At 42.8% G+C, this 104,769-nt stretch overlaps 2 protein-coding genes across 3 annotated transcripts; one reads left to right on the top strand and one right to left on the bottom strand.

The window, feature by feature from the left end:
• Window positions 1-33,352: 33,352 nt before the first annotated feature.
• Window positions 33,353-70,712, bottom strand: FAM114A2 (family with sequence similarity 114 member A2). 2 transcript variants are annotated; one of them, XR_004956391.1, is made up of 15 exons: window positions 70,666-70,712; window positions 66,759-67,003; window positions 66,149-66,248; window positions 65,665-65,757; window positions 59,534-59,625; window positions 58,001-58,135; window positions 51,263-51,421; window positions 50,568-50,691; window positions 48,555-48,634; window positions 45,226-45,348; window positions 44,600-44,739; window positions 43,878-43,950; window positions 40,886-40,939; window positions 39,060-39,253; window positions 33,353-33,696 (listed from the first exon to the last, which is right to left on the bottom strand). XR_004956391.1 is itself a non-coding variant. In XM_036239611.1 (14 exons), exons 2-14 carry the CDS (start codon window positions 66,987-66,989, stop codon window positions 39,152-39,154), a joined length of 1,506 nt encoding a protein of 501 aa, XP_036095504.1. In that variant the 5' UTR covers window positions 66,990-67,003; window positions 70,666-70,712; the 3' UTR covers window positions 38,670-39,151. The 2 variants fall into 2 exon arrangements, 1 of the variants encoding a protein (XP_036095504.1); XM_036239611.1 differs by lacking the exon at window positions 33,353-33,696 and having other exon boundaries at window positions 38,670-39,253.
• Window positions 70,713-70,730: 18 nt separating this feature from the next.
• Window positions 70,731-86,294, top strand: MFAP3 (microfibril associated protein 3). Its single transcript, XM_036239610.1, has 3 exons — window positions 70,731-70,796; window positions 81,580-82,045; window positions 85,139-86,294. The coding sequence occupies exons 2-3, from the start codon at window positions 81,748-81,750 to the stop codon at window positions 85,930-85,932; spliced, it is 1,092 nt and encodes a 363-aa protein (XP_036095503.1). The 5' UTR covers window positions 70,731-70,796; window positions 81,580-81,747; the 3' UTR covers window positions 85,933-86,294.
• Window positions 86,295-104,769: the final 18,475 nt, after the last annotated feature.

Here is a 104,769-nt window from a genome sequence, read left to right as displayed (position 1 = left end):
TAGTCTAAGAATGTCTTAAGTACAGCATGGGGCATACCTGAACACACAGACCAGTTAGATCTGGCAACCCTTGTTGTAGGGAGAACAGTTTCAGTAAACAGAGTGGAGAAAGGTGCCCATAATAAAAGTTACCACTAATTCTGAGGCTCCTGTGCTAACATCATTTCATGTTTTTTCATATGGTCCCATTTTCTTAAAGTTCCATTAGTTCTACAAACATTTTCCTTCTTATGGATACTCTTGTGAGATTCTTTTTTTTTTTTTTTTAATCCTCACCCGAGGACATTTTTCCATTTTTTGTACAGACAGAGTGGGAGGGAGAGAGAGAGAGAAACATCGATGTGAAAGGGACACATCGAGTGGTTGCCACCCGCACAACCAACCAGGGCCGGGGACAAACTGCAACCGAGGTACATGCCCTTAGCGGGAACCGAACCCGGGTCTCTCCGGACCGCAGGCCAACGCTCTAACCGCTGAGCCAAACCGGCCAGGGCTCTTGTGAGATTCTTGATCAAAATGGATTGAGTCCAGATACACAGAATATTCTAAGAGAGAGAGCTCAATAGAGGTTGGTTGAAAAAGACAGTCTGTTTTACCCAGCCCAAGGCCAGGCTTACCAACGTAACTACAAACGCTTTCATGGTGTCCACCAAGGCCCCCGAGGATACGTGACCCTTCCCCCAAGTCACAGTGTTGATCCCCTTTCTTTTGGAAATGGGACTGAGAGATTCTAATTCAGTCTAGGCTAGTTCCTTGCGTAGAGGAGACACACATTCAGGGGCTATGATGGGGCTATAACATGGCATCCCTATGGTCCAAGGAGAAAAGAAAATTGGTCTTCAGAGTTATAAAAAGAAAACAGTAGACAAAAGCAGACATTCAGAAAGGAAAAAAAGTCCGGAGACTGAAAAGTCTCATTGTCTTCACTGTAGCCCTTTCCAGGGTTCAGCTGAATCTCTGCCTGTGATCCATTTAAAAAAAGAAAGAAAAAAAAACACCCTTACAACAAATTCCTGCTTTTACTTATTCAAGTTCAAGCCAGTTTTTGTTTTGTTTTTTATTGACAGAGTCGCAGCTAATACTACCATCAATTCATGTTTTAACCTGTCTCTATGCACAAGGGGTCTCAGGCACCCATGAATAAAGAATGACGGCCACATGGACAGAGGACAGACTCCTTTCTTCCTGAGAGGGCAATCACGGGTGGGCAATGGAGCTAAATCACTCATACTTTTCTTCCAATCCATCCCTTCATTTTTATTTTATCGGTTGAGCACCTACTCAGCTGCAGGAACTTTTGATGTGGGTGCTGAGAAACAGCGACAGCAAGGTGACAGAGATCTGCCCTCCTGGAGCTGTGTGCGTGCAAACACACCGCACGTGTGCGCGCAGGTCCAATGTGGCTGTAATCCAGACCTAGATGATGCTGGGGAAGAAAGGACAGCCACGTTCAAATACAAGACCTGTTTCTAGGGAAGAAACTAAAGATGATGACACACTGAATATATGGAATGAAGATATAGATTAAAAGATGATCTCTATGTCCATTGTCCAGGAGAATAAAGATACCACTTACTAAAAACGAGAAATTAGGAAATACTCAAACTAATCTTCTGTTATACTCCATGTACAGTACAACTATTTCGATTGCTATCTCCAAATTATCAGCCTTCTTCTGTCTTTCAACAGATCCATGTTTTACCCAGATTTCGAAAAGGTCATTAAACTACCTCCTCAGAGTTAATCAGAAAATCAGGGGAAAGAAGAGATTCATAGGGATAAAAACTGATAGAATTGACTATTTTAAGAAAGAAAAATATATGGAGTTCATAAACAAGAATAAATATCTCAGTGTACCTATCCTAAAAGAAAATTGGACCACATATGGTCAAAGAAATATAAAGTAGCTAGTTGGTTCATTTAAAGTCTCTTTCTTTAATAACCAAAAAATGTAAATAAAAATAAGAAATTTGCCCTGGTCGGTTTGGCTCAGCGGTTAGAGCGTCGGCCTGCAGTCCAGAGAGACCCAGATTCGGTTCCTGCTAAGGGCATGTACTTCGGTTGCAGTTTGTCCCCAGTCCTGGTTGGTCATGTGGGTGGCAGCCACTCGACGTGTCCCTTTCATGTCGATGTTTCTCTCTCTATCTCTTTCTCTTCCTCCCCGCCCCCTCCCCCCCACTCTATCTGAACAAAGAATGGAAAAATGTCCTCGGGTAAGAAAAAAAAAAGAAGAAATTTATTTTTTACCCATCAGATTGGCAAAGGTGTAAAAGAACAGTAGCACTTGCCCTGGCCAGCGTGGCTCAGTTGGTAGAGCATCGTACTATGTACTGAAAGGTCGCCAGTCCGATTCCTGGTCAGAGTATATGCCCAGGTTGTGGGTTCTTTCCCTGGAGTGCATGTGGGAGGCAACTGATCAATGTTTCTCTCTCACATTAATATTTCTCTCTCTCTCAAAATATCAATACTAATAAAAAAAATTTAAAAAAGAACAGTAAGAGTCAGTATTGGTGATATAGCAGGAAACACACTATGGTAGACAGAAGGGAGGGTTTTTTGTTGTTGTTTTTTTATCATCCTCACCCAAGGACTTTTTCCATTTTTTGTTCAGGTAGTGTGGGAGGGAGAGAGAGGAACAGAGAAACATCGATGTGAAAGGGACACATCGAGTGGTCGCCACCCGCACAACCAACCAGGGCCGGGGACAAACTGCAACCAAGGTACATGCCCTTAGCGGGAACTGAACCCGGGTCTCTCCAGACCGCAGGCCGATACTCTAACCACTGAACCAAACCGGCCAGGGCCAGAAGGGAGGGATTTTAACACCTCATAGTGGCCATGCATAGTAAAACGATAAATATGCTCACCTTGACCCAGCAATTTCACTTCTCAGTTATCACTACAGTATAATCACTGTAGATATGTTTAAAATAGAAAAAAAGAAAATGGAAACTTTTCAACTTAACTTTCAATCAGTTAATCTGGGGATTGATTAAATAAACAAGGTCTATATCTGCACAATGAAATACTACCCAACAGACAAGATGATAATGTAGGTCTACATTACATTTATAGCATAGAAAAGCTATCTACAATCTACTACATGAAACAAAGCAATAGCAAAATAGTATGATAACTGTAGTCCACTTCTCTTATTTTTGACACATATATCTCTATATGCATATATAAGAACAGAAGAAAAACTAAGGATATTCACTACATCAATACTGCTTATCTCTGGGTGGTTTGATTATGACTGATATATACTTTTTTTTAAATATACCTTCATTGTCTGATTTTTTTCAAAGAGAAACCTTATTATCAGAAAAAATAGCTGTTAAAAATTACTATATAAAAAGCTTACTCAATAAGAAAAAGGATAATTCCAATAGAAATAATTGGCCAAAAGATATCAGTGAGCAGTTCATAAAAGAACTTTAAATGGCACACAAACATATGTAAAAATATTCAGCTTTACAAGTAATCAAAGAGATGAAAATTGAAATATTTACATCTTTCAGTTTAGCGAATAGTTTTCGTCTGTTTGGAATGCACAGTGCAGTCAAGGAGTACTTAGACAAGCAGGATCAAACACTGCGAACAGACATTAAAATGGCACCATTTTCGGAGAGCAAATTTGCAGTATTTTCCAAAAAGCTTTAATTCCTTAATTCATTCATACACTTTGATGCACTATTTCTATTTTGGGTAGTAGTTTATTATAAGTATCAATTTTTAAACAAAAGAGAAACTATCAACTGGGGAATGGTTTGATGTATCTTACAATATCATGGAACAGATATTATGTTTATGCAGAGTTTGTAATAATGCAAAAAACTTACATTTAAAAAATATGTAAAGTTAAATATATACACTTCACATATAAAATTATATATGTACATGTAAAAGCTAAGTAAACAAAAATATAAGATAACTAGAATAGATTCTTTAAAATATGAGTATCAGGACTAAGACTAATTTTTTTCTTATACTTTTCTGCATTTTCAAAATGTTAAACTATGAGCAAATTATTTTTATAATTGACATTTTTCTCCAATATTTTTCTTTGGGTTTGGTAGATTTGTTTGCCATATATAGTCATGCCTCCTTTTTCATGTCGTTCAATCATCAGAAACCTCCTCTAGCTGTTTATTGCCTAAGGAACCAAGTTACAACGTCACATTGGCATGACTTTCAAAGACTCAATAAGCTGCCTCCAACCTCTGACATGCCTCATTTCTTATTCCTCTCTGTAAGGCAAACACAGGATCATTGCTGAGCATTGGTTCAGTCCTAGCCTCAAACCTGGTCCAGGCTGTCTCCCCATCTGTTTGTTTGTTTGTTTGTTTGTTTGTTTGTTTGTTTGTTTGTTTTTTATCCTCACCCGAGGACATTTTTCGATATTTTGTTCAGATAGAGTGGGAGGGAGAGAGAGGAAGAGAGAGAGAGAGAGAGAAACATCGACGTGAAAGGGACACATCGAGTGGCCGCCACCCGCAGACCTGACCAGGGCCGAGGACAAACTGCAGCCGAAGTACATGCCCTTAGCGGGAACCGAACCCGGGTCTCTGTAGACCGCAGGCTGATGCTCTAACCACTGAGCCAGACCGGCCAGGGCTGTCTCCCCATCTGAATGGTCTCTCCCTGATCACCTTGAACTCGTGAAGAACTATCTATCACTCCTGCATGGTTTTGACAAGCCCCACTCCTTCAGGAAGCTTGCTGTGATTACTTGGGCTGTCCTGACCTCCCTCTTCTCTAACTCAGTCTGTACTGCTCATCACTCACTGTGGCCCTTACCTTACACTGTCCTCTCTGGCTAATTGGGACAGCATTCTTCAGGTAGATTATGTATTAGCACAAGGGAACATCACACACTTAAACCCACCAAAAATTTCTGGATACTTGCAAAACTAAATCAGAAGCTTGAGCCAAAGGGAAATGGTTGTGCAGAGCAAACACTAATTCAGCATTTTTCAGATGTCCCCCCAGTACCCTAGTGGGGGGACCATCAGCTACCCACGACTTTCTCCACCAAAGCTAGGATCTTCCCTAACCTGAAAAACTTCACCATTGAGAAAGGATTTACACAAACCGCCTGTGCATGTAATGATTCCATGTGAGGGAATATTTCTAGATGTTAGACCTTCCTGGTCCTTGAAAGAATCTTAGCATCAGGGAGGCCATATCTTCTCCCAGGAGGGAGAAAAGTAGATTCTGTGCCCAGGAATTCCTGAGGAGTATAGCTCTTTCAAGCACCCCAGGGAGCCATTGTCCCTTTTTTGGTTATTGGATAATTCATAAGCATACAGCTTTACCCCCAATGAGACTGTAAGGGTAAGAGGATGGTAACCAACGCTCATTGATCACTCATCATAATCATCAGGATCATCGTCACATTAAGCACCACCAGCTTTGAGTCCCTCATGTGGACCAAATATGCGGCATATATTATCCAATCCTTCTGACAATGCCGTAAGGTAGGTATATCATCTTCACTTTTTCAGATGGAGACATGGGTTCTCAAGGTCAGTACTCTACCCAAGGTTGCATACCTCAAAGAGTAGCACGACCAGATGTAGAGCCTCTGTCTTCAAAGCCTCTGATCTTTCCTCTACCCCATGGTCCTCTCAATAATCCTTTATATCCACTCTAATCTGTTAAAGACCATCTCAATCAAGAAATCCTTCCATATGTCTAAGCTAATTCCTTCGTGCTGCATCTTCAGGTTCTTCCCTCCTATTCTGTTCTTGGAGGAACTGGTCCTCAGGCTTTGAAATAATTGCTCTTCTGCCAAGATTCTTAAATCATCTCATAACCAGCTTTTAGGCTGAATCATTCTAGGTCTTTCCAGGCCTGGTTTTGTGGGCCATACATTATTTCTATGCTCTTGTCCCCAACATTCTTCTGACTCTCTGCCGTCCTCCAAATGCATTCTCCACTTTGAACGGTACTTAAAAATTTCAGGTGGTTTTTTGTTTTTGTTTTTGTTTTTGTTTTTTTAAGGTATGACAGTTGGGGTAGGGAACCTTCCATCTGTCCAAACACAATGCCTTGTATCTGAGGGAAGAGAGATAGAAGAAAGCTCAGAGGGCTGGGGCCAGGGAAATGACATAGAGAACAAAAATAGATGAGTTTAAATGAAGACAAATCAGAAACATGGGATCAAATTTCCCTGAGGCCTTCAATCTTACCAGCAAATGTGCTGGATAAAATAGAAATGGATTTGATTTATCAAATACAAAATATTTCTTCCTTTAAATAAAAAAAAATGGGCAAGACGCTGAGTACACTCCCAGCCCAGTGACTGTCCGATTAGACACTCCCCCTGAGTAGGAGTCCAGTCACAGCTAGGTGACTGCCTGGGTCTCCCTGGAGCATTTTCAGGCAAGGTGCCTCCCAAGTTCATCAGCACAAGAGGCAGCAGGCGTGTGGGAGTAAACACCAGGCTGGGAATCAGGAGACAAGGGTTCTAGCCCTGACTCTTCCACTAACAGCTAGATGACCTTGGCAAGTTTCTGGGTCTCAGTTTTCCCAAATTTAAATTCAAGAGCTTCAGACTCTAATCTTTTTTTTTTAATCTTTACCAAAGAATATGTTTTTATCGATTTCTAGAGGGAGGAAGAGGGGGATAGAGAGAAACAATAATATGGGAGAGAAACACTGATTGGCTGCCTCCTTTGTGATGTACCCTGGGATTGAACTGAAACCTAGGTATGTGCCCTGACCGGAATTGAACCCACAATCTTTTAGTGTATGGGACAATGGTCCAACCAATTAGCCACCTGGCCAAGGCTTCAGACTATACTCTTCATCATATAATCTCAAGACTCCTTTCTAGGTCTCATATTTCATAATTCCCATCATCCTCTGGTATGCCTCTCCTGCCCAGTCATGTCTTGTCTTGGAGAGCGCCACCTGGGGGTTGGAGGCTCTGAGCACACCTCATCCTTAAAGGAGCACACTGGAAAGCATGCAGTCGGCCTCAGGATATTCGTGAGTTTGCAGAGAAATCCAGTGTAAGAGAGCAGGAAAAGAGCTAGTGTGTAGTGCTGTTTTGCTCCTGGTACCATACAGACAGGCTACAGATTCTTCCCCACCCCTGGATGTCACCAGCAGAGGGTTCACAGCACACCCCTCTGCCTGGGCCTTGAGTGTTTCCGGACAAACAAAAGAGCAGGGAGGCCATCAGAAGAATGGCTCCTCTCTTGGCTTCTATTTTGAAAAAGCGTGACCTCACTGAGGTGCTATATTAGTCTCCCAGGGCTGTCATAACAAAATACCACAGACTGAGTGGCTGAAACATCAGAAAGTTGTTTTCTCACAGTTCTGGAGGCTGGAAGTCCCAGGTCAAAGTGCCATCGGGGCTGGGTTTTGGTGAAGCCTCTTCCAGGCTTGCGGATGGCCCGCCTTCTCCCTGTGTTTTCATGTGGCCTCTTCTCTGTGTCCACACACCTTAGTGTCTCTTCCTCTTCTTATAAGATGCCAGTCAAATTAGGCCCCGCCCTTATGACCACCCCTTTAACTTTAACTAACTGCCTTAAAGGCCCCATCTCCAAATACAGTCCCATTGGGGTTAAGGCTTCAACCAATGAGTTTTAGGGGGGACACGGTTCAGTCCATAACAGGGGATTCCTCTGGGTAATTACAGAGCAGGAGGTAAGAGGTGAGTCTGGAAGTTTAAGAAGCAGAAAGCATCAGAGGACGAAGAAACAGAACATGCCCTCCAGGGCTTGAGTGGATCAAGGACAGTGGTCCATGGGTGTCTCCTGTCCCTTGCTGGTCTTGGAAGTGCTAGAAAATCAAGGGGGACATTTTATGACACATCTGGAGAGGCTGTGCCTTGTTCCCATGTGTGACCCCCAGGGCTCACCTGCCTGCAAGGTCACATGGACTTGGATAAGGAGGATGTCAGCTGTGACTGCATGGACACAAGTTTCCAGCTGCCCACTAACTGCACTAGACCTCGGGACATTTCCCCAGGCTCGGGGATCAGGAAGAGCCCCAGGGATGACTGAATGTGAATTCCCCACCACCCTGAACAATAAAACCTTGCAGCAGATTCAACTTGTTTCAGAGTAAGCTTCATGCATAACAGTCTGACGCTTCTGGCCATGAGCAGGGGCAGGATTCACAGGGAACAGAGCGAGAGGCCATGCAGGACTGGCCCAAGCTCTGGTGAAAAAGACTGAGGAGATTCCCGGCAAAGGTGGACCAGCTACACCTCATTACACAGGATCTGTAACAATAAGCAGTATAGTTGGTCCTGACCCTTTCAGGACAACCAGGCCCCAGTGATTCACCCGGGCTTAGCCACTTGCATTGACGTGGTGGGAGGTATATTATTTTCCTGCAATAACCACTTACCACAAACGTCATGCCTGAAAACAACAAAAATGGATTCTTTCACAACTCTGGAGGCCAGACAGGTGCAAAGTCAAGGTGTTGGCAGAACCAGACCCCCTCCAGAGGCCGTAGGAGAGAATCTGCTCTGTACCTCTTCCAGCTTCTGGTGGCTGCAGGCATTCCTGGGCTGGAGGCCACCTCATTCCCATCATGACCTCCCTCTTCACACTGCCGTCTTCTCTGCGGTGCCTCTGTCCCAGAACTCCCTCCACCTCTCTTGTAAGGAGACGTGGGATTGCTTTTAGGGCTCAGCGGATAATCCAGGATGAACAACGTCCTCTCAAGAGCCTTCTCTTAATCACAGTGTTTGCAAAACAGGATTCGTTCACAGATTCCCGAGGAAATAGACATCTTTTGGAAGGCATTTCAGCCTATTGCAGGAAGGTCAGGAACTTGGCAGCTTGACCAAGTACAATCCAGCCCACCACCAGCCGGGCCCACCACTGCAGCTCCGGGCACAGGGCCTGGACAGAGTGGGCTCTTGAGATTTGTTGAATGGAGAGTTTTGGGATAAAAGCCAATATGATGAGAACTAAAGCGAGGACTTACCCAGTAGATCCTAAATTGGGGGATTTTTATTGACTAGGTAAACTTACACCCAAACAGAAAGTGGGGGCGGGGGCATGCACGGAAAGGTACCCACGGAGAATTCCAGCTTTTTAAATTGCCAAGTGGAGAGAGAAAGAAAATGCCATTTACTTTCATTTTCATTTCATAAAAGAAAGAACATTTTAACACCAAAAGGAAGGTCATTGCCTCAGAATAAAGAACAGTCCTTAAAATTAAATAAACCTAGCCTCATTAAAAATTCATTTCACAGTCTTTTTTTCTCCTCAGTTTGCCCCAGACAAATGAAAATTCTATCGCGGACCTGCACCAGCTTGCAAATGGGCGTTTGGAAGCAACCTCAGAGAAAAAATTCTGGAAGGGAAAAAGTCACCTCATCCTAGGAGGAAGGGAAAGAGCATCTATTGTTCAGAGAGCCTCCCCCTCCCCAAAGTGCCCCACACTGGCCTTCAGAACTCTCAGGCATCAGCCTAACCATGACCTTTCCCTGCCAGGAAGCAGAGGCTGCAGCCTCGGGCCAGGCCCCACTGAGAGTGGACATGGGGAGCTGCTGAAGGGTGACACCTGGGACTTTAGACCTGCTGATACCCAGCCACCCGGGCCCCTCCCTCCAGCCTCTGCCCTCAGATTTCTATCCTCTCGTGACCAGCTCAAGCTCTTCCCACTTCTGCCTCTCACACGTGTTCCCATTCCACACGGCCTTTGCCAATTCAGTGCCTGTCACTTGGCCCCTGCAGCCTCCAGCTAGGCCTGTGGTATGCTTAGGCTCCTATGCATGCGTGTGCACCCTTCGAGAGCATCGTCCCTCATCACGGAGACATCCTAGGGCTTTTCCAGCAGCATCTTGGCCTAAAGACCTCATATGTGTCTGTCCCCCATCACCAGGCCCAGGCGAGGTGCGCTCCAGGTGCCACAAGGGAAGGCAGCCAGGGAAGGAGGCACATTCTGCCAGGTGCTACATGCCCAGAGGATTGCACTGCTGGACTCCATGAAGCTTTCTGGTCATCTCACAGAAAGAGGCCACTGAATCCCTAACCCCAAGCCTGGTGAAGCCCCCAGAGCTGGACAAATGATCCACTTAGGACTCCCATTTGTTGCTAAAATGTACACAACAGTTTGGAGGACAAGAAAGACCAAATATCTTAAAAACAAGCCTGGAGGGAGGAGCATATGAAATGTGCTGTTCTATGGGTGTAAATGCAGTTTTGCAAAATAAGTAAGTTCTAGAGATCTGCTGTTCAGCACGGTGCATATAGATGACAATACTGTATGTGCACTTAAAATTGTATAAGAGGGTAGACTTCATGTTATCTGTTCTTACCACAATAAAAAAAAATTAAATTAAATATATATATTTTTTAATGCAGACCCTTTGACCCTATAATCCCACTGCTGGGAATTCTAAGAAAACATCAAAGATCCATCCACATTTTAGTTATAAGAATGATTTTTAGAGTTATATATAACAGAAAAAAGGGAAATATCCATATATTGGGACCTCTTGCAGCTAATAAAGATTACCCTGCAAAAGAATTCTTTTTGTTTGTTTATCCTCACCCAAGGATATTTTTTCCATTAGTTTTTAGAGAGAGTAGAAGGGAGGGAAGGAGAGGAAGAGAGAGAGAAACATTGATGTGAGAGAGACACATCAATTGGTTGCCTCCCGCATGTGCCTCAACCAAAGCCAGGGATTAGACCTGCAACCCAGGTACGTGCCCTTGACCAGGAATCAAACCCTCGACTCTTTGGTGCCTGGGCCAATGCTCTAACTGCTGAGCCACGCCAGCAACAGAATTCTTAATGACACATAAAGCACAGTCAGTGGCCCTGGCCAGTTTGGTTCAGCAGTTAGAGCGTCGGCCCGTGGACCAGAGAGTCCCAGGTTCAGTCCCAGGGCACGTACATAGGTTGTGGCTCATCCCCGGCCCCGGTTGGGGTCATGTGGGTGGCAACCAGTCGATGTGTCTCTCTCACATCGATGTTTCTCTCTCTGTCTTCCTCCCTCTCTCTCCCTCCATCTCTACCTGAAAACAAATGCAAAAATGTCCTAGGGTGAGGGTAAAAACAAATAATAATAAAGCAGAGTCAGTGTATGATAATAAGTTGAGATACTCGTTGGTGTATGTTGCCACTGTGAAGAATTAAAGCGTTGAGAAGAATGAGAACTATTATATTTTTAACTCTCCCACACAAGCCAAAACAGTGCTCACTGGCCTCAGGGGAGACTTGTGTTGCAAGGCAGCCTCCTTCCTGGGTTCTGGTTCTAAATTCTAACTCCCAGGGGAAGAGGGGCTGTGGGCGGGGAGAGAAAGGTGAGCGAAGGGAGGGGTGGGAGAGGGTCAGCAGGAGCCGGCTCCCTGCCCACTCCTGTCCCTCACTGCCTCCTCTTTCTGCACCCACCTGTCCCCTGACCGCACCGCAGGCAGACGGTGGTCCTCAGGGGAATGGTGACAGCGTGCCCCACAGGGCTCTCCCCACGGCCCAGGACCTTAACAAAGATCCGTGTGCCAAGTACGGCAGGAAGCCTGCAGCAACCCCCGTCAAGGGGCCTCACACGTTTGCAATTAGCCCACATCACAGCACATGCGAAGGGCCGGAGACGAGGCGGTCCCTCTTTCCAGGCCAATTCTGGGGAGTCCCACTGAGTGGAAGTGGAGAGAGGCCCCAGTGAGGCGGGTGGATGTGCAGAGTGAGAAAGTATTTTATTTAAAGGGCTAATGCCCAGATGTACAGAATGCAATCCTTACCAACTACAGGAGCAAGGCAAAAACAAAAACAAAAAAGCAGCCCCTAGATGACGGGTGTGCCTCATTCAGTGGGGAAGGCGATGCCCTTGTTCTCAGACCACAGCTCAGGAAACGGAGGCCCAAGGAAACCAAGTAGCTCCCTGAGGGTCATGCAGCCATCAAGCATCACCACAAGATTTTGAACCCAGGTCATGGAACTCCAGTGTCCCCCACCTTCCACTGCCCCCACTGTCCACGTCACACCCGTGTGACTGCACCACGGCAGAGAAGACACCCAGAAGTCTATATACTAAAAAGGCTCCTAGTATAACCGTGGTGATCATTTTTCTCTGTTCTTGTCCATAGTTTCTGTAAGGAACATAACTTTATTTCATAATTAGAGAAAATTAACTTGTATTTAAAACAGAATAGCCCGGCCGATGTGGCTCAGTGGATGGAGCATCATTCCATGGACTGAGAGGTCCCGGTTCAATTCCCGGTCAGGGCACATGCCCGGGTTTCGGACTCCATCCCCGTTAGGGGGCGTGTAGGAGGCAGCCGATCGATGTTTCTCTCGCACATCAATGTTTTTATCGCTCTCTCCCTTCCTCTCTCTCTGAAAAATCAATAAAAACATATTAAAACAGAATAGCAAGGCCTCTGTGTTCCCTGAGGTCCTGAGAGGTTCCTGAAGCTCAGAACAGCCTCAAGGGAGAGCGAGTCCTCCCAGTAGCACTGCCCCAGGACTGAGCTCCAGAACTTGCTCCTTGCCCAGCAGGGCTGAGTCCAGCTGCCTCTCTGGGGCCCAGGGCTGGGAGCCACAAAGACACAGGGGTCAGTTGAGTAGCCTTCTCCCCTCATTCAGAGAGTCCAAAGGCGACCCCAAACCCTGGATCCCCTGGCTCACTAAGTGGGCAGGCTCCTGTGAAGGTTGGCTGGCAGGGGCTGCCCTCTAACTCCTTTCTAACTTGTTCCATATGGTTCTCCCTCTCCCCGACGAGTAGTCTGACTTGAGCACTTCATTTCAGGAGTTCCAGGAGCACGGGAAGCCTTTTCTTGCCACAGGGCCTTTGCACTTGCTGTATCTTTCGAACACCCTTCATGGGACAAGCTGGGCCTTCAGGTCTTAACTTGGAGTCACTGCCTCTGGAGTCTCCTGACCTCACCAAGCCCCAAGCTCAGCATCCCCTGGCCAAAGGTCACAAACTCAAAAGAATAAAACTGGCCCAGCAGGTGGCTGAATGGCTAAGGCACTGAACTTCTGGGCTGGACGGTGATGGGAAGAGGGGGTGCCCTGTCCAAAAGTGGCAGCCACCGTGCAGCCCATTGTGGTACTGCCTTGCAAAAATGTAGGCTGTGCTGCTGAATGTCTAGTTTTCCAAGAGAAGCCAAAAATCTGGATTTCCATACAAACTATTCAGACTGTTTATATCGCCTTCCACCTACTGCCACAGGCACCAACAGGTTGCTCAGGTCTCTCCTCTGCGTCCCTGTGGTGCGGGTCCACCCTCTGCAGCTTGCGCATCTCCTAGTCCCCACCCCACACCTGAGCTCAGGCTTTGCCCCCCTCATGCTTGTCCTCAGCTCACGGCCACCCCCAGGGTGCGCCTAGTGTCCAGGCTCCGACCTTGCTGACTTCACTGCCCAGAAGGCAGCGTGGTGGCCCCACCTCTCACCCAACGGAAGGAAAGAGCGGGGGACCCCTCAGCATTTTCCAAAGGCTGCCAATTCACGTGAGTGCCCAGCAGCCTCTGTTGCCAAAGCACCAGGGAACACAGACAAATGCCACCCCCGCCCCTAGAGCTGGGGAGCTATTTCCCTCCACATCCTGTCCTCCCACCCACAATCTGCAAACCAGTTTGTGCGCCTCTACTTCACTAATTGCCAGCTGCCTGGTGGTGCTGAGACAGCCCCTGGCTCCTGGGACCGGCAAGCAGAAGCCGGACCGGAGCCTCGGGAGACGCTGCCTGGACCCAAGTGGGTCGGAACAGGGACCTGACCCCTGCCTAGTTCCACGAGGCCTGGGGTCCTTACCCTCGTAGTCTGGGGCTCAGCCCCCTCACTCCCCAGGAACAGCCTTCCAGCCAGAATGAGGCTGTGAATCTCCCGACCTCCTCAGGCCCTTCCTCCACTAATCCACAGGGAGACAGCCTAGGAGTTCAGCTGTGATGGACACGGCAGACAGAGTCAGGTGTGGAGATGCCCCTCCCTGCTGCCAGCTTCCAGGCTGAGCTCATTCACTCGCTCAGCACCTGTAGCAGGCACACCGGCCCTGGCTGGGCAGTGCCCCGGCACCAGGGGCTCAGTCTGTATCCGCTCACTGAATTCTCACAGCAGCCTGGTGAGGCCGGCACTACATATCCTTTTCACAGGAGACTGAGGCCCAGAGTGGTTAAGTAACTTCTCCGAAGTCACAAAGCTAATAAGTGGCAGGATTGGCATTGAAACCCAGCCTGTGAGACTCCAAAGCCTTAACTGCTGCACGGTACTTGTCAAGGGTCCACTGTGGCTATTGTAGACGTGTTTCTTCACATGGAAACATGCTCACAACCTACTATGACGTGGAAAAGGGGGCAAAAGAATACACAGCATACAATCCCTTGGGGAGAAAAAATCATATATAGGAACGTGTAGTTGCAGAGGCTGTGAAAGTCATGTCATAAGAACAAGGTGGTGACATGTCCTCAGTGTAACCCAGCCAACCTACTTCACTCATTGTGACGTGGCTACCTCCAGCAAGTCACTCATTGTGACGTGGCTACCTCCAGCAAGTCACTCATTGTGACGTGGCTACCTCCGCAAGTCACTCATTGTGACGTGGCTACCTCCAGCAAGTCACTCATTGTGACATGGCTACCTCCAGCAAGTCACTCATTGTGACGTGGCTACCTCCAGCAAGTCACTCATTGTGACGTGGCTACCTCCAGCAAGTCACTCATTGTGACGTGGCTACCTCCGCAAGTCACTCATTGTGACGTGGCTACCTCCAGCAAGTCACTCATTGTGACATGGCTACCTCCAGCAAGTCACTCATTGTGACGTGGCTACCTCCAGCAAGTCACTCATTGTGACGTGGCTACCTCCAGCAAGTCACTTACCCTCACAGAAGCTGTTTCGTCATTTGTAGAGGAGAAGCTGCACCTGACACCATCAGTGTACAGATTAAACACAAAGACCCCCTAGTGTATTGTTCCATTTATATGAAATGTCCAGAAAACACACAATTTCTCAGACAGCAAATAGATAGTGGTTGCTTGGTGCTGAGGGTTGGGAATGGGGATTAACTGTAATTGGGCCTGAGGGATTTTACTGGGGCGATGGAAATATTCTGAAACTGGACTATGCTGATGGTTGCATAGCTCTGTAAATTTACTAAAAATCTTTGCAGCAAGCCCTGGCCAGGTGGCTCAGTTGGTTGGAGAATCGTTCCATACACCAAAGGGTTGCAGGTTTGATTCCTGCTCAGGGCACATACCTAAATTGTGGGTTTTATCTCAGGTCAGGGCACATGTGGGAATTAACTAATGGATGTTTCTCTCCCTCTCTCTCCAAAAAAAATTCAATAAAAACACATCCTTGGGGGGTGGGGGTGGGGAGGTGGGAAGAGATAAACCAAAGAACTTCTATGCATATATACATAACCAATGGACACAGACAATAGTGTGGGGAAGGCAGGAGGGGTTGGGAATGGGGAGCAGAGGGTCAATGGGAGTGATAAGGGGGACATCTGTAATACTTTCTATAATAAAGATAAAAATAAATAAATAAATAAATAAATCACATCCTTGGGTGAGAATTTTTTAAAATCTTTGCATTAAAATGACCTATTAATTAAAATGGGTGGGTTTTACCATATATACATTATACTTCAATAAAGTGATTTAAAAATTATGTCAAGCATCTAGTATACAGCTGGCCTTCAACACAGAGGTGGCTGTCGCCATGTCACTGTTCATTGGATTGCTGAGGGGCTCACAAAGTGGTATTTCCAGTGAACGCCAACGCTTTTGCTCTTCTGTACTTTTTACGTTTGCACAATGAATATATATTTCTTGCATAATAAAAAGAGAAAGGGAAAAACTCAGTTCCATTAAAATATCATTGAAGAAAGGGATCCTATTATCATGGGGGTGATTTTAATTTTCTTCCTCTGGCTTATTTTCTATTTTGCAGCAGTGACTACACACTCCTTAGATAAAGCAGTAAGCTGTTATTCTCATCTGTAGCCTATCTTATGTCAACCTTGTGCCAGACACCGTGAAGCGCACACAGGGACAGAGAGATGGTCCCCCAGGGCCCTTCCATCTGGGGTGGAGGCAGAACAGATAAAGGACCCATCTGGGAAGCTGGAGAACAAGAAGACAGTCAGGACTAAGAAACCAAATGTGTGCTCCCAGCAGGGCGGGAGGACCCCAAGAACACAGAACACCCACCTGGTTGGGCAGCCAGGGAAGAGGCCTGAGAAGACCGACATAGAGGAGGACTGTCCATTTCCTCCATAAAAACTGAGCACTGACTTATGCCAGACCATGCTAGGAGCTGGGGACCCATGCAGTCGGGACTGATAAGTTTCCTGACCCATGACTCCACACTCCCAGCCACCTCAGCCTGGCTCTGGGCACAGTACCTGCCAATTAGCCTGTGCCTGGAAAGGGTAGGGGGTGGGGACCCCCCCCCCTCAGACTCCCTGTTGCCCAGGCCCTCAGAGTTAGGGAAAGCCCAGAATTTTGAGAAGGCCTAACATCTCGTCCCAGCACTACCACTAAATCCCAGGAGTAAATCCCTTCCTTCTCCAGGTATCAGTGTCCCCGTCTACATAAATGGCAACACAATGGTTATGTGCACAGCTCTGAGGCCAGAAACTTCTAGGTCCAAGTCTGGCTCTGCCACACAACCGGTTCCTTGACCTCCACCAAGTGACTCCGCTGCAACTAACTCAGAGGGGTTGTGTGGAGTAGGGAGGAGGAGCCAAGGAAATGCATAGAAAGCACTTGCTGGTGCCAAGCATATACTTGGCAAATATAAACTATAGCTACAGCTAGCTTCCAAGTCTACAATCATTGGATGATGGCTCCAGGAGATTTGGAATGCCTGGGGTGTCCCGACCTGGAAGATGCTGAGGTACTAAAAACCACCAGCTCAGCAAATGCAAATCTAACAGCCTAGGATGTCTAGAGAGTGGGAAGAAAAGAGGCAGTAAAACCAGTTGAGGAAAACAAAAGATTCTAGTCCTCAATTAGCAGCTCCATCTCCTTACCCACATACCTAGTCCACCACTGCCACCTGCTGGCAGGAAAGAATCTTTGCAAGAAAAGACACCTTTCCCACGGGTTGAGCAATCTGAAACAAACCTTTCATTCCAAAGGGAAATGATGGGGTGAGAATCTTAGAAATGGGGGTGAGCAGGTGTGAGGCTGATTTCATTGGGAAAGTTTAGAGGGAAGGGATTTGGGCGTTGGAGCTATGAGACTCGCGTTCAAATCTCAGGTTTTTTACTTTGGATAAACTGTGTAATTTACCCAGGCCTCTGTTTTCTCATCTATATAATGGAAATAATAAAGTCTCCTTGAGTGATGATCCATTTAAAGTGCCTGACATAGTTGAGGATTCAATAAAGGTTACTTTTCCCTCTGGACCTCTCCTAACACTACACCCTGGGGTTTAGAAGATGGGGGACCCTCAGGCGCTGCTGTCATCGTTCCTAAGCCCTTGTCAACGATACAGGTGCTCAGACCCCATTGACGCTGCTGTGAGTCTGTTCTCTGGGGACAGCTGCCTAGGAGTCTGCATTTTAGGGACTGAAATCACGTGTGATTCCCACGCCACTCCTAGTTTGAGAGTCGCCTGCGTAGTACAAAGGACACCAGGGTAGGGGTCTAGTCTGTCCTCTGTGTCCGCGTTCGCACGAGACGCGGCTGGGTCCCGCGGGCGTGCCGCACGGGGGCAGGGGATGTGCTCTGGACACTGATGCTCGTGCTGACTTGAGCAGCTGAGTGGTCAGAACCGTGGGTGCTCTCCCTTTCCTGCGCTCTCTGCTGGAGACAGAACCACGGGCCAAGACGGAGTCGCTGGAGTCAGGGTGGGGAATGAAAAGTGGTGATGGGGGAGGAGCAGGTCCAGCTCCCTCGGGCCCCTCCAGGAAGGGTCAGAATGCCCAGCGGTTGAATGCTCAGGGCAGTGAGCCCAGCACTGAACACCAACAGGAGCTCATCTCCTGTGAGCCATGCAACCAGTCAAAGCAAGAAGGAGGAGGAAGAGCGAGTCCCAGCTCTGGGAACCCCCGCAGCTCCCACAACAGGCTGGTCCCTTCTGAGAAGCCAGGAGGATGAGGGGGAGAATCCTGGTTATGTCCAAGGCAGCAGCCCCTCCACTCCCCTGGGGCTCTCCCAAGTCACCTTCCTCTCCCCTCCTGGGGGCTGGCCTCCTGACCAGACTCACAGCCTTCCTGCACCTTGGAGACAGACGGGGTCTCCACTCTTCAGACAGTAAAATCAAGGCGCAGAGAGAAGGGATCCCTTGCCCAGCATGTCGTAGTGACCCCTCCGCCCCAGGCTCACTGAATCCTCATGCCAAGTACAGAGTAGTGTTGGGAGGACAACTTTCCCTTCCTCCTTCCCGGGTTCTTCGGCTGGTCTAATAATTTAGTTGATGAAAGACAGATTAATAGGAGAAAAACAAATTGAATTGTGTACAGATGGAAGCCCCATTAAAAATATGAGACTCAAAAAAGTGACCAAAGCAGGCAGCATTTTTACCTTTTAGATAAAGAGATAATAAATTTGTGAAGCGCTGACAAGACAAAGAAGTTTGGGCTCCGAGTAGAACGTGAGTGAGGAAGTAACAGGTTTGTTTACACAGCTTTCTCTGCCCTAAATTCCCTGTGGCTGGTGAGAAAGATGTCTCCCTTCCTCTGGGACAGGGGAGGCACCTGTCACATGGGAGACTTACTTCCTGCTTCCCGGGGCACAGCAGAGGTCAGAGTGTCCTTGCACTGGCTACTTCTCAAATAACTTTAATGCAAGACAATCAACATGCCCAAGTGGCATATTCAGGGGTGGCAGGACCTGCGCTCCTCGGGGAGCCAGGGCAAGCGGTACAGTGGTCCCCCTGATTCACAGAAGACTTGGTGCCCGAAGCCACCAACAGTGCCAAACCCCTTGTAAACTGTTTTCTCCTCTACACGCGTACCGATGACAAGGTTTAATTCATGAATCAGGCACAGTAGGAGGTTAGCAACGATCACTAGCAGTGGGATGGACCCATCACGACATGTGCGGTAACGGTTGTGTGGTGCGGTCTCGTGCTCACAGATCACCTCACTGCACTGCTGTCACCTTTGCACCGGAAGGCGCACTTCCCGGCTTCCCTGGGGCACCCCGACTGCCCGCGTCCCTACTCTTGTGCTTCGGGGCCATTAGGAGTAAAATCAGGGTTATGTGAACACAAGTCCTGGGAGCGATACTGAAATAGTGGATCCGATCATTAAAATGGCTACTAAGTGACTAAGGGTCTCGGGGAGCATCCACGGGGAGACGCTGGGTAAAGGGGTGAATCCCGAGAGATCGCATGCTTTTTAAAACTTATGCGTTGGGCTTTTTTGTTTGTTTGATCGGTTGCATGGTTGGTTGGTTGGTTTGGAATTTTCTATTTAACAGTTTTGGACCGACGTTGACTGTGGGTACCTGAAACTGCAGAAAACAAAACCGCCAGTATGGAGAAACAATAGTATTTCCAGCACACAGAGAACCCAGATCAGAGCTGATAAACTATTTACCCAAGAACACACAGCAGAGTCAAGCCTCAGACCAGGCTCTCTTGTTACCACCAAGTGCCACGTTTTTATTCCCACCACAGATAAGAGTTTGGGCCAGATGACCCCTGGCCCTCTCCCCACTCCAGCTCAAGCTTTAATGAGCCCAGAGCCCTACCCTATCTTGTTTAGGGTTATCTGTCTCGGGTTCCCTCAGCGAACCAGCAGCTCTGCCCGCGGAGCAGGCCTCCAGACTTCCCCCTTCTTCTCTCTGTCCACACTTCCCTCCGCCCTATCCGACCTCGTGCCCACTCCTCCATGTCTGTGAAAATTCTCTTCTTCAAAGCCCAGCTCAATTCTCACCGGCTCCAGGAAGCCTGCTCTAACCTGCCCCGTGAGAAATCCCACCGGCTGGGTGTGGCGCAGGGCACTGGGGTCAGACATGCCAGCCATTCTGTGGTGATGCCAGGCACGGTGCTGTGAAACGCATGTACCTCTGTTACATGTATCGTGTGTGTGTACATTATATACATGTCACATACATCCTCCCATTTATCCTCCAAGCCTCCTTTTGGAGCAAGAACCATCAGTACTCCCGTCTTGCAGATATGAAAACCAAGTCTTAGATCAGTGACACGACACCCTGAAGGTGAGCTGAGAGGCTGTCATACGGAAGAGGAAGGCTCCGGGGGGGGGGGGGGGGGTAGGATATTAGAACGCAGTGTGGAGGGGGGATGTTGCAGGGCAGCAGGTCTCAGAGCAACATGTAAAAGAATGTGGAAGCAAGAAGGAGACAAAACTCCAGGAGAGTCTGGCCAGAGGGCCCAGGGTCCAGAACGCCATGTGTGGCAGCAGCTGGGTAACTTGTACAGGATTTTGACAAGCCTAGTCTCACTTAATACAATAATCCTTTTAGTTAGATAGGATCACCATCCTAGGCAGAAAGAATCCAGCCCCAGTAAACCCTGACCGAGCTCACACAGTCTGTAGTGGGACTGGGGCCCTAAGAAAGATGGATTTCTGTGGGCTTCCCCCTACACGGTTGATATATTATTTTCGATGCTACTTAGAGATATTTATACAGAAGTTTCCCTCAGCTTCGGGCCCCGCCCGTGGTCACAGTGCCTGCCCTGCCACAACTCTGGATATCAATACACCTCTCAATGCTCAGTCGACTCTGACAGCCCAGGACTCTTGATTCTGTGAAAATCCGCGTGAAACTTCAAGACCTTTTGCTCTGCAAGAGCTCCGTGGGAAGATGAAACTGTCTGCGGAGTGGCCACTTCAGTAGATTCATGGGTGGGTGCCAAAACCAGGCTCCAGAGAAACAGAAAGCAGAGGGGAGAGAAACAGGCTCAGAGAAAGGACTGGATGTCTGTCCCCTCTCCCCGGGAAGGTCTGTGGGTCCCTCTACAGGTGTTGGGGGTACAGTGAATATAAGACAAATATGGCCCCTGCTCCCTGGAGTCCCAGACATAGATGCTTCCTTCCTCCCAAGCTTGCTGGGGTTAGCCTTGAAGGACAGATCCCGGATGGGCACCTCCCACCCTAGGATCCTAGGATCAAAGGGGTGGGCATACCCTGGTCCAGAGTCCCACCTCTGCAGCTGCTTTGGGCTGTACCACTTCCCACAGTCAGAGAGGTGCAAAGGGAGTCAGGACACCTGTCAGGGGCTAACCTGCTGCTGCTGCTGCCCCCAAGAATTCTGTCCATGCTCGACCACTTTCTCCACCTGTCACCTCTTATTACCCTTCCAGGCCCAGCTCTGAGTGCACCTCCCCTAGAGGGCTCCCAGAATCCCATCCTGACCACCCCCACCTGAAACTGAGCTCTCCCTTCTCTGCAGTCCCACAATCCATTGTCCCACCCACTTCCCTGTGTGTCCATCAGATCTATCCATCCATCATCCATCCAAACAGACCCCAGGCCAGGGGCAAGTTCTGATGGCCTCAGGGACCCCTCCAGGGCCTAGCACCTTGGAGATGCAAAAAAACATCTTCTAAAACAATGCCTGAGTGAGTGAGTGAGTGAGTGAGTGAGTGAGTAAGTTCAAGCGAGGGCCTAGGACAAGAGGAGCCCCTGCTCTATGGTCCTGATGTTGTAAATGCAACTGGTTAGTGACAGGGCGTCCTGAAGCCCTGGAGGGAGGAAAATGTGGGTAGTTTGGGTCAATCTGTCTCGTTGACCTGAGAAACCGCTTGGCAGGTGAGCCACGGAATGCAAATGAATGGGAGCCAGTTATGTGTCCACGGGAAGCACTGCCCACACAGCAACTGTGGTCCGCGGTGGCTTGGTTATCCCGCGGGTTCAGGCAGCATTTCTCAGAGAAGCCTCCACAGAAGTCTAATTTGACAGGTGATCCAGAAGAGCAGAGCCCTGTGGCCAATCACGTTAGGGGACAGAACACAGTTCTCCCAGCCACGTAAGGCTCTGAGAAGAGCCAAGACTGCAGCTTCGCCCAGTGCTTCCCACACTTATCTGTTTTTTCAGTATAACCTATTTAATGCCCAAAGAAGTAGCATGCCACAGGACGGCACACTTAGAAAACGGGGGTGCCCTGGCCCTCGAGGAGGCCTCCCCTTCTTTTTTTTCTCAGCTCTCCTCCACCCCACCCAACCCCCAAATCTGTATTATAGGAATTACAGCCTTAAGATAAAAGGACAAAGTTCCAACAGTGGACTTTTTTTTTTTTTTTTTTTTTTTGGTACGTGCCCCTAGTGGGACTGAACCCAGGACTCTCTGGTCTGCAGGCCAACGCTCCAGCCGCTGAGCCACGCCGGCCAGGGCTCCAGCAGCGGACTTTCAAGTACTGGCCAGCAGAGCGGGAAAGAGGAGGAATCTGCTACGAAATCGTCTTCCCCCTAGTCACTGACTATAGAGAGGACCTTGAGCAAGTGACAGCTTTTCTGTGCCCGGTTTCTGTTCTGTCAACAGTCGTGAGAATCAAATGAGTTACTAAATAACAAGCGCTTAGAACAGCACCTGGAAAGCTCACAGCGTCCAAACAGCTCTGCGTTATGAACAGCTCTCATCCGAGACAACAGGAAGTTCGTGACTTTCTGTTCCACTCACAGGCTATGATGGACTTATACAAGAGCCTTTTATATGACATCATTATGGAGCAAGCTACACTAAAGGACAAAGAAAACAACAGGTGCTCGGAAGGTTCAGAAAGGGAGGGGTGTGTGTGTGCTGCAGGGTCATTAGGAAGGCTCCCTGGAGGAGTGGAGCGTGGCCCGGGCAGAAAGGACAGCAGGGACAGCCCCGGGGAGCGGAGAGCACCAGGTGAACATCAGCCTGGGGGTGCCGGTGAGCTCGGCCTGAGCCTCACTGACTCTGCTCTGGGTGAGCAGGAAGCCTGCTCCCGGGGACACTGCCGCTGACAAGAGACCAGCCCACACCGGGAGCTGGCGGCTCTGCGGATGCTTCCTGAGGAATAGAGTCATCTCAGGTCCTGGAGGTAATGAGAAGTGACGGATGGGCTGTTGAGCAGAATGGAGCATCTGCTTCCCCAGCGTGAGACACGTGCTTACAGGACGGCTCTGTGAGTGCCCAGCCCCTCCCCAGGCCCCTCCTGCGCAGGGCTGCTTGGGAATCGCATCTTTGCAAGAGGCAGAAGCCCACTGAAGCTTGCTCAGGCGCAAAGGTGTCTGGGGAAAGACTCGCGGTATTTCAGGGAAGGCAGGGGCAGGGAGGCCAGATGGACCTTGGCAGGACCTGAGTGCCAGGGCTGGGGCGCTGTCTCTCTCTTTTCTCTTTCATCATCTCTGTCTCCCTGAATCAACCTCTCTCTCTCTCTCTCTCTCTCACACACACACACACACACACATGCACACACGCACGCACTCTGCCATCTCCCACATCTGCCTCCCTCTCTCTGCCGGCCACCTTTCTCTGCCTGCTCCTTGGCTGGAGGGACCTAATGTGGAGAGCTGGAGTGATCAGAAAAGCCTCAATGAGGAGGCAGTACTTTATCTCCCAGCCCTGGCTGGGGAGGACCCGAGACGGCCATTCTCCTAATCTTCTGGCTTCAGAATCTGGGGCCTCGTGGCAGAGTCTCGGGTTAAACTTGTTCCTCCTGCCCAGACCCTGCTTATTTCTGGAAATGAGTGAGGTCAAGTTCAAGAGTGCATTGGAAGCACTCCCATTCACCTAGAAACCAGCCATTAACAGCCCCAGAGACGTAATGGGAGAGGCAGAGGAGGAGCAGTTGCCCCATGTCCCCCTTCCCTTTTCTGAACAGAAGATCCACGGCCTCTGGCGTCAACGAGTGAGGCCCGGAGAGGCAGCTCCAGGAGGAGGTTGAAATCATTCCCGGCTTGGGTCTTGAGCTCTTAGTGCAGTGATCAGAACTAACCAGAAGATGGAGCCAAACACCCTGGAAACAAAACAGTTTTACTTGGGTTTTCATTTCCAGCGCTACAGGTGCAGAAAGGAAACCACAAAGGCGGTGAGAGACATGCTCGCGATACAACCCCCACCTCCTGCCCTTTCCTCTGCTATGCCTCAGGATTCTGACTGAGCCCAGTTCTGACCCACGGTGCCCCGGTCTAGTCACAGCTCCCTTGGGCTGGGTCGATGAGGGTCAGGGAGGGTGCTGAGGGTGAAACAGTGAACTGAGAAGTGGATGGGTTCAGGGTTTTCGTGTGCTTCTCACGTGGACAGGAAATATGGTCACTCAATATAGTCAAACCCCAGTTCTCAAACATCTTCCATCTCAAACAATTTGGTTCTCAACCAAGTTGTTGATGGAAAAATGTCTTGGTTGCCGAACAAAACTTCAGTTCTGGGCCCCACGACCCTTCCGCGCGGCTCGTAGATAGTATTTGACACTCTCCTGCCCCACCCACCCCACAGCCACGTCGACTCTGGGCAAGCCCCTTGCGCTCTCCAGACCTGTTCCCACCTGTAATTTAGAAGATGACACCACAGATTATTGGGTTGTTTGGTGGGGGGGGTTACATTGAACAACTGATAACAGTTCTGAGCACCGCGGCTGTGGTATAACAGGGTTTGATAACGATCAGGGCTTTGCTGTTGCCAGGACACTGTCAAAGGACCTAGTGAAGCGATAAAGCAGAGATGAGCACGACGGGCTTGGCTAGGGCAAGGGTTTCATTGTGACAGCCTCCTTCACGCCCCTCCCCTGCTGCCCTTTCTCCTCCCGCCCAGGTCAGTTGATTCCTGCAGTGAATTCAAGTGTTTCTTCTTTTTCTTGGTGATCATCTTCCGGTTCTGTGTGACAAGAAAAGTCAGACCTCGCCAAGGAGACGAGGCAGAAGGGACGTGGCAGAGGCTACAGGGCCAAACATCTGGGACAGCCCCCCCAGGTCATGGGGGTCCAGCCTCTGAACTGGGCCTCTGCTTCCTCATACCCCAGATTCCCCCAGGATTCAGTGGCCCTTCCCTGCTGTTTCCATCCCCCTCTCCACTGCAGGCGAAACACCTCATCCCCCAGGCCCCAGCAGAGGACTTGGTCTTCCCACAGCCCACTCCAATCCCTGGCCTCCAGCACCGGGTTCTACGGTGTCTGCTTCGCAGGCAGACACGCTCTCCAGAGACCCAACGCTTCCTTCCGGAGACAGAGATGGAACTTTCTCCCGTCTCCTCAGGCAAGGCCGGGAACTCAGCTGCTTAGCACAGTGGGAGGAGAGTTGTGCTAGGAGTCAACAGACCCAGGTCCAAGGTCTGGCTCTGCTCCGACTTCTGCCTGACCCTGGGTGCCCCCTCGGACACCCTGGGGTGACAGCAGCCCTACAGCCAGAGCCTCCCGTGAGCTCATTTCTACACTGGGATTTGCAGCATGGGACCAGCTCCACTCTGCTGACTCGGGTGAGCTCCGGCAAGTCGCTTCCCCTTCGGGACTCAGCTTCCCTGGTATAGCGGTGAGCTGGGAGTCCAAGCCCACAGGCTGCAGCCTCTTGCTGCTGCTGCTGCCACTCTCGCTGCCTTTGTCCTCCTGCTACTGTGGGGGTGCAGGGGCTGGGCCAGGTTCTCCACCCTGTCTGGTGCCCTCACTGCCTTAGAGGACCCCCCCGTCCTCCACACCTCAGCTAGGTGTGCATAGGCCCTGGGCGCCGAGCCAGATGAGCCATTACGGGAGGTGTGCTGAGCAGCAGCGACGGGGGAGAAAGACAACTGGGCAGCACAGACCAGCGAAGAGGACACTGCAAGGGGGAGACGCAGCTTTTCGTCCACATTCTGACACGAGTTTCCCGAAGGCCGTAACTTCAGACTGTAGTGGTGGCTATCAGATTCTTCCCAGAGAGCGTGGGGAAGGCGGAAGCGGGGAGAGCGCCCCGGGCACTGAGAGGCTACAGGGGAGCACAGAGGAAGCAGCAACCAGAGAAAAGGGATGGGCAGCATCTAACTGTTCCTGCTTTACGGTCTCAAGAGCTGCCCAAGGCCGAAGGCAGCTGCATCGATTCTCCTGCTGCTTCACAAGCTCCAAAGACAAGTTTGTTTGGAAGGTGGATTTCCAGGGATACAGGGGAAGGTCACCTGGGAATGCTGCTTCATTAGACAAAGGACCCTCAGATGGGGCTGGGCGCCCCCCTAACCAGCTAAGGTGAGCCTGGTGCAGAGTCAGGGGCGGAGTTCCTCTCGATCACAGCTGCCCTGTGAATCGCAGTCCCCTCGCCCAGGCCTCGGAGCCCTACTCGGCCATTTATATCGGGGGTGTCGACTCCATTCACGTGGCCATTGGCACTGACGCGTCCATTCACAAAGCAATGAAGTTACTCACAATTAGCCAGCAGCTTATTCTTGGGTCCTCTTATCCCTGAGCAGGGCCGCCTCCTCCTCATCCCAGGACATCTGCCTGCCAGGGACAGCTCAAACCGGACAGCACAGTTACCCCAAGTCTCACGTGGGCTGCTGCCGCCTCGGCCCGACTGCGCTGACCCAGCAGGGGTGCGGGAGCCTCGCCATCTGCTCTTTCTTCTGCTGCTTCTCGCGCGGCTGTGCTTTGGCCTCCCCTTCTCTTTCGGCTGCTCCTTCTCTCTGTCATTATCTTTGCCAAACCCTGGAGGTGGTGGTGGAGAAAAAACAGGCTCAGGTGAGAGGCTGGTGTGATCTGAGACTGTCAGGGTCTGCTCCCTCTCACGTCCGCCTCTCTCCTTTCCCCTCCTCCTTCTGCGCGCGCACAGTCTTCTTCAGCTTCCTCAAAGCACTTTCACGTCTATTATTTCATTTAAGCCCCACTACCATTTTCAGGAGTGGGTTTGCAAGGAATTATAGACCCATTTTACAGAAAGAGAAACTGAGGTCCAGAGAAGGAAAGTGACTTCTCCAAAAGCACACAAGGAAGCAGGTGCCATAGTGGAGTGGAATCTTGGACTGCTTCCTCCCGCCCAGGGTCTTCCCCAACCAGGTAAGGGACAACCCTTGCTGAGGAAGCCTTCCTGCTCCCCGACAACGCTGAGTGGTGGCCCGACAGTTAAGCATTTTCCCCAGGAAAGACCCGGAGTCTTTACTAAGCACTGCACACAGTAGGGTCGGCCTTGGGAAGGGATGCTGGGCACCCGGTGTATGTAATGACCAGTGAGTGCCCACAGGTGATGTATGTGCACATGACACGCAGGAGCGCATCCATGTGAACTTGAACGACTCACAGATGTGAGTGGCCATTTGTGCTCACAGCTGGCATGGCCTCTGACCCCAGTATTATTGGTCTGTGACTCCAAACTTCCTGATAAGCATTTTCGTTCCCATAAATCCTAATCAGACCTCTGGTGACTCTGGGGAAGGTTTCCTGCTGAGGTGGCCTCTTCTCCCAGCATGCCGCGAGTCAGTCCCCTGAAGCACAGGTCCAGGATACAGAGGGGAAAATCCCACGTAAGCAGGGACTCAGGAACTCACACTTCAGGACAGCATCCATCTTGACTGACTTACCTTCACCAATCTGAGAACAAACAGAAGGACAGCAGCTGGCATCGTCTGGCACGTTAGAGATCACAGAGCCTGTTTGTGGACCTCACATTCGCCCTGTGAGGGCCATGTTGTTAACCCACTGGACAGATGAGGAAACAGAGGCCCAGAGAGGTGACTTTCCCAAGAATCCACAGGGAGTCAGTGCTCAGAGTTCCCTTTGCCTAAAGCCTCATACATCTCCGGACAAGAGGAGATGGGTCAGGCAGAGAAAGACCCAGGCTGCAGAATGAGGTCCCTCTGACAATCCATAGACCCTCCTTGTTTCCTTCTGTCTCCCTCAGCAAGGCCTTGGCCTCCAAGAGCCCATGAGCCTAAAGGGAGGGTGCCTACAGCCCAGGAAGCACAGGCTCCGGGGACCAGGGCCCTGAACGCTGTTTCTGAGCGAGAGCAAGGGCTACTAGGGCCTACCCCTCCTTTCTCCATGGCTCCATCCTGCCCATCGAAGCCTGGATTGGACCTTCTCTGCATGGCCATAGTGGATAGGATTAGGAACAGTGGGTGACATTTATAGAGGCAGATCCCAGCTCCCCAGGAGACACAACTTGCTTACAGTCAGGGCAGCTGTTCTAGCATGGAATAGGCTGTCTCCTGACGTGGTGGCTTCCCAACACTAGCGGCAACCTGCTAGGGACACAACAGAGGAGTTCCTCAAAATGTAGCATATTTGCATCAGTGTGAATGACCTGGGGGATTCTCAAAGGGATTAGACTCCTGGGACCCGCTGAATTAGACTTGGAGCCCAGGTTTTCAACAAGCCCCAGATGATTTTGATGTCGGATTCTGACTCACAAATAAACATTTGAGATTTCTGCTCTAGGGGAATATTGCATGGAATTTTATTTCATCCCTGCAATTCTATGATTCTATCATGCTATGAAATACGTATTTGGATATTTATGTATAGTAGAGGCATCCTAAAGACAAATTACTTTTGATTACACTGCACGATGCAAGAGAGTTGGCAGAGGCGCTATATGGGAGCAGGCAGACCACAAAAGCAGCTGTTGGTCCTCCCTGCTCCTCTGCCCAGTGCTCACCTGAAGTGCAGCCTATTATCACAGGTCCCTGGCTAAGGAAGAGGACCGATCTGGAGCTGGAGAGCAAACTGCTGTCTGTGCTGGGCTAGCAAGAGCTTTCTGGGGCCCTCTCTAAAGTTTCTGTACTCTCTCCTCTCTGGTTTACAGCCCGAACGTGAACAAACTGTTGTCCAAATGTCCTCAGGCATCAGTCAGATCGTAACAAATGTTTCTAGCCAGAGCCTGGGCTTCAATCCCGCCCTCACCCCACCCCTGGATCCCCTGGATCTCCATCTCCCTGTCGGCTGCAAAGCACACCTTCCATAAACTGTGGACACTCTATGCCAGCCTTAGCAATGGTCGCCCTCAGACCCACTGATGCGACTTCTAGAAATAATCGCTTAGATACTCGAAGCTGTGTACAACATGGTATCAATGACAGCATTATCAAAATAATAGAGCCGACAGAATATTAGCTAACACATACATTGTGCTTGTTTCATTTCCTAAACGCTACTCTTACATTAATTAAGTCCTCACAATGACCCATGAGCCAGGTACTACACATATCCCATTTAGAACGTGTACACTGCCGTTCAGTAATTGAAAGATAATTGGAAAAACCCTAAGTGTCTAACGATATGGGATTCGTCAGAAAAATTATGGGACTTCCCTAAAATAGAATATTATGAAATTCTTATAAATAGAGTTTAAAATATTTAATGAGCCACAAATATGCTTATGATGTTTGGTAATATAAAAAGATAAAACTACATTTTATGTGATTAAATTTTGGATGAATGTGCACATGAAAGAAAAAATTGCTGCGGGGAGGTTCTTGGCAGGAAAGGCCCTGTGGGAGGCTGGCACTGCGCGAAGGTCCGGAAACTAGGTCAGGGCCTGGGGCGGCGGCTCCCCAGTGGGAGCCCATCATCTCCAGGCCACGGAGCCCGGACAGGGCACTGCACTCGAGACACTCAGCACTGGGAGTCGAGAGGTCACTGTTGGCCTCTATTACTAACTACAGGGTGAACACAGCCAAGTCCTATCCCTTCTCTGGGCCTGTTCCCCCATTTGTACAAAGGTGGTAATCACACCTCCCAATTCTCCCCGAGCCAGGCTGAAGATGCAAAGCTCAAGTGAAGGCTCGTGCTGTGGGGTTCCTAAGGGGATCAGAGAGTGAAGCTGGGGCTCTCCACACTGACCGTTACTGAGTCCTTGCTGTGGGCCGGAGTCTGGGCTAATGGCTTACAAGCACATTCCGGGCCAGCTTCGTGGGCATGTGACTGGTACAGTCATACAAGGCCCACACTTGGAAGGGTCTACACTTGGGGCTTTCATGTTCTGTAGTCACCGTCTTGAAATGCTTAATAATTTTATCTTTGAATTTCGCTCAGTAAGCAAAGTCAGATGTGACGATGAAACACGTGCCGGGGGCGCGAGCCTCGGCTCAGCCATGGTCTGTTCGCGCTGTCTCCAGGTGGGGCCCGGGCGCCTGTGAGGGTCTGTGCGCACCCAGCAAGTGTCCCTGTGCCTGAGCTAGCACAGCTTTCCATAAGAAATAAGATCACATGAAAGGCAAAGGAAGGGACCATGGAGCAAGATACAAACTTTATTCTTGTTTTTGAACAAGGAAGCCCATGTACTCATTTTGCACTGAAACCTGAAAATTAAGTAGTCAGCCCTGATTAAGTCTAAAGCGTCCCTATAAGGAATGTGCTCATATTATCCCATTTCACAGGCGAGAAAATTGGGCTTAAAAGGGACGTTGCCCAGGGTAACACAGCTGGAAATGCCTTAGGCAGAATGTAAACCTGATTACATTGATCCCAGAGCCCGTGGCCTCTCTGCACTGCAGAGCAGTGAGGTGACTGCACAGGAGGGGAGCCCTGCAGAGCTGTAGCCCTGATGCCCGCCACCTACAGTTAAGGCCGGCATGCTTCACGCCAGGGTCAGCCTCTCACCTGGATGGAGAGAGCAGAGCACACCTGGGGGTGTTATCTTGTATTCTCTCTCCTCTCATGTTGGACCTTGGTCTCTCCCTTCCACGTTGACCTTTAGTGCATCCTATCCTGGTTTCTTTCTAGTTTCTTAACAGCACCAGGTGCTTTTCCCAGTGGGCTTAATGTGAACTTGAATAAGCCAGCACACAGACATTTATTTTATCTTCCCACTGCCTGTATTTTAGATAATCAAAAGAGACAGGTTATAATACGCATTCAACCAACAGGACTCTTTAGAGACCCAAACTCTATTGTAGAGAACGGGCTTATTTTTCACATTCAATCAGGCTATAACAGAAAGTTCTAAGTTAAGTCACTTCCCTTTGAAGGGTGGAAAATCATTCTGTTACCCTCTCTGCCTCTTAACCGGCCCAGGCTTATCTTTAACCCTGGGAAAGATTGGCAGTTCTTGAATTATTTCCTTACTGCTCTGTGAAGTTCAGGTCAGAATTAACTAATTGGCTCAGCATCCACTGGAGCCATGGAGAATCCAAACCTCTTGGCCCAATCTCTTCTTTTTATGACTGAGAACCAAAAAGAAGTCAGTGCCATGGTTATAAAAACAAGCAGAGAATCTGCTGTACTCCCTCACACTGTATGACCTCAGGCTAATGTCTTAACCTCTGCAGACCGCAAATGTCCCATCTTAGCTAGAAATAAGAGCACTCCCAACTTTGTGGGGCTGTTGTGAAGATAAATGAAATAATGTATTTAAAACATTCAGCATAAAATAACCACTCAGATAATAATAGCTATTATCATTATTACGATCAATAGATTGAAAGCGGCTCCATATGAATCCTGTGAGTTAGTGGCTGAGCCAGAATTAGAACTCAGCTGTCCTGGGTAGCCGCCGTCAAAACCTCTGTGTAACTTGTGCTTCTTTCCCCTGATGCAGGACATGGCTTCAGTGATGCTGGAAACAGAATTCTGTAAATATCTTTTCCACTACATTGGTGGATTTCAATGACGAATGATGGATCAGAATCGTTCAGGAAACCTTCTGAAACTCCTCCTGCACTCCTCTCTCCCTACTTTTGAAACCAAGAGGCAGTGATCAGATCCGGGTTCGTGGTCTCACAAAATCAAAGAATGAGTTCACAGGCAAAGAGGCAAGTGAAAGCAAAATTTATTTGAAAAACAGACTCCCTACAGTGAGGAGGGGACCCAAGTAGGTTGCTGGTGAGGCTCCTTTGTCTAGGGGTGGATATATGTCTTGCTAGCCTCCAACTGATCCTTTCACAGAATTCTGCCTCAGCAACATCCGTACATTTCAAAGCTTGTGTTTCCCACCTAACTAGGTTCAACCCTAGGTCATCTAGCTCTAAATTCATATTACCCTTCTGGAAAAAGCATATGTGGACATCACTGATTTTAAACAGCTTGCCCTATCAGGTGAATTGGGGCAGCTTTGATTAGCAAAGATATATATTGTCCCATAACATTCCCTAACTGGAAGTGGACAGGCTCTGATTTAAAAACATATTGATTAGCTATCCCTGACATTTATACAGAAGCTTTACTCCCGGGGAGGAGACAATTTAGCTGTGTGGTTAAAATAAATAAAGTAGCCCCAGGTATCTATAGGGGCCTTAGTGGCTTCCGTTTTTATGATAATTTCAACTTCTCCCAGGCTGTTAGTGAGCAGAAGGGGAAACGCCCTTGGAGCAGCCCTACGCTTACTTTGGGTTTCTTATCTAAATCTAATTTTGGTTTCCTATAATCCTTTGTAAGGTAACCTGGCTTTCTGCAATAGAGACACACTGTATACTTCTGCAGCAGAACTCATTCAGCAATCCTGTTGCCTTGGTCCCAGAAACCAGTAGGTATATTAATTGGGATAGGTCAGAATCACCAGCACTATATTATTCTTTAACAGTAAATAAAATTCATTTGCAAACCCATCAGGGTCCCAGAGAAAGGAACTGTACGCTGTTCCCCTCTTGCCTGACACCAGACTTTCCAGGTCTTTTTATGTAATTGAGCTGTGCTCCTTCCAGGAGTTTCTTATTTGCAATCAAGATAAGCCTTTTATTTCCATAAGTCAGGAGTGTTAATGGGGCCTGGGAGGTTCTGGCCTGGGAGGCATAGTTTTCTATGTTGATTTTAGTTTTATTTTGGGATCTGTAGAGTCCAAGTAAACCCCCAATTATACTGTGTACTGGGTTTCAGCACGTTGCCTATGTGCCAAGCTCCAAGCCCTCACAAACCTCCCATGTCTCAGCCTTCCCTTCCCACGGACCTGTCCCTTACTGCCTAACCTACCTTTATCTCACTTTGAAACCTGATACCAAAGTACCTGTTTATTGAGAAGAGCCATATAAATCCACACTTGCCCTAATTCCAGCTTCCAAGTGCCTATAATAGGGACAATGACAGGACCCCTAGATGTTTGTTAAATCCAGGAAATGGGCAATTCCTTGACTATTTGGCTCCCTTGGCCCAAAGTCCCCCTCCTTCCATTTTTAAAAATAGAAATTTTTATTGAGATAATTGTAAATTCACATGTAAATGTAAGGAACAGAGAGATCTTATGTACCCTTTACCCAATTTCTCCCAATGGTAACATGTTACAAAACCAACATAAATTTTCACAACCAGAACATTGACAGCAATACCACGCACTCATCTCATTCAGAGTCCTCATAGTTCCTTGTACGCACGTGTGTGTACACATATGTATTTAGTTCTATAGTTTATCACATGTAGGTCTGTATAGCCACCACCACAGCCAAGGTACTCCATCACAAGTTCCCTCCAGTTGCCCTTTTAAAACCATACCTACCTACCTCCTCCCCCAGCCCCATTCCTAACCCCTGACAACTATTAATCAGTTCTCCATTTCTTAATTTTGTCATTTCACTGTTATATAAACGGAACTATACAGTATGTAATATTTTGGAACTGGATTTTTTTTTTCACTCATCATAATTTCCATGAGACTCATCCAAGCTCTTGGCGTGTATCAGTAGTTTGCTTCTTTTAATTGCTGAGTAATAATGCATGGTGTGGATATACCACATTTTGTTTAATCATTCACCAGTTGAAAGACATCTACATAGTTTCCAGTCTGAGGCTATTACAAATAAAACTATGAACATTCATGTATTCCTTTCCTCGATTACTAAATGACACAGATGTGCTTACTTCACTGAGATCTTTGTTCCTGCTGTTGCAAACATGACTTGTCACCATACGTCCTTTCTATGCCAACTCCTAGTGGCTTTGGATAATCTGCCCAGACGCTCCCCTATAGATATTTATCACGAGACAGGTACCTCCTCCAAGCTTTTCCCCTAAAAGAAAAAATATAACAAACATGAGCTTGGGAGCCAAACCACCTGGGTTCACATTGCAAGGGCTCTGCCATTTATAGTTGTGAAATCTTAGCAAGTCACTTAACTCTCTAAATCTGTTTCATAATCATCATAATAAAGTAGCTAATAGTCATTACGGTTTCTTAACTGATAGCTTATGGCAGCAGGGTAATGCAATGTTTAAAAACAGAAACTCAGGTACCAAATTGCTCGGGTTTGGATCCTGACTCTACCCCGTGTTATTTAACCTCTCTGTGCCTCAGTGTTTCCATCTGTAAATGGGTATGCTCCTGGTTCCTATCTCATGGTGAGGACTGAATTAATACATGTGAAATATTCAGAACAGTGCTTGGCACACAGTGTTCACTAAGCATTACCTCATTTTGCTACGTGGCAGGCACTAGTCTAAGCACTTTACACAGATGATTTTATTTAATCCTATCAATGACTTCATAATGTAATTGCTGTCATGAGACTATTTTATAGATGACAAAACTGCATTTTAAAGGATTAAGTCACTTGCTCAAGATAATTGGGCTAGAAAATGAGGGAGCTGAGATTCAACTTTGAGTCTGTTTTTACTCCTAACTTCTACACCATCCTGCAGGCCCATTTGCTGGGGTGTCTTGCCCTGTCTCACAGAGCAGTTGGGAAGATTTACAGAGAAAAGTATGTTGCATGGTGCCTGGTAGTCAAGCCATTCCACATTTTAGTGTCCTCTTAACTATCGGTGGTTGATGAATAACAGATCATTCTGTAGTTCTATATAAAGCAAAAATTGGCCACTTAAGACAAAAGCCACCAGCACAAAAGTAACAATTTGAGGGTTTTGATGGATGTATCTGCAAACATTTGCAATGCAGACCTGCCCCAACAATCACAACCAGATTTGGGACAAGTCCACCCAACTCAGCCACAGTTCATTACAACAGAGAAGCTGCCTCCCCTCGTCGTCAGAGGGCTTTGCATCTGCAATGCAGAGATTGCTCAGACAGTGGCACCAGTGTGAGCTCCTACAGGACAGAGGCCACGCATTCTGCATTTTGTTCCCCAGCCCCAGTGTCTGGGAGTAGCCTCCCAGTAAATGTGCACAGAACAACAGTGAGGCTCTGGTGTAACAAAGACAAGCCAGGCCAGGGATCCAAAGACTTGGGTTCAGGTTCCCACAGAGCCTCCTATCGGCTATGTGATTTCAGGGTAGTTAGTTGTTCTTATGGTCTCAATGTCCCTAGCTGTGAAATGAGGGGTTTCAATCTTACATACCTGAGAATCCCTTCAGCTCTGCATTCTCTACCAGAGGCAAAGCACTAGGCCACCCCACCCCCATTCCCCATTTCCTTTCCTGTTTGTTTCCCCATCTTTTTCTTCCTTCTTTCAGTCAGCCGACACATGTGCTACCATGTGCCAGACCCTACGCCAGAAGCTGGAAACTCAGGGCAAGCAAAACAAAGAACCCTCCCCCAAAAGGGGAACTTAAGTGTTAGCTGATTTACTGAATGCTATAAATATGTAAGAATATTCAATCCTAATTTGGAAACATTTGCTTCAACATACACACTACATAGTTCTTATTACTCTCAATGATATGTGTGAGAGAGCTAAAGGAAGATCCAGTTGTACTAAACAACTAAGAGAAATCCTTCACTTCTGACATAAATAGCTGCAATTATTATGTAGATAATTCAGGCTGAATTATCTACATAAACAAGTCTGGCTGAAATTGCTGAGGTCAGTGCACTGGTTGGTTACCCATGTGAGACTGGCTGGAGACACTGTGCCACAAACTACTCCCATTCCAACTTTAAAATGTGCTTTAAAAAATTAAGCATACTTGGTGCCTTCACAATCAAGTTGGGAAAATTACTTCCTCTTTAGAAGTAGCTTAAGAGCACAACAATGGCCAGTGTGTACAGAAAGAGACACATACAGGGCGGACAAGTAGAAACAGATGACAATTACATTCAATTTTTAGTCTCTGTATATGCCCTGTACAAAGGCAGGGCAGTCTGAAACTTAAATGTTTAGAAAATTCAACACTGATGTCCAAGGGTGAAGTGATCAATCACTGTAGCCTTCCTTTGTCTTGAGCTTAAAGGACAAATGAGTTTCAGAGAAGATTTTGATTTTTTTTTTTCCTGAAGAGTTGATTGGAGAAGCGATAATTAGACACGAAAGGACTTTGGGATTTGGCCAAATGATGAAATAGCAAGAAAGAATGCAATAACAAGGGCCGCAAGTAAAAAGGGAGGAACGAGTGGACTGGTGCTTAAAGAATATCAGGGTGCAGTTGGAAAGTGACACTACTGAGGACGTTTTCAAAACTCTCCTCATATACTAGGCCAGAGATCTGATGACATGATAATTAAAAGGTCTATTTTTAGAATCTCCTTGTTTCTCAAATGCTTCAAGTCTTCTGTGAAAATGAGCATCACATTATGTTGTTAAGACATAATATGAAATTCCAATCTCTGACATTTGTGAAATGCCATGATTATTGGAGTGCCCAACATGGGTACAATTTTATTCTGGGTTTCTACAACATGAAGAATATCCTCATCTTTAAAATTCAGAATGCATCTAAAAATATAAAAAATGTCCTTCTCAAATAATGATATCAATATCAACTATGCATAAAACATCTCTCCCTCAAACAGGTCTTTAGATAAAAACAAGTATAAAACGAAGGTTCTCATTCAGGTGGAGGAATCCACAGGTCTTGTTTCCTGACTGTAGGACTAAAATATTCATATTTGTGCATTAGCACTAATTTTGGATTGGTAGAAATGCCACCTGTGTGAATTATTATTTCACATTTCAAAGTCCTATCAATCTGGGTATCTATGCCTAAAAAATATAAATAAATAAATCTATCAAAAACAAGAAAAAAAATAGCCTGTCTATAATGTTTCCAAGGTATTGTGTAAAGGAAAAGAAGACAAGAATTAGTTCATGAAAGTTTCTATTTCTTTTAGATCAAATCAATGAAGTCTCTTTTAATCATAGCCTTTAAAGATCTCAATAGTAGGAAGAGAAGCATTTACTCCAGTAATAACTGAACATTTTAACTACTGAGTTAAGTAAATTGGAAAGGGGGGTAGCATGTATTAGGACATAATGGTAAATCTTAGATACCAGAAAATGTAAAGGAAATAGCACCAAAAGAGTAGGTATCATCAAGAAACTACATAATGTACTGACCTCAAACAGTATAAAGAACCATGTACCATCCAAAGCCCTCACTATAATCCAATAGGTTCCAAGATGCCCCCTAAATTTACCTATTCACCTATGAATGAATGTTTATGCTCTTATTTCTCTATCTCTACTGAATCAAGGAACTTTTTTTTTTTCATTGTATTTTCGGTGTTATTCAGAATTAATTGGTCCTTTTGTCATTTCATTGGTGGTCTAAATCCATTAAAAAACATTTGGGTGGATGGGGGGAAGCTGATGAGAGAAATGAGGAAGAAAGAAGAGGCAGTGGGTCACATTTGGCTTTTGAAAGGTCTAATCTAAAACTGGTCAAATTCAGGACTACAATCTGGATAGACACATAAAGAGAATTACTGTTCAATCCTCCACATCTATACCCCAATTCCCAGTCAAGCACATACCCAGGTTGTGGGCCCAATCCCCAGTGGGAGGCATGCAGGAGGTAGCCAGCTGATGTTCTCTCTCATCGATGTTTCTCTCTCTCTCTCCCTCTCCCTTCCTCTCTCAAAATCAATAAAAGAAAAAAAATATTTGTTCAGTTTTTTTTACAAGAGTCTGAACAGGTTAGGCACTAGGACCAGTTCTAAACCTCCCTCAAGGTATACCTTGCTCAAGGGATCCAGGTTCAGACACAGCAACTGAGTTTGAGGCAACAAATCAGAACTGGAACACCAATTTTATTAACCACAAGGCAACTGTATTACTAAGTTTCAAAATGTGTCACTTTGGGAACAATAAAATTTGTCTATAAAAAGGAATATTTAAAAATGTTTCTGATCACTTTAGAACAGAAAATAAGCAGAACTACATTTTAGTGCTGTTGGTATACCTATTTAGCAAGATCTATTTATTTTCCTCTATGCTTACAAACAGCTCCCTACCCCCGATAAGGCAATCACATAGAAATAGTTTTGACATCATTCTACGTTATGGCTTTGCTATTTCTTTGGTCTAAGAAAAATATCAGGGCTCATGTTTAGACAAATAAAAGGATCAATTGTAAAAATTATTATTCTATTTAAAGGTTTTAGAAGATAAGTGGCAGAAATCCCAAAAGTTACCTAAATCATTAAAAATCCACAAAGTTGAAGAACTTTCTAAAAAAGAGTGAATATCAAAATAACTTTTAGGAAGACAATCACCTTTTAGTCTCTTAAACTGTAGAAGAGAACAAAAAGAAGGCTGACGATCTAGCAAGGATAAAGCTGTATTTATAAACATGCTAAAGAATACATTAAAACAAAAGGAATGAGGAAAAATATACCATACCTAATAGGTATAAATCTTGTCATAAATGAACATCACTTCTATAGGACTCTACAGTCCATTTCAACAATATTCAAACAACAAAAACCCCATTACTGTAAGTGCTTCACACTCCTTTGGAGCTGGCTCTTACTGAATTTATCCTGCACATGGAATATGCATGAAAAACATCCTGGAGAGATTCAGAGTATCTGCAAACATGAAGCTGTTCCTCTAAATGGCACTTATTGGTATTGAATCCAGTTGAGTGGAAGTCAACTACAACTTGAAACTTGTCATCTTGGAGTGAGAGAGCAATTTGAAGCCAAAGGACACATTGCTATAGTTAATTCGTGTAGTTACAAGTGTGTTCTATAAGTTTCTCCTCAATGCCAACTATCTGCTGAGAATTAAAGAGCAGATAAAACTTTCTAACCAATTCCAAGAATTTGTGTAATAAAGGGTAATCATTATAGAGTTTACATATACTCAGCTTCTTAAAGCCATTTTATTAAAGAAAGAAGAAAGTGCATGGCATTAATAGATCAAATGTGAATTCTAGAATACTAAATTAAGTACTTTTTTCTTGCTTAACAATCAATTATGTCTATGACAAAATTGTTAGTGTTTTGCACCATCAAAGAAAAGACCAATATTTGCCTGAGTGTCCCACTAACCTTTATTTAGAGCTATTATTTTTTCACTTTCTTTAGAAAGTTTCCTTTCAAATAAGTTATTAATCATAACAACCGGGAAGAGCGGTGTGAGAACCTGAATACTTTAACCAAGCAATGAAGGCAACAAACTCCCTGTAAAACTGGTATCCTGCCTGAAATTTTTTTATGCTAAAATAACCCTTCTCTCCCTCATTTCTGCAAGGGTACCCAGAATAGAGTGGCATTTCTTGGCCATCACAAGTCTCAGGTCAATCTTCTCTGTTCTTCAATGTTCTGACAAAGGCCTCTGGCTCCGCAGCTCATGCCTCTGGTAATTCAGTCTTGTTCTCAATGAGCGAGATCTCCAGCACAGGTAAGAGTAGCTGAAAGGCATCCTGAATATAAGAAGCACTATTTGATGCCTGTCAATATTGAAAAAAGAAAATACCAGTCACTTAAAAAAGAAAATATACCATAAGACAGCAATAACAAAAAAGTCAGGGAAGATCCAGTATAGGGCTGGACTCCTAGTTTGCAAACTTCTTTCACCTAAACCATTCTGAGACCATCTACTAAATCACAAACTTACTTTATTTTATTTTTTATTTACTTTTTAAAATATCTTTTCATTTATTTTTTAGAGAGAGGGGAAGGGAGAGAGAAATAGAAACATCGAAGCGAGAGAGAAATATCAATCGGCTGCCTCCTGCATACCCTGTAACGAACCCACAACACGGGCATGTGCCCTGACCAGGAATCAAACCGGATCCTTTCAGTCCATGGGACAATGCTCAATCCACTGAGCCACACTGGCCAGGCACAAACTTATTTAAAAAAAAAAAAAAAAACTGTTTAAGTGATCAGAATAATTTCCCTAACTATTCAAAGAAAATTGTGCAGTTAAGGAATTAAAGGCATTTCATTAGTGGACACTTTACAGAATTTAAAACTAAAGTAGTAACAGTCCAGTAGCAATAACATCTTTTGAATTCATATTAAAAACCTAACCAATTAGGTGGCCAATCAATGTTCTCTCTCATTGATGTTTCTATCTCTCTCCCCCTCTCCCTTTCTCTTTCTAAAATCTATGAAGAAAAAAACCTAACCAATTATCAAATATATTTTCTCCCCTCAATGCTTATATAAATGTTTTAAACAGATCATCAAATGTCTAAATTGTTTGCACAATTAATTTACAAGATAGAGTTCTTAAAACATGGACTCCAGAAAGCATCACTCATGGAAGCAATATAATCCATCATGGGATCCTCTTGTTCCCCCTTTTCCATGGACTGAAACAACCCATCTCCTTAAATCTAAGGGACTGAGGATTTTTGTAAACATGGGTACCTCTTTGACGAAACAAAGCAAATTTCTTGGCAAGAAAATGAGAAAATGTTTTGTTTTGAACAAATCTCTGCATGAGCCTGAATCCTTTAAGAAGCAGAGCCTGCCCTGGCTGGTTTGGCTCAGTTAGAGTGAGTTAGTGTTGGCTCTCTGGCAGAAGGGGTGCAGGTCCCATTCCCGGTCAAGGGCATGTACCTGGGTTGCAGGTTTGATCCCTGACCCCGTTCAGGTCATGTAGGAAGCAACCAATCAATGTCTCTCTCTCTCTCACATCGATGTTTGTTTCTCTCTCTCTCCCTCCCTCCCTTCCACTCTACCTGAAAATCAATGGAAAAGTATCTCTGGGTGAAGATTAACAAAAAAAATTTAAAAAGAAGCAGTGCTTGCCTGTTTCAACCCTTCATGTTTCCCCTCTTGGTCTCCAGAAGGTGTTCTGTTATCGAGAACTGTCCATTAACTGCCAAAGGGTAGCACTAAGTGACGACCGCTTACTACTTCTTCCTATGCACTTTACCACCCAGCAGCTTTATCTTTTGTTTTATATTTAGTAAACAGGAACTATGCATCAAATACACACCATTTTGGTCATATATGCATCAATATAGCTAAACTACCAATCTTGTGAAAAATAAATAAAATAAAAACTTAAGAAGTGTTCATTAATACAAAATGTCTAAAAGTTAGACTTAAAAACAATTACTACTAACCTCTAGAAATACTGCAGTAATTAATGGATTAAGGACATCTGCCTTTTCTCTGACCTAGAATAAAGGACAGTGTTAAAGAAACAATAAACATGGTATGATCCCATTCTGAAACATGCACACGCACATGCACACATGCGCATGCACATCCATACATTAATGTCAGCATAGAAAAAGTCTGAACTGAGAGAGCAAAATGTCATCTCTGGAAGTACTTTAAATTTCCTTCTTTATAATCTTTCTGTGCTATCCAAATTGATAATGTACACCTCTGGAGTTTTTTTATTGATTTTAGAAAAGTATTTTCATTTTGGAAGAGGGGGCAGAGATAAGCTACATTTGAACAGAAAACATTAGAAATATTTTAAACCAAAATTTGCAGATATGAAACATGTGCTTAAAATACTCAATGGTTTTTAAGATGGCTGTTTGAAAAACATGGAAATAAATAATGCAAATTTACTATTTGCATGTGTTAGCACCTTGTAATTGACTTACTGGGTTAAAGCAGCAGTTCTCAACCTGTGGGTTGCGACCCCTTTGAGGATTGAACGACCCTTTCACAGGAATCACCTAAGATGGTCTTAGGAACCGAAACACCGCTCAGTCTCCAGGCGGGTGCGCCCACATGCAGATACACCCACATACAACATGAGGAACTGTATTAAAGGGTCGCAGCATTAGGAAGGTTGAGAACCACTGGGTATAAGTATCTTTATGAAACACATGAAAAGATATGAAACACATGAAAAGATTTGATCTCAGATTAACTCCGGGAAACCCAAGAGCTCTTTTAAAGAAAATATAAGAGGAAAAGAGAAGCTATATCATTGGATTACATGTGTAAACTATAATAGCTGTATTATACCCTACAGGTATAATTCAAAAGAAAAATTAATTTGGGCCATGCTCTTAACTAAAATAAATTTAAGGGCACAGAATAATTTTGCTGCCACACTGACACCTATATACTCACTATAAAGTAATTTTTACTTTAACTGAGGTACAATTGACATATAATACTATACTAGTTTCAGGTGTGCAACATAATGATTTGATATTTGCATACACTGCAAAATGATCACAATATGTCTAGTTAAAATCCATCACCACACATAGGTTAAAAAGAAAAATTTCTTGTGATGAGAACTTTTAAGATCTACTCTCTTAGTAACTTTCAAATATGCAATACAGTATTATTAACTATAGTCAATATGCTATATATTACACCCTCATGACTTATTTTACAACTAGAAGTTTGTACCTTTTGACTGTCTTCACACACTTTGCCCACCTTCACTCCCTACCTCTGGCAAGTACCAATCAGTTCTTTGTATTATGAGCTTAATTTACTATGAAGTAATTTTTACTTGCTCATTTAAAATGCCCTTCATTTGCTTTTTTCCACCATCTTGGAAAGTCCCCTGTGGGGACTGCTGGGAACAGGACTCCTATAACGACAAATATATCTGGAAGGCTTTGGGCCAAGGTCATTTTTGCTGGCTATATGCGGGGTCTCCGGAACCAGTGGGAGCATATGGCTCTTTTTAAAATTGAAGATGTTTATGCTCGGGATGAAAACTGAATTCTAAGAGACGTGCATATGTGTACAAAACGAAGACACAGTGACTCCTGGCAGCAAACCAAACAAAACCAGAGTAATCTGGGGAAAGGTAACTCGTGTTCATGGAAACAATGGCATGGTTCGTGCTAAATTCCAAAGCAGCCTTCCCACTAAGGCCGTCGGACACAGAATCCATGTAATGCTGTACCCCTAAACGATTTAAACTTATCAAAAAGTAAATAAATAAAATGAAAAAATATGCCCTTCATTTTATCCTAATTCCTGATTATTGATTTGAGTCATCTTCCATAGTTCAAACACACTCGTAAATTTTTACAATTCCTTACAAAATTAAAAAAAAAAAAACTTTAGCTTTAACTACAACTTACCTACTGGCTAGCAATTTCAAAATATGAGAGTTGCCAGAGTCTAAGGCACTACTCCTTAAAACTAGAGTCAAATTTTGGGGTTCTTATTTTATCAAGGTCTACAATTCTAACACAGTCTCAGAGAACAGCACAAAATATACTGCAGACTTCATAAAAAGAAAGAACAAAAATGACTTGCAAAAATCAGTTAGCCATAAACAAGCCAATCCTAAAATTCATATGGAAATGCATAGGCCCAAATCTAAAAAGTCTTGAAAATAAAGAACCAAGTGGGAAGACTTATACTTCTTGACTTTAAAACTTACCACAAAGCTACACTAATCAAGATAATATGGTACTAACATAAGGATACCCACAGAGATATGGTATATATCCATGACATAGAATATTACTTGGTAATAAAAAGTACTGGTACAGCCCTGGCCAGTTTGGCTCAGCGGTTAGAGCATCGGCCTGCGGTCCAGAGAGACCCGGGTTCGGTTCCCGCTAAGGGCACGTACCTCGGTTGCAGTTTGTCCCCGGCCCTGGTTGGTCGTGTGGGTGGCAGCTACTCGATGTGTCCCTTTCACGTCGATGTTTCTCTCTCTCTCTCTCTCTCCCCTCCCGTTCTATCTGAACAAAAAATGGAAAAATGTCCTCCGGTGAGGATAAAAAAAAAAAGTACTGGTACAATGTGGGTGAACCTCAAAAACACTGTGCTAAGTGAAAGAAACCAGACACAAAACACTACATATTGTATGATCCCATTTATATTAAATATCCAGAATAGGCAAATCTATAGACAGAAAGTAGATTAGTGTTGCGTAGGGATAGAAGAGAATGGAGGAAAAGTGAATGACTGTTAATGGTATGTGGTTTTCTGGGAAATAATGAAATGGTCTAAAATTAGATTATGGCAATAGTTGCACAACTCTATAAATATACCATAAAACCACTGAATTATACACTTGAAATGGGCAGATGTTATGGTATGTAAACTATATCTTAACAAAGCTGTTTTAAAAACAAAACAGACATTAGCCCAACAAGAATGAATTCTTACCCCAGCAGTTGTTAGGCAGGTGGTAAACTCTTTAGACAAAGAGGATAACTCTTTACACAACACAACTGTCATCCTAGAAAAGAAGGGAGAAAAATCAGGAGGATTCTTTTTTGTTTTTCTCTTTCTTTTAATAGCTATATTTAACGACTATCAGAAAAGAACAAATCACCCCTGGTACTAAATGTAAAAGAAGAAAGCTTTCAAAGGGAGTAAATCATGCCTAAGTCAGCTACCTTATGTATGTGGGGACCCATCTGACTGAGTAGGCATTTATGATACAGGAAGAGGAGGTTAATTCCTTAGAAAAACATTTTTCTACAAAATCCTCTAGAAAGTAATATATTTTCCAGTTAAATCAAAGGAAACAAGTAAAAATACATTCTAAGGAGATAAGATAGTACTTAAAAGATCCTAGATTACATTTAGAAATAAAGTTTAAATTAATTCTATTCCAGGACCAATAATCTGAGAACTAGTTTTCAGAGTATAAAGTGATTAATAAAAAGGGCAGAATTATAACGTAGACTTATGGCTCAGTGAAAAAGAAACAGCACACTTTGGCTACATACTAACTAAAACCCCAAATGAAGAAACTTATAATATGTGAGTGGTATAGTGTGAATAGTATCTTGCTGAAAGGAAAGTTTCTAAAACCTGGGAAATAAGCCAAGAAAACTCTTTCAGCAATTTCCATCATTTAGAGGGATACTTATTATACTTACTGGGAAAGGGTTCTGCTTCTTTCTATAGCTGTCACTTCCTGCTTCCGGCCATGGAGAACCAGAGCTGCTGTTTTGTGAAACAGTTCAATTGAGCAGGCAGTCAGTTCTGCTAGGCTCCGGATTGCAAATGCATGGATATCCTGGATGAAAAAAAAAAACAAAACAAAGCACAGGTGTGTATTTTTTTAATCTCAGGGGAAATGACATCACCTTACTTCTTCCATACTGAGGGATTCAATATCTTGAAAGCAACAGAAACTAATAGCTACCCGCTGTTAGTAAACCTCTTCTTCCATAATAGTAATATAAGTTTACAACTAGACTTATAGCTGCAAAAACGGAGGCTGCCCTGTAGTCAGATGTGACCATGTAATTAAGTTTTCACCAAAAGATTTAGATAAAGTGTCTTGTGGTAGCTTCTGGAAACCCTCATGATACCACATATGTACCCTTTGTCTCTTTCTTTACATCTCATAGTCTGGAACTAAGATGTTGCAATCTTGAAACACAAGGTAGAAGTTATAGATGGGAGTGCAACAAAATACAAAGTACTTAGTTCCCAAATTGCAATATCCCTACATCTCAAATCTTTAAAAAAAAAAAAAGAGCTTATTTACTTTGGTTACCTCTATTGAATTTTTATTGATTTGCTCAGTTGTTTCTCCTTCCAACTGTTTTTCTCCTTCTTCCTTCTCTTCTAATGGCTTCTCCAGAGATGTCCTGATCCATTCATAGGCTGTATTTCTTGCCTAAATAAGAAAAAGATTACTGACCACCAACAATTCAACTCAGCTCACCAAGATTACTGTGCAATGACAAAGAACACGTTAGCATCATGGAAATCAGTGCTTTTGTCCTCATCTGAATATAACATCTAGCTTTTCAGTACTAGACTTACTAGAACTCTCTACAACACTTAACACTGCTGTCCACTCATGCCTTCTTGAATTCTCAAATCTTTTGGCTTTTTTTTAAACTGAGGTATAACTTACATAAAGTGCACAAATCTTCAGAGAACAGCTCAAGAGATGTTTACATGTGTATATGCCTATGTATCTGTGACCCAGATCAAAATAAAGGACATTCCCAGCACCATAGCAGGTCCCCCATACCCCTTCGTAGTCAGTACTGATCAAACAGAGTCCCTTTACCTCTACCCAAAGGTAATCTGCTCTTAAATGCATATAAATGGGATCAGAAGTAGGTTCTAATTTGTGTCTGGTTTCTTATGCACAACATACTGCCTGTTAGATTTATTCACATAGTTGTGCATGTATCAGCAATTCATGCTTTTTTATTGCTGTGCAGTATTTCATTTTATACATACACCACAATTTACCCATTCTGATGATGGACCTTTGGGATGTTTCTAGTTTTCTTTAACTTTTGTAATATACTCTCTTCTGGTTCTCCCCCACCCTTATGAGCATTCCTCCTCAGTCTCCTGTATGTACTGACCTCCTCTGCAGTCCCTTAAACACCAGTATTACTTGGAGTTCTAGCCTTGGCTCTCTTGTCTCATCCTACTCCCTCTCCTCTCTACTCATCCTACTGCGGTGATTTTAACTATTCCTACCTGCTGCTGACTCCTAAATCCTTATTTCCAGCACTGACCTCTCCTGAAAACAACATATTCCAACTGCCTACTGGACATATGTATCAGGATATTCCATAGGCATCTCATATATAACATGTACAAAATTTGAATTGCCTTTCTCTCCCAAAAATTTTAACCCTCTCTTATTCCCCAGAGCTTTAGAGGAACAACTATATATCAGACACCTGGGCCAAAATATGTGAGCCATCCTAGATTCTTCCCTTCCCAATCAATTACCAAGATGGTCTGATTTTACCCTTCATATTTTTCCAATTAGCCCCTCCTCTTCCTCTCTATTACCACCTTTCAGAACCACTTCGTGGCAATAGCACTCTGATTGGTCTCCCTGCTTTGATCTGGCTCATCTTAAATCCATCTTCCATTATGCTACCAGTAATCTACCTAAGCCCAGAGCTGATCATTCCTCTTCCCTTCGATGGCTCCCCATCAACTAGATCACACTCTTTCACATGATTGTAAGAAGTTCCCATGAACTTCCAGCTTCATTCATCTCTTACCAGTTTCCACAATAACCTATGTTGTCTTCTTTGTTCATCTATACCCTAGTTCAAAATGCCCTTCCCACTATTTTTTTTCTCCTAAATCAGAACAGTTCTTAATTTTCTTTTAATCCTTCACTCAAACATTGTCTCTTCCAGGTACCATTAGAAGGTCTTCCGGGAGACTGGGCATCTAAACAACTCTTCTTTGTATGTTCACAGTCCCTGAGCACTCTTTCAACTTAGTACTAACCAAAATACACTGAAATTTACTATGTGACTATCTCCTTAATAAACTACATTATTATAGGGTAGTTGCAGAGTGTCTAGGCCAGATATGCACACCCAGTGCGTGGCATACTATGGAGAACATCTACTGTTTTTCCCTAGCCAGCTTCCACATCTCCTTTATTTCGGTAGTAGGCCCTAGATTTTTCTCAGCTCACCTGGTGTAGATGGGGTTGCTTTTATCCTCTGGCTCCAAGGGTTGACAAACAACTCAGGTTTAGCTACTAAGAGTATTAATCCCCCAGTCCATACAGTGATTATTAGTTCTTGGATGAAAAAGTGACCTAAGCCAAGTCAATGGGCATCAGTCTCAGGACATTCGATAAAATTACTGGGAAAGGGAAGTCTTCTTTCTGTTGGAGTTACTCAACTGGCACAAGTTACCCCGAGGCTTCCAATAGTCATCTTACCACCAGGTGGAAAAGATTCCCTAAGAATGGAGCCAAACAGGAAAAAGCAGAGTAAAGAGATAGAGAAGAGGCAGGCTTCTGGGTGGAGATCCATGCCTGAAGCCAGTCTTGCCTCTTGATTTTAGAGTTTCTTGAGCTAATATATGCCCCTTTTTGCTTAAGCCAGTCTGATTTGAGTTTCTGTCATTTGCAATTTAAGAGAGTCCTGGTTTCTAAGGAAATGTTTATTGTCATTAAATGAAGGCATCCACGTGAGTGACTTATAGACAAAATGTGTTCAGAGCTGTAATCAGGCAAGAGGAATCCAGAGACTTTGAGAATATTTCAGAACTGAAAGAATCACAGGTTTTATTACAGATACAGTATTGGAGTTGAGCCTTCAAGGATCAATAGGTGGGGCTATCAACTCTCCCTGGCCAGGAAGCAATGTGTACAGCTGCTAACTGGTCCTGAAATGTTTCTGGAGATTGAGAAAAGAGGGTGAAGAAGCAGCAAGCAGCCCAAGACCCAGTAAATAGTGTCCCATGAGCTGACACTGGCATATGTGCTATGTGGGTACTGCTATGGAAACAGGCCCTCCCTATGCACTCTGAACTCTGACTCACGTCCCTCCATGTTCCAGATGTATAAAGACAGCTCAAGTACCACCATCTAAGACCAAGGCCTAGGCCATGGACTCTCTCATTTACACAAACTAAATGGCCATTATCTTAATCACTGGGTTCTAGGAAATGGCAACCTCCAGCTTCCTAAGGGCAGGGGCCACCTCCCATTACCTCTAAAACATTCAGAGCCCTGTGAACAATTAAAATCTCAATAGAGACTAGCCCATTGGTATCATGAAGGCTGGTGAGCACTGCCAACTTTAGCTGACAAATTCTGTGACCTAATTTAAGCTTTCAGACAATCAAAGCATTCCAAATGAAAACAGGAAAGGATGGCAGATGTGTGTGTTCCAGGAGAAGCGGGGCGGGGGGATGCAGATGTGAGTTCAGCATGCTAACCCGTGAGAGCAAAGGGCAGGCAAAAGGTGTAGAACTCAGAATACATCTTCGATTTTAGTGACATCCTTGCCAGGAATTTATAATTTTACTTTCTTTACCCACTAAATCCATACAGGTAAAAAAATAAATAAGAATCACCAAGAAGTAGTCCCTTACCCTGGCAAGTTTCTCTGGTTTGGAGGAGACATGTAGCTGGGAAAATAGCTCTGTTATCTCTTTGGTAAAGTCGTCATCCTCTAAAAAAGAAAAACAAATCCCATGTAAAACACTGCAGACAGACAGGTGAGGATCATGGGGACAGGAAGGGTGGGGCACAAGGACGACAAGAAGCAGAATGGAAGTGGCAGTAGCAGTAGTAATAATAGCAGCATAATAATAGCAGTAAAATGAGCATGATGCTTTAGTGCTTACAGAATCCTGTGAATATCAATGAATTCTTTCAAGGGACTTATAAAAATAGTGTCATTATCCCATTTTAGAGATGAAGGAACTAGGGCTTGAAGAGGTTAATTTATTTCCTATAAATCTCATAACATATTAGGAGTCAAACTTTGGCCTTTCTACCCCCAGCCCAAATCCCAAACTCTTTGTATTACATCCCAGAAGTATAAATGGAGAACTAGTGAAGGCAGAATCCTAAGCAGATACTATGCATGTGTCTCCAAGTGGAATTTAAGTTAGGACAAAGAAAAAAAAAAGAGTACAGTTAATCAAGAGAATGGGAAGAGTTTCAGGCAGAGAAAACAAGTACAAAGATATCCACGGTGAAAGAAAGCATGGTGAGCCCAGCTGGTGTGGCTCAGTGAACTGAGCATCATCCCATGGACTGAGAGGTCCTGGTTTGATTCCCAATCCAAGAACATGCCTGGGCTGTAAGGTTGACTGCCAGCGGGGGACATGCAGGAGGCAGCCAATTGATGTGTTTCTCTCACATCAATGTTTCTATCTCTCTCTCCCTTCCTCTCTCTCTAAAAAAGCAATAAACTATATATATTTTTTAAAAAGCATGGTGAGAAGTTTAATATAGTTAAGAGTGTCTTAATATAAGAGAAAGAAGAGGGGTAAAAATGAAGCTACAAAGGTAGGTAGGATACAGGTAATACAGGGCCTTATATAAACCATGGTGAGGAATTCAAACTTTTTATTAAGGGAATGGGGAGCCACTGAATGATTTTAAACAGAGACAGATATATACAATTTAAATTTTAGAAGATCACTTTGGCTCCTGAGGGTGATGGTATGGATTGAAAGGGGAACATGAAGGAAGGCAGGAAAGCTAAGGCAATAATCCAGGATCCAGGTAAAAAATAATGGTGGATAAAAAGAAAGGAAGAGAAAAAGGGATTCCAGAATGTTGGACGGATGATGAAGAAGCTGTTGAAATAAGCCTGCTGGGATACGATGAGGAACATGAAATACTCATACTTGGGAAACATACATGCAAATAGGTGAGTCAACATAAAAAAAATCCACACATATGAACAAATGGCAGAAAATGCCCTTTCATCTCTACTCATCTAAATTCTATCCAATATCCCTTTTGAAGCCCACCCCAAGGCTTCTTTCTGTGTACCACGGATGCAGCAGAGAGAACTCTTGTACCCAGAAATCTTCTAGCACTAACCATCTGTATAAGTCTTTCTTAGACATCACTTCATGGTTTATCAGAGCAAATTATTACTGCTTCATCGCAGCTTTTTCTCCAAAATCCTTACGAAAAAAAATCTATCTTGGCTCTTCTCTCTCCATCTGCTATTCTTTTGTCTTGCTCTTCTCATTCAAGAAAGAGAATTCAAATGGTTTAGTGATCCCAGGTACAATGTGGTTTTGGGAAAAGCTAATCTCACTAAATAATACAACCATAACTAATATAACTCATAAAAATGACTCCCAATCATATTTTACTGTGTAAAAATCTAAAACCTGACTCTTAGGCAGGCATTTTGTTTCCCCTGCTAAGCTCAAAATTCTGTGGATGCAAGGAATAAATCTGAATCCATACAATGCCTAGTTGGGGGCAAGGCTGCAGAGAATTTGCATGAAAATTCTCAGTAAAAAAGGTAAAATCAGTCTCGTGTAATTGGAGAGAAAATCACTTATTTTAAGGGCAATACAGTGCATACAAACACACTACATCCTTCCCACTCAGATGCTGGGTTTTCATATTACCTTTTTTCTCTTCTTCCTCTTCCTCAGAGAACTCTGCTAGGGAAAATGCTTCTTTCAGGTGCTCCAATTCAAGTTTTAGAGTCTCTAATTCTTCTCCACTTAAAGAATTAAGAATAGATTTCACCTGAATCAATATAATATAAAATAATAAGTTGTGGGAGTATGAAAGAAAGAAAAACATTCTCAAATGGAGAAGAGGCTATAGATCAAATTAAAATAAAAATTATGAGCTCACCAGCCAAAATAATCTACTCCTTAAGAACCTTAACACAAAAGACAGGTCATTACAGAAAGGTAGAATTCGTACTTCCAAAAATAATGTAAGACAGAAATGTATGGAAATGAAATAATCTTGAATTAATTAAAAGCTAACAGGTAACTGTATCCAAATTGGCAGTTCAAGCCAAAGAAACTAAAAAAAAAGACCAACGTGAAGAAAAATAACAAATGTGCTATTAAGATTTCTTTGTTAATCTCTCCTTTTTTATTTAAATTTAGAGAAATAACACTTGACTCATTCTGTTTCCAGCAATTAGTTCAAATGTTAGTTTTCAGTTTGTTTTGGCCTGGTAGTCTGAGTCTCAAGCCTCCATCTGAAATACATTTCATCTTCCAACTGTACAAAAAGAAAAGAAACTATGCAACATTCCTTTGCTTGGAGACTATTCCAGTTGAAATTTTTGGTTTAAAATTACCTTTACTTCACTTTCTCGGGAAAGCATCTCCAGAGCTTCTAGATGTGAAAGGCCTTGAAATTCATCAAACAGTAGCCCATAATGAGTTTTCTTGTCCGTTTCCATAGTAACCTCATTTGTGGTCCACTGCTCTTCTTTCTCCTTTGCTTCTCGTAAAACCTGAAAAAGAGATAGAGGCATTACACTGCAGTAAGTAATGAGAGCTCAAGGGTGAGTTTTGAGAACGGAGGGAAGCGAAGCTGAGACGGGTAACAGTACAGCACACTGCCCTTCCGTTCTTGGCATGTGATTCAAATCTGATACGCTCAGGAGCAACAGGGGGAAAACGATCACAAATAACGTGATTCTAGACAAAGTAAGTAACACCCAAGGAACCAGGTATTTCTCTGAAAGTAGTTTTAACATTAATCTAATAAACAACTCTGAAAGGGCTTGGCATCTTACACTGCACTGACAGGAAGTTCCTGCAGAAAGGAAAGAGAGGGAAAAAAAGAACTGGGTAGTTTTCTAAGCTTTAGAGGTCTCCCTTTCCTCCTAACCCCATTGAAAAAAAAAAAAAAGCCTTAATTAAAAAATCATTAAAAATTATTCAAAAGAAAATGCTAACAATACCCCAAGTTACCACAGGCAAAAAAAGAGATCAAAACAGAAACAGGAGAGAGGAAAAAAATGGCGGCAGAGTGAATGGAGCTACACAGACCATCTCCCAGGACCAAATTGGAATTACAACGAAAATAAAGACAAATCGTCAGGAAGGGGCAACCGAAAGGCAGCTTGGAGGACCACATAACCAGGGACACTGACTCAATCCTGGTAGGCTTGTGATGATGCGAGAGGGGCCGGGAGCCCATGGTCTGCAGCAGCCTGGGCTGGGACCAGCGGACTCAGCTGGGACCAGGGGAACTTGGCTCGAAGCTGTGCCCTTGGCTGGGTCCTGTGGCTTCAGCTGGGACCAGCAGCCGCCTTGGCTGGGTCCTGCGACCTCGGCTGGGTGCTAGGCCGTTGGTTGGGTCCAGTGGCCTCAGCTGGAAGCTGCGCCCTCAGGTGGGTCCTGTGGCCTCAGCTGGGACCAGCAGCTGCTTCGGCTGGGTCCTGCGGCAGCCTTGGCTGGGTGCTACGCCCTTGGCTGGGGCCGCAGCCTCGGCCCCCCTTAGCTGGGAGCAGCGCCCTCGGGTTAAAGTCCCAGGCAGATCCACGACGCAGAGCCCGGACAGAGGCTAAATTGGCAGCAGCACTCACCTTGGGCTCTGACAGAGGGAAGGCAGACTGAACTGGAACTGTGTGGGGACACTTGGGATTTGGAGGATGCTCAGAGCTTTTGCTCAGTGCAGCCATGCAGGACTGTGGTCATCTTACTCCTTCCCAGGGCCCTGGGGAGAGGCGGGCGGCCCCTCCCTCAGAGATTCAACCCCACCGGGACGCCATTGAAATGCTAATTGAGGCCCATTATAACCAGCATCTGCCACACCCTCTGGAAATCCTCTTACACTGAGCACCTGAGAAAGTTTTTCAGTCAACACAGAAACCAAGGTTCTTTAGGTGACCACTACTAATAGCCTCCAGGCAAAAAAGCTAGAGGATAACTACCATTCCCTGGGATAGCAACTCTAACCAGGAAAGTTAAGACTTGACAGTGGTGTTTACAGCAGGTCCTCCCTGCCTCATCCAAACCCAGGAGAGGAAGCCACAAACAGCAGAACACCAACAGCCACAGGGAAAATTTGGCAGACTCCAAAGCCCACTGTGATAGCCAAAATGGTGAAAAACAGAAACAAAAGCCAAATGAAAGTGCACTTAAGCAAGTTAACAGAACTAGAATTCAGAGCCATGATCTTGAGGAAGCAAAACAGCATGTGTAAGGACATGAGCACCATGAGTAAACACACAGAAATGTTGAAAATCAACCAGTTGGAAATTAAAAACCACCAAGAAGAAATGAAGAATGACATATCAGAAATAAAAAACACATTGGAAAGTCTAAATAGCAGAGTAGAGAAAGCTGAGGACCAGATCAGTGAATTAGAAGATAGAGTAGAAAAAATCAACCAATCAGAAAACCAAAAGGAAAAAAACGATTAAAAAACAGGAAGACAGCTTAAGAGAACTGTGGGACAACTGGAAACGTAAAAATATTCACATCATAGGAGTCCCCGAAGAAGAAAATGAGTAAGGGTAGGAGAATATATTCAAAGAAATAGTGAAAGAAGACTTCCCTAATTTGGTGAAGGAAGAAGGCATTCAAGTTCAAGAAGCACAGAGAGCCCCAAGTAAGAAGAACCCAAACAGGCCCACACCAAGACACACAGTAATCAAAATGCCAAAAATTAAAGACAAAGAGAGAATCCTAAAAGCAGCAAGAGATAAGCAACAGTTTACCTACAAAGGAAACCCCATAAGGCTCTCAGCTGACTTCTCACAAGAAACACTACAGGCCAGAAGGGAGTGGCATGAAGTAATCAAGGTCATGAAAAACAAGGATCTGAATCCAAGACTACTCTACCCAGCAAGGCTATCATTCAAAATGGAAGGTCAAATAAAGAGCTTCCCAGACAAAAAAAGGCTAAGGGAATACATTAGCACCAAACCAGCACTGCAGGAAATGCTAAAAGGACTGCTGTAATTAGCAGGAGAAATGGGAAGAAAAATAGAACCACACTAAACAAAAATGGCAATAAATAAGTACATATCAATAATCACCTTAAATGTAAATGGATTGAATGCTCCCATAAAAAGACACAGAACAGCTGATTGGATAAGAAAACATGACTCATCTATATGTTGCTTTAAAGAGATCCACCTCACAACAAAAGACTCACATAGGCTGAAAGTGAAGGGATGGAAAAAAACCTTCCAAGCACGCGGAAAGGAAAAAAAAGCTGGGGTAGCAACACTCATATCTGATCAAATAGATTTCAAAATGAAGGCCATAACTAAAGACAAAGAAGGCCACTACATAATATTGAAAGGATCTATCCAACAGGAAGATATAACCTTGATAAACATATATGCACCCAATATAGGAGCACCAAAATATATTAAAAATCTTCTGGAGGACTTCAAAAGAGAAATCGATAGCAATACAATCATAAGAGGGGACTTCAACACCCCGCTGACATTACTGGATAGATCCTCTAGACAACAACTTAGCAAGGAAACACAGACTCTAAATGAAGCACTAGACCAAATGGATTTAATAGATATCTACAGAGAATTACACCCCAAAACTACAGAATTCACATTCTTCTCAAGTGCACATGGGACATTCACAAGGATAAACCACATGTAAGGGCACAAACTAAGTTTCTACAAGTTCAAGAAGACTGAAATCAGATCAAGCATCTTCTCAGATAACAATGGCATGAAACTAGAAATCAATTTCAAGAAGAACATACAAAGACATTTGAACACATGGAAGCTAAATAGCATATTATTAAACAATGAATGGGTCACCGAGGAGATAAAGGAAGAAATCAAAAACTTCATGGAAACCAATGAAAATGAAGACACAACAACACAAAATCTATGGGATGCAGCGAAAGCAGTTCTGAGAGGGAAGTTCATAGCATTACAGGCCTACCTCAAAAAAACAAGAAAAATCTCTAATAGACTATCTAACCTCACAACTTAAAGAACTAGAGAGCAAACAAAAAGAAAACCCCAGAGCAAGTAGAAGGAAAGAAATAGTAAAGATCTGAGCAGAAATAAACAACATAGAGACCAAAAAAAAAAACAATTCAAAGGATCAATGAAACAAAGAGCTGGTTTTTCGAAAAAATAGACAAGATTGATGGACCCTTAGCTAGACTCACCAAGAAACGAAGAGAGAGAACCCAAATACACAAAATCAGAAATGAAAGAGAAGTAACAACTGACACCACAGAAATACAAAAGATCGTTAACTACTATGAACAATTATATGGCAACAAATTCGACAATCTGTGCGAAATGGACAAATTTCCAGAAACTCATAGTCTCCCAAAACTGGACCGGGAAGAGATAAAAAACTTGAACAGACCAAGAACAACTAAGGAAATTGAAGAGGTAATCAAGACTCTCCCAGCAAACAAAAGCCCAGGCCCGGATGGCTTCACTGGGGAGTTTTACCGAACATTCAAAGAAGAACTAACACCCATTCTCCTCAAACTATTTGAAAAAATTCAAGAAGAAGGAAGACTTCCAAACTCCTTTTATGAAGCCAGCATAATTCTAATTCCAAAACCAGAAAAAGACACTACAAAGAAAGAAAACTACAGGCCAATATCCCTGATGAACACAGATGCCAAAATCCTGAACAAAATACTATCAAATCAGATCCAGCAATACACCAAAAAAATTATCCACCATGACCAAGTGGGAATCATCCCAGGGATGCAAGGCTGCTACAATATTCGCAAATCAATAAACATGATACACCACATAAATAAAATGAAGAATAAAAACCACATGATCATATCAATAGATGCAGAAAAAAGCCTTCGACAAAATCCAGCATCCATTTCTGATAAAAACGCTCAGCAATGTGGGAATAGAGGGATCATATTTCGACAGAATAAAGGCCATATATGAAAGACCTACAGCCAACATCATACTCAATGGGCAAAAACGAAAACCATTTCTCTTAAGAACAGGAACAAGGGAAGGATGCCCACTTTCGCTTAGCCACAGCAATCAGACAGGAAGAAAAAATAAAAAGGATCCAAATTGGAAAGGAGGAAGTGAAACTGTCATTACTCGCAGATGACATGATACTATACGTAGAAAATCCCAAAGACTCCATCAAAAATTTACTAGACTTAATAAATGAATTTGGAAAAGTAGCAGGATACAAAATTAATATCAAGAAATTGATGGCATTCTTATACACCAATGATGAACTCACAGAAAGAGAAACTAAGAAAACAATCCCATTTACCATTGCGGCAAAAAAATTAAGATACCTAGGAATAAACTTAACCAAAGAAATAAAGAACCTATTCACAGAAAACTACAGGTTATTGAAAAAAGAAATAGAGGAAGATATAAAAAAGTGGAAGCACATACCCTGTTCATGGATTGGAAGAATTAACATAATTAAAATGTCCATATTACCCAAAGCAATCTATAGATTCAATGCAATCCCCATCAAAATATCAACAACATACTTCACAGAATTAGAACAAGTACTTCAAAAGTTCATATGGAACCAAAAAAGACCTTGAATAGCCACAGCAATCTTGAAAAAGAAGAACAAAGTTGGAGGGATCACAATACCAGATTTCAGGTTATACTACAAGGCCACTGTAATCAAAACAGCCTGGTACTTGCACAAGAACAGTGGAACAGAACAGAGAACCCAGAAATGGACCCAAGGCAATATGCTCAATTAATATTTGACAAAGGTGACAAGAGCATACAGTGGAGTAAGGACAGCCTCTTTAATAAATGGTGCTGGGAAAATTGGACAGCTACATGCAGAAAAATGAAACTAAACCATCAACTTACACCCTACACAAGAATAAACTCAAAATGGATAAAAGACTTAAGTGTGACTCATGAATCCATAAAAATCCTAGAAGAAACTGTAGGCAACAAAATTTCAGACATCATACGCAGCAGAATTTTCACTGATACATCACCTAAGGCAATAGAAACAAAGGAGAAAATGAACACATGGGACTACATCAAACTCAAAAGCTTCTGCACAGCGAAAGATACAATCATCAAAACGGAAAGGCTACCCACTGTATGGGAGAGCATAATTGCCAATGATATATCAGATAAGGGGTTAATTTCCAATATATATAGAGTGCTCATACAACTCCACAAAAGGAAGACAACGAACCCAATTAAAAAATGGGCAGAGGAACTAAATAGACACTTCTCCAAACAGGACATACAAATGGCTAAGAGATATATGAAGAAATGCTCAACATCACTAATCATCAGAGAGATGCAAATTAAAACAACAATGAGGTATCACCTCACACCTGTCAGAATGGCTGCCATCAACAAATCATCAAACAACAAGGTTGGTGAGGGTGTGGAGGAAAGGGGACTCTAGTACACTGCTGGTGGGAATGCAGACTGGTATAGCCAATATGGAAAACAATATGGTGTTACCTCAAAAAATTACAAATTGAACTTCCATTTGACCCAGTGATCCCACTTCTAGGAATATACCCTAAGAAACCTGAAACACCAATCAGAAAGAATATATGTACCCCCATGTTCATAGCAGCATTATTTACAATAGCTAAGATCTGGAAACAGCCCAAGTGTCCACCAGTAGACGAATGGATAAAAAAGCGGTGGTACATATACACAATGGAGTACTACGCAGCTGTAAGAAGGAAAGATCTCTTATCCTTTGAGACCACATGGAGGGACCTGGAAAGTATTATTCTAAGTGAAACAAGCCAAACAGAGAAAGACAAGTATCATATGATCTCACTTATTTGTGGAATATAATGAACATAACAGTCTGAGGAATGGGGTAGTCCCAGAGACGTGGAAGTGGGGTACAGACTAACAATTTCCAGAAGAGGGGGTAGTGGGGGAGAGATAAACCACAGAACTCATATGCATGTGTGCATGGGCAATGGACATGGACAACAAAACTGGGGACAGGGCAGGGAGGGTGAGGGAGCGGGGAATCAGTGGGAGAAAAACGAGAAACATCTGTAACAAAAATTAATTAGTAAAAAAATAAAGAAAGTAAAAAAAAAACAGGAACAGGAAACAAACAGGTAGAGGCAGTACCTGAGATAGTGTAGAATTCCGGTGCATCAGATCCTTGGTTCTTTTAAATCCAGGATCTCCTTCTGCTATTACATCCATTGTCTTTTTCCCGATGAATTCCAAGGCATCCAAACCCCCACTGATAACGGTCTTTCCCTAGGAAACACATGCAACCTGATTACAATAATATTGAAAAAAGAAACCTCCATATTTTGACTATATAAAATAGTGGCTTACAATACCAAACACTGGCAAGAATGTAGAGCAACTGAAACAATCATACACTGCTTGTGAGAATTTAAATTGGTATAACCACTTTGGAAAACTGTCATTATCTACTACAGCTGAAGCTATGTATGTATATGCTATGAACCAGAAATTCCACCCATGGTTACATAATCAACAGAAATTTGTAGAGAGGTTTATCAAAAGATAGACAAGGATGCTCATAGCAGCCTTTTATAAAAGCTAAAAATTAGCAACTATCCCAACACTTATCAACTGTGGTATGAATAAATGTGACACAGTCACACAATGGAACACAGCAAAGAAAAGAGAACATACCATGCAAACTTCACCATGGATAAATCATACAAACTTAATATTGAGTGAAAGAAGCCGGATACAACAAAGTACACTCTATATGATTCCATTTATATAAAGTTTAACAGCAAGCAAAATTAATCTATGATGGTTGAAGTCAGGAATGTGATTGTCTTGGTAGGCAGGAGGAGGCACAGATGACTGGGAGATGGCACAAGGGGAACATTTGATGTACCATCATGTTGATTCTTAGTCTGAATGTGTTCATTCTGTGACAATGCAAAGTGAACACTCAGGACTTCACTTTTCTTTATATGTGTTATATTTCAATAAAAAGTTAAAATTAAAAAGTACTAGCTATCTATCTTCATATAGGAAAAGTAGTAAGCTTCTTACATTACCCATTTAAAAATGTGTCTAGCCCTGGCCAGTGTGGCTCAGTTGGTTGGGCCTCGTCCTATGCACCAAAAGGTTGCCGGTTTGATTCCCAGTCAGGGCATATGCCTAAATTGTGGGCTTAATCCCCGGTGGGGGCATGCAGGAAACAGCTGATGGACATATCACTCTCACATCAATATTTCTCTCTCTCCCTCCTTCTCTCTTTCTCTCTAAGAATCAATAAAAAAATATTTTAAAAAAATTTCTAATCATATATAGTCTTACAAGTATCCATCATAAAAATCATATTTCCTTTTTCCCTAAAAGATGCAATTATGAGAAAAATATTTTTATAAAGCGTAATTTTCTAGGACCACCAAACTAAGAACTTCTAGTCTATTCATTATTACCACATACTGCCTCTCTGTTATATTTCACCTCCTGGTCCCTCCTTTATTCCTTTAAAGAAAGTTTTCAAGTAGCTCTTACTGTACCCCTAAAGTAATTGATCTTCAGCAATCTGGAATCCCATAGAGTAATTAGTCCCCATGGCTTTTCAAGGAAGAGGGAGAAAGAGACAAAAATCTATTATTATCATGGAAAGGAGCAGGCCACCTTGTACTTGATACTCACTGTGCTCTGAACAGCAGTAGAGATGGTTGAGAATACACCAAATGCTCCTGTCATTGGAAAGGAGTTTTCATTCTCTTTGGCATTTGTCTCTCCTACAGGAGGGAAAGATGTGTAAACATGAAGAGATGGTCCATAGATTATTATGCTTTGTTAGCACCTATGTGAATTTTTTAAAAATTAGACCCTACTTCCCACATACAAGGTATTAGTGCTTTTTGTTGTATTAAACTATTTGCCTATTTTTAAATGAAAGGTAAGATAGCTTTTTTCATTTTAATTTCAGAAATAAAATCCAGTCTTTACAACAGACTACTGTATGACTCCATTTACAGGACCTTATGGACAAAGTAAACTATTCAGTCAGAAAGAGATCTCTGGTCATCAAGAGCTGACAGTAGGTGTAGGCATGAGAGGACTTTGGGGGGATAATGAAAATATTCTTGCATCTTGATTGCCTATATAGATATAGAAAATATTCTCTATCTGTATAATCACAATGGACTGTATATACAGTGTAAATAGGACTGTATGCTTGTCAAAACATGTAAAACTATACACCTAAAAAGAGTAAACTTTACTGTATATAAATTATAGCTCAATAAACCTGGCTTTTTAAATCGTCGATTTAAAATTTTATCCTAATAATTATGCTTATTTATAGAAACCAGACATGCATTACAAAGATGAACATGTTTCATTGAAAAAAAATCTCTCTATTTTAATAACTTCAAAATCTCTAATAAGAGATAAACAATTAATTAACTATTATAGGGAGGACTTCCACTTCCAGCTTTGATAAGTTAACTAGTATTGCACTTGCCCTGCAACAACAGCATCTAGAAAACAGGACAAATATAAAAAATAACTGCCTACAGACACTGGACAACAGATAGTACAGGGCTATAATACAAGAGAGAAGAGAAACAAATAAAGGGAATCCTATGATTGGCTTGACTTTCCAGACCACAGCACAAGGAGGGGAAACCCAAGCACAGCATGGCAGTCTCACTGAGTATAAGACAGAAAGACTGGAGTCTATGAAGGCTGAAGCAACTGGAATTTGCAGGTCAGAATATGGGAAAAGAGGGAGCTACAGAGGTAAGGAGTTCCAGGAATCTACACAGGAGTACTCTTGAGTCTCTAGCTAAATACTTTGGCTGTTCAGGTACTGGGAGACTCCACGATATGGGCAAAAACTACCATGGAGCTATAAACCAAACGATGCCCACAGTTCATGCTAGGCTACAGAACATTTGACTTCTGACCAATCAGAGTTTAACTAGAGAGATCTAGTTAAACATCTACGAATTAGGTAGAGACTTCAGACGAATCAGAGCAGAGGCCTTAGTAGTAGCACTCAACTACCACTTAAGAGTAATGGCTGCTCTAGAATCACCCTAAACTTTAAAAGGATCAATCTAAACTACAAATATCTTCACTGCCTGCCAAAAAAACTCACCCCCTTTAAAACAAAATCTACTCAACAATGTAACATTTATAACGTCCAGCACTCAATTCAATGAAAATTAGGATCTATAACCAAGAAAAAGAATTGCTCAATAGAAACAGACTCAAATAACAGAGATGAACTGTGTCTAATTTATGAATTAAACTTTATCATATGTATACATGTATAAGAAAAAACATAGTACAACACAGCAGGTTCTCAAGTAAAAAATAGCAGATGATAGAATTAACAGACAAGGAAGTGAGAAATAGAAGATATAAAAAAGAAACAAATGACATTTCTAGAGTTGAAAATACAATATCTGAAATTAAAAAGTCAATGAATGGACTTAACAGCATTAGACAAAGCCGAAGAAAAGACCAGTGAACTTAAAGACAACAATAAAAACTACTTAAAATGAATCATAGAGAAAAAAGGCTTAAAAATGAACAAACCTCAGTGGTTATGGGACACCACCAAGTTGTCTAAAGCATGTGTGACTGGAATACCAGGGAAGAAAAAGGGGACCAAAATATATGTGAAGAAACAATAGCTAAACATTTCCAAAACTGATTAAATCTCATAAATCCATGAAGTCTGATGACTCTCCAGCAGAATAAACACAAAGAAAACCACAACATAATCAAAAGTGCCGAAGAGCAATGGTAAAGAAATTGTAAAAGCAGCCAGTCCCAACAGAAAGAATGTAAGCCAGAACATAATGGGATGCCACTTTAAAAATGATAAAAGGGGGAGAAAATTGTCATCCTGAAATATGTCCAAAAAAATAACCTCAAAAATGGAAATAAAAACATTTCAAACAAAATCTGAGAAAATTCCGAACTGTCCGAAAACCTGCACTAACAAGAAATATAAAGAAAATTCTTAAAGCTGAAGGAAAAGATTATCAGCTGAAAACCAGGACCGACACAAAAATAATAGCGAGCACCAATAATGGTAATTATGTGAATAAATATAAAAGACACCCCTCCACATTTTTTAACATGCATGGAGTAGAAATGGGAAACAGGTCTTCCCTTTTCTCTCTTCAAAGAATGTTATTTAGACAGTAAGCCAACAAAGTGCATCTAAATTTTATCTGTGACTACTCTATAACTCAGTAATTTCATGTTTAGGATTTTCTATTAAAAAATAATTGCACAAGACACAGATATAAGAATGTTAAGTGTAACAATGGTCATGATGCTTCAAAAAAAAGTGATTAATTATATGTTTAAAACATGCCTACATAAATGAAGTTCCCTGCAGCAATTAAAAATGATGATGTAAGCATATTACTGACACAGAATAAAAATGTGATGGGTTTTAGTCCAGCTGGTGTGGTTTAACGGTTGAGCATCAACCCATGCAGCAAGAGGTCACCAGTTCGATTCCCAGTCAGGGCACATGCCCAGGTTGTGGGCCTGATCCCCAGTGTGGGGCATGCAGGAAGCAGCCAATCGATATTCTCGCTCATCAATGTTTCTCTCTCTCTCCCCCTCTACCCTTCTTCTCTCTCTAAAATCAATAAAGAAAAAAAAAATGTAATAGGTTTTAAAGAAAGGTAGGTTTTTTAAAATGTAGGTATGATTACAGTTTTCTAAATGTGTATATTCACATTTATAAAATAATTCTAGAATGATACATTCCAAAATGTTATTTCTGGATGGAATCTGATTTTTTTCACTTGTTTTTAACTTTCTACTTTTTTCTTTTTAACTAAGTTTTCCTATAATGAGCATTATTATTTTCAATTTGTTTAAAAATATTATTTTCTTTGAAAAATAAGTCTCTATGACATGTAACCCATTTTTCAGGCTTATCTCTCCCTCCATCCTTACACAAATCCTGGGTTTCTCTCTTCCCCAAAACACCCTCATGCCCTCTCACTTTTTTATTTTAATTAAAAAAATTTTTTTCCTTTGTTGATATTAGAGAGAGAGAGGAAAAGAGAGAGAGAGAAACATTGATGAGAGAGAACATCAATTGGCTTGCCTCCTGCATGCCCCCGAGTGGGGATCAGGCCCACAACCTGGGCATGTGCCTGACTGGGAATCGAACTGGCAACCTCTTGGTGCCTGGGTCGATGCTCAACCACTAAGCCACACTGGCCAGGCACTTTTTAATTTTTTACATATGCAGTTCCCTTAACCTCAAAATCCCTGTACCACAGCCTCTCTGTCAAAACTATAACCATTCTCAAAATTTAACTCACATATTTTCCTTCATGAAAACATAAGTGAATTGCTCCAAGTTCCCAGTCCTTTGCTTGAACCTCAATCACAATATTTGGCTCCACCTGCTTTGTGCTCTGGTTAGTTCTCTCAACAATAGATTCATCCACTAGATACAAAACAGAGGGGAGGTTCTATGTCTAACTCATTTCCAAATTCTCACAACACCAAGCACTGTGCTTTGCCCCTGAGAGGCACTCGTCCCTTCACCTTATCTTTTTTCCATTTCATTTTACCATGGAAGTATAGATCTTGTTTGGTTTGTTCACTGATATTTCCCCAGCACTTAGAATAGTGCCTTGGATGAGTAGACACTCAATAAATTTTTTTTGAATAAATTAATAGATTGACTTGAGTTCAGAAAAATAATCTTCCTACAATAGCTTTGATGCCTGAAGCCAGAGACAATGCTTAACTACACAAGGAAGGGAAATGAGCACTTGATGCAAATACAATCATAAAACATGCTTTATTCCTCAACCCACGAATGTATTCATTTGGCATTTTCCCCTAGTTTTACAAATGGCAAAAGACTGTGGGGTTCAAAAGCATAAAAGAACAAAGACAGGACACTTGAAGGGTAAACTCTCAACAATAGTCTGAATCTTAGTTCACACCATTTATTTCTTCTTATTTCCTCAATTATTGGTCTTTCCCATTATTATCAAGTACAAACATAGTCTTTGGATCAAACACTCCACCCCTACTCCAACCCTAAAAAATGATTGAATGATTTCCACTGATGGCCTTTTGCTTACCTCAAAGTTTTTGAAAAGAGACATCCCAGCTACAACATCCTTGGCAGAGGAATTAACCCCCCTCCTCAGGAACTTCAGAAAATGGGAGTAGTTTATTATCATTTTAATTTTGAAAAGTTCTCTTTATAACTTTTTTAACTCTAAAAACTCTTTATTAAATGAAAATCTAAGTGCATGTAATTTCCACTGGTACTAGTTCTCTCTTCATGAGCCACAAATAAACTTCTTCTCCAGAGTAGTCTTCAGAGACATGAAAAGAACCAACATATTCTCCCAATCTCCCCTTCCCAGATTTCCAGATTCAGTATCCACGATGCCATCAACTTTCTCTTGTAAAACATTAATTCTATCCATCTAGCTCACTCTTTCCAGGAGTCACTCTAGTTTAACCATGGCCTTCTTAAATCATGACTTGTGTGGTAGACATCTTTTAGGTCTATGGAAGACCCTGCTGCTTACCTATTCAAAGCTATTTCTACTGTCTTTTCCTTTCCTGTTAAGCCCACTTCCTGACATGGAGATTTATCAAAATGATCAAAACTCACTCTCCCAGCATCTCTTGCTGCTACAGCAAGAACATGAAACCCTGTTCTAGCCAATGAAGTCTTTGAAATATGCTGAGGGCTCTTGGGAAAGCTTTTCCTTTCTTTGAAGGGAGGATAAACGACACTTCCCATGCACTTACTGCCTGATTCTGAGCACAGCTGTATTAGAATGCTGTACTTGGAGCTGCAGTATTATCTGGCAACCATAGAGACAACAAAGAAAACTGCAGAGAAGCCAACACAGAACTCTGACATCAATGAGCCACTACCACTAACTCTAGAACAGCCTGATTCTGGAGTTCTTGTGAGAAAAAGAAACTGACTTTTAGTCAAATATTCTGTTACCTGCAGCCAAAGTAGTCTGATGCAGATATCACTAAGCACAGTGTCTCCAATTCATTCATGTAGTCCTTTACAGCATGTTCTATAATGTGATCTTGTCTTCTAGCCATAGTCGACCCAAGGACATGTGACCCAAGTTTAGGCCAACATAATTCTCTCTCCTGGGAATTTAAAAGTGGAAATAACTGATACCAAATAGTCTCTGATGGGTACTTGTATTAGGATTCAACATAAAGCAGGATCAGAGGACAATAAGCAGAAAAAGACTCAAATTTGGGCCCTAAAAAGCTTTCTATTTTGTGATCCAAGGCCTTCTTGATCCCGTTACAACCCTGTCCTTTAGGCTTAAGTGAGAGTAGGTTTCTATTTGATCAAGGCAAGCCACCAGAATTAAACTTCACCTTCATAAAAATCCCAGCATGAAAAATATACACTGCCAAAATTAACACATTAAAATATTTTTTCATACCACAATCGTTTCAAATTCAGCTACCTCTTATTGGACTCTTACTAATTGTGCCAAGCAATATAAGCCATTTTTACATTCTACAATCATGGTCTTATTTACTTAAGGTTTATAAAAGTCCTATGAGATAAAAATATCATCCCATTTCATAGATGAAGAAAGTGAAGTGAAGAGACACGAGGGGTAAAGAGACACAGACCTGTCAGCCAAAGGTTCCAAATTCCCTTTCCCACCTGTCCCATTATGTCCTGAATATCAGACACTCAGTAATTTTCTACTGAAAAATGAGCTCAACCATTCCATTTTGATCCACAATTCTTAATATTTCCATATACTGACCTGTTGCATACTGAACCTCAGTTGAAATTTCACTGGGACTAGGGATTCCAAGAGATGTCTCTGCTTTCTCAATGACATTTGAAATACCTTGCCCTAACGAGAAAAATGATAACAGTTTCATATCTAAATATTACTTGCTATTAGTCACTAAAATTGATAAAACAAACCAAAAATCAAACCCATAGATTTTTAATTTCATTACAACCACAGGATATGTTATTTTGATCCTACATAGTTGGGAATGCATCCTTATCAAAAGAAAAAGAAAAAAAAAGATTCATTATCACCAAAGAATAGTTTTATATTAACAAAACCTAAACATCAACCTTCTAATGAGGAAATGATGCAAACCTGAGTGGCTGTATAAATCAGCCACTCATTACTAATGTATCCTCAAACTATAAAACAAACATAACAAAATCACTTTTAACACAGATCTTTAGCAAAATACACAAAAAATTAATAAAGTAACTGATGGCCTTACCTACTGTGGCTACTGTAGCTGAGGCTGAGGAAAGTAAGGACTTGCCCCAGCTGCCCCAATAGCCCCATCCCGTCTGGGGTGCCTCTTTGGAAGCAGGCTCCTAATTTTCCCAGTAGCCAGAAAAACAAAATGCAAAAGAAAATAATACAATTAGAGGAAAATAAGAGTGTACAGACAAGGCATCTAATTAGTAACCAAAAGTATGGGCAAACAAATATATATTATTAGGTTAAATAAATGTATTGACTGACAGATATATGTAACCTGCATGTAAGCACCACACGGCAAAGACAACTACTCATAAAGGCATTTATAAAACTGAGAAAATTGTTTTATGATTATAAAAGGAAAGAAATAGGTACAATTCTAAATTGACATTAATTCCAAATTATTTTTAAGCCTAACATTTTTTGTTGAAAACATTAAAAACATACAACTGTTGACCATACCTATTTGTACATTTCAGTATTATTTTCTTATCTTACTGTATGACATTCCTCAAGCTCAAAGCTAATAATTTAGCATATTATTTTATTCCAGGATCCACACTGAGCTCAGAAAAGACACAACCCTAACATTTTTTTATCTCAATTTTTAACAGATACTGTACTTTGCCTGCAGCCTCTGATGCCTGAACAGGAAGAACTTCTGAAGTCTCACAGTCACTGGAAGGTTTGGACTCTGGTCTTTTCCGAGTAGCAACTACAGGTTCTGGTTTATTCTCTGGCTTGATACTTTGGTCAACTGACTCAGAATTCTTGGCTGGCTCAGAGTTCCCATCTTCAAGGACGGGGGCTGCTTCAGTTATCACTGGAGCCTCAATATCATCTTTATCCGACATGATTAGTTCATCACCTGGTAAAATAAAAGCCCCCCAAAAATTATATAGGTTTTTCTGGTATAAATTATTTGTTTCAACCTTTTATTTTGAGTTTATCATAGACTCACATGTAGGTTTAAGAAATAATACACAGACATCTAATATACCCGTCACTCTGTTTCCCCCAATGGTGACAATTTGTATAACTATAGTATAATATCATAACCAGGATAGAAACAACTGACTGATCTTCCTCAGATTTCACCAGTTTTATATGCATCAATTTGTGCATGTGTAATTAGTTCTATGAAAATTTATCACATATATAGATTTCTGTGACCATTACCACAGTTAGGATACAGAAACATTCCGTCACGAGGATCCCTTGGGTTATGCTTTTTTAGCCACATTCCACCCGTCTCCCATCTCATAGTAACCACTGATCTGTTCATCTCTATAATTTTTTCATTTCAAGATGTTATATAAATGCAATCATAGACTATGTAACCTTTGGAGATCAACTTTTTTTACTCAGCATAAGACACTCAAGATCCATCCAAGTTGTTGTGTGTATCAGTATCTTCTTTTTACTGCCAAGTAGTAGTATCCCTTGGTATGAATGTATCTGTTTGTTTCACCATTTATCTGTTGGAAAACATCTGAGCTGTTTCCACTTTGGGGCCATTACAAACAAAACAGCTATGAACATTCATGTATAAATTTTATGGGAACATAAGCTTTCATTTCTCTGGAATAAATGACCAAGAATACAATCACTGGTACTTATTTAATTTTATAAAAAACTGTCATACCCTTTTCCAAAATAGCATTCCCACCAGTAATGTATGAGTGATCAAGTTTCTCTGCACTCTTACCAGTATTTGGTGGTATTATATTTTATTTGAGCCATTCTGATAGGTGTGTAATGATATCTCACCATGGATTTAAGTTGCATTTCTCTAAATGCTAAAGGTATTAAATATCTTTTCATGTGCTCATTTGCCATCTGTGTGTCCTTTTCAGTGAAATACCTATTTGTATCTTTTGCTCATTTTCTAATTAATTTTTTTTTTTTTTACTGTTGAGTTTTGAGAGTTCCTTTTATATTCTAGATTCAAGTCTTTGGTCAGATATGTGGTTTTAAATGTTATCTGTTTGTAGCTTATCTTTTTATTGGGTCTTTCACAAAGCAAAACCTTTTCATTTCAATGAGGTACAATTTATTAATTTTTAGTGTCATTTATAGAAATGTTATTACTTATTAATCATTCCCACTATAATTTTTCAGAAAGACTATGAAATTTAAGATATCAGATAGGATTTACATCAGACCAGCTATTGAATAGCAATGTTAACCAATTCAACTCCTCCCAAAAGTATAGTTCTTTGACAACTAAAGCCAAGATACTATTGGTGATTTTACAAAGAGCAGATACTGGTTTGCAGGGAAGAAATAAACATATCTCATGCATACATACACACACACACAAACACACACAATGAGACCTAAGGTATGCACAAGCACAGATTTTGTACCAATATATACCAAGTGCAGAATCAATCCACGCCATAAAAATGTTCCTAATGTTCTAGAAAAGATAGACATATTAACAATTAAGGCAGCTTGGAAGGAGCACTATAATTGAGATATACACAAAATACTAAAAGAACAGAAAGAAGTCTGCTAGAAACAGAGAATAATATTCATGGACAACATTATCTGAAATAAACATAGAATACTGGTCACAAAATGGAATTTTTGAATGCTGAATCCAGCCTCAAGATGTTTTTACTTGGTCTGTACAGTGTTTAAACATTTTTTAATATTAATTGCTAACATCTAAAACTCAAAGTTTGTATACAAATAGGTTTCTAAATTCCCTTGTAAAACTGAAAGATCTCGCAACACCAGGCCCACATTCAACCTGATAACTAGTTCATGTCAAATAGTTGCTCTCCAAAACAACGTGACGGTTTATGTGATCTGATTAGCCCCTATAAGCATCTGGACTTGTAACACCTGCCATAAAGGGCACTCAGGATTTTGACAGATGAAGATGCCAATGAGAGAATTCAAGAGGCCTGAGGTGTGACAGTATGAAATATGAACAGATACCAGCAGTAGTAACTATAGCAGGAAGAATAGTGAGAAGGCATAGGCTAGAAAGGTAGATTTATACAACACCATGGATCCTAGGGCATATGGTTATATGATATACATACATTATACATTTCCAAAACACACAGAAAAAAAAAAATCTATATACAACTACCCATACACATACAAACCAAGTCTGAAATAGTCATTCATTCACTCATTCATTAACTTACAAACATTTGTTGGATACCTACTAGGTACCAAGGTCTGGAGATTGAGAAATAAAGATACAATTTCTGCCCCACTTACTCCAAGGGCCTAATAGGAAAGTATACAGTTCTTGCATAAAATTCAATTAATGTTTTGTATAGTTGAATATATGCTTTTTAAACTATCTTTTTACTCTCTTTATACTCTCTCCAAATTACAACACATAGTACTGTATATTTTAAATATAGCATAGTATATATAGATACATACTACACATAGTATATGTAGTATACATACTACATAAATAATGTATATAATTCTACAAAAGACTGGAAGGACATACTCTAAAATACTAAACACTGGTTATTGCTATTCTTGCATTTGTGCAACAAAGATTTAATAAGCATCTACAATGTGCCAGACATTTGAGCTAGGTGGGAAGAGGTTTTGTGATGCTGGCTGTTATTATTACTTTCATTATTAGATGGCTGTACCATCCCTGTTGGTCAATAGATTCATCATCTATCAGGAAAGGGGGAGAGGAGAATAAATACCAAGTACATGAATTTGCACTATTTAATGTTTTTATAAGTTTTCCATGTATTCTGTACTAAGTGTTTTATTTTCATAATTGTAGACTCAAAGACCTGGATGATTACAAGCAAAACTAAACAGCTAAGCCGTATTTTTTTGTTAAGTAAAAATGTATACACTTAACACACACACACACGTGTGTGTGTGTATATATATACACTTCCCCGCGTTTTCTTGAAGAACTTCCAGCCACACAGTTAGCAGAACGGAAGGAGGTTTAGCTCCGAAACTGAGCGCAGGGGCGGTGGAGCCGGCGCGACTTCCTTCCAGCTCCGCACTGCAGTGCCCGTGGGAAGCGCGGGCGCCCACCTGCGTCTGCCTTCCCCGCCGGTAAAAGGCGGCTAGGAGCACCTGCCGGGCGGGGTTCCCGTAAAGATTACAGGACACGGCGTGGGCGAGCGGCCTGGGACGGAGACCGGCCCAAACCCGCTCCAGGGTAACATCTGCTGTGGGTATTGTCGCGGTGGTTGTTTACATCGCTGCTCTCGATAGTAACAGGCTGTCTCCAGCCGGACAAACATGCGCTCTCCCACGCACAAGAACAAGTCCCAAACGGGAGAGCTACCGTGAACGTGGGCCAAGCTGACAACATCTCGTCCAAGAGTTTTCCCCACACAAACGTAGCGCTTCATAGGGCAAAGCGCTTCTACAGCCTCCGCGTCCAGCGCGAAGTGACCGCCGCCCCCACTTCCTGCCCCACCCCAGCGAACCGGGCCACAGGGGGCAGCTCTGGGACCCCACACCCGACCACCCTCCTCCCAGGAAGCCCCGCACCCAGCCGGATGCTACCCTCACCGCCGCCACAGCCGCCGACGAGCTGCTCCTGCTACCCCGGAAGTACTCCTTCAGCCCGGAGGCGGCCTCGCCTTCCCGAGAGCACTTCCGGGTCAAGCCGCTCCAGCGGGAAGAGGCTTGGTACCACTCGGGTGAGTTAGGGTTCGTTGGGCGTCGCTGCGGGGGGGCCAAGGCTTGGGTTCGAGCGGATGGGTTGGCATAGCACGGGAAGGAAGTTGGGGTTTCCGCCGGTGTTTTTTATTTATTTATTTATTTTTATCCTCACTCGAGGACATCTTTCCATTTTTTTTTGTTCCGATAGAGTGGGAGGGAGAGAGAGTAAGAGAGAGAGAAACGTGGACATGAGAGAGACACATCGAGTGGCTGCCACCCACATGAGCCCAATCGGGCCAGGGACAAACTGCAACCGAGGCACACGCCCTAAGCAGGAACCGAACCCTGGTCTCTCTGGACCGCAGGCCGAGGCTCTAACCGCTGAGCCAAACCGGCCAGGGCTCCAAGGGTTTTTTTAAGGCACAGGAGTTCAGCCATCCTGCACTTACTAAAAGGCAATACCTGCCAGGCACTACCCTGGGTCCTTGGGAGAGAGACACAGGTTTACCAGCCAAGGGTGGCCCTGCTCTCAAGTAGGTGACATTCTAGTGTAGAAGCCCAACAGGAAGCAGGGGAGGGGCTGGGTGAAAAAGAGATTGAGAAGTACAAATTGGTAGTTACAGAACAGCCGATGGGGATGTAAAATACGGCATAGGAAATAGAGTCCATAATACTGGAATAACTATGTATGGTGCCAGGTGGGTACTGAACATATCGGGGGAACATTTTGTAAAGTATGTGATTGACTAACCACTGTGTTGTACACGTGAAACTAATACAAAATAATATAGAATGTATACTGTAATTGAAAAACTACTTTAATAAAAATAAGCAAAACAATTAAAATTATCTAAGATGGTAGTGAGTGCCTTACAGAAAATTAAACAGGATACTGTGATGGAAAGAAGTGAGGAATAAGCCTTATGAAGGTCTGAAGAAGAGCATTAGAGGCAGAAGGAATAGTAAATGGCAAGACCTTCTGGTGGCAATAAACTCAGCAAGGTCACGAAAAAGGAAAAAGGCCACTGTGACTGAAGTAAAAAAGAGGAAGCTGCGTCCAGAGACTTAAACAGGCCAAATCTTGTAGGGTCTATGAGCCAGGACAAGGATTTTGACTTTTATTTGGAAAGCAATGGAAAACAATTGAAGGTTTCTATGCAGAGAAATGACATGCTCTGATTTATGATTTTTAAGTTTACAGCTGACCCCTCATCAGAAAGATGAATCTCCCAATGGTGTGAATGCATGAAACCCAGACTGACAGCCAGAAAGAAAGGCATGAGAGACACCTTCATTGTGCAGTGGTGAAAAACTAAGTCCCAGCTAGGTGAAAGGACTTGGCTTTTCAGAACCCAGGCCTTTCAACTGCATAGAAGGTCTTAAGGATCATGGTTTTAATGTCCATATATATAATTGTCACTTCCTAAAACCCTTCATATAGTTTCCTTTGCTTTTCATGATGCTTCTCTGAATTTAGGGGAATCAGTATCATCTGGGAGCTGTTTAAAAATGCCTGTTCAAAAAAACTGTATAAGTATAAATTAGGTCATTTCCTCTGATTTTTTTTTGTTGTAATGGAAAGTGCATAGAATTTTGGATTTAAGTATGGAATTGTTCAATAAGCTCCTTAACTGTGTCTTAATCTTTAAAATGCTGCTGATAATAATTATAGCAAAAAGTTCTCAAACTTTTTGGTTTTGGGCTCCCTTTACACTTTTACAACTTACTGAGAACGTCAAAGAATTTTTGTTTGTGTTGAATTATAACTATCAATATTTACCATTTTTATATCAAAACAACTTTCAGTGGTTATTAATTTATTTAAAATAATAGACTCATTGCATGTTAACATGAATAGCAGTTTTATGAAGAATATTTTCCAAAACAAAAGGATTATTAAAAGAATGGCATTGTTTCACACTTTTACAAATCTCTTTAATATCTGTCTTAATAGAAGACAGCTAGATTCTCTTGTCTCCTGTGTTCATTCTCTTGTGATCACCATGTAGCCTCTGTAAGATTGCACTATATGGTGTGAGAATGGAAGTGAAAAAGGAAAATAATGTCCTAGTATTATTATGAAAATTGTTTTGAAAAATCATGTTTTAAAAGTCTCAGGGACCCCTCCCCCCAGAGGACCTTCTACCACACTATGAGAATCACCAAATTATAATATTGTTATGAATATCAAAGGAAATATGAACTTGCCCTGGCCAGTGTGTCTCAGTTGGGTGGATGTTGTCCCATGCACTGAAGGGTTGTCTGTTCAATTGCTGGTCAGGGCACATGCCCAGGTTTCAGGCTCAATCCCCAGTAGGGGGAATGCAGGAGGCAGCTGATCCACGTTTCACTCTCACATTGGTGTTTCTCCCTCTCTCCCTCTCCCTCTCTAGAAATCAATAAAAATATTTTTTTAAAAGAAATAGGAACTTGATTTAAAAGTCATTAAAACTATATGCACATTAAAATGCTGATGCCCAGGCCTCACCTTTATAGATACCAAATCACTAAGTCTGAGTGGGGCCAAGAAATCTGCATCTTTAACAAGCACCACAGATTAATTTGATGTAAGTGATCTAAGAATTGCAGTTTGAGAAAACTAGTTATAAATCAAATTCACTCTAGAGTGTTCTGCCCACTAAAATTTTTAAAAAAGCAACAACTGTGTTCTCATGCCTTCAGATCTCTCCATTAACAGTTTCCAGAGTCTGTGAGAGGTTTGTAGCAATTACCTTTCTGACTACCAAGTTGATGAGTGTCTAAATTCAAAATGTTGAATCTAATCTTATGCCAAGGACTAAGGTTTTTAACTGTCATCTGTAAAGCTTATGGACAGATAACTGATAGAAGAAGGAAAGTGATAAGTCTTAGGATCAGGTACTCTTGGTGAGCTAGGGGACTGACATCAAAAGAAATCCTTCTAAAATTAAGAGAACAGAGGTGGGAGTTTAGGTGGAAAGGCTTTTGAATAAGGTAACATTTGATTTGGCTGTTGTTGAGAGGGTCAAATTTTCACAGGAAGATATTGGTGTGGAGGGGCAGGAAATTTCAAGCAAAAGGAACAATTGGAGCCAGAACTTGAGGTGACAGGTTATTTGGAGAGAACAGAGAGTAAAACAAGTGTAGTTAAGGCTCAGCCATGACAAGGGAAGCTGGGAAGATTATTGGATTTAAGCAAAGAAAGGAATGGTCATGATAATCAGCTAAGCATCTAGATAAGTTACATCTGTCACTAATTAGCTGTGCTCTAGATAAGGAAACGGAGACCACTGGAGATCATAGCTAATTAGTGACAGATGTAACTAAAGACCAGCCTTGACTTCTAAATCCATTTATTCCTTTAGCAAGTGATTGTTGCACATGGAGGCATTGCTGGGCTCTGGCTACTTCTGTTCTGCCTCCTGAATCTATTTCTGGAGAATTATGGATGCCAGACTAGAATTTGAAGCTTATCTCATGGGCAATGGAAAATCACCAATAGATTTTGAAATTGCCTTGACTTTTTTGGTTTTGTGTTTAGGACCAATGCTGAGAGGAGCAGTGTTTGAGACACCACAGGGGTATAGTTGGTATAATGTGGTAACCAGGTAAGGTAAAAGGACTATGACCTAGGTTAGGAACATAAGACTTAATTGAAAAATATCTAGGAGGTGGAATAATAACAACAGTAGCATGTATTTGTAATGTACCCACATCAGCTCACCTCACAGGGTAGCTCACAATTACCCTATGAGGTGGTTACTGTTAATAACCTGATTCAATAGATGTGAAAACTAAGGCCTCACAAACCCACAGCTTCACCCAGAGGTAGGCACTCTTAACTCCAGTGCTCCTTACCACCAAGCCATGATGATCCTATAACTTTGATCCTGCAAAACTGGAAGAGTTGTATTGTGTAGCTATGCATATGCTGGACAAGTAGATCTGAGGGTGAAAGTGAGGAGTTCTATTTTAGTTACACTGAGTTTGAGATTCTGGGGGATTTTCAGACTACAGAGAAAGAAATTGGATAAGGAGATTATACATCAAACCTGTAACATCAGTGTTTTTGTCATTTGCATCCAGTAGTTTCAGCCAGTGCTTGTAACAAAAAAAAAAAAAAAAAAGGATAACAAACAATCCTAAGTTTAAAACAAAGCTCCAGTGACTATAGGTGTTTCTCAGTGTACCAGAAAATATGTCAAAGTTTGAGCTGAGTGCCCAAATGCCAGCTAGGAGGTGTGTGTTTGGGAGCATAGGGGCTATTTTAATTAGAAAGTTGGCAGAAAATGGCCCTCAAAATGATTTCTTTTTTAATCTTACTAACCCTTTTATGTTATAGATACCTATAATAATGCTTTAAGTTTGTTCTTTGCAAAGAATAGAGGAGTGCTAACAATCTGCTAACAAAATTGGATCTTCATTTGCTTTTTCTCCTCTTTGCCAATTCAGAATGGCACTTTGACCATATGTGTACCACGGCTGGGGGAACTTCTCCATTTTTCAAGTGTAACAGTACAGGCAGAGAAGAGTGTATGAGCTGTAAATACAGCCTAGAACACATTTCATTATGGAGAATGAAGCATTAATATCCTAGTATACTTGGAACAAAAGCCAATACCATCTGGGCATCAGTGTTTTCTTCCCTTTGAGTTATCCCAGAACTACTTCTGCAAACAGCAGTTTCCTCAGCCAATTGTTGAGCCACGAGAACGGAAATCAGCCACATTACTTCCTTATTTACTTCTGTTGAGAACTGGAACAGAATGCAAATATTTCACAGAAGTTGGCAGGAACAGCAACAAGGCAATCTGTTAGGGATGACAATTTAGGCACTTTTCTTTCTTTAATGATATAACCAATATTCAGAATGATTCTGGTGGGTAAAATCATCTACATATCTGATTATTCATGAGCTTAGAAAAACTTAACGTTTTAGGCACTTTGATTTTCCTTTTTGAACTCTTTCTTCTTAGCCTCCAAATGTCAGCTGCTGCATTGAGAATAGCAGGGATGATATTATGGGAAGTCCCAAAGTTACAAGTGACTTGTATTCCTAAAATTATGAAGTTCTTTCTGTTTTGCATTCACAACACAATTATACTTCTCTTCAGTACTGTCTTCTGTGTGTGTGTGTGGTGTTTTGTTTTTTGTTTGTTTGGTTTTGTTTGGTTTGGGGCTGTTTCTGTCTCCAGGCTAGTTTGTACATTCCTGAGGGTCTGGGTCAGTATCCTAATTCACCTGAGCATCCTTTGCAGCACCCAGGACTTCATCTTGTGCATGATGAGCCCCTGGTTTAGCTAAGCTGTTTTAAAGTCATTACTCCAGAAATGAGTAGAATGGTTTTAGTCAATGTAGCTCTTGTTGCATGTAGCAGAAACCAATTCACACAGACTTAAGTAAAAGGAAATTTAGGATGAGGAGATAAGTCAAGGGTGTCTTGATCCCCAGGTTGATTTGTTCTCTTAACTTTCTTGTCTGCTTCTGTTACCTTGAACGCATACATACCTTTGCCAGTGTTTTCTCTCCCGACTGCTTAATAGCCTCTTACCTCCAAATGGGTTGTGTCTCTTAGTAGCTCAGACTGGAAGTCCTTTGTGTTCAGGATGCCCATGGTATGAGTATGAAGTACTCAGACTCAGCCTGTCTTTACTGACTGGACATAATAAGGATATTGTGTGACCTGTTGCTCTCCTAGCATAAATTAATGTACCAGATTACTTCTGCCACCTTTGACCTAAGAGCAGTTTAAGGGTGTTCATAGTATTTTTCTAGATTCTATCTTACAGGTTTCTCTAACTTTCTAGTAGAAACAATTGGCTCTATCTGTACAGAACAGGACCCTCAAATCTTGACTGCATGGGTGGTTTGTGTACCACACCAGTGCCTAAGGAAAGGACTAGAGATCCATACCGAGGACTTCCTGCTAGCCATAAGCACAGTTGAGTCACTTTTGCTGAACTTAATCTTTTTTTCTCCTTTCTAGCCATTTCTCCACTTCCTTTCTTGTTTACACAGTCTGTATTTTTGTGGTTTTAATTCTGAATAACGTTGAATAAAGATGCTTGTTTCTTTATGGGGGAAAAAATAGTCTTATTGGAACATTCTGTGTCCCTTCTCCATCCCTGTTGTGCTTTCTCTCTGCTTCTCTTTGTATGTGGTCCAAACCTGAGGGCCTCAGCCCCCTACTTCTTCTCTTCCTCAAACAGCCCTAACCCACGGTGTCTCAATTCCTGACTCCAAGGACAGACATTCTAACTAGTTAGTCAGCCAGTGGGTTGGGTTCCTCCTGGGCCTGAGAGGCAGGATTCCAAAAAGAGAAATGTAGGCTAGGTAGCTCACAGCCAAGGTTCTCTACCGCAAACTCAGGACACGTAAAAGCAATGTTAACATTATGATTGGAGTCCAAAGTTAGTTTACAGTGCCTGTTAGATCCATAGTTTTGCAAAATACTTATTTGCAGTGAGAAAAAGAAAAAAATATGAAATTTAAAATTAAAGATTAAATTACACAATGGAATTCTTACCACCCCCTCAGCACCCCCGCCAAGATTTTTAAATGGTTGGTAGTATTCTGAGTAAAAGTGTTTTATTTATCTTAAATAATGGTTTTGCTATAAGGTACAGATTTTAGCACAATATCTGGAAGGACCATCAACAATAATAATAATAACTAGAGCTTATTCAGTGATTACTATTGCCAGGCTCTGTTTTATATATACTGTATCATTCACACCTCGCTGTAGTCCTTTGAGAACACCTACTAGTACTTTCCCTGTTTTAAAGATAAGGTGACTGAGGCACAGAGAGATTGTCATTAACAAAAGTTATATGGCTTGATTAAAATCAGAGCCAGGATTGGAATTCAGGAAATCTGTCTCCAGAGTCTGTACTTTGAACTTCTCTGCTACCCTGCCTTTATCAGAGGCCTGCAATTATGATGTTCCAGGGTAATCTTAATCCAAATGGAATTTGGAAGTGTTCAGTCTGGAGTACCATTAGACAAGGCTGTTGTAGAGGAAATAAGTATATTAGTGGTCTCTGGATGCCAGCCCATGGACCCTCTGCCTCCGAATCACTCAGGGAGCTCATTATAAACCATAAGTTCCAAGCTTTGACCCCAGGGGTTCTTATCCAGTAGGTCTGGGATGGGACCCAGTAATCTATATTTTTAGCAAGTTCTCTAGATAATTGTGATACTCAAACTGGTTTGGAAAATCTGGACTTGATAATCTTTTTTTTTTAGAGAGGGAGATGAAAGGAGAGAGAGATAGAAACATCAATGAGAAAGAAACAATGATTGGCTGCCTCCTGCATGCCCCCTACTAGGGATTGAGCCTGAATCCTGGGCATGTGCCCTGACTGGGAACCGACAGGACCTCTCAGCCCATGGCAGGACGCTCAATCTACTGAGCCACACCGACCAGGCATGGACTTGATAATCTTTTATCCCACCATCATCTTCTAGAACAAGATAGTAAATGAAGACTTGGGGGATTGGTTCAAGGAATTCCTTTAGGCATTATGCCTTTAAGTTCTCTCAAGATTGTTAACATTGTTTCTTTTTGTGTCAGAGACTATAGTAAGTGCTAGTAAGTGCATGTAGGTTTGAATAATAATGATCCCTGCTGCATAACATTCTTCATTAAATATTTATTGAGCATGTGCTAGTTATGAAGTACAGCATTAAAAAAAATAAGAGTCCTGTGTTTACAGGGCTCGTAGGTGAGATGGGGTAGACTCCCTAGCAGCATATTTGAGCCAGGTGAGTAGTGTATTGGTGAGGGCTTCAGGGGTCCAGGAAGAGCCATCCTGTGCCCAGGTTTACGCTCGATCCATGTGGGAGGAAGAGCCAGGCCTTGAAAGGGGGCTCAGGTGGCTGCATGAAGAAGGGATTCCACACAGCAGTAACACTGCCAGGGTACCACTTGTCCCACAGCGTCTCGTGGGGAGACGGTTCGTTCCCCGGAAGCTCCTGCATCTCAGAGCAGGGAGAGTCCATTTCTTCTGTTTCCAGTGTCTTCTACCTTAGCTGCCTTGATTTGGGGGAGGGGCATCACCATCCCACAGATGATCTGTGCCACTCTTAAGCCTCTCAGTTCTGTGGCCTCTTCATCTTGAACAAGTTACCTTTTTTACCCACTTAAATCTCCCTCTCCAATTCCCAGAGTCCACCTCCAATTTTACTGTTAGCCCAGACTGTTTGTTCCCCTCCAGAATCAGGAATCCAACCCGACACTGGCCACCACCTCTCCTTAACACAACTTGTAGCTCTTATTCCTGAGCACCTCCTAACCAGTGATTCGTCTGCTTTTTTCCCTGTCTCCTGTCCCTTTGCCTAAAACATTTATCTTCCATTCTCAGATTCTGTTTATCCCTCAGGTCCTGTTGCACATCTTACTTTCTCAGGGAGGCTTTCTGCAATGAGGTTACTTTGCCATGAGGAATGCTCCAGTAGCACCCTATACTTTTGCTTGGGTAGCATTTAGTACATTTTGTATGTATTTAATTAGTGTCTATGTCCTCTAGCAGACCGAGTTCCATAAAGGCAGAGACAGTGTCTATAGTACAAAAGGTTGTACATAGTAGGTGCTCAATAGATGCTAGTGAATACATGAAAAATGTGTGCCTCTAGTCTAAAATAGTGGTTCTAAACTCAGTGGTGGGCAAGGGTGGGGAGGAAGGAAATGGCAGGATAAGAAATGCAGTGGTATTAGAATAAAGTGGAGTTATGGGGGAGGGTATTCGTTTTGTTTGTTTTGTTTGTTTTTGTGTTTGTTTTCCCTACAAAGAGAGCCTAGCTCAGAGCCTTCAGCATATGGTAGTGTCTCTGAAAGTTAATAACATTGCTTTATTTTTATTGTGTTTATGGGTGCAGTTACTTTTATTCACAGATGTGATACAGACTTTCCTTCTAAAATAAATGTATAAAAGTAGAATAATGAGTTGATTTAAAGAAAAAGCATTAATAATAATAACTTGGTACACGGATATAGAAAAAAAGTTATGGCAGTAGAAGACATGCATAAAATTTGGAAAATGCTAACTTGGATGAAGCCCCAGGAACTCCTCATCAAAGTCCTGGGGAACGCCCGGGCTCAAGTGCTTTGTTTCCTTTACTGTCCTTTTAGTGGGGTTTGGGGAGGAAATGAAAGTAAGCACATGTGTTCAATCTATTACGTATAACAAAGTCTGAAGTTTTTTGTTTTCCTCTAAATAGTCTGTCCTTAAATTTGAAATATATAGAAAAGCACAGAAAAGTATTTTCATCATTCAACCATCCTTTCAAGGGCTAATGAAAATTAAATGACATTTACAGTGTATTGTAATTCAGACTTTGAGGAGTTTAATGGCAAAATACAATGATCCATTGCTTTTTATGCTATATGATCAAGAAGCCTTCATGAAAATATAAAAGGAAGTACATGTCATTTCCAAAACTAATTATTTTGGGACTTTATAAGAAATAAAGCTAGGTGTTTCATCCCATATTTTACAGACATAAGAGATGACATTTTTCTTTGAGAGTCAGTGATTTAAAAGAGGAATCACATTATCAGGACAATGGTATACTCACATAAACTCTTAGATTGGGATACTATTTTACTTTTTATTCATGATATTTTACTCTTCTTTTAAATTTGTTTGGTAATCTATCCCTATAGCTTATATTTGCATTGCTACCAATTAGTCGTTTAAGATGTCAATTTCTCTCTTAGCTAATTTTATAGACTTTGAGCTAGAAATCTGGTATTCTTACAAACTGTTAAATGTACTGTATTTTGTCTCTTGATATTGAAAAAACTATTAAAGGAAAATTATTTATGTTGTCTAACATTCTTGCCCAAGAGTGTTGCAGCCTCCAAAGTCAATATATGTATATTTATGTATATAAAGTAGTATAATTTTCTTTCTAATATTAAAACAGAAAAACTACCTCAACTGTCTGAGTTGAGTTCAAGTACTACTCAGATATTGAACTCCATGGTTATAATTATGATATACTAGTTGACTTACATTATTGATATAACAACAGATGGTAACGGTGCAGGTTGAAATAAAAGATCATTAAGCTAAGTATTTTAGCCTTCACTGGCTCCCTGTTGCATAGAATTTGTCAGAGTGAAATAGAATCATGGCATTTCAGAAGTAGATTATTTATTTTTTCTTTATTGATTTTAGACAGAGAGGAAGAGAGAGAGAGAGAAAGAGAGAACATCGATTGGCCACCTCCTGCATTTGGCCCACAACCTGGGCATGTGCCCGGACCAGGATTGAATCAGCGACCTCTTGGTGCATGTGTCGATGCTCAGCCACTGAGCCATACCGGCCGGGCACTAGAAGAGTCCTTTAAAAATGTCTTATTTAACCTGGCCAGTGTGGCTCAGTAGATTGAGCGTGGTCCCATGGACTGAGGGGTCCTGGTTCGACTCCTGGTCAGGGCACATGCCTGGGTTGCAGGCTCCATCCCCAGTGGGGGGTGTGCAGGAGGCAGCCGATCAATGTTTCTATCTCTCTTCCTCTGTCTCTAAAAAATCAATAAAAACATATTTTAAAAAATAAATAAAATAAAGATGTCTTATTTAGTTCCTTATTTGACAGATAAGAAAATAAGCTTAACTACTTGCCATGGTTGTGCAACCAAGCTTGTAGCAAAGCTAGGACCAGACTCTAGGTCTGCCTTTTCCCAATTCAGTGCTCTTTCTACCATCTCTGTGTGAGATTTTAGGTGGTGGTCTCTCTGTTGTATTCCCTGATGCACCAGTTATTTCATTTCTAGAACATAGAGTTTCACCCCATTATGAGTCTTTGTTGGTTAAACTTTATATCTGGCTTTCTTTAGGTTGGTCTTCGCTCACGTTTTAATACTGAAGACTTCAAATTACATTTTGGATCTACCACTTTTTTGGAAAACTTCAGTACCAAGCAATAAATCACCCACTGTACTCTTGTTATAGCATAGAACCTTTTGAGCTCTACAAATCTAAGCAAGATTAGCTCTCATTTTCCCATGAAGCCACATTGTTACTTATTCACTTTAGTGTTGAGTATTACTATGCCGGCTGCGTTTGTTTTGGAAGATGTAAGCTTCAATCAAATGGACCCACTGGAAGCAAATCATAGTTCTTTCAATGAATCATTTCCACCAAGCTTTGAACTCTCAGCAGGCTCCCCCCACTCAGGTGATGAAATCATCATAGCCAAAGAGGGAGCTAGTGTTTCCATCGAGTGTCTTCTCACAGTCGACCACTATCAAGATGTCCATTGGTACAACTCAAAAGGACAGCAGCTGGATGACAGAGGCAGAGGTAACTATGCCAGGGCATAATTAAATAGGGTTACTCATTTCCTTGGTTTTATAGCATTTTCAACAAGAAATCTCAAAGGTGAGGTACCAGGGTGAATAGTTAAGACCTTTGAAAGACTTGGAGTATTAAACCTATCAAAAAAAGCAAATTACTTATAATTACGTAACCAGAAGAAAGAAAAAATAAGGAGTAGTTGTACATTTTAAAATTTTCCTATGATGACAGTGAGCTATTTTCTCTCCTCTTGGTGGGTTGGTTCCCTTTTTCATTGAAGATGGACTTCATCAGGGCTGTGCCCTGCTCGGCTCCAGGGGACCATGCACCCAGACCATAGTGTGAATAGTATAGTATGGTGGCCTTGTGTGCATACAGTAAGAAGGATTTGGGCTAGACTTAAGTGAATTTGTCATAAAAAAAAAAAAAAAATTGTTCAGAAATGAGTTACTAAAAATGTTAGAGGAAATCCAGTGTGGTGGTGGTTTTTTTTAATGATTATAGATCTGTGCATAAAACTTTAAGTCCTTCTGAGAATTAGAAGGGAATTGAGGAGGAGCTAAAAGTCCTTCTAGCTCCCTTTTTTTTTTCTATTTTATACACTTAATTTGCTTGAAAACAGGAGGGTTGTTTCTCTTACAAATTTTGTATCTTCGTCTTAAAAATCACACAAACATAATAATGTGACCAAGACCTACCTTTTGACAGGTTTTTTATTTGATTTTGCTGTCTGTGGGCCTGTGGACACATCTTAGTCAGAATACTGTTTCCTGAGCTAGTGTTCTATTAGAAAGATTTTTTTGAAGACTACTTGGGTTAAAGCACCTCAAAAAGAAATCACCATGAAAAATCACTGGGACAAAGGTTAAATCTGGGATCCTCACAAGGTACACTTTCAGAAAAGGCCTTATCTTTCTTGCTAGAAAGATAATCTGATCTCTTGGACTATAAAGATACTCGGTTATTCACATTAGAGTGGAACAGAAAAGGAAGCAGGCGCGTTTCCTTCTAAAGTGTGTGCTAAACTTTTACCATCTATAGACTGAGTAACTGGCCACCAAGGGATTGAAGTGTTTGAGTTGTTAGAAAAAACTGTGTGTTTTTAACTAGCTTCTTAAGAATATAGACCTGTTAGATCAGAATCTCTAGAGTGGTACCCAGAATGTGTATTTTGAACATGATTAGGGTTCCACATTTGGACTCACTGATCTAGATTCTTACTTCCTTTGGGCTGTAGGATCCTGACCAAATGCATTTGAGATTTGAATTATTCAGTTAAAGTGATTATTACAGACTGACTGCATAATCAAAGTTTAGGTTAAGTTGATACTAGCCATTTGGAATGCAGTTTTATTTTCCTATTTTGCCTTTACTTTGAAAACCTTTAAACTGACATCTATCACTGATGCTTTCAACAACAACTCTAGAAAACTGTATTAAATTTTATGACTCTTAAGAGAGAGGAGTTTAAAGAGCATGCCAGTCTAGTATAAGGTTCATAAATCTTGAGCTATTATCAGCAAGCAAGCTAGAGAGTTTAGATTGTGGTCGTAGCACAGTGGTTGATGAATGGAGTCTATGTAGGTCATCATACCTTGGATTCATGGGATATCCTTTTCATAGCTCCAAGTTCATAGGACAGAAGCTTGAGGAATAATGGCTATGTTTATAGCTATATATTTTTCTCCTTTTTTTACATTGGTGAATTCATAGCTCTTAAATATAGCTGTAGAATTTTGATGAAAAACATGGGCACAATTCAAAGTGCTTACTAATTTATGTGCTACTATAATAATCCAGAACTATAGAATCCTGGGGATTAAAGAGATCTTGAAGATTAGGATTCAGGTGGTGCTTAAACAGGGACCCAGCCTTCTCTGGGACACCATTTATAGTCATTGGACTCACACCTACAGTCCATTGATCCCACTTTCAAATGACCATCACAGTTAAAGCATAGAGTATGCTGAGAATTTACTGCAAACGTGAGAATTATGCAGGCAGATCCAAGTTATTGAAGGATACTGAATCAAGGTGGGCAGTCAGTATATTTTGCTTTTCATACTCATTTATATTTCTCTATGTGTGTTTCCTGAGTGAAGATACCTTCATATATCGAAGAAAAGTGGGATGTTTTAGGTGAAAAACAGAAGCCCAGGTATCTTAAGGACAACTTTATTCTGTCTTGCCAAACTGCTCATGTACCCTGACTTGTGAGACATATCTTTTGGCTTGTGCTTTAGTTACTCTTGCCAGAAAATCAAGATAATCATCATCTACAAACCTTTTCTAACAAAATTCACATGTGCAAGGCATGCCACGTTAACCTGTTAGTAATTGAACACATTCACATTCATTAAATTGGTAGGGTTTTTTAAAAAATAATTTTATCTATTGTTATGTAAGTTCATTATCAAAAATAAGCAGTTAAGTAAGAAGAAAATAAAAAGTACTCATAACCCATCACCCAGAAATGACCACTGTTTTATATTTCTGAGGCATGTTCTTCTGGTTTATGCAAATGTATAGGTAGAAATTGTGATGTAGACACACATACAGGCACACCTCATTTTATTGCACTTTGCTTTATTGTGTTTCACATACATTGCTTTTTTTTTTTTTTTTTTTTTTTTTTTTTTTTTTTTTTTACAAAGTAAAGGCAAGACCTCTACCAGCAAAATGATTAGGACTTGCTTTATTCCAAGATTCGCTTTATTGAGGTGGTCTGGAACTGAACCCGCAATATCTCTGAGGTATGCCTGTATACACATAAACATTTTTTTAGAGATTAGTTATTTAGCATTATATAGACATACCTGTCTCCCAGAAAGGCTTGTTATGTCTAGCTGTGAAAAGGTAGCTATGATAATCATTACGTCTGGAAGGAAGATCTTGATTCCCTTTAAGTTCCAGGCTATTTAAATTCTGACCCTGGATGTAACAGTCTACCCTTTCTTACATGATTTGAACACATAGCAAAACCTAATAGATGAGTTAAAATACACTCATGAAGAAAAGGAATATTGATAAGCCAGTTAGTGTATTTAGTGGTAATATTCTTTATGCTGTAATTATTTTTTATTTTTGTTGGGTTATCAGGTGGAAAATGGTTGGTTTCTGATAACTTCCTGAATATCACCAACGTAGCCTTTGATGACCGTGGGCTCTATACATGTTTCGTCACCTCTCCAGTCCGTGCCTCCTATTCTGTCACCCTGCGTGTCATCTTCACCTCGGGAGACATGAGTGTCTACTACATGATCGTCTGCCTGATTGCCTTTGCAATCACTCTCATCTTGAATGTCACACGGCTCTGCATGATGAGCAGCCATCTCCGTAAGACCGAAAAGGCCATCAACGAATTCTTCAGAACCGAAGGGGCGGAGAAACTTCAGAAGGCCTTTGAGATTGCCAAACGCATCCCCATCATCACCTCGGCCAAGACTCTGGAGCTCGCCAAGGTCACACAATTTAAGACCATGGAGTTTGCTCGTTACATAGAAGAACTGGCACGAAGCGTCCCTCTCCCACCCCTTATTCTAAACTGCAGGGCCTTTGTTGAGGAGATGTTTGAGGCTGTGCGAATGGATGACCCTGATGACATGGGAGAAAGAATTAAAGAGAGACCTGCCTTGAACGATCAAGGTGCCATCTACATCATTAACCCCGAGATGGGGCGGAGTAATTCACCAGGAGGAGATTCGGATGATGGTTCTCTGAGTGAACAAGGCCAGGAGATAGCAGTTCAGGTTTCTGTTCACCTTCAGTCAGAGACCAAAAGTATTGGAACAGATTCTCAAGACAGCAGTCATTTCAGCCCGCCTGATGATATGGGATCAGCTGACTCGAACTCTAACTGCAGAGATGCGGCATATGAATACTGCCAGCTCTGAGCTCCCCAGCACCCATAAAAACGCTCTCAGAATAGGAACCTGTTTCACACAGGAAATAACATTTTTACCAAAAGATGACGGGTTTCCCCCTTGTTCTAATTAAGCACATCAGAACGTGCATTATTGTGAAAATCTTTGTAAAAATGCAGCATTTTTCCTATCTGATGTTTCTCAGTAAGTTTTCCTCAAGCTCGAGTAGATGATACACATTACGATTGAAAGGAGGCTGAGAGGTGAACATAATGAGGAAAGGACTGCGCTAAGAGTTCCACAGCCCTGGTCGGTTTGGCTCAGCGGTTAGCATGTCAGCCTGCGGTCCAGAGAGGCCCGGGTTCGGTTCCCGCTAAGGGCGTGTATCTCGGTTGCAGTTTGTCTCTGGCCCTGGTTGGGTCTTGCAGGTGGCCCACTCGATGTGTCCCTTTCACGTCGATGTTTCTCTCTCTCCTTCCCTCCCACTCTATCTGAACAAAATATGGAAAAATGTCCTCAGGTGAGGATTAAAAAAAAAGAGTTCCACGGCTTCTCTTCTGGTCAAGTTCTTCCATTGGTTAGGGCCGAAGCGTATCTTGAAGCCTCATTTTCCCACCAGTAACGTAAGGGATTTGCATTAAATAATGTCTAAAGGTGTTTCTAGCTTTATAACTTCTTACCTGTCACCTTTAATCCACTGAACTCTTCACATCTCTAAATAAGCCCGTCTCTGCACTTTTAGCCCCTTATGGAAAGGACCAAGTTGAGACTTGACTCTGTGGTTTAGATTTCTACACCAGTGCCATAGTGCGTAAAGGTGTGGGTGTTTTTCAGATATTTGCCTTGTGGAGTGTGCAATTTCATGTGCTAGGTGGAATCTTTTCAGTGTAGCCCATGTCTGTATTATACAGATATCAGGGAGCTAACTGCTCGTTAATGAACTACTTTCTATGAGTAAATTGGCCCTTTGGGGGGATATATTATGTCTTTTTAACTTACCGAGTGTCATTGAGCTGGCACTGATTTCTCAACTGATCTCCAGAAGTGAGCAGTTTGTTTCTAAGGAATAGCTTCTTCAATGCTTTTAGAACAAGAAACAATGTCAAATCATCTGTCTCTGGTAAATCATGGATTTCGACATTTATGTTAAGAGAATTTCTCAGGCTTTCCCTTTTTAAAGATACTGGACTGGACAAGAGCTACGTTTGGGATCCCATTCCTGGGGGAAACCCAGAGCTGGATTCCTTTTCAGACCTCTGTCAACCTTCTTGCCCTCTGGTCTTAAATATGGTGCTAACAGTTACATGCATGCCTCCTTATCTTGTTTGCATTGTTTATATTTTATTGTTGTTGGGGTTTTTACTTTTGTATACTTATGATAAAGAATTGAGCTAGGGCTGGTTTTGTGATCTTTCTGGGATGTACTAACCTGAAAAAAGATAGATTATGGTGTGTGGTGTATGTTACTATATTAAATATATTAAATAGATAGGCATAGATAGATAGATGATAGATAGATAGATAGATAGATAGATAGATAGATAGATAGATAGGCAGACACGTACATACAAGTGACCAAGACATAAAGAGAAAGAAAAATTATGGATGATGCCATCTGATTTAACTGTATGTAATAAACACCTAAGGCACTATTTCTTGTCTGGCTGAGATCTGATGTAATGGATTGTAAATACTCCTCAGAATAATTTCTTTAGCTGTAGAAAGCTTGGAGTCATATCATTTTAAGAACTTGGCAGTGGAGCTCCTTTTGGTTCTTCGCATTTCTTCATTTGGCTTCTGATTATGGAAGCATTACTTGAACAAGCAGGTCCTGAGGGAAATGTTCAGAGGAGGTTTTATCAGGATTTTAATTTAAGGTTTCAAATGGAGGAAGGTAGGAAATTCAAAGTGTGACCAGATAGAACTCATGCCTCCCTTTGTCCGGGTTTATCAGAAATAATACATCTGCTCTGGAGAGCATGAATGAATCAATGTGTGGTTTTATCAGATGGCATTATGGATAAATATGATAATGCTGCCTTTTCTGTCTCTCAGGCCGTTTCCATGGGAACCTTCAGACCCAAACAAAAGCTACCAGTCATTTAGCCAAAGCTTGCCTGGGCTCATAGACCTGTATTTCTTTAAGGAAAACTGCTTTAATACATTTGACTATGAGAGCAAAGGCTATTGATTATAGAACACTTTTCCCTTCCCAGAATGTTTCTCTTGAAAAATTAAAACTTTTTAAAATCCCTTGTTTGAGATCTGTCTCCTAAATATTCCTCAGCTCTTCAGACAGTACCCTTAGTCCTATCCAATATAGCAGCTCTGGGGTCGTTTCTTATATAACGTGGCTTGTCACATGAAAGAGAATGAATCTACCCCACATGTTCTCATAATGAACATGAGTATTTGGAACCCTAAGGGAGACATATTTAATGATCAAAGTCATGAGAGACAGGGCTTCATAGAAATACAGGAAATACTGGAAAAAGTATAAGTTTAGATAATACTGTATAATAATGAAGTACAGACTACTCCAGTGTATCCTGGATAAATTACTTTAGAAACATAATGGTGACTTAATATGATGGCCAAAGTAACTGGTTTACTTTGAATATTCCAGGTGTACTTGACAAGGAATTAAAGCAGGTCAAAATGTAATCAGAGTTGGTATTTCTAAAGCTAGTTTTCAAGAGAAAGGAAATCGCACTTATTAGTATTTTCTATATCTACTCAAATGCTCTAACTAATAGTGTCATGTTATCTTTTTGTAAAATCTTTAACCATTTGAACTTAAACCATAGCCTAAACGTCTTTTGATAATAACTCTGGTGTAATTATCCTTTTATCTCACCAAATTTTACAGTTAGTGAAAATGCCTTTCCTCAATAAGATGTATTTGAAATATTTATCTCATTTATAAATTGTGTCTTATAGTTGGTGAACGTTGTTGTCTTTATGAAATAATGGCTTTGTGAAATAAATTTACCAAAAATGGACATCTGAGCATTTTTTATTTATTTATTTTTTATACCAGATGAAACCAGATAAGCTGCATCTGCTCTGATGAGGTTAATTCTTAAGTCAGGCCCAGTGAACATGTGTATTTCCTACCAACTACCTTGATATGAAATAAACATCTTGGGAGTTGCTGACCTGGAGTGGTTGGGAGAGAGCCCTGGCTCCTTAGCTTCCCTTAACATGTATTCTAAGGTCAAAGCACACTGCTTTCCCTCCGTCCCCCAGCCTCCGTGAAACCCTTGGCGAGTCCCTCCACGCCCTGCTCATAGTCTCGCCCTAGGTCAGACTTTGTCTCCTGTGTCCTAGAGTGGCATGGGAGCACGGCATGCTTGTGTTCCGGAGTCCAGCCAGTCAGGTGCTAGCTTTGTCTCCACACACCATCAGTGACAGCACAAGTGTGTCATTTCCCGAGTCACCAGTAAGGGAACACAGTCTTGTCTTTTCCTGCGTAGGCCAGGAAGGTTAAAAATGCCCAGCCTTACACATAAACTCGTAGGTTCTCAACACATTTCAGAAAAGTAAATGAGTATCATTTGGTGTGGTTCAGATGATGTTTAAATAGTCACCATTTTAATGAATACTTACATGGTAATTTTGTCCTTTAACAAAATAGCTATCCTTGAATGTAAAATATTAAATGTTTAATGAATTATATTTCATTTGTCTGAAATATGTAGAGTATTCATTTTTATGTGTAATGGAATTTGATGTTAATGATTTTCCTTTAAACAGGAGTAAATTTGGATTCAAGTTGGATGCCACCATGACTACCCATTTTAATTGTACAAATATTTACTAAGCATTTATGTTTTCGGCACTATGAGTCACACTTCCATGGGTGCCCTGCCCACAGGGACCATGAGGACACAGTTACCAGGCCATCCTCGCATGCCTGGCAAAGGCAAGAGCTTGAGCAAAGGCCTACAGATATGAGGATTTAGCACATGTTTTGGAAAACATGTGACTAGTATGTAAAGTGTGCGATGAGACTTGGCATTGGGGAAGGGTAGCTCTGTTAGCAGCGAACAGCTGCAGTCCGATGGGAGTGCAGGGTGACAGTAGAAAAGCACAGGATCTCAGAAGATAAGCAGAGGGAACAGATAAAGGTTTGACTCATAACTTAAATGCCACAGACTCAGAATGAATTCCTAACCCCTACCTCCCTATAGCCAAAGATCACCGGCCTTGGAGTTCCAATTTCTAGCCATGGAACTACGGGACTTGGCCTCTCTGGACTTCGGTAGAGTTGATAATACCTACCTCACACTCATAAAATTAATATGAGGGCTAAATATAACAACAAAACATGGTGCTAGCTTTAACATGCCACGTGGTGCAGGACTAGGAATCTGTCAGCTTTTAGCAGCCATGTCCAGCTGATGACTGGTTGCATTTGTACTCAACCAAAAAGTCCCGCAGATCTCTTTCAGTCACACGAGCATTTGACTGCATGCTGTAGAAACCCAACTGTGATGACTTACCCAAAGGAGAGGTTTATTTTTCTCAAATAGGGAGTCCAGAGGAAAGCAACAAGGCCGGTGCAGGGGCTCAAGGACTCAGGCTCCTTCTAGGTTCCTCTCCACCCTTAGTATGTGGCTTTCGTCTGCATGGTCACAGATGTCTTAGATTGGGTTCTTCCAGGAGTCCCTAAGAGAAGGAGTCGTGTGCAGAGAGTTTATCTGGAAAGTCATCCCAGGCAGGCAGGGGAGTGGGGAAGTGAGGCAGAAAAGAAGAAAGCCAATACAGGGTGCGTTAACGAGTGGGTTACTGTTGTGGGCAACTGATGTTCATTCCTACCGAGAATCTCAGGGAGGTCTGTCTGCCCCCAGTATATGTAGCTCATGCCTCAAAATTGTCCCACCTGGAGGCCAAGAAGTTGGGATATTTGTGTACCAATTCCCATTTGTCATTGAGGGCTGCTTCCAGGGTCGCTAACTGGTTCTTCCAACCTGCCACACACAGGCTAAGTGTGATCCTGTAGCCCACAAAACCCCTCAGGTACACAGTCAGAGGAGCTTTGGGTAGGGAGCCTGTGGAGAATATAGGAATGGGGAGTGTCCACAGGTTATGGGCAGAGTGCCAACAACACCTGCTCTACAGGATAATGTCCCTTCCAGCATCATGTCTGTATTCCAGGCAGGGAGAAGGGCAGAAGGTCAAAGTACAAAAGACACATAGCAGCTAAGTCTGGACCTTTTTATTATGAAGGCAATAGCTTTCCTGAAGCCTCACCCAACAACTGCTCCTCAGCTGCCGAAACTGGGTTACAGAGCTACCTGCTGTAGCTATAAGAAAGCCTGGGCAGATGAGTGTGTGTGTGTGTGTGTGTGTTTTTAACTGGGCACATCGTCCCAAAGGCTTCTATAGTTAAGAAAGGAAAGAGGAATGGAAGTCGTACACAACTGAATAGGCAACAAGGTCATCTCCACATGAGTTACAGGAGCAAAATAGGGTTCTGGAGTGGATAAGATTGCAAACCATTTGCCTTGAAGGTATTTACATGCATGAACAAAGTGAGAATCAGAAGCAATAAATCTTAGGCTAAATCTTCAAGCGTCACTTATATTGTCTCCAACACATGTGGCTCAAACAGCAGACAGACAAGTTACGGGATTCTGCTGAGGCATTATTGGCTTATCGTAGCCTTTTTTTTTTTTTTTTTGACTTACTTATTGACCACCTGCCAAGAACATGAAATGACAAAGTTCCTAGAGGAGAACAGGTTGGCCTGTTGGAGAAAGAGAAGAAATAGGCCTGTGTGTCTGGCAAGGGGAGAGAGAAGCAGGCAGCGGCCAGAAGTATGGTTAAAAGCATTCAAAGCTCTTTTGGGCTGCCCCCAGAAAAGCACTTCTCAGAAGAAATACTAGAAGTACCTAATTTGGAAGAGGAGATTTCCATACCTAGGGAAGAAAGTTTGACCATTCAAATAATACTATTTGTTTTCTCCTGAAGTCGCCTGCAGCAAAAAAAAAATGATGGTACTAATTTCCTCTAAAGAATTCAACTCCTTCAGAGCCCCTTAAATTCCAGTGGTGTTCTTGAGTTTTCATGTTTTCTCTAGAACCTATTGATTAGGAAATATATATGTAAATACACATATGTCGCTCCATCTGCCTAGAAGTTGGGTGGCTGCTGCCAGCGCGCTTATTCTTCCTGACAGTTGGGAACACTCTGCTTCGCCTCCTGCTCAGCTGTGGGAAAGGACTCAAGTGTCCTAAGTGATGATACATTAGCCTTCAAGAGCCACTCCTAAGCAGAGGGGGAGTTCATCAGGACAAACCCCCTCCACGAGATGGTTTTGCTGTGTGAACCTCCTTGCTTTCTCAGAAACTTCAGGCAGGCAGTCGGACCATGCCAGAGGCTGCTTCACCTTAGCCCCTGGACCTTGAACACCTGGCAGGCCTATTCAATTTTTCAACAGAGGTTTGTTGCACACAAACTAGAGACACTGCCATGAGCAAAATCAGAGGTGGCCCCTGCTCTCTGGGAACTTACAGCCTGTGGGAATACATATCCTATTCAAATAGTCACACGTCAGGTGTATAGTTAAAAATGGAGACGTGTGCTAGAACATGATTCTATGAGAGCCTAGAACAAAGGAAGCTGGTCCAATCAGAGGTCAGAGGAAAATTCCCTGAAGAAGGGGCACTTGAAGCAACAGGCATTGCTTGCGGGCTCTTATGTTCCTCTCCCTGAGCCAGAGACTATGGATTTAGGTCATGGAGCCTGCTTAGAGGGAAGGTATAGACCAGTTTAAAAAGTAAGATGTTCCTACAACAAACCATCTGAAAGAGACAGTGTGTTATCAAGTGCTAAATGGATCAGCACTAGAAGATAAACGCAAAAGGACTTAAAGGTGAAAACTGAGCCCAGCTGGTGTGGCTCAGTGGATTGAGCATGGTCTCATGAACTGAGAGGTCCCAGTTTGATTCCCAGTCAGGGCACATGCCTGGGTTGTGGGGTGTGCAGGAGGTAGCCAGTTGATATTTCTCTCTCACATCGATGTTTCTCTCTAAAGAATCAATTTTTAAAAAAAGATGAAAAATGAATGGTAGCAGAAGGTGGGCAGTACTTTGTGGATGGTGTGAGATTTCAGCCAGACACAGAAGGATGAATACACCGTGAATGGGGAAGGAAAGGTGTTCATCTGATCACAGAACTCAGAAAGTTTCAATGGTGTCCTGTTATCCAAGCAGGAAAAAAATATCCAATGTCTTGACCTTTTATGATCTGCCTCCCAACCTGTCATCCCAAGTGTATCCTTTGAAGATCCCATCCAAATCTTTGGAAATACATTCACAATTTTATTATATTCATGTTACTCTTTCCTTACCAGTTTGCGAGCAACTTGAGAGATGACATTATATGTTACTCGCCTATTTTTGTAGCCCCTTATTCTTTTGGGTAACATCTTTCACATAGAAGAGACCGTGAATGTTTGTTTAGTTTAATGGAATGGGAGGGGTGGAATTATTGTGCCTTGGTATATGACCATGACCACTGGTCAGTATGGGACTCAGGGATGAAGGTTTGGCTGACCCTTCTCCACCAGCACTTTTCCTTGGTGACATCACCCACTTACAAGTTGTAAATATGATCTTCACACTGGTGACTCCCAAATGGGTATTCCCAGGTCCAAGTGCACTTTGTCCGACTTGTGGACCCAACAGTTCCCTGCCAGGCATCTCTAAAAGGTATCTCTTAAATAACATGTCCAAAACAAGCTTCGATTCCCTGCCCTGATAAAGATGATACACCATCTTTTCTTAATAGAGGGTACTACTACTACAACCTACTCATTTGCTCAAGCCAAAAACCTGCGTCATCCTTGATTTATTTGCCTTACTCTCCATATGCAAAAGGTCAGCATGTCCTGGTGTCTCATTCCAGAAAACATCTACTCTCTACTTCCACTGACCCCGTCCTGTCCAGACAACGTCATCTCTTATCTGTACTGTTTAATGGCCTCCCTGAACTTCTACTCTTGTCCCCAGGTCATCCATTCTCCACACTACAACCAGGATGAGCTTTCAAAAACATAAATTCCATTGTATCATCCTCTGCTTATTCTCTACAGTGCTGCCTATCACTAGAAGAAAATCTACACTCCTTCTCGTGGCCTGCAAGACCCCGTATGAGCTGGCTCCTTCCTGTGTGTCTGAGCTCATCACCCACCTCACTTCACCTCACTCGTGACATCCAGCCACCCTGACCTTGCTGTTCCTCAAACACACCAACCTTGCTCCCACCTCAATTTGGTTTTGTGGTTCCCTTTGCCTAGAATAAACTTCCCCCAGATGTTCCCTTCACGGGCTGCTTCCTGGCATCCAGACCTCAGATCATTTTTCACCATTTCAGAGAGACCTCCCTAACCACACAACAGCCTCGCTCCCAGGGATGGGGTTAGAGTCAGGGCTAGATAACTCCCTAATAACTCTCTCTCATTTGTATCATGATCGTTTGTCACTATTTGTCTATCTTAGTCCACTTGGGCTGCTGTAACAGAATACCATAGACTGGCGAGATTAAACAACAGAAATTTATTTCCCATGGTTCTGGAGGCTGGGAAGTCCAAGATCCAGGTGCCAGGAGACTGGGCGTGTGGTGAGACCCTTGTTCACAGAGGGCTGCCTTCTTGCTGCACCCTTACATGGTGGAGAGGGGTGCGATTGCTCTCTCTTTCATAAGGGGGATCCACCCTCGTGACCTAACCACCTCCCAAAGGCCCACTCCTAATGCCATCGCATTGGAGATTATATTTCAACATGAACTCGTGGGGGACACAAACACTCAGTCTACAGCACTACTTGTTATTATTTGTTTACTAGTTTATTATCAATTTCCCCTATCTCCAACATCAGCTACACTAAAACAGAGACCTTGTCTCTCTCATTTCCTATCACACTCCCAGCAACAAAATCCAAGTTTGGCACCCAGTTGGCAATCACTAAATACTTGTTGCATCGTTGATATAGAAGGATGTCTGAATGCCAATTAATTGTATGAACTTACAGAAATCGTTTAGCATGTTTGCCTCGATTTACCTCCTTCCCTGATGTAGACGGAAGGTAATACACTACTTGCCCCTCTTGGAACACGAAGAGGCAGTGAAGATAAATGAGGAGGCCAGAGGCTTTACCACTTATTGTGAGAAAAATATTGGCGCGTACGGGCAAGGAGCCACTTGAAAGTGGCAATGACCGGCTAATGGAGAAAGAAAGTCATTTGTTTTATTACCCGTGAACCTCCCGGGGACTGCGCAAGATGGGAGAAAATGAAATGTACCCATTTGTAATATAAAAATTCATAAATCCAGCTCACATTAATTCAAAGTAGAGTAACACTGTTTATCTGGCACCAATAGGTATTTTGCTAAGTGTTTTGGGGTTTTTTTATATAGTTAATGCTCCCGTTGTACAAAGATTTTTTTCAATTTTGGCTATTGTAATGGAAATAGTTTTCAAATGAATTTCAGGGCCACTTCCTCTGGCAGCACACTGAACAAAGCCTTTTGTCAGTAACTCGAGGACATCGTATAGGCTTATTATATTTGGGTATCGAATGGGGATAAACTCTGAAATCACAGATGTGGAGGACTGTTTTCTGAGCTCTCTTGGGTGCATTGCACAGGTTTTTCTCTCCTCTCTCATTTATTTAATCAACAACGAGGACGCCTGCAGGCTGGCTACTGAGGACCACGCCCATGGTGATGAACAAGAATGATGAGGCCCTGCCCTCTCGAGGCCCAGTGTGCTGGGGAAGACAGGGATCAAGTAAGTACAAGTGCGGCAAGAATCTCAAAGGCCTACCCTGGGGCTTGGGAGAGGCTTCCCCAGAGAAATGGCCTTTAGGCTGATCCCTACAAAGGACTTGCTCTGGGCAAGAATGTTCCAGGCAGATGGAGAAGCATGTGCAGTGGTTGTGAGAGCCAAGGTGCGTTTGAGCAGACAGAAGAGCAGTATGGCTCCTGCAGATGCTACAGTCCTGGGGCCAATTGCGGGCCCCTCCTCCCACAGGCCCCGGCTAGCAATCTGAGTCTTCCTTCTCCAGACGAATTAAACTGTTTTTTTAACAAGAGAGCAGCGTTACACTTCAAAATATGTGAGAAGAAACTTAAGTAACCACTAAACCTGGTGTTCTCACTTACTTTTGCTCCACAGGAAGTTAAAGTAAATGGTACCTCAGTTATCCTCCATCCACAAATTATGGAATTGACAGGTGGTGCTCAGGTTTGGAAAGTGCAGGTTTCAGGGAGGAACCTCCTTATCTGAGGCCTGTTACAAAATTGTCCATGTAAGAGCACAGTTTAATTCAGTGTAACACCTGCTGTACACCCAAGGCCTAAAGAAGTATTAGAGCAGATGAACATGCACTAGAAACAGATGCCTGAGTTCCAGACCTGCCTCAGCCATTACCTGGACTGGACCTTGAGCAAGCCTCTTCCCCCATGGACCTCAGTGTCCCCTCCTCCAGAATAAGATGACACCTAAGGGCCCTCCCCTGTCTGGAACGCTGCGATGCACAGGCAAGAGGCTCAAAGGGGTGGGGGGTGGGCTCTACCACCTACTCACCAAGGGCCCTTGGACAGGTTACTTCTTTGAACACCAGTTTACCCGTTTGTGAAAACCCTACTTATCAGGTGATTGTGAGGGCTAAAACATCTGGCACAGAGAAAGAAATCAGTAAATATTAAGATCATTCTGTAATTTTATAGCTTGATAGCTGATGTATCACATATTAGTCCACTAAAGCAGGAGCAAGAATTTGAAAATGAATGTTTCCTTCAGGGGTAAAAAAGAAGAGGCCCCTTATGAATTAAGAACTCATGCTACATATTATATTTTTCTGTATCCTTTTGAGACTTAGTAACATTTTGGGAAGCATCTTGTATCATCCATCTGTCCAACATTTGTGCTCTGGAATCTTTCCTCTAACAGCTTGGCCAAACTCTGTTTTAAATGTGTTCAGTTCTGCTATCCAGGTCTATCTATCCTGAGCATGTTATTAACCTGAACTGGCATGGATCAGTACAAATTCTGCTAAAATTCAATGTTTTCTTAATTTCTAAGCACCAGTGCAGAAATAAGCTTGCATGCTTTCTTTGCAGTCTCTTTGCAGACCCCGGGGTGTTCATAACAAGTCACATGCCCTCTACTTTCTTATTTTTAAATAACTGGGTTTTACATGATAAGCTTAATATAAGCACATTGTTGTAAAATATGAACAGTATAGAAGGTTTTTAGGTTTAAAAAAAAAAACTTTTCTTTGCTTCTCACTCCTTGCTCCCTAGTTATACTCCGCATATATTAACAATGTTTTGTACATTCTTCCAGAAATCTTTTCCACTCCTCCCTTTCTTTCTATGTAGATTTTACGTAATTGTCTTTATTTTACACGAGTAAGATTATAGCATCCTTCTTTCCCACCTTTCTTTCTGTGTGTGTTTTATATCATTATATGTATTTTACACAAATAGGACTGTACTATTTAGGTCCTGTTTCTTGGACACTTTTCCACAGGATTGCCTAAAGATCTGCCTTATTCTTCTGAGCGGCTGTCTGGCACTTTATTTATGGAATGTACCCTTTAACCACCCCTGATGGCATTTTAGGTGTTTCCAATCTGTTGCTCTTATATACATTTCTGTAACAAATATTTCGGGACATATGCCTTTGCACACTTGAGGGACTTTATCTGTAAGATAAGTTCTCGGGGATTTCAAAACTCAGAAGAGCATTTTCCTGTATGTTCACCAAGCCTGTTACTACTAATGTCAGACCTCCAAAAGAGCTCCTTCCTGGGCTAGTGGCTGCCTTATTGAACAACATACCTACAATCAATACCTTGAAAGGTATCATTAATCTTTATTGTGGAGATAGGTGATAACGTAGGAAAGGGCTTAACGAATATCTGATACACTGTAGTTACCTGGTAAATGGTGGCTATTAGTTATATTGCCTTTATCCTTGTGAATGACCAGTCAAGAATTTATCTCAAGGCCTGAAGCTAAATGTGACCAGAGTCCATGTGTTGGCATAGTATTAGTAAATTTTAGGTGGTACTATTTTTAGGATACTCAGCTCCTTATTTAAGAGGAATGTCCAGTGGAACAGAAAAGTCCAGGTGGTAAAGGAAAACCTACAAAGAATAATGTTTCAATATTATAAATTTTCTCTGGCTAGGTCTCGAAGAACTGTTGACATTTTCAGCAACAAAAATTAGTCCCTAGCTGGTAGGTGTTAGTCTGAGCATATGTAGGAAAGGAATTGCCAATTTCAACAAAGTAGTATTGGTTTTTGTTTTGTGTTTTAATTTTTTTTCTTTATTGACTTTTAGAGAGAGAAAGGGAGAGGGAGAGAGAGATAGAAACATCGATGAGAGAGAACATCGACTGGCTGCTTCCTGCATGCCCCCCATTGAGGATTGGGCCCACAACCTGGGCATGTGCTTTGACCAGGAATCAAAACAGCAGCCTTTTGGTACATGGGTCAATGCTCAACCACTGAGCCACTCTGGCTGGGCTAAGTAGTATTGGTTTTAATCTTACCAGGCCATAAGAATATGATTTGAAGGAAGAGGCCCTGAGCTAAAGCTCAGGGTTCCATTTACTCATTCATTCACTCAACAAATATTCATTGAGCATCTGCTAGGTACCAGGCAGTGTTCCAGGTTACAAAGGGTGCAGTGTGAACCAGACAGATGTGGCGCCTGCAATTAGTCATGTGACCATAGACAAGCCTCTTGCCCTTCTTGGATTTTACCTTCCACGTCTTTAAGGTAAGCTGGCTGAACTGCATTATCTCTAAGGGTCCTCCCCAGTGTATGACTCTGTGCCACTCCTTAATGCGATCTTAGTGGTGATCACAGTGTAGTGCAGCACTCGTTGATGTGCATGGCACAGGGGGCACCACAGAACCCATCACAGGTGTACTGCCAAGTTCTGACCAATGGGCACTGTATTGGCTTCCTTAGGCCACTGTAACAAGTTGCCACAAGTGTGGTTTAAGACAGCAGGAATGTATTCTCTCACAGTTCTGGAAGCTGCAAGTCTGAAATCAAGGTGTCAGCAGGGCCACATCTCTCTGCCGGCTCTACAGAAGGGTTCTTCCGGGCCTCTTCCGGGCTACTGGTGTTACCAGCGGATCCTTGCCATTCCTGGGCTTGCGGTTGCATCGCTCCAGTCTCTGACTTCATGGTCACACCGCATTCTCTCTGAGGGTCTGTCTGTGACTTTGTTTTCTCTCCTTATAAGGACAATAGTCATTGGGGTAGGGCCCATCCCAATCCAGTGAGACTTAGCTGTAACTTTGCTGTTATCCCTGCAAAGTCTTATTTGCAAATAAGGTCACATTCTGAGATTCCAGGTGGACATGAAGCTTGGCGGGAGGTACACCATTCAACCCAGTATGGATGTTATTTCCTTTTTCTTCTACCAAGGATATGGACTGTTACAGCAGTGTCTACACTGAGCTGGAGAGGTCATGCATCCTGGTGCAGAGAGGGGTGATCCAGGAGAAAGAATAGGGAATCATTTTATCCCTTCTAGCTGAGCACCAAAAATTCGAGCTTTTTTTTAAAAAACAAAACAAAACATGTTTTTGTTGATTTTTTTAGAGAGCGAGAGATAGAAAGATCCATGTGAGAGGGAAACATTGATCGGCTGCCTCCTGCACGCCCCCTACTGGGGATCAAGCCTGCAACCCAGGCATGTGCCCTGATCAGGAATTGAACCTGGACCTCTCAGTCCATGGGACGACGCTCGATCCACTGAGCCACACTGGCTGGGCAAATTCAAGTATTTCAAAGGGTGTCCACATGCAGGAGGCTCGATGGCCGGGCTTTGCAGAGCAGGGGTCAAGGCTCTAGCTCTGGAGGTGACTCCAGGGTGGAACCTCTGCTCTCCTATCCTATTGGCTGTGCTTCTTTGGGAACATTAGTTTATTTCTGAGAACTCAGGTTCCTTTATCTATAAATTGGGAATAACGATAGAACCATCTTATAGAATTATAGCAGAGTGGAGATATGAAGAAAATAATTCATGTGTGACATTAACCACAGTGCCAGGTGCATAAAAATGTGCTTAATAAATGTTTGTTGTTATTAAAATATCTGCTCATTTCCCCTGTGCTGGAAGATCTTTCCCAACAAAAACAGGAACATATTAATTTCTCTCACATTCAAAACAAACTAACAACAAAAAGAAAAACCTTTCTTGACCCTATTCTCAACACTTTTTCTTTACAGCAAAATTTTGCAAAAGAATTGCTTGTCCTCCGTGTCTTCAATTTCTTTTCTCCGATTGTACAAACAGGCATCTGCCCCTCCCCCAGTCCCTCCAGTGACATTGTCCTCAGTCATGTGGTCCCCATGACCTCAACGCTGCTAAATCCAGAGGTCAATTCTCAGTCCTCATCTTACTTGGCCAGTCAGCAGTTTGTGACAGTTGACCATTTCCTCCTTCCTGAAATATATTTTTACTTGGGTTCCGGGGACATCACTGGTTCTTGGTTCTCTTCCTACTTCCTTCCTGCATTGGGGTGTTCCTAGGGTTCACTTCAACATCTCTTTTCTATCTACACTCCCTCCCTAAGTATTTCAGTCACCCTTACGGTTTTAAACATCATCAGTCACTGATGGCTCGCAACTTAGATGTCCAGCCTACACATCTCCCCTAAACCTAGTGACGTTTCCATTTGGATCTCAAATAAACATCTCAAACTCAGTAGGCTCAAAATCAAACTCCGGATTGCGCTCCCATCGTCGTCCCTGCCACCGCAAACGGAGACTGCAGCCTTCCACTCGCTCAGGGTAAAACACCTGAGCATCATCCTGACTTTTCACACTTTCTCTGACATCCTGAGTCAAATCCATGAGAAAATCCCCATAGTTCTACCTTCAGCGTCTATCCAGAATCTGACCACTCCTCACCACCACCGTGGCTGCCACTCCGGCCTCGCCATCATCCTCACCCACATTGCAGCAATAGCCTCCCAACTGAGCTCCTAGAGAGGTTTGGAAACCCCAGTGCCAAGCCACATCTCAGACTAATTAAATTAGAATCTCAGGGCGTAGGAGCAGAGCACAAGTGTGATTTGTTGTTGTTTTGTCAGATTATGTCACTCCTCTGTCCCCAAACTTCCAATGCCTTCTCGCTGTAAAATAGAAGCCCAAGCCCCACAGCGGCCTCTGTGGCCTCCCATGGGTGGCTTTCAGGCTGTGGCAGCCTCAGCCCAGCTGGAGGGCTTGCTGAAACTGCCAGACCGCACCCCCAGACTCGGTGGGTTCCGGGGGCTCGGGGCGGGGCCAGTGATTTGCATTTCTAAAGAGCTCCCAGGGGACTTGATGCTGCTGGTCTGAGCAACACAAGGCTGTCAGGGCCCATGCCTTACAGGACCTGCCCCAGCCCCTCAGTGTCTCCTGCTGCTCTTCCCTGACTCAGTCTGTCCCAGCTAAACTGGCTCCTTGTTGTTCCTAAAACAGGCCAAGTGCCTTCCCTCTTTTTTTTTTTTTATCCTCACCTGAGGACATTTTTCTATTTTTTTTGTTCAGGTAGAGTGGGAGGGGGAGAGAGGAAGAGAGAGAGAAACATCGATGTGAAAGGGACACATCGAGTGGCTGCCACCCGCACGACCAACCAGGCCAGGGACAAACTGCAACCGAGGTACATGCCCTTAGCGGGAACCGAACCCGGGTCTCTCGGGACCGCAGGCCGACGCTCTAACCGCTGAGCCAAACCGGCCAGGGCCAAGTGCCTTCCCTCTTTAACCCTTGCTGCTTCATCCGCCTTGGACATCCCTCCCCACTCCTCTCAACTCCCTCTTAGATGTCGCCTTACCAGTGAGGCTTTCTGGCCACCTTATTGAAAATGGTTACCCTTTTCCCCATTTCTACCCCTCTGTCCTGCTTTATTTTTTTCATAATTCTTCTGAACATCAACATATATGTATATATTTTTTCTGGCCCCCCTCACACGTACTAAAGTATTCACACTTATGAATAAAAGGACTTTGTTTTGTTCACTGATATCTTCACAGTGTCTGGAGTCATGGGTGGCACACAGTAGGTCTCAGTAAATATAAACAGAGAGAATGAAGAAAACCCAGAAACTTAGCGACAAGAGTGCCTGTTGTTCTATTAATGGCCACAGGAGGCCGCTGTTGTGTCGCACAATGGACAGGAAGGACCTCCGCTGCACTTCCTCCGGAGCCAACCCTTGTCATAGAATCCTGGGTGGGAATCGACAAGCAGTGGCCACACAGGCCCAGCTGGGACGTGGAAACATTATTATTGCCTCCTAAAGCCTTGTGCCCAACACCAAGCCAAGCTGCTCCTGGAGATGAGCTGCAGTCCACATCCAATAGCTTTGGGAAGGGAACACGCCAGGCCGAAAGCATCTCAGCAAGGCCCCAACTGGGTTAGTGGGGAAAGGCTGAGGGGAGGCAGTGAGCTTTGTCTGGTTCAAGAAGACACAGACCAGAGTCAGAATTAGAGTCAGTGGGGCAGTCACTCTGAGCTCAGTCCAGAAACCAAATTTCCAAGAATTCCAGAAGGGATAGAGGAGCATAGCTTGGGTACATCCCTTCCTGAATCAGGGATGTTCTAGGGCCCGCTCTTTATTCTCGTTAATGTAGCCATCTGTCTATCCACATGTACATATATACTTGTATATATACACCTAAAGGCTCCAAGAGAACCCATTTTCATTCTCTATAACACAGTAGGTAAAAGCTCTGGGCTTAGGAATTAAAAAAACAAAAGACTTTTGTTTTACTGCAGCTGTGTGGCTCACCTTACTAGAAGAAAGTGGTCAGCACATCTGTGTTCCCTACCTCACAGATTAATTGTGTTGATCAAAAGATGAAATCCTGCGAAAGCTCCCTGTCAACCATCAAACGTCAGGTTGGCTTTTCTGATGATGATGGGAATGACTTCTTAGCTTTCGTAAATGGCACTTGAAATGAGCAGGGTTTATCAGAAGCCCGTGGAATTCAGGGGAGCCACCGGTTTATTTTCATGTGGTTTGCATACAATTTAAGAATAATATTAATTATAATAATGGCTAAATGTATGAAGCCCTTGCTATGGGCTTCATACTTAATTTCATTTAATCCTCATAACAAATATATTAAAAGGGGGCTATTTTAATCCCCCATTACATAGATAAGGAAATGAAGGCTCAGGCAGGTTAAGTAACTCGCCCCGAGTGACAGCCTACCGCATGAGACCTGAACCCAGCAGTCTCCTCCTGCACTGAGCCCCTCGAGTGAGCTAGAGGGACGGTGAGATCTGGCTCCTTCGTGAAATGGTAGCGGGGTGTGGCGGACCAGCCTCGAGCCGTAGGGCCAGACAGACCTCAAGTGCATCCCAGCTTTGCCTCTTCTGGGCTGTACAAACTTGAGCAAGTGATTAATCTTCACTAAGCTGCTGTTTCCTCCTCTGTAAAATGAAGATAGTATTTTCCTAGAAGGGTTGTTGTGAGGATTCAACAAGATAACACATAAAGCACGCAGCCAGTTCTCATCAGAGTGGATAGCCATTAAATGGCAGTCCACCCCCAACTTCTCATTAAAAATGACAAAAACCAGAGCGCTGAGAAGCTAAATGCCTTAGCTGCCCCACCTGGTCCTTTAGACCTCTGCCCAGTCCTCAGGCCATCTCCAGATCAGATTTTATCTCGACTGCAGTTGGCAGTCAAAGACCTTAACTTTTCTCCTTTCTCTCTTCATCAATTCCTGATGCCCCCAAGGCGGGACCCTGGGAAGTAGGACCTACCAGAAGCCTTGGCCCTGCCACCCTCCCCTCTTGCTGGTCCTTCCTTCCTGCCCCTATTAGAGATCGAAAAGAAGAAATGGGACAAGGAGAAATTAAAATTGCCCTTGAGCCTGGCGTGTGTGGCTCAGTGGTTGTGCATCAACCCATGCACCAAGAGGTCGCCAGTTTGATTCCCGGTCAGGGCACATGCCCAGGTTGTGGCCCCAGTCTTCAATGGGGGGCATGCAGGAGGCAGCCAATCGATGTTCCCTCTCATCGATGTTTCTATTTCTCTCTCTAAATATTAATAATATATATATTTTTTTAAATCGCCCTTGGTCATCAAGAGAATTAGGGAGAGCAGAGGTCATGTGGGAGGGAGCGGTCTATGCCTGGGCTCATACCTGCTCTCCAGTCAGAGCCCGACTGCTCTCAGCCGCCCACCTGGGCACAGCAAGGTTCACTTAGTGTGACACAGTTGGGAACCGCACTTAGTCTTAGAGCTGAAAAGACCTCGAAGATGATTTCATTTTCAGCCAAGCGTCATGCTTGGTAGATGAGGTGTCACGGGGTGACTAACTTGCCTAGTCTCACTTTAAGAGAGACGACCCCCCCGCCCCGTACCCCAGGGTCCTGGATCCCTGGCCTTTCTGCTTGTACTACTTTGACCCCATTACCTCACCGGTGTCGACAGGGTTGTTGCCCTGCAGTGATGGACTCCCCTCCTGGAGCCACCTTCTCCCCTGCAGTCTTGCCCTGCCGAGCTACCACCTGGGCCCCCACGCCTAGTCCGCTGCCTCCTGGCTGCCCAGGATCCTACACCAAGGCAACGTCCTTGGGCAAAACCCACGTTCTGAAGCTCTCCCTCGGCCATTCCTCTATCACAACTTAACATTTCCTACATCCCAGCCAGTTGCCAAATTCAAAAGGGAATCTGAGATGTAACAGGCTGCACATGCTTACGGCTGATAATGAACTCGAGTGGTGCTGTGGTTGTTTATTCTTCAAATGGTCTCCTAGAAAAGGAAGCCTTTCATCCAAAGGGACGAGGCCCTGATGGTGGAACTCTGGGAATGTTGATGCAGAACATTC

The sequence above is a fragment of the Molossus molossus genome, unplaced genomic scaffold, assembly GCF_014108415.1.
Source record: "Molossus molossus isolate mMolMol1 unplaced genomic scaffold, mMolMol1.p scaffold_m16_p_4, whole genome shotgun sequence".
NCBI lineage: Eukaryota > Metazoa > Chordata > Mammalia > Chiroptera > Molossidae > Molossus > Molossus molossus.
This window is presented reverse-complemented; position numbering and strand designations above follow the sequence as displayed.

What these genes read in the sequence shown, in the direction of transcription:
- FAM114A2 (XM_036239611.1), bottom strand. Translation starts at nt 66,989, where the DNA reads ATGTCGGATAAAGATGATATTGAGGCTCCAGTGATAACTGAAGCAGCC. An exon ending in CCTGCCTAACAACTGCTGGG is followed by an intron (nt 40,940 to 43,877) that starts GTAAGAATTCAT and finishes CCTTTATTCTAG; the next exon opens with GTCAGAGAAAAGGCAGATGT. An exon ending in TTACTGCAGTATTTCTAGAG is followed by an intron (nt 39,254 to 40,885) that starts GTTAGTAGTAAT and finishes CAATATTGACAG; the next exon opens with GCATCAAATAGTGCTTCTTA.
- MFAP3 (XM_036239610.1), top strand. Translation starts at nt 81,748, where the DNA reads ATGAAGCCACATTGTTACTTATTCACTTTAGTGTTGAGTATTACTATG. An exon ending in GCTGGATGACAGAGGCAGAG is followed by an intron (nt 82,046 to 85,138) that starts GTAACTATGCCA and finishes TTGGGTTATCAG; the next exon opens with GTGGAAAATGGTTGGTTTCT.